The sequence below is a fragment of the Mytilus edulis genome, chromosome 5, assembly GCF_963676685.1.
Source record: "Mytilus edulis chromosome 5, xbMytEdul2.2, whole genome shotgun sequence".
Classification (NCBI taxonomy): domain Eukaryota; kingdom Metazoa; phylum Mollusca; class Bivalvia; order Mytilida; family Mytilidae; genus Mytilus; species Mytilus edulis.
Window position 1 is genome coordinate 11,085,982 of NC_092348.1, and position 123,259 is coordinate 11,209,240.

At 32.1% G+C, this 123,259-nt stretch overlaps 7 protein-coding genes across 16 annotated transcripts; 3 read left to right on the top strand and 4 right to left on the bottom strand.

Moving 5' to 3' along the window:
• Window positions 1–12,870: 12,870 nt before the first annotated feature.
• On the bottom strand, window positions 12,871–16,168 carry LOC139522943 (alpha-protein kinase 1-like). 4 transcript variants are annotated; one of them, XM_071316614.1, is made up of 2 exons: window positions 16,057–16,168; window positions 12,871–13,866 (listed from the first exon to the last, which is right to left on the bottom strand). In XM_071316614.1, exon 2 carries the CDS (start codon window positions 13,736–13,738, stop codon window positions 12,890–12,892), a length of 849 nt encoding a protein of 282 aa, XP_071172715.1. In that variant the 5' UTR covers window positions 13,739–13,866; window positions 16,057–16,168; the 3' UTR covers window positions 12,871–12,889. The 4 variants fall into 4 exon arrangements, with proteins under 4 accessions (XP_071172715.1, XP_071172714.1, XP_071172716.1 ...); XM_071316613.1 differs by lacking the exon at window positions 16,057–16,168 and adding an exon at window positions 15,548–15,646; XM_071316615.1 differs by lacking the exon at window positions 16,057–16,168 and adding an exon at window positions 15,341–15,488.
• Window positions 16,169–27,852: 11,684 nt separating this feature from the next.
• On the top strand, window positions 27,853–37,905 carry LOC139522944 (uncharacterized). The gene is made up of 3 exons (XM_071316617.1): window positions 27,853–28,537; window positions 31,562–32,752; window positions 34,797–37,905. Exons 1-3 carry the CDS (start codon window positions 28,510–28,512, stop codon window positions 35,261–35,263), a joined length of 1,686 nt encoding a protein of 561 aa, XP_071172718.1. The 5' UTR covers window positions 27,853–28,509; the 3' UTR covers window positions 35,264–37,905.
• LOC139524919 (uncharacterized) lies at window positions 35,693–39,046 on the bottom strand. The gene is made up of 3 exons (XM_071320093.1): window positions 38,788–39,046; window positions 37,956–38,195; window positions 35,693–36,888 (listed from the first exon to the last, which is right to left on the bottom strand). Exons 1-3 carry the CDS (start codon window positions 39,044–39,046, stop codon window positions 35,693–35,695), a joined length of 1,695 nt encoding a protein of 564 aa, XP_071176194.1.
• A 19,193-nt stretch (window positions 39,047–58,239) lies between these two features.
• On the bottom strand, window positions 58,240–69,374 carry LOC139522972 (alpha-protein kinase vwkA-like). Of its 2 annotated transcripts, XM_071316663.1 has the most exons (5): window positions 69,234–69,374; window positions 67,611–67,709; window positions 66,968–67,017; window positions 64,247–64,281; window positions 58,240–59,993 (listed from the first exon to the last, which is right to left on the bottom strand). In XM_071316663.1, the coding sequence occupies exon 5, from the start codon at window positions 59,986–59,988 to the stop codon at window positions 59,074–59,076; it is 915 nt and encodes a 304-aa protein (XP_071172764.1). In that variant the 5' UTR covers window positions 59,989–59,993; window positions 64,247–64,281; window positions 66,968–67,017; window positions 67,611–67,709; window positions 69,234–69,374; the 3' UTR covers window positions 58,240–59,073. The 2 variants fall into 2 exon arrangements, with proteins under 2 accessions (XP_071172764.1, XP_071172765.1); XM_071316664.1 differs by lacking the exon at window positions 64,247–64,281.
• Window positions 69,375–71,606: 2,232 nt separating this feature from the next.
• On the top strand, window positions 71,607–80,432 carry LOC139522969 (uncharacterized protein MCAP_0864-like). Of its 3 annotated transcripts, none has more exons than XM_071316656.1 (7): window positions 71,607–71,673; window positions 72,957–73,037; window positions 73,405–73,542; window positions 75,375–75,485; window positions 77,806–77,883; window positions 78,373–79,660; window positions 80,259–80,432. In XM_071316656.1, exons 1-7 carry the CDS (start codon window positions 71,634–71,636, stop codon window positions 80,290–80,292), a joined length of 1,770 nt encoding a protein of 589 aa, XP_071172757.1. In that variant the 5' UTR covers window positions 71,607–71,633; the 3' UTR covers window positions 80,293–80,432. The 3 variants fall into 3 exon arrangements, with proteins under 3 accessions (XP_071172757.1, XP_071172759.1, XP_071172760.1); XM_071316658.1 differs by having other exon boundaries at window positions 77,806–77,856; XM_071316659.1 differs by lacking the exons at window positions 71,607–71,673; window positions 72,957–73,037; window positions 73,405–73,542 and adding an exon at window positions 74,176–74,226.
• Window positions 80,433–82,931: 2,499 nt separating this feature from the next.
• LOC139522945 (transmembrane protein 170B-like) lies at window positions 82,932–91,798 on the bottom strand. Of its 4 annotated transcripts, none has more exons than XM_071316620.1 (5): window positions 91,705–91,798; window positions 87,293–87,357; window positions 85,517–85,552; window positions 85,039–85,209; window positions 82,932–84,343 (listed from the first exon to the last, which is right to left on the bottom strand). In XM_071316620.1, exons 2-5 carry the CDS (start codon window positions 87,348–87,350, stop codon window positions 84,213–84,215), a joined length of 396 nt encoding a protein of 131 aa, XP_071172721.1. In that variant the 5' UTR covers window positions 87,351–87,357; window positions 91,705–91,798; the 3' UTR covers window positions 82,932–84,212. The 4 variants fall into 4 exon arrangements, with proteins under 4 accessions (XP_071172721.1, XP_071172722.1, XP_071172723.1 ...); XM_071316621.1 differs by lacking the exon at window positions 85,517–85,552 and adding an exon at window positions 86,387–86,422; XM_071316622.1 differs by lacking the exon at window positions 85,517–85,552 and adding an exon at window positions 86,878–86,913.
• A 165-nt stretch (window positions 91,799–91,963) lies between these two features.
• Window positions 91,964–119,214, top strand: LOC139522946 (craniofacial development protein 1-like). The gene is made up of 8 exons (XM_071316623.1): window positions 91,964–92,088; window positions 102,463–102,595; window positions 114,083–114,326; window positions 114,659–114,756; window positions 115,943–116,044; window positions 116,391–116,463; window positions 117,130–117,215; window positions 117,888–119,214. Exons 1-8 carry the CDS (start codon window positions 92,034–92,036, stop codon window positions 117,979–117,981), a joined length of 885 nt encoding a protein of 294 aa, XP_071172724.1. The 5' UTR covers window positions 91,964–92,033; the 3' UTR covers window positions 117,982–119,214.
• Window positions 119,215–123,259: the final 4,045 nt, after the last annotated feature.

Consider the following 123,259-nt stretch of genomic DNA (forward strand, 5'->3'; position numbering starts at 1 on the left):
TGATTGGTGTGTAGACTCCAAATAAATCACACAAATAAATGAAATATGTTGATCCGTAATTTTTTCAATCACAATAAAGAATATAACATGTATGATGAATGAATACAATAATTCCTGAGTATACTAAAAAGCAGATTTTTTTTTGTTTAATTAAAATTATAGGGCTATTGCATGAATATTGTTGAATATTTACCAGAGTGGAATTTTATATTACATTAGCTTGCAAAATTCATGCAATAACCCTTTTACTTTTGAGTGACAGATACACGGGATGTCAGGGTAACTGGTTGGGATGTTAGTTTGACTGGTTGGAGTGTCAGTTTGACTTAATTCTACTTGGTAATTTGTTGAGCATAATAGGTATAAGTAATGCACCATATGATTCCTGACTTTGATCTAGTGATTCTAGTCCTCTTATGAGCGTTTCTGACTTGTCATAAAATCTGCGGCATGACTGTACTGTGTTATCGGGTGCGGGTAGGGCTAACAAAGTCTGCATGTACGTGTGCGTGATTTTTTGAGTCTGTCCAAATCGCTGGTGTAATAAATCTATTGCTTTACTGTAGTTTAAATTTGTAAGTGTAAAACCCGAAACTGTAGTCAAAGCCTCGTTTTGAAGTAGCGATTTTAAATAGTTGAATTTCTGGGAGTCTGCTAATGAGGGATTACTATGAATTAGTCGCAAGATTCCCAGAATGCTTGCCAATTAAGAATGTTGCCGTCGAATTAAGAAAGATCTAACTTTGGTTATTTGTGAAATGAGTTGTTGCTGTTTGACATATGAGGAGCGTACATGAGTCGCATGCGAATTGAACGATGCTGTTTGGTTGCTATTGACATAAAAACTCTGAGCTAAAGGGTTAAGTGAACTATCTGTTACTGGGAGTGAATAGCTAGTACGGGCGGTTGGTTCTAGAAATTTACGCATTTTGCGTATTTTTGTCTCTAAAGTTAAAGAATACTCATTTGAATCAGAAATCTCCGCTTCAAGTTCCTCTTCCGATAATTCACTATTAATCTGAGTGTTCAAGTCTGACAAATATCTTTGCTTATCAATGATCAAATCCAAAATAGTTGAAAGCTCATCTCTGTCGAATTCTTCGTTAGATTTCACATCGTCAAATCTCCGCAAAAGCATTGTGAGAGCGCTCCTGTGTCCCGAACGTGTTCCTTTTAACTTTGTTGACATTTTCCAGCAGTCACGGCACCATAATATTGTGAAGGAAACAAGAGTTGTAAGCTGTATATTTGTATTGCATTAGCCACATTCAGGTATAAAGTAACAACAAAAGATGTCGTTACAATGAAAGTTCCTTACCGACGTCCGCAGGACGTCACGCTAAAGTTCGTGGGTTTCCCAACATGCCCTATACACCATGCTAAAACAATCTAAATGATCATATAAACCCACTAAGGCTATATTATCCTTCATTTATCTAAAATTCAATTACATTGTACAAAATATTCCATATTTAAAAAATTCCCCATGGCCATAATGCGAAACTAAACTTCTAACTGTGTATTGCTACCTTAGTTTGATTTAATGAATATTACATTTACTGTTTAGTCTGTTTTTTGTCATATCCATTTGACGTGGCTCTGTACTTATACATTCCGTTATTATGCTATGTCAATGTCATATCCATTTGACCTGGCTCTGTACTTAAACATCCCGTTATTATGCTAAGTCAATTTTTGTATTTTTGTCTTTCATTTCTGCTAATGTGATTTGTCTACGTATACATTGTTGTGTTCTGCGTTACATCTTTGTTTGTTTTATAGTGATTACGATTATAACATGATAATGACTGATGCACCTCATTTTTTTTACTTTTAGCAATTAAGTCTGTTTTTTTCACACATCATTGACAATATGATGAAATACTTTTGCGACTATCAACAAGATAGCTATAAAACCAGGTTTAATCCTAATTTTCTACATACCTATACCAAGTCACGAATATGACTTCTTTTAATTCTTTCGTTTGCTGTTTTTGGACTTTTGGTTTTTCCATTTAATTACGGACTTTCCGTTTTGAATATTCGATCGCCCACAAGTCTAGAAGGACACCGAATTTTATTATAATCTATCATTAATACACGTTCTAATTTTATGCAAATAATATATATACACATATTGAAACAATATATTCAAGCTTTCAATACGAATTGGAAAACAAAACTAATGCTCGGAAGAGCGTCTAGAGAGGTGTATATTGGACAGTATTCGAAATTGGCTTATGTTTACCTAAACAAAATACAACAAAATGTGTACTGGTAAACAATATACATATATGTTTTACAAAACCAAAAAAAATTAAACAATGAAACAATTTAATATCTGATCTTGACCAGTTCGAAGTTGGCGAGAAAATGGTCTAATTGGGAAATTCATCCGCGAAAAAATTACCACTCACGTGATACTACATTATATCACAAATATATGGAAAAAACGTTAGTACCATTATTTTTCTCTATACTTCGAAACGCGAAAAATTATAAGTACACACTATACTAATATATTTCAAAAATATCAAAGTTTTACGGTATTTTTGTCATTTTACTTTTAATTAGCTGAAATCTCTTAAATTAATACACAGTCTTTGGTATTTTTGTTGGATCCAAATGATAAAAGATGTTGAAATGACCAGTAAACTAATCGAATTACAAGGGGATATAAAAATTGTCTAGAAAAATTGTCTAGAAGTAAACATTTTTTTATTTAATTAAAAGTTTATCTTTAAAATTCATTCACGGGAGCACCAAACAGTGCCCTTCACATTCGGTCCTGTTCTAAAAAAAATCATTCATCGCAGCTTTAATTTGTTTAAAGGTTTGCTTTCAATGCTGATATTTGACCTCTTGTAGTAAACTATTAGCATACAGGGCCAAACCGTAAAAGAATTATATCGGAATCCATGTGTGCAATATTTGAGATAGTGTCATATCGTAATTCTTAATTAGATATAAAAAGATGTGGTATGACTGCCAATGAGACAACTCTTCATCCACGTCACAATTTGTAAATGTGAACCATTAAAGGTCAAAGTGCGTTCTTCCATACAAAGCCTTTGCTCACATCATAAATATATATGTATAAATGTAGTGTTTTGTACTTCCTAAATTTCCTTTGAAACAATCGTTTTTCCACAGAAAAAAAAATTATTTGAGAAAATATTCCGATTTGGACACCGTTATCGACCCGTGTTTGTTGCGTTTTCGCACATACTCAGTCGATGCACTGGCCGCAAAATTTTAAAACTCCTTGTTTCAAAACTTGACCAAATATCTCGCGATTTCGCGGGCATCCTTTAGAATATTTTTTTTTCTAAAGGGGTGGGGGAGATGTAAAACAATTGTGTTGAACTGAATAATGGCGTACGAATAACATTACAACTTTTAAAAATAGTGTTGTCCATAGTACGAGAAGTAAAAATGTATCGTCATACTTGCATCTTAGTTTAAACATATTTATTCATCATCAATACAAATATATCATCATACAAAATACACAATAATAATAGGATTCGGAAACAAGCTATATATAGCTTATATTAATCCGTTTCCTTGAAATACCAACCCCAGTTAACTATTACATAAATATAGCATGCAATGTTACTATGATATGGAACAAGTATAAACTAAGTAACTATATAACAAAAAAAAGAAAGGAGAAAAAAAAACCTCATTTTAAAATAATGAAAATAAATACAACAAAAGAAGAAAAAAAGTAAAAAAAAGAAAAAAGAAAACTACACCAAAATACTACACACATGTTTAGATGAAATGCAACTTAGTGAGAATAGTGAATAACAATTTAACTTGTAAATCTCTTGCACTTTAGTATGAATTTTTGTACTTTTCCAAAAATATCTTTATTTTGGTCTAAATTTAGAGCTTGTGATTCAAATAAAAGTAAATTCGTGTTTAGTGTGACTGGATAATTAATTGAGAAAATAATGTCATTACGCAATTCGTCATATTTTTTACAATGCAATAAGAAATGAGCTGTAGACTCGATCAAACCACACGAGCAGTTTGAAGAATCTACTAGATTTCGTTTGAACAAATGTTCATTTAGAGAACTACTATTCATCCTTAATCTGACATGTAATACTTGACCCATTCTTGTACCAGTGTAGTAAAAATTTGGGAATTTATTATTTGGGTTTTTTATACGACTTTAAAAAATGCTTAAAGACGAGGAATTTCTCGTTTGGTCTGGTAACTTATTCCCCAATTTAATAGACGAAGGAAGGAAATAATCGGAGTATAGATTGGTTCTTGTACGAATTTCCGAAGTGTTTTGAGTCTGACGAGTGAAATGGTTATGTAAATTAACTATTTGATTTGGTACCAAGTTTTGTAAATAATATGGAGTTTCCTTATTCACCATTTTATAAAACATAGTGAGCTTGTGTTTTTCCCTTCTTTCTGAAAGTGTTTCCCAACCCGTTTCCTTATAAAGCATCTGTATCGAAGTTAATTTATTCCCACCTGTTACAATTCTCATAGCTTCAATTTGAACATTTTCCACTTTATTTATCAAGTATTGTGTTTGATTATCCCAAATGACATCCCCGTACTCTAATATTGGTCGAATGTAAGAAAAATACATTTTTTTCTAAAGTGAACCTATTCAGTACAAAACGCATCTTCCTAAGGATATTTATTCTATTGTATGCACGTTTAACTATATATTCAATGTGAATATTCCATAATCCATTATTTGAAAAAATAATACCCAAATGTTTATGAGTAGAAACTTCTTGAAGATCAGTGTCATTCATTTTTAAGATCGGATGACTAGGTTTTATTGATTTTCTTGAAATAATCATGGTTTCTGTTTTTTGTGAGTTAAAGTTTACAAGCCACTTAGAGGACCACATATGAATTTTATTCAGATCTCCATTAAGAATTTCAGCAGTATTTTCAGGGGTGTCTACTGTCAAATAAATACTAGTGTCGTCTGCAAATAATTTGATAGTAGCTTTAATATCAGATACTATATCATTAATAAAGATAAGAAAAAGTAGCGGACCTAAAATTGAGCCCTGTGGAACACCTGCATTTATCTGTCTCCATGTTGAATTGCTTCCATTTAAGACCACCCGTTGACTCCTCTCAGATAGATAATCACAAAACCAATTAAGTAAATTTCCAGAAATTCCATATTGTTTAAGTTTTGATAATAACCCTTTATGCCAAACCCGATCAAAGCTTTGCTGATGTCATAAAAAACCACCCTAATCTCTTTTCCGTTATCTAAAGCTCTACCAAAGTAGTTAGAAATATCTATAAGTTGATTTATGGCAGAATCGCCTTTTGTAAAACCCGATTGATTAGGGGTAATTATCCTATTTTCAATTAGAAAGTTGTGTACATGTTTATAGACACATCGCTCCATGCACTTTGATAATATACTTAACAACGAGATTGGTCTGTAATTTTTTACTTCATTACAATTATTACTCTTAAAAACAGGAGTTACATTTGCTTTTTTCCAATCTGCCGGAAATATAGCTTTAGAAAGATAAATTAAATAGTTTACAAAGTGGAAATTTTAGCTGTGATACAGCCTCTTTTAATAAAATTGGACTTATCAAGTCTGGACCTGAGGCCTTATTTGGATTTAAAATCTTTAAAACATCTTCGACCTCACTATCTTTAAGTATAATGTCACTTAGTGTATAGTCTGGAACGGTTAAGTCAGGAATAACAGCTTCGGTATCATCTATGTTTGTCTGCATGGCAAAAAAGTTATTAAATTCATTCGCTTTATCAATATCATTAAAAATCAAGTTATCATCCTTAAGCAGGGGAGGAATACCCGAGTGAGTAGGTTTGATACCAGAAATTTGGTTACAAGTTTTCCACCAAGTTCTTGCTGATAGAATACTATTTGACAATTTTTGTATAAGATTATTTTGATATTGTTCACGAGCTTGTCTTATTGAAGTGGTCACTTTATTTCTATTTTGTCTAAATTTATTCCAATCGGCGGGTCGGTTAAACCGCTTAGCTTTCGAGTGTAAACGGTTTTTCTTTCTTATGAGTTTTCTTAAATCGTTATTTAACCAAGCAGGGTCAGTTTTACGAATAGTTACGATTCTATTGGGTATGGAAATTTCAGCTGCATCAAGGATACGATTTGAAATTTCTGAATTAATTTTATCAACATCATTTAGAGCAAATATTCTATCCAAGTTGGTTTGGGTCAATATGCGTCTATATTCATCAAAATCACCTTGCTTATATAACCATATTTTTCTTTTAAAAGACAAACAATAAAATTGAGAAAGGAAATGGTGAATATGTCAAAGCGACAACCACCCGACCATAGAGCAAACAACAGCCGAAGGCAACCAATGGGTCTTCAATGTAGCGAGAATTCCCGCACCCGTAGGTGTCCTTCAGCTGGCCCCTAAAATATGCATAATAGTACAGTGATAATGGACGTCATACTAAACTCCGAATTATACACAAGAAACTAAAATTTAAAATCATACAAGACTAACAAAGGCCAGAGGCTCCTGACTTGGGACAGGCGCAAAATTGCGGCGGGGTTAAACATGTTTATGAGATCTCAACCCTCCCCCTATACCTCTAGCCAATGTAGAAAAGTAAAAGAATAACAATACGCACATTAAAATTCAGTTCAAGAGAAGTCCGAGTCTGATGTCAAAAGATGTAACAAAAGAAAATAAATAAAATGACAATAATACATAAATAACAACAGACTACTAGCAGTTAACTGACATGCCAGCTCCAGACCTCAATTAAACTGATTGAAAGATTATGTCTTCATCATATGAATATCAGGTACAATCCCTCCCGTTAGGGGTTTAGTATCATACTATCATAAAATATATGAGAAGAACATAACCCGTGTCATGCCAACAACTGTTTTTTTAGAAATAAATGTGTTTAGTTCCGATGCAAAGACCCTATCAGTGAATCAATGTTAAAGCCAAAATATGCAATCTTTAATGACCTGACAACAGTATCGTAACTATATCCCCTTTTAATAAGTCTATTTAAAGGTTTTGTTAGTTTCTGAGGAGAATACTGACATTTTTGTGCTTTATAAAGAATATTTCCATAAAATTTTGGATGTGAAATACCTGAACGTATAAGATGTCTGCATGTTGAGTTATATTTACGAATTATTTCCTTATACCGGTGATAAAATTTAGTAAATGTTTTGACCAGTTTGTGATATCGAAAACCCTGGTGTAATAATTTTTCAGTAATACATAAATTTCTCTCGCTAAAATCTAATACATTGTTACATACACGAGCGAATCGTACAAGTTGAGATATATAAACACCATAAGATGGTGACAAGGGAACGTCACCATCTAAAAATGGATAATTAACAATAGGAAATGAAAAATCATCTCTTTTATCATAAATTTTTGTATTAAGCTTCCCGTTTATGATATAGATATCAAGATCGAGGAAAGGGCAGTGGTCATTGTTATCATTAGCTTTATTTAAAGTAAGTTCTACAGGATAAATTTCTTTAGTATACATACTGAAGTCGTCATTATTTAGAGCCAATATATCATCCAAATATCTAAAAGTATTGTTAAATTTTTGTATCAAATGTTGTTTTGATGGGTCTTTGCTAATTTTAGTCATAAATTGTAACTCATAACAATACAAAAACAGGTCCGCAATAAGTGGTGCACAGTTAGTCCCCATTGGAATTCCAATAACTTGACGATATACGGAATCTCCAAAGCGAACAAAAATGTTATCAAGTAAAAATTCAAGTGCATAAATAGTATCAAAGCATGTCCAATTGACATAGTTCTTTTGTTTATTGCTACTAAAAAATGATCTAAAAGAGTTTGAACATATGTACTCGCATTCCGACTTTTTAAATGCCCAGTTAATTAGGGATGTGAATTTTTTCTTAATAAGAATATGAGGCAAAGTGGTATATAGGGTAGAAAAATCAAAACTTTGAACAGATTCAAAATCACCAATATATGCATGCAATTTATCAAGTACTTCCAACGAGTTTTTGACACTCCAAAAGTAATTAATTCCGCTATTTTCAAAGGCCTTATTTGAACAATTTATTATCAGGTTTTTTATTGTACCAAGTGTACTAGTAAGTAAAACAGACAATTTAGTAGTTGAACAATGGCTGGAAGATGAAATAAATCTATATTTGTAAGGTTTTTTGTGCAGCTTCGGAAGCCAGTACATAGTTGGGACTTTCATTGTGTTTGGTTCTGCTTGTAAAGAAGTAGCTAAAAGTTTATGTTTGTTACAGATGTCGTTTTCTGAAAATGAAGTCAGTTGGAATGTTGGTGAATTCGTGATTTCCTTTTGCAGAACCTCTATATAAAATTTACGTCAAACAATAATGATATTATTAGCAGCTTTATCAGCCGGGACAAAAACAAATTCCTTGGCTAGTTCTGTTAGTTTATTTTTGATACGCGAAATAGGGTTTTTATAGTTTTTGTTGAGGGTAAAATGTTCTTTAAAATGTTGTAGCAGGTTTTACTTGCATCTTAATACATTTACCTATAATAATAGTGATACTCGCAGTTTCTGAAAGCTAGTTAAAAGCCAAAAACAACTATCGATAAAAAAAATCATGCATCATAGAAAACACATCGCAGGGTTTTACTGTTTTAACGCCATGGACAGTCAAAGAAGACATGGCTTGCCCAAAATAAAAGTAATAGTCCATCAGCTAGTTTTCAAAAGCGCTCTAGTTAAGGAGTTTGTGTTACACCCCAGGGTACCGCGATTTTTTTTGATAGAATTCAACTTCATTATCTTATTGATAAAATACAAGGTGTTAGACTAAAAAAAAGTGTCCAAAAGAAGTTTGAAAACGTCCCTTTCAATGGTCCCCTCATTTAGCTATCAAGACTAAGTAATTTTGGTTTAAAATTTTTAATACAAAGCGATTAAAAAAAATTAAAGTATAGGTATAAACAACTAAAACAGATATAAAACTATCCTATTTAATGTAACACTGAAGATTTTTTGTTTTAAAAACATGTTTATTTACATTACAAACAATCCGATTTTTTGGGTTAAAATTAATGCATATTTTCTCATTTCATAAAGAAATTCGTAATACAATTACCCGTATTCGTGAATAAAACTTAAGAATTGACCAGTATGCAATGTTTAAACTATTTGCAGTATTTATATATCGTCTAAGATATGAATTATTCAATAAAACATATGTACGTGCAAATACTCGTAAAATACCGGAAATCATCACATTACCGTCTTCGATTCGGGCGACAATATATTCATACCTGAGTGCACACATCAGCTCTTCAAGCTTATTAATTTGCAACTGAAAACACACATTAAATTGCCGATTATGTTATTTTTGTGAGATAAATTATTTTATAAAGTAAATGTATAACAAAAATTCTTATGAAACAATGACAAATTAAGGTTAAATTTTTGCGTTCTGAAAGGGTGCACTCTATCGAACTCAATAAAGGTGTGCTTGTTTACATTTTGTGTTTTAGCTATGTAGTGATTGAGTTAAGATTGTAAAGTCATTCAATCGACAAACATTGCTTTGAACGAAGGTCTAATAGTCAGTTGGGGAATTTTTACTTTCTTTGGCACAACAATATGTCGATTAGACATACCATCTGGTTACTATTTATTTGCTTTTCGTAATGTATACATTGTTCCTCATTTGATAGTGTTTTTTCTCATTTTCTTTCCTTTTTACTTGGATTTATTGCATCACTATTCAATGAATTTAGTCTTGTTTTATAAATTTTGCACATATTGTCAACTGATTTTGTTACTTTGTTTGCATTCAGTTTTTTGCATATGATCGTCAAAACTATTTCCGATACATGTCAGTCTATTTGCTTCATATGCAAAATCTGCCAAATACCCATCCTGATGCGCATCAATATCTTTCATCTAGTTGTTTTTTGTGTTCAGAGAAGCTCTCATGAATTTTCTAGATCTTCAGTTGACCAAATAATCGAGTAATTGAACAGAGATACAAAAACAAGAGGGGCATTGTTGGTTTCAGTTTAAATAAAAGTTTTGTTAATTTTTGGTTGTTAAATGCACATGAAAGAGCTTCAATATCATCAAAATGTCGAGATTTGGCAGGAATAGTTAACCCTGAAACATCCACACAAAAAGAACTTGGCAAAACTCAAATGAAGCGAGATAAAAGTGACGTTTTGAAATTGATTCAAACACTGCAAAGCTGGACAAATCCATTTGAGTCATCTGAGCAGTTATCAGGCTTGTCCTCGGGTACTGTTGCTTCTTCTGAATTAATGTGCGACCTTCTGAACGCGTATGAAAGGGGAAAGTTGGCATCAGATAATTTCATCAGTGGACGGCTTGTTCAAAAGTCAATCGACATTTTCAAACCAATCAAAAGACAATCATTGCTTACATTTTCAACAAAGGAAATAAAAGGTAAGCAGTTAATGGCTGATAAGGACAATAACACATTGAAAGCAGATAGAAATATTTTTGGTCGCCTGCTTGTAATGGCCCAGACAAGACAGTTGGATACGCGAGAGGTCCTCCAGTTTGAATTAGGTCCTCTTCCATGGTCTCTTGCAAACGTTGATGGTACACCTGCAAAGACAAATACAAGCTATTCCTGAGGAAAGCATGTGGATATTTGATGGCATGGCAGTCATCCAATCCATCACATCACAAGGATACCAAGTACTTTTTCTGATTTGGCAAATGTTGTTTTTGAAACCATCCTTTCAGTTTCAAAAAGAGCTCCCCGCATTGATTTTGTCACTGGTCAGTATCCCACATTGTCCATAAAAAAATTAAAACGGGATCGCAGGTCCTTGGGAGGGCAAATCATAACAACAATTTCGAGACCATCACAATCGTGTCCTCGGCAATGGAAGAACTTTGTGTCAGTTGGTAGAAACAAAGTTGCTCTATTTGAATTCTTTGTGTCAGAATTGAGTAAACAATCGTATAGATTTACACTTGAAGGAATTGATTTATTTGTATCACATGGAAGTATGTGCCACAAAATTTCTGTTGAAAATGAAATAGTGACAAGTGTAAAATGCACTGAGCTTTAAAGCAAACAGGAAAAAGCTGACACAAAATTTGGGGAGAATATTTGTAGAGCACTGCCAGGATTTCACGCTTTTAATGGTTGTGATTCAGTAAGTGTCCGGTAAGACTTTGTCCGGTAAAGGAAAAAGCAAAGCATTCCGCGTTTTGACACGTTCTGTGGAGTTTTCAGAAGGTCTATCCCGTCTTGGTGAAAGTTTTGAAGAGATAGGCGAAAAACTGTCAAAAACTCTCGAGATGGTTACGAGAATAATAACATCAATGAATAAATGTTCATTGTCATTTATTGCTCCCAACAAAAGATGCAATGTTGAAGCACATCAAACGAACCAACTTTCAGGCAAAGATTTGGAAATCTGCTCTTCAACACAACACGGTTCCATCGCCAATGCAAACAACCATGGTTGGATTGTTAAGAACGATTTGATCAGCATCCATTGGCTAGACGAACCGCCAGCGTTAGATGCTATATTGATACTAATAAGCTGTTCATGTGTTCGACAAGGTTTATCCTGGACAGATGGCTGCAAATGTACGAATGCTTGTAGCAACAAGAATAATCAAATCGTTGATATTGCTGACGATGACGACGAAGATGATGAAGATGATGGTGATGATAATTCGGTAGATGGCGTTGACGAAATTGAAGATGATTGATCATTCTATGGATTGGCCTTCTTCATGACCTTAAAATGTTATGATTCTGTTGTTAAAAGAACTTTAATATAGATCTTGAAACTCTGACAGTTCTTTTATTTTTTTTAGTACTATGTGTGTTTTTTAATGACTGTGATGTACATTGCTTATGTTTGTGTTTGTCATTGATTCCATGTTTTTTTCCCTATCTTATCTTTGAATTTTGTTCAACTGCCTTTAGTTACTTGATGCTCTATGTTTCAATGTAAAAAATAAACCTTTTTTATCAAGAAAACTAGTATGTATGCTTTGTTTCATTCAAAATCATGGATTTTAGATGTAACCCTCCCCCTTTTTTCTTGCTCCTATACGATTTAAAAATTAAGTAAAAATTAGCCTCCGTATTAGTAAGATATGATTTGTTCAATTTAATAAGAGAAAAAGTACCAAATACTTGGTTACTTTTTCTTTTTTTCTGTATAAATATGTTAAACAAAATTTTTGATATACTCTTAAATAAGACCCCTTTTAACCCCTTTTGGACACTTTTTCAATAGTCTAACACCTCTTAAAATATTCCTCAGACATTACTCTTTAGATTTATGCAAAAAAATTGCGGTACCCTGGGGTGTAACACAGAACTGAAATTTTACCTTTCCAGCTGATGGACTATAAGAACAGAAAGTTGGATAGTTAGGATTTGACCTTTTAAAAATAAATATAATGTTATATATAGATATATACCTCAAAGTACTTTTCATTGAGACTAGTACCGTCTGATATATCGTTCTAAAAGAAAATAACTGTCGTAGATAAATACCATCAGAATGATTTCTCATATTGAAAAAAATCTCGTGAACGATAACATTTCTCAAATTGGAATTTGTTTGTTGGGTCACAAATCACTTGATTCAAGATATACACTAGATTCGTTGATCTTTCAATTTGTAATTATACAATGTTTTATAAAGTCTCATTTATACATTTTTTTCAAACTTAAATTCCATTTCCCATTCGTCAGAGCTAGCATCAGATGTGTTTTAGTATTCCTTTTGGTCTCTTTACTCTTATTTATATTTTGTTTTGTTGTACTTTTCAAAAGTTTGCGGCGATGTCCAATCTTAATTTGATTTATTACACATACGGATATTCTATGAAAGTTTTGGTTTTCGTACTACGGTTTCAACCAGTCCTTGTGACATAACTCGTTACATTTATGGTTCGATAGAACTTCTTTAATACCTTCTTCGCCTTGGTCTTTTGGTCCAAATGACCTCTCAATTGAATGAACTGTTGGCACGGTAAGATGAAGGAAATTGCTTTTCTCCTCAGCTCCTTGAAAGTCGCACATAACCAATTTTCCTTCACTCTGGTGGTATGTGAAATGGAGAAACGCGTTCAAAATAGCAGGACAGTCATCTTCGCAAGTCCCGTCGACGAATATAAAATGCCTGAATGGTCCTTCTATTCTGTCCTCTATCAAAACAATGTCATCCATGCTAAGTCTACCTTTATATCTACAACAATAGTAACAAATTGGGTTCCATACTGATGACATGTTGTCTATCTCCGCCAAATAAGATTTAGCAAAAGCAATTCCTAGTTTCTTTTCTGTGTCCATATTTAGTTCTTTCCGAAACAAACTGATATTGTCGTTCCCTGTGATAAACATTTTTCTAAACCACTGCGAATCCGTATTGCTTTTGTCGTTCATCATAATGTCGTCTTTACTTGCCGTTTTCACGACGCATTTTCGCTTTGACCAGTATGAATTGTCAATATTGTCGGTGGTTTTCACCCTCTTACTCTTAGTTTTAGTACCTTTGCCATGGAAATTTCCATCTGTTGGTTCTTCGATCTCGTCAATACGTTTTGACTGGAATGAGATACCTTTATACACAATTCTACGTCTTCCGCACTTGAAAGGATAATATTCGAAACTAGACCACCGACGTATTTCCCTTTCATCGGAAGATATTGAATGGTATGTAGAATTCATGCCGTCTGAGTAATTATTGCCCATTGTAAATCCTTTTAATAAATTGATATAGTAAAGTCTTCTAATTGTTCAGTTGCACTGTTCAAATCTACCAAAAGGGAATTATTTTAGTTACCAGCTTCAACGTGTAGATGGTGAGGATTCTGTGATTTCTAAAGGATAAAAAAAAACATACATGGTAAAACTGACGAAGAAGTTAGCTTTAATTAAAACAAGATCCAATTAAAAACAGATGTGTGGACTATATGTTCAAGTATGACACATATTTTATGAATTAAATTACATAAAAGATTAAAAAAGATCTAAATATAGACTAATATATTATATGTAGGCCTTCTTAAATATTTATTTATATATTTATCATATTTTAACATATGATTCTATGTATGTGAGTCTATATTGTATTTCACTTATCTAAGAAATGCGCTGTTGGAGCAGTAGGTTTGTAACAAACGAACCGACGCCTTAGAAAGAATTCTTGACATCCTTAATGCTTTTTTACCTATAGAATTTAAGAGTGATTTGTATGATTTCACTTTCAATGTTATAAATACTTGGTACAATTCCAACAATGGGCGTCTTAACGCAATGCTAATTCAACTGATTTCTGATTTCTGATATCTTAAACTTCTGTTTTCAGCGAAACATAAACATAATGAAAAGCCAATTGAGTGAAAGTATATTTTTTACTCATGTAGGAAATTTCAAAACCAAACGCTTGTCGCCATATCAAATTAAGTTCACGGCGAGTGCCTTGCGACAAGAAAGTTCTGTTCTCCTTCAGATGTAGATCCTGATTTTTCGGGATCAATTTTTCTTATTTATTTGTCTTTTGTTCATTGATTGCCCTTCTGTATTCTGTGAGTGTTGCATTCCTTTTGTAATTTAGAAATTTTGTTATAAACTTGATCATGAGTTAAAAAAAACAGAAGCCACAGACTTAAAGGAGTTCAATAGTACAGAAAATAGATAACCTGTCCTCTTAGTTTACAAAAATTAATAACCGATCCAAAACAAATCCTCCTGTTTTGGAGGTCAAACTGTGTGGTGCAAGAATCTATGAAATATATTGGGATGCTATGAATAACAAAGAAGCTAAATTCATTCAAGTATGGACATCACAATATGGCAACTAATTACATAACAATTAATTGTGTAATAATTATGTCATAATGAAATTATCACAATTTGTATCCTTCTTCTTTCTTTTGGTACCTCATTTATAAAATTTAAAGAATGATGAGTGGAATTACATCAGTTTAAAGATGTCTGATTGGGGATGAAAAATCTTTGTATTGTGCTACCTTAATACTGTATTCTTACCTCTTACTCTTTTTTTATTCCTGTCTATCTTTTTCAATAATGTAATTTATACTGATAGAAATGTGTGTCTTATGTTTGATATGATCATTGGAAAAACACAGTTATATTTAACACACATTTCGTTGAAATCTTGCCGAATTAATAAAAATAGTAAAATAATGATTGGTTATTTTTTTATATTTATATTTATATAGAAAGTTATATATATTTGTATTATTCAAATACACAGAGATAATAGAAAAAAATTGTTTAGCTTAAGATGAAATTGACGAAAGCGGATTTAACATCGTTATTCATACAAACCTGCAATTTTCAGCTTAAGACAACAGATCGGGAGGTAATTGGTCTGAGTAAATGTTTCCTTTAATATACTCTGAATGATCTATGTTTTCGATGAGATTTATTTTTTTTCATTTAAATGTTTTTGATAAAAACGCATCAGACACGCCTTAAGTCTGTATTATTATTAACAGTGAAAATTACTTGTCTAATTTTAACCAGTATTCTTACCTGGCACTTATTATTTTATCCCTGTCTATCCTTCTCAATAATGTAGTTTATACAGATAGAACTATGTGTATAAATTTGATATGGTCAGTCATGTAAAATTTCAAAGTTCTATTTAAAAAATATTTCGTCGAAATATTGCAAAATTAATAAAAATAGTATAATAATTATTCGGTTATTTTTGTTATCTTCATATCTATATAGAAAGTTATTTATAGTTGTATTATTTAAATACACGGATAATAGAAAAAAAATATTTTAGCTTAAAATAAAATGATGAAAGCGGTTTCTTCCTAAACGCAATCATGTGTGCTTTACATTATAAATCAATTTAATTGAACTATAATGAAAGTTGTCTATTATTTGTAAGTAACACGCTTATTGTAAACTACATATCAATTTGTATTATCAATAAGAAAATTTCGACAACTGAAAATAAAAGTTTTAAGTTACAGACATTTATTCACAGCAACAGTGAAAATTGCTCGTCTTATTTAATACTGTATTCTTACTTCTCACTCTTTATTTTATTCCTGTCTATCTTTTTTGACAACGTAATTTATACTAAACGAACTGCGTGCATTTTATTTGATATGGTCAATTTAAAAAACACGTCATTTCGTAGAAATCTTGCCAAATTAATAGTATATAGTTATCAAAGGTAATAATAATAGAATATAATATTATAATGATTGGTTATTTTTTTTATCTTCATATCTATATAGAAAGTTAAATATATTTGTATTATTTAGATACACAGAAAATAGAAAATTTTCTATTTTAGCTTAAACTAAAATCATAAAAGCGGTTTTAACGATGTAATTAATACAAATCTGTTATTTACAGAATAAGACATCAGTTAAATATGTGAATTAGTCAGAGTATGGAATTCCATCAATGTACTGTTAATGGTCTGTGTTTTCGATTTCAATTATTATTTCTTATTATAATGTTTTTCTTAAAAACGAATCGGACGTATCTAATGCATATATATTTACTTTTCAGCACTATCTCTATACCGTTACAAGTAGTGTTGACAAATCGTACGCTTTTGCCTAACCGGTTACTCGGACAATCGTTCGACCGATTAACCGGTTAACCGGTAGTTTGAGTTGGTGTTTGAAAGCCTTATCAATATTACCCTACAAATAGATATAAGATGTGGTATGAGTGTCAATTTGACAACCTTTCATCCAAGTCATAAATTTACGCTTTTAGAATTAAAGTTCGTCCTTTGGCATTATAAGGCTTGTTTGTGAGGATTCCTGGCTAAGATTGACTTTTAATATCCAACTACACCGTATCAACTATAGCGTTTGTACCAACTTCAGATTTATTCAGAAAATAAAATAAAAACTTCTTGATATCGTAGAATTGAATATGTCTGAAACTGATTATTCTTTCCTTTTCACTTGTTGTCTCCGAAAATAATGTGGACTGTTTCAATTTGTATGATTAATTGTAAAAAAGAAGATGTGGTATGATTGCCAATGAGACAATTCTCCACAAGAGATCAAAATGACACAGAAATTAACAACTATAGATCACCGTACGGCCTGTTTCTTTACTCTGTTTACATGTTACTCGTACTATCACGTATACATTGAGTACATTCACATTGGTTTGCATTTCACAATTTTTTAGTAAGCATTTCGTTTAAAGTAAGACTAAGCCTTGCACGACGGAGGTTGCACATTTAGATGTAGGTTTGAACAATATTAGATCAGAAACGAAATAATGAAGTAAATCGTAAAATTTAATCGCATTACTGATTTAGAGTCACTGTTTCATGTTAAAAAAACATGTATATTAATTATGTTTCTTTAAGATCTTGCCCCGAGCTGAGAGACAAGTTCTAATTAATTTTTTGTTGATAGGATTAACAGTAGCAATCAATATACTGGACAATTGATCTGCCAAATTAATTACCACGACGACAATTTTTTAATAAAACTTAACTATTTAATGAATGATTTCAATACAAATTTATTTCGGATCTATCAAAATTGGAAAAAAAGTCCGGTTAACCGGTTAGCGTTTTTGGTATTCGGTATTTGGTCGTTCGACCGGTTAACCGTTGACAACACTAGTTACAAGTGAACTATTATCTGAAAATATTATTTTGATGTATTCTATCAGTAAGGTCAATTTACGGTTGTTTCTTTCGATGTTCAGAATTCAAGTTACTCTAACTTTATACAAAAAAATAAAATGTTAATGTTATAAAGAGAACCCGGCAATGACTATCATGTCAAAAGTCGAGAAAAGTTACAATAAAGCCGAATGTAATATCAGGTGATCTGGAGGGATAGTAATAAAATACGTGTGGTTATCTAAACATAATAATCCTTTCTTGGTTTCGTTCTTACCATTGAATTGTCAATGATAAATCTCCATGTCATTCCTTAACACGTACATGTATGCTTTACAATTTTGTTTTAATCAATTTAAATGAAATATTTTAAAAGTTATCTATCAATAGTTATCAAAGGTACCAGGATTATAATTTAGTACGCCATCCGCGCGTTTCGTCTTGCAATGTGCATTGTGTTAAAATGTAATATCAGTATTTAGTTCTATTATAATCTTAAATCAATCCTAATTCTATCTTATTTTTGAGATATAGTTTTTCAAATGTGACGTCATTTTTGTGCTTTTTCATGAAATTCAAATGTGACTGTAATTTTTGTGCCTTTTCACCACTTCGTATGTGACGTCATTTTTATGACTTTTTGCGTTGAGGCCTGGACTAAGTCGGGTGTGTCTATTTTCTGTGTTGGTCTTTGTATTATGTATTCGGGTTTGTTTTCTGTAATTAGTTAAGACTTCAGTTACTGTATTATCATGTATATCTTTGATATTCATTTGTAAAATTTACTGTTTGCAATAGCATAAATTGTTCTAAATAATAAGGATGTTCTGATCACAAGCAGAAAACCCTATAGCCGTATTTGGCACAACCTTTTTCATCTTTTGATCCTCAGTGCTGTACAACATTGTACTTTTTTTTACTTTCGAACTTTTATATCTGGGCGTCACTGGTAAGTCTTGTGTGGACGAGGCGCGTTTTTTGGCGTATTGCATTTTAAACCTGATGCCTTTTGTTATCTATTATTCATGTGTTTCTTTGCATAATACGTTCTCCTATTTATTTGTATTGTAGTCCTGTAATATTATGTTGTCATTTTAATGTTATATTTAACATTGCCATTAAAGTGCGAGGGTTGGCATGCCACAAAACCAGGTTCAACCCACCACTTTTCCTTTAAAAATGTCCTGTACCAAGTCAGGAATATGGCCATTGTTATATTATAGTTCGTTTTTGTGTGTGTTACATTTTAACGTTGTGTTTCCGTTGTGTCGTTTGTTTTCTCTTATTTTGTATTTTTATATTATCTTAAAGAGTTGACGTTCTTGGTATGTTAAGGCTAACTGAGATATCTCTCCAGAAAAATAGTTAAATTAAGGTAAACACAATTGGAAATGGATAAAGATGTAGAAGCATGTGTAGAAAAATGACAAATGATAGAATTAAGAGGTTGATTGAGGGTCTACATGGTGTAGACACAGAATATAACAGTGAACTAAAAACTCAAAATCAAAACAAAGAAAAAATGGCGTCCTACAGTGAAGCACTGTCCGGAAAAAATAATAACACAGAACAAAACAATGACAACGATGTCACCACAAATGATACAAATGACAATCATCCCAACTCAACTTCAGCTTTAGCTTCAAATTCAAGTAATTTTGTAAAATCCATATTTCTTAAAGATAGCAACGTTCATGGTTCTGTGAAACCGGAGCGGTCTATGTGGATAACAAATGTTGAAATTTATAAAGCTGTCGGAGAAAAGGTCCCCGCGGAATGTATTAAAGGCATCCAACGCATTAGAGAAATGTGGCGTATCTACATGGATAATGAGGAAAACAAACTGTCGCTGTTAGTGCAAGGTATAAACCTACGTGGCAGGCAGGTCACCTTGCATTCACAACACCCTCATAATCCATCTAACTTATTACAAACCTGATACGATACGCATAAAAGTGAAAAACGTTCCTCTTTCAGCGGATGATGGACAGATTCATCGTGCTTTAACTTTACAAGGGTGTAATATTCAGGCTTTTTCTCGAGAAAGACTCAGGATTGATGGAAAAGTAACAAATTGTGAAACAGGGGATAGGCTAGTTATAAGTAAATTACTTGAAAAATCCATTCCAAGAAATCTTCAGATTGGGAAGTACCTAGCAAGAATTTTTCATTCAGGTCACCCGACTTTCAGGGAAGACCAAATTTAGTGAGCTATGAAGATGTCAAAAAGTGTCATAAATGTCTCAAACCAGGTCATGTAATGTACAATTGTCCAAATGATTGGGTCTGTAGGATATGTAACATAAGTGGACACAAAATGATAGACTGTCCAACAGAACTACAGTCTCTTATTTTGGAGTGTTAATTCACATTACTATAACGTGTCACGGTACTTATCTATCCCAAATTCATGTATTTGGTTTTGATGTTATATTTGTTATTCTCATCGGATTTTGTCTAATGCTTAGTCCGTTTCTGTTTGTGTTACATTTTAATGTTGTGTCGTTGTTCTCTTATATTTAATGCGTTTCCCTCAGTTTTAGTTTGTTACCCCGATTTTGATTTTTGTCCATGGATTTATGAGTTTTGAACAGCGGTATACTACTGTTGCCTTTATTAAAATGATTAGGGTTGTTTTTATCTCCATTATCTTTATAGATATTATTTAAATACACAGATAATAGAAAAATATCTAATTTAGATTAAAATGAAATTGATGAAAGCGATTTGACCAATATCAAATCCATTCTTTAATTAAACTCAAACACAAATTACAAATACAATACAATAAACGACTGAATAGACAGGAAACTAAAATACAAAAGTATACTATCTATAAAGATGATTCACTTTTTAATGTATATGATGTGTACAAGTTATCATTTTGTGCAAATTATGCACACCATGTTATTTTCAGCATCATATATCAGTCTTTAGCATGTGATTCGGACATAGTATGGTTAGACTAAAAAGTAAAATCACAAAATTACTGAACTTAGAGGAAAATCAATTCGGAAAGTCCATAATCACATGGCAAAATCAAATAACAAAACGCATCAAAAACGGAATGGACAAGAACTGTCATATTCCTTACTTTGTACAGGCATTTTCAAATGTAGAAAATGGTGGATTAAACCTGGTTTTATAGCGCTAACCCTCTCACTTTGGTGACAGTCTCATCAAGTTCCGTTATATTTACATTGATGCGTTAACTAAAACAGACACAATAATTAAAATAGTCAGAATATGGGTACATAGTTATCAAAGGTACCAGGATTATAAGTTATAACCCCAGACGCGCGTTATCCTTCCAAGGTCAGTGTTTTGGCATTAACTTCTTTTGATTATTTAGAAACATTTTAGTAAACCGGCATCGGATGCATCAGACTTTGTCAATATTGGTATTATCATAGAAATTATTTCCCCACCGATCTGTGCTTATACTTCTCTAAAGGTCTCATTTGGTCAAAATTATCCAGTGTGGGTTTCAGTAATCTATAGAAGCGCTTCACATGTACGATTTTTTTAGTGTTGAAATAATTCCTAGTATAGTTTTTATACGCCCGTCTTTTAGACGGGACGTATTATGGTATACCGTTGTTCGTCCGTCTGTCCGTCCGTTGTCCACACTTCGGACAATAACTCAAACACTTTCACCAATTTCCATGAAACTTAAGTGAATTGTTTATATCTATTGACACAAGCTCCCTTTCGTTTTTTTTTTTAATTTCAGATTTTAAGTTTTGGATTAATGGGGCTTTATTCATAAAAAAAGGGGGTCCGTCGTCCACACTTCGGACAATAACTCAAAAACACTTTCACCAATTTCCATGAAACTTAAGTGAATTGTTTATATCTATTGACGTAAGCTCCCTTTCGTTTTTTTTTAAATTTCAGATTTTAAGTTTTGGATTTATGGGGCTTTAATCATAAAAAAGGAACATATCCGATATCATTTGTGAAACGGTTATTCCATAACGGTCAACCAACTCGTGATGGCGTCCGTAAAATTTACGAAGGGATGATTTCAACTTCACCATTTGGAACTCTTGGTTTAATAGCTTCCTTGTGAGCAGTAACCCTCTATCAAGAAAATCATGATAGGAAATGCAAGCACGGGAATATCGTATCAATTGGGAGATATATACCCCGTATGCAGGTGCTGCTGGAATGTTGCTACTTAGAAATGGAAAGTTCACAATTGGAAAGCTGAAATCATCTCTTTTGTCGTAAAGTTTTGTTTTCAACCGACCCTCATTGTCAATTTCTAGATGTAAGTCAAGATATGAAGCCGACTTAACTGTATCTGTAGTATCCAATTCGATGGGATAGATGCGTTCCACATAGTCACCAAATTTTGAACTGTTTAGTGAAAGAACGTCATCTATATAGCGGAAAGTAGAGTTAAAGGATAGTTAATAGTGCCAATTTTTTGTGCATTTTTATTTATTATTTTTTTTTTTTGGGGGGGGGGGGGTATTTGACAGGGCTCACACTCTTTCTAGTTGATCATATAAATTCATTTAAAGCATAAAAGACAAGTTAAAAGAGCAACGGGCGTATCATGCGCTAAAGCGCAGCCCTTTATTATATATTTTCACGAAAATTTATGCAAAGCTTGAACCTGTTTCAACTAGTCTTATATGTCATTTAAAGCATTTTTGTATCCATTTAAATTTTGATAATTCAAGGCCAAAATGCATGGCAAATAAAAGTGCTAAAACTGAGTCATTTTGAATTTTGTACATCTTTTTTCACCGTTTATTTACTACTTAAAAGGATTAATTCAAAAAATGAATATATGATAACTGCCATATCTAATCAACGTTAATAAGACCGAAAGGTCATGTCCATCAAATTTAATTTTAAAGTATGTGCGACAAAGGTTAAACATTTTTATTTTTTTGTTTTAAATTTAAAAATGATAAAACAAAATTAAAAAAATCACCCCATTGCTCTGTTTGCGCAAACAATTTACAAAGTAGAACAATTCTGTAAAATTTCTGCTAAAGCTGGAGAAAGATTTACCCGAACAAGACATATTTCCCGATTTATTTGTGGCATCGGCATAAAATTTGAAAATTACATCATTTAACCTGATATAGACTTCAATTTGATGAAAGGTCGACCACACTATTGTGTTTGGGTGTTTACGTCATCAGTCACTGGCAATGATTTTAACGTTACACAACTTTTCGAACGGTCAATAGTTTGTTTTTTGTTGAACTTTTTTCTTTTTATTTCTTTTCCTGGGGATGGGAATTCATTATATGCTCTGTATTAAACCGATTTAGCATTTTAATACCAGTATGTAGAATTAAGAAGACTTACCGGGTTAAATATTGCAAAAAAATAGTGAACATAACTGTTTTGTTCTCATTCTATAAAAACTTATAACTGTATAATAGGATTTTTTTTTATTTTCATACATGCATATTTTTTTAATGTATTAAAATTTGTATGACGTGATGAAACTAAGGAAATTAAAATGTTACAATCTAAACGATACCATTAATATCAAAATACCTAACATTACTTTTAGAATATTCAAACTTAATAGTTTTAGGGGTGCCCAAACTAGTGATTGTGGCCAGACACAAGACTAGATAGATATAGGAAGATGTGGTATGAGTGCCAATGAGATAACTATCTATCCAAATAACAATTTATAAAATTAAACCATTATAGGTCAATGTGCGGCCATCAACACGAAGCCTTGGCTCACACCGAACAACAAGCTATAAAGGCCCCCAACATTACTTGTGTAAAACCATTCAAACGGGAAAACCAACGGTCATAGACAATGTATAAGCTACGGTGAGAGGCGTTTTGACAAGGCTGCACCCACACTCTGGAACAATTTGCCATCGTCTTTAAGGAGTGTACATTCTTTAGATGTTTTTAAAAAGCAACTCAATACTCATTTATTTCGTACTGCTTTTAAGGATTTCTTTTGTTTTGTATATTTTAGGGTACATGCATTTTTCATTTCTTTTATTTCCTTTTTCTTTTTTAAGTACATGTATCTTATATGCTTGTTTGATTCTTTTAAATTAGTGCTTTGTTATCTATGTTTTATGTATTTTTGTATTTTTTATTTATTTTTTAAATGTGAAGCGCTTAGAGTAATTTTTGTTATTATATAATGCGCTCTATAAATATTGTATTTATTTATTATAAAGTTGTCATAGATTTCAGTACTGATATGACCACTAATATCCAATGTTTCAGTAGAAAGACAAGAGTTTCGAATAAACAAGACCATCAATGTCGCTAGAATAATCAAGACGGTTAGCATGACAAATCAAATAAAGGATTATTTACATTTTAGGATAGAAAAAGCATCATGCTAAGAATGATTCTGAAATTTAAACTTTCGATATAAAGATAACGGCAGTAGCTTTTGATTATATCGCTTCCCTATTGTTCAAACTTGTATTGCTACACAAGAGGATGTCAGAGTGACAGCAAACCTGATTTTCTTTCATGGAAATAATATTTGCAAACCTAGACCCCCTATAAACAAGATCAGGTAAAAAACATAAATGAATGTTTATAGGGTTCAGAATTGAAAAGCCAAAATATTTTCCCTACATAAAGATGTACAACAAAACAACAATACAATCTAAAGCTAAAATCGGCGAATTTAGTCACAGGAAACAGCATATCTAAATTTGAACAGATTTTGTTAAACGTTTTCATGTTAATGAAAGGACACTATATTTGCACTATTTACATTTTTGTCAATGTGCTTCGTCTTTATGTCTTTTCATGATTCTTTGAGGCATATATGACGTGGCTTTGTACTATAGAATCCTTCATTGTGTTATTATTCTATGGTAAATTTGTGTAATCTTTTCTTTTATGTTTACTAATATGCTTGGTCTTTATGCCATTTTATGCTTCTTTGTTACATGTTTGTTTTACAGTGATTAAGATTATAACACAAAGTTGACTGCTGTACCCTATTATTGACATGTTTACCAAGTATGTCTGTTTGTTTTGTTCATACATCGTTGTCAATATTTGAAATTTGATGCGACTGTTATACAAGTGAGAGGTTTAGCTAGCTATAAAACCAGGTTTAATCCACCATTTTCTACATACAAAAGGCCTGTTCCAAGTCAGGAATATGACAGGTGTTATCCATTCGTTTGATTTGTTTGAGCTTTTGATTTTGCCATTTGATTACAGCCTTTCCTATTTGAATTTTCCTTGTAGTTCAGTATTTTTGTGATTTTACTTTTTACATTCACGATAGAGACATAGCAATATATAATTACAGAATTTTGTTAGCGCAGAGATATGTGTTGGGTATATTTGTTAAAGTGAAGGAAAATTTACTTCTCGTTGATATATTAACATAAAATATATGTTTGTTTACTTTTCCTATAAATTAGCATTGAAAATGTTGTATTTATTAGGTTTTAAAATATATTTTCACAATTTTGTTAGTTTTCATATTCGAGGCTGTTATACAATTATCTTTTTTTTTAAATTTAGGACCATATAATCTAAATCCTTTAAACGACTTTTAAACATTGGTGAACTACAGGTTTTTAACATTCAACAACTGCGTCTTTTAACAAATATTTTGCTTTTGTGGTCAAATATCCGGTTATTTTCTCAGGGTTCATTCCGATGTAGCAATTTGTCTTGTCTTCTGCTGTACACCATTTCAGTCAATTTATCCCAGTCTTTCACCTCTAATGCATGGTAACAGCGAAGGATTAATAGTTATCAAAGGTACCAGGATTATAAAAAAACATTTCATCTTTTGTTACTTTCTTTATTTGTTTTTTTACTTGTTTTTGTGTTTGTTTTAGGTGGAGTTCCTTCAGTTGATGGTCCCGCTTTTAGAATCTTCACTGGTGTAGATGATTTAATAATTTTGGCTCAAAACGGGGCAGATTTGTCAAAGTCCTTATCTGGTTTTACATCCCCACCAAATGACACATCCACCTTCTTTCTTTATTTACAAATGCATCTTCGAATTCAAATTCATACAAATTTCCACATAATAAATTAAAAGTACAAATTGAAACTCATATGAGGGATCGGGTGGGGTCCTTCACTTCTGTATATTTAAATTTTTTAGACCAATTATCTCAATTCTTTATATTTTTAGCCCATTATTCTCTATTTTTGTTATGTTTTAACACCCAATTATTCTCTATTATTATTTTGGACCATTTTTGTCTATTCTTTATATTGTTTGCTCATTATTCTCTATTTTGTAAAACTCCATTCAGAAGACCCTCTCATTATATGTATATACACATCGCATGGTTTTTTTGGTTTTTTTTTAGTTTCAACACGATGCAAACTTAAACTATTTAGATATGTGCACAAAACTGAAATGACATGCATACTATTGTAAAAGTTTGGAATTTTTCAGGTTTAAAACGTTCCTGTTTTATGTGTTTGTGTTTCTTGTGGGTTTTTTTTAGGGGGGTGGGGGGGTAAGTTTTAATTGTAATGTAACACCCAACGCCTTCATTAGATTCAATGTTAATAAAGGAAATAATTGTCATTTCATCAACTTGCTTAGAATATATTGTATTCTGTTAAGAGCTAATAAAAAAACCAGCAAGATTTATCGAAATCGAAATGATAAAATCAAACCAAATAATTACATTAGATGTATGTTTCATTATATTACGTTATTCTGATTGGCTAACTGCAATCTCTCGTCATTCCTTAATCAACTTCATTTTAAAATCAATTGTAACATTCATGTTGACACGTCAGTGCTTCTACAATAAAGTACACAGGTAAATAAAAGAAAATAAACTTCATAGTAAAGATTATAGCGAAAACATTTTGTTATAAATATTGAATGCTTCTTTTAGTAATTCCGTAAGGTTGTAAAAGTGTTGACAGTGCGCACATTTTAAGAATGAAGCGCAGAACAAAATGTACTTCGGTCAACGCTTTTACTACCCAATGAATTTACAAAAAGAAGCATTTAATTCTTAAATGAATGATAACAATTACTTATTTCCTTACTGACAGGCGAAGAACCCAGACCTCTTTCAAGACTTGTGTAATAACTTTTTTTTCCTTTCCAAGTAATAAAGGAGTCCCGGATGCCAAGTCATTAATTAACTTTTTTACTAATTTCTTTGGCAGAGGAAAGTGAATATATGACTATTTTCTTTTTTAACAGCATTGCCATTTTTGCACAACAGCATCTTTAATGTGTTCTGCGATCTTCTTAATAAATATGTTCCATTCTTCATTTGTAAAATATGCATCATAAATTTGATTCTGGAATATTAGACAATGTATAACAACTTACAATGGTAATAACGATATTATTATATTAGATTATTATTTATTTAACAACAATATAAACAAAATAAATATTCATTTCACCAAATAGGTCCAATTTTCGAAATTTTCCATTCAGGTAAAACATTTGACCATTGCAGACGACTCAAATTTTTCAATTGCAGTTACCACTCCTCAATTTAAGAATCGAATAAGTTCTATTGAGTATTTATACTTAATCATTATATCTCCATCCGGGAATTTATATTAAAAAACATGATTTAAAAAAAATAAGGTTTCTCTCCACTTCCGTGAATATATCATTTGATTTATTATATGACATTTGTAACTTTTCTGAATACCCCTTTACCATCGATTCGCCTAGTCTGCATATTATATATTCTGGCCGACTGAAAGTGTTTGAGGTCAGACTGTGTAAAAAGTAAAATCACAAAAATGCTGAACTCAGAGGAAAATCAAATCAGAAAGTCCCTAATCACATGGCAAAATCAAATGACAAAACACATCAAAAACGAATGGACAAAAACATATGCCTGACTTGGTACAGGCATTTTCAAATGTAGAAAATGGTGGATTAAACCTGGTTGTATAGCGCTTAATCTCTCACTTTGTTGACAGTCTCATCAAATTCCGTTATATTTACAATGATGCGTGAACTAAAGAGATATAAAAAATAAAATAGTCAAAATATGGGCACAGCATTCATCATCGAGTGACAATTTTAAAAGAACAATTTAACAGAACACAAAAACATCTATCTACAAACACATACATTGGTTCGCGTGTCTGACGTCAGAAAATTTTTAAATTAAACGTCACATATTTTTGTCGTTTTATATTTATACAAACAATTTTAAAATTTCAAATAGTCTATTTCAAGGTTACCCATAATACACCGCGCGCTGGCGGAGTTCCGGTTAAATGTAAACAAGGCGGCAAGAATGTAGAAATTGAAAAATTATACAGTGTAAAATGTCTTCCGTTAGCAAAAAAAGCGTGTCAACATTAATCCAACCTCTTCCATTAACACCACAAACTTTTAAAGACGTAAAGAATTTAAACTTGAGGGACTTAAAACGCCTCTGTATTGATGCAAACATAAAAACTGATGGTGTTGGTCGGAACTCATTAGAAATCTTGTTATGTTTTGAGCTTAATATTTTGACATGTGGTAACAGCGAAAAAAACGACTTTTGTATTAAGGAGCCAAAGATTGAAAATCATTTGTTAGATAAAAAGCAGCTACTAGAATTTCAGCAATTGTCCCCAAATTATCTTTTAAAATTGCCAGGATGGACAAAGCAGGTGCCAGATATAGACCTTGACCTGTCAATGGTAAAGAAGTACCTATTAAACTGTCAAGTGTCTGATTATGATAAAACCTCATTACGACAGTATAAACTAACTAGAGCATATCAGCACCTTGATGCTAAACACCTCAATAATGTCTCCTTCAACCCAATTGTTGACAGTGACACATTTTGTGCTGTAAAAGCCAGCTGTTTGCCATCACAGAGTGGTGAAGAAGCAAAGACAAAGTATCTTCACATAATTATGGATCAGCACACATCAGAACCATATGGTGCATTTTGCACTTGCACAGTTGGGTAAGCTAAACTCTTCAGGGAAGATCATGAACATGGTCAATTAAATACATTTAGAAGTACATGTAGTATACATGTATAAGTCCAAATAATAATGACATATTGAAAGGCTATTTCATTTTTTACGCCTTCCTATGAGGACAGAAAAAAGCAAAAAAAAACAGCCTTTCAAGATGTCATAAATATTTGTACTAATAAAATATATTTGGCCTAACCTTAACTCCTTATCTACATGTATAGTACCAAAATGCAGTGCTTGGTAAACAGTATTTATGTTTTGCATATGACGAGCTTTCTGTTTCATGTGAATGGATAAAACTCAAATCTGGGGCTAATGCATTACCTAATACATGTATCTCTCAGCAAAATTGAAATGGTTTGTGCTTTCCCTTTATAATCAATATGAATTATTTAAATTTTATAGTTAAATGCAAAAACCTTTAATAAACCAGTTATGTTCTCCAAGGATAATTGCAATGTCTTTATTAATAAAATGCAAATGTAAAGATATCAATAGCAGATAAAGATACATTTGAACAGAATGCATATATTTATAAATTTTGATCAATTAAAAACTGTTGTAATGAGTAAAAATTGACTAATTTAACATAAGAACATGAACTGAAAAAAAAAATTCAAAGATCTTATGATGGTGTTAAATTGGTATCTTATTCAAATTATAATTAAAAATTGATATCCACATCATGAATAAAAAATCTATTTAATATGTTCTTTAATTTTTCAGACTGACTCAAGCATGTTCCCATATTGGGGCACTTTTGTTTTTATTGGCAGAAGTAGTATCAAGGGGGGAGAATTTACCAGAAGATAAGGCTGTTACAGAAAATTTATGCAGTTGGACAAATCCTAAAGGTTTTATTATGAGTTCCAATGACATTGACATTATTCCTTTTAAATTATTGTTTTATATTTTTACTGTGAAAAGATGCATGACGTTATTGTTTCAATGTTGAATTTTTTAAATATTGTTTTTCATGAAGAGTTCCTCATGATTGGTTGGGTTTTTAAGCAGACATGCACTAGTGCAGTTGTTTCACCCAGTTATACCATATACTCTCGCTGGCAATTTTTCATGAAGCTCAGTTATGTAAATTAAAAGTGGAAAAAAAAATTGTATTAGGTTTAACTCATGCATCTCTTTCATACAGTTACAAGTAAATGAGACCTTTCATTGTTCATTTCCCCATAAAATTCATTTTAAACAAAACTTTATCTTCGTATTGATATCCAGATTTATAGTTATTTCTTTTTCCAATAATTATATATAAACAACCAAACATTTTTTTTTTTTTAATGATGTCAATGTCTGTTGCATTCATAATAAGGCTGACATAATTTGCAACTTTCCATTTTGAGCAACATGTTCTCCAGCTCAGAAAAATATAAGTCTACTCTTTGATAACAGCTCAGTCTACAGCCAATGACAGTTATAGCATTGTGTTTGAACTTAGTATACAAATAAGTATATTCCAAAAAAGCTTTGATATTGATTCCCTTCTGTATTGTTACATGTATTAACTATCAGAGTCACCCATGCATTTATTGCACATGTTTAGCTACATGTATGATCACCCAGGCTGATTTTTTTTTTTTTTTATCATATAATGGTATGTACATGTACAACGTAGCTGCTTTTGTCTGTTTAAAGCTCTCTGTTCCTGCATCTATTTTCCTGTTGAAATTTGAAATAGTGTTAACTTGTTTTGTTGTATTTAAATTGTTGGCAATTTCACAGTGTTAAGAATATACAAGTAACATCATATTCTGTCAGCACATAAAGGAAAAAAGGATAAGAAACTTTTCTACATTGGCTAGAGGTATAGGGGGAGGGTTGAGATCTCATAAACATGTTTAACCCCGCCGCAATTTTGCGCCTGTCCCAAGTCAGGAGCCTCTGGCGTTTGTTAGTCTTGTATGATTTTGATTTTTAGTTTCTTGTGTATAATTCGGAGTTTAGTATGACGTCCATTATCACTGTACTATTATGCATATTTTAGGGGCCAGCTGAAGGACATCTACGGGTGCGGGAATTCTCGCTACATTGAAGACCCATTGGTTGCCTTCGGCTGTTGTTTGCTCTATGGTCGGGTGGTTGTCGCTTTGACATATTCACCATTTCCTTTCTCAATTTTATCATACTACTTAGTCACAGTGAAGGGGAGACTACTCCTTATCAAATGGTGCAGGGAGTTTTTAAGTTATTCAGCATCATACTCTTTATATTATACATATATACCAGAAAGGAAAAGTGGTATTCTTTTTTGCCAATAGGACATTTATCCATCCGATTAGGCAGCAACCATTTGATTTTCTGGGGGGGGGGGGGGGGGGGCTATGGTTTTTTTTCCAGTTTTTGGAGAAAAAAATAATTTGTTTTTGATTCTGAGAAAAAAAAATTGTTTGTTTCACCCTCAGCTGCCACTATATGTTATGCTAAAATTGAAAGAAAAAAATTGTTTTCGACTTGTCGTGAAAAAAATAGATTGTTTTTCGCTGCAGGTGAAAAAAATAATGTGTCAAAAAAAACCAACCATAGCCCCCCCCCCCCCCCCCCCCCCCCCCAAAATCAAATGGTTGCTGCCTTACATGAACTGTGGAAAAATATCAGTAATTATAATTCCCTCTCTTTCTCTCAATTTGATCTTTAAAATCAGAACTATTAACAGTAAATTGTATTCTAGCATCAAATTGTCTGACCTATTTAAAAATCTTGACCTATTGTGTTTTGCTGTCCTCCTTTATCAATGAAATCTTCATAAAGATAATTCACATCTAGCACATTTTATAACAAAAAAAATCCTTAGTACATGTATATATACATAGATATAGTCAGATATGGTATGAGTGCCAATGAGACAACTCTCCATCCAAATAACAATTTATAAAAGTAAACCATTATAGCTCAAATGTACGGCCTTCAACACATTGCCTTAGCTCACACTATAGTTTTAATTATTTTTTTTGGTACAAGTGGTTTTTTTTAATGGCTGTTCTATTTTTATTAAGGTGCCAAGGTTGAGCCTAAAAAAGGTGAAGACATTGATATTAGAAACAAACCTTCCAGTTTAAAAACACACATAAGTGACATTGCACCGAAGCTGTCTAAAGAGAGGCAATACCAAAGAACTCTTCAACTGTTGTATGACATAAGGAATGCTAATTCCAGAGATGCTATGCCTCCAATTGTCAACATTGTTGACCTTGCAAGATTCAGACCCGTGAAGCAACCAGAAGTGAAAGGACCATGGTCCATGCCAGACACAGTAACTGAATTTTATCCTGGTATTTGCTATGCAGAAAGTATAGATGTGGAAACAACACCACCATCATTAACGGAAATACCTCATCAACAGTTCCAATCTATTGACGATAATGGTTACCAGGAGGGATTAAATACTTACATCAATTTAATTATGAAAACTTATAATCAAGCTGATATAAGCAAAATTGAAAACCTGACTAGAGGTCAATCTGCCAATGAAGAATGGTTTCGACATAGAATAGGGGCAATAACAGCCAGTAAGGTTGTCCGTGTACTAAGTAATAAGAAGAATCAAGATAATTTTTTGATTGATATTATGAAATACAAACCAGTTGATCTTTCCAGAGTAAAACCAATTCAGTGGGGTTTGAAACATGAAATAACTGCTTTAAAACAAATGACAAAATTGTTTGAGCCAAAACATACAAATCTCCAAATTATTCAACCAGGATTGCTAGTAGATAGAACGTATTCATACCTTAGAGCGTCTCCTGATGCAATAATGACATGTGATTGCCATGGTACAACTGTAATTGAAATAAAATGTCCCTATTCCAGCAGATATCTGACTCCAACTGTAGCTATATGTCAGAAAAAGATTACATATGTTGGCATGGAGAAGGAAAACATGGTTTTGGTTAAGGGTCATCAGTATGGTTACTATGAACAAATTCAAACACAGTTAAATGTTTGTAAAGAAAATAACGCAAAATTAGTTATTTGGACAACAAAAGGATTGCTTACGATAGATGTTCCATTTGATGAAATATATTGGACAACCATTATGTTACCAGCTATAAGAAGTTTCTTTGAGATGCATATAGCACCAGAAATTTTAACCGGCAGACTTAAAAAATCTTTGAACTCTCAGGACAATTTCAAAGACAAAGAGAAGTCTGACAGCAGTGAAGATTCTACAAATGAATCTTTCTCAGGTAATTTCATTTTCTGTGCTTTTTCCTTACTTAATCTGCGTTTGAACTTAATCACTGTAAGTAGACCCTAGTGCAAGTTTTTGTCATCACTGTGTGACATTATGTGTCTTCCCAAAATGGCAATATTCAAATTCCCATTTATATATATTTTTCCTTTGAATTGTTTAACATTTATCATTCAGGTATGTTTCTTTGTACATAAATTAGGCCTTTGGTTCTCTCGTTCGAATTGTTCATATTTGTAACCTTTTATATGCAGTATGGGCTTTGCTCATTGTTAAAGGCCGTATGGTGACCTGTATTTAATAATTATAAATGTGTTATTTGGTCTCTTGTGGAAATTTGTCATATTGGCAATAATACCACATCTTATTGTTAATATTTGATCATTATTTGAGGTTATATCTGTAAACTTCTATGTCATGATACATATGTAGGCTTTAATTGTCTCATTGTCAATCATATTTCATCTTCTAATTTTTTTTTATTTGATAATTTCAAATGCTACTAATTAGATATGGGGTTCTTTGATATGCCAAATCTAACTGTGTATGTAGTATTTTCAATTGCACAGTATTGCGCAATAGCAAGAAATATCTAATTGCACAATATTGTGCAATAGCAAGAATTTCAATTGGAGTTATCTTTCATTGTCAAGAATAGGTAGTTGAATCAACTAAAATCATTGTTTTATACAATATATAATGTATATTCACTTTTACTACCAACTGATAAATTAAGACAATCTTTACCATTCAGTGATAACAAGCACATTTTTACATTTTAATATTTTATGATGTATTTAAATGAGTAATTATTGTTGCAAACTCCATTAGAAATTTTAATTGTGATTAGTTTTGGAATAAATGATAGGGGGATGTGAAAAAAAAATGGGGGGGGGGGGGGGGGGAATTCAATTTTTCTCATTTGAAATTTCATAAATAAAAAGAAATTTCTTCAACCATTTTTTTGAGAGGATTAATATTCAACAGCATAGTGAATTGCTCAAAGTCAAAACAAAAATTTTAAGTTCATTAGACCACATTCATTCTGTGTCAGAAACCTATGCTGTGTCAACTATTTAATCACAATCCAAATTTAGAGCTGTATCCAGCTTTGTGTTGTGTCCATACTTGCCCCAACCGTTCAGGGTTCAACCTCTGCGGTCGTATAAAGCTGCGCCCTGCGGAGCATCTTTTTGAGGTTGTTATACCACATTCATTCTGTGTCAGAAACCTATGCTGTGTCAAATATTTAATTACAATCTAATTCAGAGCTGTATCAAGCTAGATTGTTGTGTTTATACAGGCCTCAATTGTTCACGGTGCGCATGGCACAGCAATTTATTTTAATGATAGATCAAAAACAATGTACACAACAAAAATGTTATTCAATACATAAAAAACAGGAGAACAAAGTATGAACATGTTTATAGAAGATGTTTCATATGCAAAACTATAATTATGACAATTGATTACTTAAAATGGACAATGATGACATCATTCAACATGTTCAACTTAAATATATATAATGAATTAACAACCATTCAACTATGAAGGGGTATTTTCAATGTTTTGAAAGCATCAACTTATGGGTGTTTCTTTTTTTTTTTGCTGTGTGAATCAAATTATTTTTTTCAGCACTCACTTACATGTAACACTTTAATCAAAAATATTTTTTCAATCTGCTGCATCAAAAGATTTCTATCTTCAAAGGCAAAGGTTAGGAATAACAGAATAACAATATATTTTTAGAGAAAAAAAACGGAACCTACTTACAGTCGAATAGTTGTTCTTATAAACAAAGTACAGTTTATGAAATAAAAAAGATTTTAATTGCAAGTTAAATATCGGTAATCATAAAATTAACTCCAGACCCCCCCCCCCCCCCCCCCCCCCAATATTAATAATACCGCAAGTATACATATACATGTATGGGCGTGTCACTGTGCTTAGTATTTTTTTAATCAAAATCAATTTATAAATTTCAGTTGGAAGATGTATAAAATATGTATTTACGAATGATTTATTTGATCAAATTTCAGAAGAACAAGACAAGAATATTCATCTTGAGGGCACCAATGATGATGATGAAGATAATAATGATGCTACTGATGATGTTGATGATGTTAATAATGATGCTGCTGATGATGTTGATGATGTTAATAATGATGCTGCCGATGATGTTAATGACCAAAATTTGGCTGGTAAAGAATGTCAGGGATTAAAAGATTGTCAGAGTAAAAAAAGTGATTCGAGTCAGAACTGGAACTTAGGCTGTGCTTCTTACTGTAGAGACCACAAGGCACCTATATATTCCACAATTAAAGGAGAACTTATTGCATGTGACGCAAATATAGCATGTTCCTCCAATACATGGTACCATTTTTTCTGTGAAGGTTTTCGGAGGTTAAATATTGAACTTCACAGGGGCAAGAAGTATGTTTGTCAAAAATGTAGACCTTTGCATGATCAGAGAGAGAATTTGAAAATGACAAATGGGTTTTTTTAATTGATAATTGTGACAATTTAAATTCACTTTTCATACCATTTTAGAGTATGATAGATATGAATACATGTATTTGGTGCTTTTCAAAATCTGTTTACTTTTTGAATCTTCATGTAACTTAAAACACTATTTCAGGACACAAGCTCTAACAACTGATAGAATCTGAAATTCAAAATCTTTAAAAATTGCCTGATGTTCATTAAAAATTATAACCTGTTTATTGAATTATGGTTTTTAAGAGAGAGCATCATCTTGTTTCTTAATTTTATATAATAAATAAAAAAAAGACAAAAATTTCAAGACAATACAAACAATAACAAAACATGTAGATCTATCTGCAACTTGAAATAAATAAATATTGAATGAATACAAAACATCTACATGTACAAGTATGAAATGGTCTTGAAATACACACACGACCAAGAAATCCAACTACTTCTTCAAAATTGGGGTTTGAAAATTCACCAAGAAAGCACATACGGTAAATATTTGTTCTGCCAAATCTTTCATTGATAGTTTTACCTCGCCATCTAGAATGTGGAAAGTTTTCACTCTCTGAATGGCACGTTCGACATGAATTCTAACCTTTGAGATATCTTCAGACGTTCTGGCTTCTGAGCTTTTCAGTTGTGCTCTTTCTGTTCCCTTGAAAGACGGCATGTGCAGCTTAACACCCATGTCATTTAATATACCACTTATCAAAAATCCCCTATCAGCCATTACAGAACCTTTATTGACTTCTAAATTATGAAGGAGATCAACTGAGTCGCATGTTATAAATTTATCTGATGCTCGACCACCATACATCCTGCTTACATAAGTTATCCCCATCTGTGGGCTAACACCAATCAAAAACTTGAATGTGTTGTGGTGCTTATAATTTGAGAAAACCTGTTTTCTTGCATCAAGTTTGCTTGGATTTTGAACAAATATTTCAGTGCAATCAATAATAACCCTTACATCTTCAAAATCCTTCATAGCGTGTGATTGATTTTCATTCAATACCTCTTTTGAAGGTAGTTCACATAACTCCTTGAGATCAACATACATTAGATTTATCCAAGAGCTGAAAATTTGTGAAACCAAACCAACACTGATTGAAAACCTGATTGCTAAATCTTCAACCAATAAGCCAACTTTGAGACGCACCATAGTTAAAAAGAATTCATCAATTAACGAAAGCTTCCTCTCTGGACCTCTTTTCCTATCAGAAAATGTATCAGGCATGCCTGCATCACCTTTCCAATATCTCATGTTTGTAGCCCTTGGTTCAAAATATTGAAATAAAGCATAGAAATTCTCATAATTTGAAAAGCCTGTCCAAAAAACCATGCGTTTAGGATTGTCCTTCATGTTTTGTAAGCTTAAAATCTGCTTAGCTTGGCTTTCATTAATTTTTTTCAGACGTTCAAGTTCATTCATTTTTTCTTTAATTTCAGGTAGATATTCTTTGATTAACCAATAATTTCCTTTTTCTGTTTCTGTATTTATGTAATCATGATTATTAATCTGAGGTATTATTGGTTCATATGGCTTCTTATCTAATGGACGCCCTACTTGATTATTGGCGACAGTGATATCTTGAAATAATCTTTTTTTTCTCTGTCTGGTCTTGTTTTCTAACTGCCCTGTAGGACGAGATGTATGTGTATTTGTTAAAGGTATATTATAGTATAGAATAGATATATGTAGATTATCAGGTTTTCTGCACCTCTTTATTTGAAATATCATCTATTATCCAAAATGTGAACTTTTGTAACGATAAAGTACCAAAAAAAGAAGCCTGCTTTATCACCATTATTTATGACTGTTTTTAAATTTTGCCTAAGTATTACATTGTATCTGGAAAAAATACTTTATCTTAATTTTCAAAGAACTGGTTTAAAATCAGAGTTTTTGTTATTTAACCTCAAATATTGTATTATTTTCTTTATATCGGAGATCAACTATGGAAATATTTGATTTTTTCAACTATAACTTAATATTATTAAGTGCCAAATATTTGCTCACTTGACCAAAGGGCCAGTTGAATTTTTACTACATGTATCACTTGGTGTCAATGATTGATGTTTATGTTGTTTTAAACTTGATAATTTGATAGGATGTATGTCATATAATTTCATTTCATCAGTGTTTTCTGTTGTAAAGATATAGAATGTCTAATAAGGACTCTGATGCATTCATGTCAGTTTGCACATCTTTTTTATGAAATAATTAATTTAAGCCTCAGGGACACAAAAGTGTGTGAGGGATGTACATGTGTATGAGTAACTAGTGAAATAATTACTGTCTGTCTATTTTTTATTTGTTCTTCCATCACATTATTTTTATTGTAAAATATCAATAAAACTTGTCTATTGACAATTGTTATTTTGACAGTTTTGACTATTTTAACAGCACAGCTGATCATGATCAATAATTTGCCATTAGCGTCATTTAATCTAAAATTTTAAAAGAAGTTTGATTTTTTGCAATGATGAATTGACCCGTTTGACAAAATTTTCTTGGATTTAAGCAAATTGATTGTAAACCAAATAATATAGGTCAAGGTTTCAGCATTTTAAATGCAAGAAATAATTTGCTGATGGTGATATTAATTGTGTATCACTAGATAATATTGTTGTACTTTTTACTGTGTTGTTGTTAATATATTTGGCAGAATATTGTATTTTTACATGTATTAAATTGTACTAACCATCAATTACTTGTATTTCTTGTTTAGTTGAATTACTTGTTTTTCTAGCTGGTGTTTTCTTTTGATATGGGAACAGAGTAGGTATGTAACCTTTTTCTGTTGATGATGTCTGTTTCGTGCCTATAAGATATGCAACAATCAGTACTTTAGAAACAAATAAATAACCTCCTGTCAGACTTGAACTGACATCCCTTGATGAAATGGTATCACCAAGTGTACTTCCTTGTACTAAGAAGGTTTCTTAAAAACAAGTACTTAACTGATGCAATCTCTAGCATGTCTAGTTATGAGCAAAATATATGGTACATTTGTATAAGGCCTCCACAAGTTACAATCTGGTATGGAAATGCACTGATCTATATTACTGTTTAAAGATATCAAGACTTTCTATACTAACGGGACTGATTACTTATAACAATGTCTATACAAATTATCAAACTGATCTCGGCTGTAGCGGATACATGTAGTATAGAAAGTCCCTGTTTAAATCTATGAAAGGTTAAAGTCCCTGTTTAAAGCTATGAAAGGTTAACAAGCTGGCTGTGGTCCTATATTTTTGTTATTATTATATTGATATGTGCACTTAAAAACAAACAATGAACATGATAAACCAAACAATTGACAAATTATCATTGTGAAAATGATTCACCATTTAGTTGTATCACTCAGATCTTATCTGGTTATAACTTCCCATACAATCATAAAATTATCAAGTGGTCAAGACTATTTGTAAGTATTCAATCACTCATCAGCTATTTAACACTGTCTGAAAAAAATTATGTGTCGCTGCAATTAATTCAATACCTATGGTTAGTATACAAACGTAACTTGCCTCCTTCAAAATGATCGGAACATATCCGATCAAAGGGTCTTGGTTCCCAATGATCTCTCCTTATCATTTTGGTCCAGGTACTTTTCTGTTTCTCGTCTTTGGGAAACCTGTAGTACGACCTTTTAACTTCACTGCCCTTGTCTTTCCCCCTTTGATTGCTGCATCCAGGGACACAACAATAATCTCCATAACTAGTCTTTTTCTTTCCACATAATTTGGGTTGCAAATTCTCAGACTCGGATAACTGGGCGTTTTCCATCAGTTATCTGTAAACCGGAACTCCGCCACGACGCTGAGGATTATGGGTAACGGTGAAAGACAGTATGGGCAATATTAGCATACAGTTTTAAAAAATCAAAAGTATGTAAGAATTAATTACAGAAATAGACCGAGATTTATAAATAGAATTTATAAGAATCCACAAATAGTTCATTCCACTTCGTGATTGAATAATTTTGACGTTTGTGGTTCAACGTATTTTCTAATTAAGAGCTAACGCTCAGGATAAAATTCGAATATCACGGCCCAGGCCATGTGTAAATTTCCAACAATATATGGCTTCAATGAATTATTTCGATTCTAATAGGACAAATACGGTCATTAAAAAACTGAAGCGAGGGTGGGTATGCTGTGAGTGTGGCTGTTCATTTTTACTCCCTGTTAGATAAAGCTCAAACATCTTTATAAATATGTAGCTTGCGTAGGTTATTCGATTCCATGAATAACTGCTAGAAAAAAACTTTTTAATTCTTTAAATTCTCAAACCCAACATTTGCCATTTTTAATTTACATGTTTTTCTCGTAAGCTTCCATCAAATCCAAAGTTGACATTTTGTAACTAAGGAGCCGCCATGTTGACTTGCTGAAATGAGTAAATATGCGAATAATGCAACAGAATAGAAAATAAAACAAAATATACCTCAAAAATCAGTTTTAATACAATATCATACGATTTCCGATGGTTCACGTAACAGAAAACTTTCAACTTTAGCGGTTTCATTTGTATGACATCTGTTTTGAAATGACTTAAAAGCGCCAAAAAGATTAATAGACTTTCGCGGAATTTTATTTAATTTTTATTTTGTTGATTTCTCCGAGCTCTTGTGCACTACTTCTTTTTATCGTTGTCAGTTTGTTTTAGATTTATGAGTTTGACTGTCCCTTTGGTATCTTTCGTCCCTCTTTTATTATGCATACGAATAAGAAAAAAAAATATTTTGTCTTTTTTTAATTGCCCTTTTTAAAACAATAAAATCGGCAATGGGTCTGCAAGTAGGTTCCAATACATGTAGATTTACGTGGGAAGTTTATTGTTACAGCCATTATTATGTATATCGCTGAGTCTGCGCTAAGTATATTTTATCGCGAATTTTATCCCAGTGTTGTTTACAATGCTAAAGAAGCACGTCATGTTAGAATTCATAATAGAAATATACCATAATTACATATTATAGAACAATAACATACTGACAGGATCTTTTAAAGTACCGAGTCACGTTAAATGAACCAAAGAAACACAAAAAGTCGCATATACAAAACACACCAGCAAAAATGAAAGATAATACAAACACATTGACGGGATGTTTAAGTACCGAGCCACGTTAAATGGAAATCACATAAAACAATCCAACAGTAAAAGTAATATTAATAGTAGAACAAAGACAAATGATCGAACAATTTAACACATTGTTAAGATGATAAACAACATCAGTACGCAGAATATATACATCAAGACCATCATGTATTATTTGTGAAGTTGATACGGAATATTTATCAACAAGGTCTTTGTACCTTCCGATGAACTTTTTTAGAAAAAGGACGAGACGGTCTTTAATTGACATACCCCTGGTTCATCAACTTTCTGCTCAGACACTGATGACGTTTAACAAAGTCTGAGTAGGAGCTGTAATCTCTTGAATATCGAATAAGTTGGGAAATGTATATCTTATATGCAGGTGCTGTTGGTATATTGCTACTAAGGTGGGAGAAATTTATAATTTCAAAATTAAAATCGTCTCGTTTGTCATAGATTCTGGTACTGAGATGACTGTGTAAGTCAAATTCGAGATACATTTATAAGTTTAAAAAAATGGGTCGGAGGAAGCCGTGTCTGTTCTTTTATTTCTAGTTCTGGGGGATATATTAATGGAACCCAATCAGAGAAGTTCGGATTGTTTATGGAAAGAACATCATCAATATATCTGAAAGTGAAATTAAACAATCTGGCTTCATAAATAAAGCAATACGAAATGCATTTTCTTTTTATATTTTTATCATTTATGTTCATTAGTCTACACAACTGTTACTGTTAGCTGTGATAGTGGTTATCATTAAATTATGGTCATCATACGACTTGTTATTGAGAAAAATATTTTTTTGTCAATTCTTTTAATTGAAAAGTTGTTTATTTATATCTCTGGTTTAATACAGGTAAGATACAGACATTTCCACATATATATTTAGCATACCAGTAAGATTTCAACTCGGGTAACATCCGGGTCCCCTAGTGTCAGCTCCATTTTGGATACCACACTGCTAGCTGATTTGCTCTGACACGGAAAGGACCTTCCAGGATAGACAAATTTATAAATTCATATAACTATGCATACTATTTTGGTTTGTAATATGTAAATATATATTTTTTTTACATATTTGTAAACCTAATATCAGTCACAATTGCATTATGTTTTATAAAAGCTTGAGCTGCTTCAAAATATTTCCTTAAGAAAATTCATATTACTAGGTTTTATTGAATGATGACTGCTATTCGTTTTTCTCAAAAGTCATGTCTATGCCTATGCCTCGGGGTCTTATTTGGAAGAATATTCTTCTTCTATAGTGGAACGGTTGTATCTTGCTGAAATTGAAAAAAACGTTTAAGAAATGTATCTTTAATGTTTTCACATATATAAGCGGAATTGATAAGATGGTCAGGGGTAGACTCTTAACATTTGTTAGTAACAAGGAACTGTGGCAGATTGCCGAATAATTTATTTCAAAGTTGTTTTAAAATCAGAATGAGATGATAGCTAGTTAATTTAAAATCCATACAGTTGAATTGTTATTCGACAATAATTGGTTTCAAAAGGCAACTTTAAGTTTGTAAAATGTACTTGCTTTTGTCAAATTAAACGTCTAAGATCAAACACGTAAGCAAACAGTATTTAATGTAAAAATTTGTCTTTGGTAACTTAAACTTTCTGGGATACTGTATACATTTTATTAAAATATTGAAAGGCCCTGGTGTTCGAACATAATCATATAGATTAAATAAAATCCTAGTGAAACCACGCTCATTTTTTATTATTAGCTATATTTTTATTTTTTTGTCGTTTTTTTTATATATATAATCTCCCTTCATAAAGATGGAAGTATGCTCTGCTCAGCCCTTTAGTTTCGACCTACTAGTATATTGTTTTATTGCATTATAATTATATTATTATTACCCCAAAAAATGTCTTAATTAAGCATTACTAACTTAGTCACATAATCTTTTCCCTAGTTCAGTCAGACGTCGTCAGTCCAGTCTTCAACAAGCATGCGCATTCTCTACAGTCGCGTTACAATGCAGTCGACGTCAGCGTGCAGCAGCAGCGAGCATTTCGGGATTGCGCAAAGCTTGTTACATGAGATGAACGACGTGAACACTGAAGCATAAACACTGGGAGTTACTTGTGGAAAGAAATGTCATTCAGACAGGAAGCAACACAGAAAAGAAATTGCTTTGATAAGGTTTGTTCAGAGACTTAGAAACATATATCATAAGAACAGAGTCGTACCTTTTAGCGAGCCAGAATCACGTGCTGTATCAAGTGTTATAAGTAACTCGACAGTAATATTCCAAAATAATAAAATAAGAGCAGACGTCTCTCCATGGAAGAAAGAAAGTGTCAAACGGCATTGAACAAGCCCTGTATAGATCTAAATTCAACACCACTTCTTGATAATGTCGAGTTCAACAACGATGACCTACCTTCCGCCAGAGATCAATTGAATAGTTTACGCGACATTCGGAGAAAAGGAGAAGAAAAAAAGAGGCTAACGAAATGCAGTCAATCGCGGTATAAATACATGTTATGCAAAATTTGAAAAACACGTTGATGAACTGTTGTCTGGTACAAATGATACACTGAACAGAAGTCGCAGACCTAAAGCAGCGAAGGGTATGAGAACAAGTATGACTATAATGTTGGCAGCCAACTCAAACATGGATGTTAGGTTACCGGGAGAAGTTATTCCATCCTCAAACACATCAAATGTCTCAAGACCACAGCTTACAGCCCCTGAGATACCCTATTTCTGGATAAATGAAAGTTTATGTTTTATTTCTAAAACAATTCATGAAGCAGAGGTATTTTCCATTAAAATATACTGTGATAGCTAGGCGGATACAAATATTGTTAATGGTGTACTTCTGACTGACCATGCCACTACATTTGTTTGTTTTATTCATCGGTAATATATGGCTTACAAAAGCAATGCCTGCATTCTACTTGGGACGAGTCTTTTCTATATTATTTTTTTTCATTACCAAAGTACATTTCCTTTTAACGTATACTCTTTGAGGTTGTCTATTTTTTTTCCTACAGTTTCTTGTGAAGTTGTGTCTTTGTTTTATCGTTCATTTCAAATGTGCTCGAGACATACTTTAATCTTTTATGATTCAACGCGAGATGTCAGTATTTTATTTGTTGGCAGTCTTAATCATTCTATTTTCATCTATAAACTCCATTTATTTTTGTTTATTTTGGGGGAATCCCTGTTTCCATTTCCTCCTTAGTTCCAGTTATTGCGTCGGTCTTTTTTTAAGACATCATTATCTCGTTTTACATAACTCAGTACCTAGGGGTAACCGAAAACCTTCATCTTATACTACTTATTTCTTTTTTATTAAAGAAATAATTTACAGCCAACATCATCTTAAATAATTTATTTTCATCATCTCAGCAATACAATAAATATCATATAATTACACATTACACCGCTTCAAAGAATATAGAAGTTATCATAATCTATCAATATAACTGTAATGAATAAGAGAAGCCCTATTCACAAGAAGTACAGAAATACAAATATCATAGTAGTTCTCATATTGTATACGTAGTCGCTTTGGCAGGATTGATCAAATATTTAATATCATAAATATACCTATATAATTAACATCACAGAGACCACATTGTGCATCTGGAACTTGTTAAATTGCATCAGTGAATAAGGGAAGCCCTGTTCACTTCCGAAAAAACATGACATTAATACAACAAAATACCCAAATATCGCAGCATATTGGAGAAACTCAAGATGGGAAACAGCAGAATCCAAACAACTCCAAACAAATACAAACTAAGGATAAAAGATGTTGTGAACTTAACATTGAGAAGTCATTAGAAAAAACTCATTGCTGCAAAAAGAGTTAAAAACCTGAAATATGAATATACAGGTGGAGGTATTAATGCAGAAGCTGATGCAGCAACCTATGAACTTCTGAAAATAGCTGCAATTCCATACTATAAAAACTATTCAAAACTAAATGAAATAGCCCATATAACTGATGTTACAGATAATTCTGGTAAATCCATCGTACACAATACCATCCGTGTTTGTGAGCAGTTGGGGAAGAAATCTTATACTATATTTTTTTTCATACTACATCTAGAATGCTTGTAAAAGGCAAAAACATTCAGAAATTTATCAATGAAGACCTAATTTTCATTCATAAAACTATCAATGAATCATAACACAATCACAAGAATAGTGACATTAAAACCTTTAAAAATGAACTGCTGTCAGCACAAATAGAAAATTTACTAGAAAAACTGAGAAGAAAGTCTGATGCAAATAAAACAAAAGTAGAGATAGACAAAGTAGGTATCAATTGCTTAAAATGCAAAAGACCATGCAGAAAAAGAGCATCATTCTGTGATACAGGATCACATTGGATACACTACAAATGTGAAAAACTTAATCCCTCAGAAAATGAAAGGATTGAAAATGACACAAGCTCCGATTACCAGTGCTAAATTTGCTTTAAAGAACAAGACACTATCAGAGATTATATGTCAACTGACAATACTAATTTAGTTATAGCTTTAATAGACGAAGAAAAAGCCACCTCCAATCGTGGAAATACTCTAGATGCCTGCAGTCTGTGTGATATTGTTATTAAGGATATTCGCTGCTCAGTTTCAAAATAAATAACTTTTCATAAAACTAGTATGTATTGATAGGGAATAAATTAAGGAATAAAAAAAGCAAAAAAAATATAGGGGTCAATGTGCTTGTTTTCGAGATATTAGCCATTGGAGTTTTGGCGGGAAAATGTTCTCTCTTGATTTTTCATAGCTTTATCATTGACCAGTTAAAGTTCTCAAATACTATTAAAAAATAAATAAAATTTTATAAAACTTTTACAAATGACTTATAATTATACATGTAACAGATTTATAAAAAGAAAAATTGGGGTTCATGGGCAAATTTCTTAAGGCATTCAAATGAATAAAACCAGAGGATTCCGAAAATCTGACAAAAATTCCAAAACATGACAAGCAGACATCCTTAACCAACAAAATTTAGAATATAAAAATGATGTGCCAACCTGTTTTAGTTGTATAGGGATTGAAGATCAGGAAAAAGAACAAAGTTAACAAAGCAAAGTATCAAGTATTACAAGTACAGTTACGCAACTACCAGATCAACCCGTAATTAGACAAATTTTACCTGATGGATTAGTTAAAGAAAGCATTCCTACTCCAGTAACTGTAGCAGATGAGTATCAGTCAATCAAATACAAACAAGAATGTTATTACAACAACTGTTCCAATACTACAGACTGAAAAGAAGCAACAAACAATCCCCAAAGAGACTATACCAACAGCCAACATCAAAATGTTGTGAACTTCGTCAAAAAGAAATTAAGATGAGAAAATGGGAAGAAGATTTGAAAGTACGAGAAAAAAGCTTACTCGATAGTAATGAGAGATACATACGTCTAGAAACATATATAAAAAGACTAGAAAGTGAGAAGGAAGAATACGAAAACACAATCAGAACACTGAAAAGAAAGATTTTATATATGGAAGACACACACTATTATCCCATAAGCAACAATAATGTACAAGACCAGGGCAGATCAACCAACGTTCCAGAGAACACTGAATTGCTTGAAAATATCCACAAGAAAGTCACAAATTATATCTTGCGCCAAGTTGACATACAGTTTCAAAAAATCGAACATGTTCATCTTGAGCCGAATGACAGCAAAAATAGAATTAACCAACATAAACAGCCCAACCAAATCAACCCAATGACAACTTCGTCTTGTGCAATGGAGGATAATAACACTGTAACTTGAGACAGTAATAAACCCAATTTAAAAACTGAAAGAGCAAAATCTCATTGTGATACTGACAGTTCAGCAAGACCAAACAGTCTTCAAAACATCCGAGATCAAACATCAAGACCCAGCTGTACAACACCTGAGAAACAATATATTGCTGTTCCACAACAGACTCTGCCTTGCCATTTATCAGGTCAAATTATAGTGCATATTCCAATAAACAATAGAAATGCAGGATACTATCGTTCAAATTTGCCACCAACAATATCCCAAAGAACAAACTCCAACTATGAAAGAGCATTCACTCCACTAATTAATTAAAGTCAAAACTGGAATGGTGGTAGTAATATAAAAGGAAATATGTCAAGTAGAACACAACATATAGAACAACAAATTTAATACCCATGAGGCATCCAACTAAATCCAAAATAGATAACGCTACTATTCTAAAAATGGTAGCATTTAACTGCAAGAACATCAAAACCAGCACTACTGCAGTTAATAAATTATTGGAGAATAATAACATAATTCTCATTCAAGAACATTGGTTGTTTCAAATACATTTAATTAATGAAATAGACACTAATCTAAATTTTGAATTTTGAAGGTAACGCAGTTGATACGTACAATAACATACATCCAGCCCAAGTACCCAGGGGATATGGGGGAGTTGCAGTTATTTTGTTAGACTAATCAAAATGTGTGAAATAAGACATATTACAAAATTGTCAATGTCAGTTGTTTGTAAAGTTTGCTTCAAAACTGTTGTATGAAATCTTGAAAATCGTTGTAGAATGGCTTTGGCAAAAAAATGATTGTACATTTCTTTTTTCTATGAAAATAATGTTCTTGGATAATCCAGAAATGTCACAGTTTTTATTTTACTGCTATTTACAAAAATGTAGAAGTTCACATACAACATTTTGGAAGCATGCATTTTGCCAAAATTTTCAAAGCCTGTTTGTGAGATATTGTTTTCTTGAAAAATTTGTAATTTACAACATTTTAGAAGCCCAGCGACGTTATAGATTCTAAACATCAAATTCTAGTTTACATTTTCAAAAAGGATTAATTCCAGATCTACTTAAAACAGGACTTCTCTCTCCAGTATTTAAGAACAAGGGATCAATTTTGGAAATAAAGAATTATCGTGGCATAACAGTTTTCCAAGTATTTTGTAAGATCATCGAATCTATCCTGAAATTAAGAATTCGTCCAATAGCTTTACCAATTCAATTTACTTTACAAAGAGATTTCGCACAGAACTCAGCTCCATTAAATGCGTCATTCATTTTAGAAGAGGTAAATAGAGAATCGTTAGATTTGGGAAAACTCCTGATAATAGTTTTATTAGATGCAAAGTCAGCCTTTGATGTTGTGGTTCATCAAAATCTAATGCTAATTTATATCATCTTGGAATACAAGACAGACATTGGAATCTCATCAACAATCTCCATAAACATGCTTCATTTGTAATAAAACTTAATGGAAAAATGTCAAATGAATTTATCATTTCACAAGGAGTGCGTCAGGGCGGTTTTCTCAGTGCGGATTTTTACAAGATGTATATATAGACCCACTGCTACACCATTTACAACACCCTAAGGTAGGAAACAAGATCGGTCATATACCATGTTGTGCAACAGCCTGTGTGGATGACGTTACTTTAAACACGACAGATCCAAACGAAGCGCAAATACTGCTAAACATGGCTTATGAATACAGTTGTAATGAACACTACAAAAGAGGGACGAAAGATACCAAAGGGACAGTCAAACTCATAAATCTAAATAAACTGACAACGCAATGGCTAAAATAAAAAGACAAACAATCAACAGTACACAACATAGAAAACTAAAAAACACAATTACAACCACAAAAAAAGTGTTATTGAGATAGAGAACAACAAAAAAAGACATAATTGTAAAGATCTGATATTGAAAGACAAGAAGTTACCAGTTGTAAAACAAGCAACACATACAAAGATCAAAGTCTAAAAAGAAAACGTTAAATAATACCATCAATGAGAACATAAAAAAGCAAAAAGAACAGCATATAGTCTCATGGCTGCAGGTTTTCATGGAAACAATGGTTTAGATCCAAGCAACTGTATTCATATTATGAAAACATATGTCTTTTTTTTTTTTTTTAACGATAACAAATATTTTTATTCAATTATTTCCTGCTATATAAATACCTAAGTAGCCCAGGTCGCATACTTAGGGACCCCTGCTTTTTAACAGCCTCACTTGACCAGGGAAAATATCAAATGAGTTTAAACTTCCCATAGTTTACATAAGTATACATTTAAAAATAACCAATACAATTGATTTTACCTGCTACGCATCACTGGCACTGTAATTCATAATAATTAACGTATATCCGGTTTACTGACTTACATTATACATGTGTTGATTTAAACGTGAAAACTATATATTTGATTGAAAAAATAATAATAGTTATAGTTAGAATTAGAAATTAAAAACCAATTGTTCAGAGAACAATTGTAGGTCTTTCCACTAGAAAAGATCTTTTTTGATATTGAAATATTAAAAATCAGTTTAAAATGTTAGTTCCTATGGCTGTATGATGTATTTATATGAATTTAAAGCAAAGGTCAAAATCTAGAACGTCATATTAACCTATGACCTTGACCTCAATTTCAAGTTCACAAACCAAGGACCTTAAATCAAAAGACCCAAGGTCTTTAATATGTTTGGTTTATTAGTAATATCACTTGACGCGTAATTCTAAATGTAAGATGGGCAAAAACTCCTATTTATTGTCTGCGCACCCTTTCAATCAAAATATACAAGTAAGGACATGTCGCAACTAACAATTTATGAAAAATTATTTGTCGATATGTCATAAGGTATTTGAAAATAAATGAAAATAAGCCAAAATCAAAATTTAGAATATGACCTTGACCTTTGACCTTGACCTCATTTTTATTATTTTCGACCAAGGACCCCAAATCTAAAGACCCTATGTCTTTATCACTTATGGTTTACCATTTAGAAATGCATATCACTTAATTTAAGGGAAAAGGGGGAATAACTCTCATATGGAGTCTCCGTAAAGCTTCGGTCCAAATGAATATCCTAATCCTGAAGATGTAACGAGCAATTTGGTAAAATAAATTTGTCGTAATCTTTAACGGTTGCGAAGGAGTAGTGGCCACAAGAAAAACAGTGTTTGGGGAGGTAACTCTTACAACGTAAAGTATTTGGTTACGCAGTTGTCAGTTTTTAAAGCGCATACACTTTACGATATCATATTTCATATATCTAAGCGACATCTTGTGAAACAACAATACTACGCAAGAAAGAAATTAGGCGGAAGAAAAAAAAAAATAATAATAATAATCAGAACAAAATCAATAGGTCTTTCCACGGAAAAGTGGAAAGACCTAATTATTGAATTAATGTGAATGAACAAAAGTTGAAATGATTCTGTGACTGACGTATGGATTATAAAAGTATAAAGCACATGTGGTGAGTACTGATGTATAAGAAACGTGATGTGTGTAATTTACAAATAAACATATTAATATGCACAGACATAGATTCAAATATCAATTACAGTACAAAAAAACCAATACCAAACAAACATAGTGTTCCCTACGTTCTTCCTAAGATATAGTATTATTATTACATATGGAATCAAACACACCTTTAGTTTAGAGCAGTTGAACTAAAAATATTTACCTACATATTTCCGATAAAGAGTTCAATTTTTAATCTACATATATATTTTATATCTGACCGTAGTAAAAGTAATTTTAATTCGTTTTTCATATGCAATTTTAACAAAGCCTGTATAGACTGCATACTCAGTTTATTTTTTTCGAATTTGCATTTATTACGTATTTTCCAAATAGCCCATTTAAAATAAAGTATTATTGCGTTAACAATTATATTATTCGAATTATCTAAACAGATTCCTAATAGAATATCTTTTTCAACGAGTGCATCGTTATTTATTAAGTTACACAGTTGTAAATTTCTGATAACTGTTTCTATCAATGGTTTAACATTGTTACATTGGTAAAATAAATGCTCAAGAGTTTCAATGTTATTGTTTTCATCACATAAGTGACATTTTCCATTTGACATACGCATTATTTGCAGTCTGTTTTCTGTATATATAATCCTGTGTATACATTTCCATTGAAACTCTTTAACTTTTCTATTAATATCCAGTTTACTGAGATTTAGCCAAATTTTTTCCCAATTTATGTACTCGCTATACAAATTTTCCCATTTTGTTTGACATATAGGGGTCTCAGTTATGTTTAAGTTTAACTGAAGATATTTTAATGTCAAATCTTTGATTTTAATGATTTTGTTATCTGGATTTATAAATTCAAAGTTTTCAGAAATTTTGATTTTGTAGTTTTTTAAAGTGCGTTGTACATCGTTATTTCTTAAAACCTGTATAAAAGTTTGCGGTACGGCACTTTTAATTCGTGAATATTCCGAAATACAATTGCGTCTATCTATAAGTTGTTGATATATTTCATTGCACGATTTAAACTCATTGGTATTATCATCCCATATATCACCAATGGTTTTTATTAGACTTTTTGAAAAAGAAGAATAAAATATAGATTTTCTTTGAAATAAAATATTTGAGTTTCCAAATAAAGGCTGTTTTTTTACTTCCATTTTATTAGTTATTATACCCTGTGTGATCCTTGTCAATTTTGACCACGATTGTAAAGCGTTTTTGTAATAATGTGGTAGTTTTTTTATCTCAAGACCTGAAAGGTCTGAACATCTACACAGAAAAAGTTTATCTGCAAATTTTTTATCATATTTTTTTAACCAAAATTTACCTATCGCATTCCAACTTGATAATGGCTTGTGTAATATTGAATATATCGATTTGATATATTTACTTTCTATCCAACTATCCAAATTTACCATCCCCATGCCCCCCTTTTTGCCGTCTAAACAACAAACCTTCCGGTCTACTTGATTCACTTTACCATCCCAAATAAAATCCCATATTATCTTATTTAAGTCTTTTTTATGTTTTTCAGGTATACCTCTTATTTCTAATTCATAACCACACACTGAAATAATTAAATTTTTAACAATAAGGACTTTTCCAGAGTATGTCAATTTTCTACTTTTCCAGATGTGTACACAATTTTGTACTTTTTCCAATATTGATTTCCATATTTTATCGTTATCAATGTTATAACCATGGTGAATACCTAATGTTTTTATGTTATCTGTTGTCCAGCTTATCTTTTTAAAAGTAGGCCGTTTGCGTTTATTTGCGCCAATATTTATTCCCTTAGTCTTTTCGTAATTAATTTTTGAACCCGAGGCCTTTTCGTATTTGTCTAATATTTCGAAAGATTTTCTAACGGAACTTTCATTTTTATTAAATAATTGCGTGTCATCAGCAAACATATTCAATTTGGTTTCTATTAGCTCCCCATTTTCTTCCCCGGGCAGCATAATACCTGCAATGTCTTTGTCTGCCCTTATTGCACAGGCCAGGGGCTCTGCTTGTAATATATATAAAAAAGGGGCTATAGGACACCCCTGCCTGGCTGATCTAGAAATTGAAAAATATTTAGAGACGTAACCATTTGTTTTTATACATGTCTTAGCACTTTTTAATAGCATTTGAACCCAACCACGAAAATTGTCCCCAAAATTAAATTCCTTCATAACGAAGTCTAGCCATCCCCATTCCATCCTATCAAAAGCCTTTTGTTGGACAAGAAAGACAATTATACCCTCTTCATCCTCACTATCAATATATTCTATGATATCCTGTATCATTCTATTTGCTTCCGTTATATGTCTGCCTTTTACAAACCCTTTTTGATCGGGATGTATAAGCTTAGGAAGGACTATTTTTAATCTTTCTGCTAGTATTTTTGCTATAATTTTATAATCACAATTCAGTAATGTAAGAGGGCGCCAGTTACGTATGTTTTCTCGTTCCCCGCCCTTAAATAGTAGTGTTAAAACTCCTTTATATTGTGAGTCCGACATTGTTTTTTTATTAAATATTTCTTGCAATAACGTTAAAAATTCCTCTTGAATTGTATTCCAAAATAATATATAAAATTCTGATATGATCCCGTCCTCCCCTGGGGATTTATTTGTTTTTATAATTTTTAGAACTTTCATTATTTCCTCCGCATTAATTTCACGGTCTAGTAATTGTTTGTCGTCCTCATTTAGTTTGTTTTCGATATGGCTTGTTAAATATTGAGCATTTTCCAAATGCCATCCTTCGGAACTAAATAAATTTGAGTAAAATTTAACTTGTTCATTTAGTATTCCGTCTATATTGTGTTTATAATGCCCATTTTCTGTTTTTATTCGACTCCATAATTTATTTTTACCGTTTTGCTTTTCAAGATTGAAAAAGTAGCTAGACGATTTTTCACCTTCTTCCGCCCATTTTACACGCGCCCTTATTTTTGACGCCTCTGATTTGTTCTCATAGTATTTTTTAATTAGCGCTTCTATTTCTGAAACCTTATTTTCAACCTCACCAGAGTTATTACTGTTTAAATTTAGTTTTTCTAATTTCTGCTCAAGGTTAATAATATAACTTTTTTGAGAATTTTTGTTTAATGTTTTACTTACTTCCATTGTTAATTTTTTTATTTTTAATTTTGTGACATCCCACCAATCTTGTATTTTTTCGAACCTTTTTTTTTTCAGTTTTCCAGGTTTCCCACCAAATTTTGAATGCATTCTTAAATTCTTCACTTTTGATTGTATTTATATTCATTATCCATATACCCGGGCCTCTTTGTATTTCATCAAGTTTTAATTTTACCGACACAAGATCATGATCGCTAAAAGGACAATTCGATATACCAACATTGTAAACTTTATTTGAAAGACTTTTGTCACAAAAGATATAGTCGATTCTAGACTTAGAATTTCCTCTCTGAAACGTATACCGTTTGTCTTTTGGATACCTATCTCTCCATATGTCTGTAAGATCATATTGTGACAATAAAAAAAGTAATTCCTTTGTACCAATATCATCACGAGAGTGAGAAGGATTTCTATCATTTGTTTTGTTAAGAGTACAGTTAAAATCACCTACCAAAATATTGTAATGATCTACACTATCGTCTGTAAAATTACCCAAAAAATTATGAAATGATTCAAACAGCCGTTTCCTGTCGACGCCGCTATTGTTAGCATAAATATTTGAAATATGATAAATCGCACTTTCCGTTTTTATGCTACATTTTATTATTCGACCGTTTTGTGAGTTAGTATTATCAAACACAACTTCGCCGGGACAATTTTTTGTTTGTAAAATAGAGACACCACGAGAATCACTAGTTCCGCAGTTCCAAACACTTGTATTGCCCCCATTTATTTTCCATTCATTTTGCCACTGTATTATATCATTCACTGTGCAATGTGTTTCTTGTAGACAAATCAAATCATATTTTTTGTTCGCTAACCAATTGAAAACTAAGTTACGTTTTTTGTTATCACGTAAGCCGTTTACATTCAATGTTATGATTTGGATCGACATTCTTATTTAAAGTACTTGATTTGGTTTACATTTTAACACCGCTATGCCTCGTTGATTTATTTGAAAGTTTACGATCAACGACACCGATTTATATTTACTTTTAATTTTACGAGTCATTGACCAATTATGGCAATACACTAGTAGTGAACACATTTCAAATTGTCTATATAAAAATATAACAATACAGATACAAAGATTCAGTTTGAAGTACAATAGATTGAAAAAAAATCTATAATAATAATTCAAAATCTGCAATTCAGTAAAATAAAACATATTTACAAATAACATTTTGGATTAATTTTTTGTTTCATAGTTTTACATAAAAGTCACAAAACATATGTCTTACTAACATTACTTTATGGTCTAGTGATACTGATACCAACTAAATTAAACATTAATAAATGGGTTTTTTTTCAAAAACTGCTTAAACAGATTTGGTCTCTACCGCAAAATGCTCCTGATGTTGTACCTTACATTACATCTGGAATGAAACCAAGTGAGGGACAAATACATATACTTTTACAGTATATGTTTACTATCAGAGGAATCAACTGAAAAAAAAATTGCCAAATGACAGTTAGCAGTCAAAGATCAAAATAGACACAGTTGGTTTATTGAAGTAAAGAAAATTATTTGGAAATATGATCTTCCAGAAATTTATCTTTTTTTAGACACTCCACATACCAAAATTCAGTGGAAAAATTTAATGTATAATAATATAAATAAGTATTGGAAAAAGTACTATACAGATATCTCCAAGCTAAATAGCTCTATTTAGAAATATAAATTATTTAAATGTTGATGCATACCACCCTGGAAAACAACACCCGTTAATTTATATCAAAACATCATCTTCAAGAAACATAAACCGTCTACCTATTAAGTTAAAACTAGTTTCTGGTACATACATTCTCCAAGAAAACAGATCGAAATTTAATCAGAACAATATTGAAGCCACCTGCCTTCTGTGCGGACAAGAAATTGAAGATTTACCTCACTTTTTATTGTAATGTACATTTTCAGAATAAATTGATTGATTAATTGTTGGTTGCTTAACGTCCAGTGGCAAATATTTCATGCATATTCAGGACGAGAACAAGTTCATAATAAATACAATAGGTAGGTCTTATCATAATAGAGGCCATTTGGGATGATGGTCGGGAAAATGTAGACTGCCACTGGAAAATAAGGAGGTATTGGATAGGGACAGAAATTTTGCCTTGCAACAGGCCACCTACGGGCCCTCAAAAGAGTTGTTGCAAGGGTTCTTAACGTGCAAAGAGCGTGGCACTCTCTTTACACGAGACATCGGATTTAACGTCCCCATTCTGACCGGACGTAACTGCGAACTTGATACATCCCGCACAGCCAAACGGACGCCCCACTTCGGCAAGCGTTTTACTGCCGATCGGGAGAAGACCAAGCGACCATATTTCTATTCCCCAGTCACCCTTGGGTTCAACCAGAAAAGCGTCTTTAGAATATCTTCAGAAGGAATATCATAATCTGACAAGTAGAGAAATGGAATACCTTACTGAAAATGATAAAATCAAAATTATACTGGACTGCTCTTATCTCCTTACGGAAAACGTTGGACATAGCAACAGAAAAGTAAACATCAAGATGTTACCTGCATTGCAATTTCAGTGTCGCAGATATCTATTTAACATTCATAGAGCCAGATATAGGATGCTGTTTGATATGAAAAACAGGAAACGATAGGGTCCTTTGAGAAAAGAAAGAATTAAAACCTCTCAAGTTAGCATTACCCCCTTAAATATACTATTTAAAACATATGTATTTAACAATGAAATAACTTTTATGGAGAGACACTTTTATTGACTGTATATAGAAAATGTGTTTTTAGCCAAATGTACATGATGTTATATAACTGGTGATGGATTCTTTTTAACATCGATACATGTATTCATACTTTAGTGAGAAATCACTGATCTATAAAGAAGGTGAAGATAATATACAGATACAGATACTACTTCCACTGTTATTAACATCTCTAAAACAGCCGTAATCTGTTTACATAAACTTTTTAACTTATTTGGATTCGAGCGTCACTGTTGAATAAAGGCAACAGTAGTATACCGCTGTTCAAAACTCATAAATCTATGGACAAAAAACTAAATCGGGGTAACAAACTAAAACTGAGGAAAACGCATTAAATATTAGAGGAGAACAACGTCACAACATTAAAATGTAACACACACAGCAACGGACTAAGCATTAGACAAAATCCGATGAGAATAACCCATATAAAATCAAAACCAAATACATGAATTTGGGATAGAAAAGTACCGTGACACGCCTTATAGTAATTTGAATTCACACTCAAAAATAGGAGAAAACAAACGACACAACGTAAAAATGTAACACACAGAAACGAACTATGATATAACAATGGCCATTTTCCTGACTTGGTACAGGACATTTTTAAAGAACAAAATGGTGGGTTGAACCTGGTTTTGTGGCTTGTCAAACCTCGCACTTTGATGGCATTGTTTAATATAACATTAAAATGACAACATAATAATACAGGACTACAATACAAATAAATAGCAGAACGTATTTGGCAAAGAAACACATGAATAATAGATAACAAAAGGCATCAGGTTTAAAATTCATTACGTCAAAAATGAGTCTTTTGTAGACGAAACGAGCGTCTTTCGTAAAAACAAAACTTAATCCTGGTATATATGATGAGTTTATTTACAACCACTGGGCCGGTCACCGCTGGTGGAGTTTTATTTCCTCGAGGGTATCAACAGCCCAGTAGTCTGTGCTGACATGGTCATATTTATAAATTAACTGTTTAAAAAAAATAGATGATTCTTTTGTAGACGAAACACGCGTCTGACGTAATTACAAAATTTAATCATGGTATCTATGATGAGTTTGTTTAGTTGAATGGTCATTAAGGTACCTCAAATAATATGTGTGTCCCCCGCGTAACGTGTTGAGGGGGAGAAATACCGCACATCACTTCGTCTGGTCTTGTGAACGCTCTCACAGGTACAATTATTGCCAGACATTTTTTAAACTTATACTATAGATTAACATGGTGACCGAGAGAGTTTTTATGTCCCATTTATGGGCATTATGTTTTTCGGTCTATGCGTCCGTTCGTTCGTCTGTCCAGCTTCAGGTTAAAGTTTTTGGTTAAAACTATAGATCAAGGTAGTGTTTGATGAATTTGAAGTCTAATCAACTTGAAACTTAGTACACATGTTTCCTATGGTATGATTTTTCTAATTTTAATTCCAAATTAGACTTTTGGCCCCAATGTCATGGTCCACTGAACATAGAAAATAATAGTGCGAGTGAGGCTTCCATGTACCATAGACACATTTTTGTTTTAAAAGAGTTATGCCCATTTGGAAATTTATGAGAAATAGCATCGTTAGCGCCAGACGTGTACATTTTTTTATATAAAACTTGTAGTATACTATAAGTAATGTCATCGAAGGTATGTTTCAAAAATTTAGTAAACAATAAAAAAAAAAAAAGTTTGTTTCCCGCACACACTTTTAATTCATAAATTGTTTTTCTCATTTATTGCCCCTGAACAGATAAAAAAAAAAGTGCAACGCGGGGGACATTGCAAATCTGTCCTTTTATGTGTTTTGTTTTTGTTTCAGTCAACTTATATTATATTGCAGGTGATAAAACGAGAACAATTGTCTAATATCAGGAAGACCATGCCTACATAATACATAAACACATCTTCCAAGTAAATGAGGCAAAAGAAATGCACAGAATCTAATCTATGTGTTGTCTTTCTCTACGAACAAAAAATGTACACAGCAAAAATGATCCGCAAAAAAATATAAGGAAGTCGTGATTCCATTAAAAAAATGACTCTAGCGGTTTAACTCTGAAATGACTACTGTAAATTAAGATATTATTGCGTGCATTTTTGAAGAATGGACAACAATGCGTGGTTAAATTATTGCGATATCAAGGAAAACTGCATTCAGATATATTTATAAGATATCACTGTAACCATATCTGATGGCAATTTTTGTTCGCGTATGATACTGAGAAAAGTGAACGCTCGTCAGCAATGTCGTACAAAATCTCAGCTGGTTTAAAGCATAAACCACAGGCGCACCTTGGTGATCTCCAAAAATGATGACGTTAATTAACTCACATTATTACTTTCCCATGTAAACTAAAAACGAAAACCACTAACAAATAATTCACACTTGGGTATCGTCGTTCAAAACTTAAATCCCATTCAACTTCGAAGTTTGGAAACTTAGATTTACTATATGTATCTAATTATAAGCAGATACCATGCCAAGAAATGCCTCCGTTGAAATTCTGCATACATCCCATAAAGCAAATTACATGGATGATTGATATTGACCATTTGTTATATGGCCGTGTTCTAAGCGATACGTACATGGAGGTCATAAATTAATTTGTTGAATGAAATCAAAAAAGTTAAACTACTAATGGGTGCCGTGTGAAAGTCCACTGGAATTTTTAGTGAGTATTTCTTGGCATGAACTGCACTAGTAACTATAACCACAAATATTCGAAGGCCCTTGACAAAGCATATTTAGAACTAAAGATGACATGTTTTATTTTTATCATATTTTTTTTTCATCACTACACATTGAAATACAATAATGATATCACTCATACAATATAAATAATCTTTACGAATAAATTATGATAAATAATAAACTTTATGAATAAATTATGATAAATAATAAGCTTTATGAATAAATTATGATAAATAATAAACTTTATGAAACTGAACTAAAACAAGACTAGATGTATTGACAACGCCACAATGTATAAATAAACACTATGATAAATAATGTAATAATGATTAACACAAATAATTAATTAATTGTATAAATTCTATTGCACATGCGTATTTCACATCAATATGTATATTGAATATATCACAGAATTTTAATGATAGATGATGCAAAAGAGTATAAAAGTATGATTTGTCATTTTTAAAATACTGATCTCTTATTTCTGAAGCTGCCATTTACATCACATTATAAATACAAACACAAAACCAGACGACTAACATTGAAAACAAATTATATAAACAGAGATTTCATCATTTGTCAGAGAAAAAATATAAAGATGACTTAACATTAAGCCGCCATTTAAAATTTGCGAGATTCTACAGTGAAAATGAGATTCGATAGATCTTTAAATACACACAAAAAACGTAGAAATAATTAACATACATGTACAAAGCCCCATTTACGTAAAATAAAGTGGTAGGGTGAGAAATAAATGAGACTGATAAGCATTTACTTTGCACATTTCGCCATCTAAAACATAATTAGTATGTAAAATTAACTATGCAAGATATAAAATAAAATACATCAAAATTTCATTATTTAGTAAAAATGTCAAAAATGTAAAGTGTTTGGTCATACTTTTTGGATACACTGTCCATGAACCATTGGTCTGCCTTCGATCTTACGGATATCGGCATTCGTCAAATTTTCGTACGGCGGAGGACTAACCAAATCGGTTTTGCTTGAAAACAACACTGCCGCTTCACTTTTGAGAATGTCCATGATGTCAATTTTAGTTTCGGATCCTACGGGTGCACTTGGAACAAGACCAAATGCTGGTGTTGGCCAGTTCTTACAAATGTCATTACATCTGTGGTTCTTAAAAACGTTTAGAATACCTTGTTCGCCATGGTCACAAGGTCCAAATGACCTATTTCGAGAATGGATAGTGACTCCGGATAGTTTGATGTCCTTATCTCTTTCTACACCTTCCAGTTTGCATATAACAAAGTCGCCGTTGCTTTCTACATAAGAATAATGTAGAAATGTGTCGAGAAGTTCGGATTCTTGACGTCGTATGCCATCACTGTCGATAAATAATTGGTAATCGCCGTCTATGAATTCTTCAATAAGAACATGTTCATGTTCGGCGAGTTGTTTTTCGTATCCTTTTATATATCGAAAAGGTGTATTAAATACGGAAACAGAATCCATTTCTGAAAGACATGGCTGGGCAAACTTCAAATGTTTGGTGTTTGGAAATTCATCCTTAAAAGTATCAGCTAAGGAACGGGTATTTTCTGAGCAAGTTATCGCAGACTGGAGGTTGTTTTCGGATCCGATTTCATCGTTCAAAGATTTTACAACAGCTTTTGATTGGCTCCAATATCCATGTTGGTTGTACATACGTCCTTCAAAGACGGTATGACGCTCGCCGACAGCAAATGGATAAAACTCGAAGCTGACCCACCAATTGTGGCCATCCTCACATTTGGTTTTGGAAAAGAATGTTGAGTTGTTTGTTTTTATTTTTGAAAATACTCCCATTATTTCTGAAAGAGAACAAATGATGTTACCAACCATTGCACTTCAGTTATAATACGGATAACTACCTTGGACGCTTATATACTAGGATAGTATTTGTTATTTTGACCATAAATGAATATAATTCTACCTTTTATATCACCTGCCAACATGCAAGTTAAAACTTGGCTATGCAGTCGGAGTACTTTGAATTGTAAAAAATCGCAATACGCGGAAATGTGTTATTTTGACATGCATAGTCTCAAGGATTTTCAATGATTGAGGTATATAATCTATCACTTTCAAGTCTGGATAATAAACATGAGTGTCCCATTTGGTCCACAAAAAATAATTCGAAATCAAAATAAAACATAATTTATAGCCGGTATAAATAGATAAAGTATGCGTCCTAGTTTATAGAAAATAATATAGGTTGATTAGTGTATGATAACAAACTCGGAAAACATTTTGTCGATTAAAAAGTGAAACATTTTGATAAATTCTAAATTTCTGAGTAATATAAGTTACTGGAATAGATTAGGTTCTATATATACGAGTATGATTTCTTCGACGTCCCTTGTAGGACACGAAACCAATATCTTCGTGTACCAGATTGTATAAACCCTTCGATAATATGCCCTAAATTTATATTTACAAAAATAAAACTCGAAGTCAAGCATGCATCAAATAATTTATAATGGCCATTCGTATGTTTTCTGCAAACATAAATGTTATTGCTCATTGAAGACTTATATAAAATTGAGGTTCGCATGATGCATCTTTTAGCGTATTGAAGTTGTGAAGTAAATATTTATCAAAGGTACCAGGATTATAATTTAGTACGCCAGACGCGCGTTTCGTCTACATAAGACTCATCAGTGACGCTCATATAAAAAAAAGTTATTAACTAAACAATTACAAAGTATGGAGAAAATAACCTTAAAACGGCATCTTTAAAATGGAAAAAAAAACAACAGAAAATTTTGAAAATCAAAAACTACTTCACTTAAACCAAAAACGTTAGATATAAATCCTTGCTATATCTAAATCCAACAATTGTGTAAAGTTTTATGTAAATTTCTCCAAACACACTCAAGTCAAATTGCCTAAAATATGCAGTTAAGTCCCATAACTCTGGAACAAAAAATAAAAAAAATCAAAGTAAGAAACGAGCTTTCCATTATCAAATCCAACAACAGCAGTGAAGGTACAGGTTTAATAAGTAAATTGATCTAAGCAAAGTTGCATACTTGATTCTGTGAAAGACATACTTATGACAAAAAGGAGAAGGAAAGAACGACCAAATAAATAGACGGATGGACAACAGTATATTGTAAAAATCCGTCATTTATACGTCAAATGACATTACTTAATTTGTCCCAAACTCTGAATTGGACAAGAAAATAGAATGCTTCCATTACTGTTCATCCGTGATAGAGGTAATATGTAAATGATATACGATTGACTATTGAATTGAATAAATCATATAGGCAATAACTGTTTAGTGTCTTTAAATATCAGCTGTATTTGTACGAGGCTAGGAAACAAGGTGTGTGTGAGCTTTAAGCGAGCTATTACACCTGTTTCGAGCCGAGTACAAATACAGCTGATATTTAAAGACACTAAAAAGTTATTGTCTTTATCCTGCAATTAATCCTGTATATTATTTGTGTTTTTAAAGACACAAAAGCACATGTTTTGCATTTATTTTCGATTTGAAATCCCTTGAGGCCGTGTAGTAAGTAATACGATACAGTAATCACACATTCAGATGAAGAAGGGTTCGCAAAAAAAAGAATCTCGAATGGTCAACAATAATACATCGCTAAAGGTAAATAATTATCTATTTTAACATAACAACTAATTTCAACAATAAAAACAAATAACAAAACATTGTCCAATTTGAAACAGGAGTGTACAAGTTGTCCTACGCTTCAGACTCGACATTCACTAAACATACATGCTAAAATTGACATGAGTTGTTTTTGTTACACAATCATACACATTCAAGTTTTGAAATCGATAGTTGTCACCGTAGAAAAGACTGCTGTTCATCAAAAAATTGGTGTGATTCTTATTGCTCTACAGAAATGTTTGAAAACAAACAAAACGTATAAAAGTAACCGTTAATTCGCAATTAATACGTCATTGGAATGCGACTGCAATACACATTCTGAGGTCACGCAGGTTCATACAATACTCAGTCTGGTAATGGATGGAGCTTTAAAGCGATATCTGTATAGTATACAGATACAGCATAGCGATATCTGTAGGGCTGTATCTGTATAGTAGAACACCCAATTGCAGGATAAATAGAGGTAATATGTGAATGATATACGATTGACTATTGAATTGAATGAATTATACAGCAACCCAATGACGAAAATAACCAAACCAATCTACAGAACATATGATATTCGACGTTGTTTACCATATCGCTCGGTGTTATTTACTTTCACCATTATAAGTCGACTATTAGTCCGAATAAATGGTCTTCCAACGTATGAAAAACCAGCATGTGCTAAACTCTTTGAAACAGGAATCATGAAGAATAAACTGATCGCTAAATGATTGGTATTTGAATCCTTTTTCGTCTTTTTTTTATAACCCCAATATTACAATTATAGAGGTCAAATTATCCGTTGTATATAAATTACACGGTACACGAACCGTACTATATATATATATCAATACAGTAATAACTTGTATATAATAATTAGTGTGATCGGTCCGTGACAAGTTAGTAAAAGTTATTATTTTTACCGTAGAATATTTAAACCTTACATAAGACTCTATATTTAAATGTTTTATATATACATGTAAGATGCACGCGTCATATGTAATATATATATATATATATATATATATATAAAGATAGAACTGATGTAAATTACGTATACTATCAATATCATTTACTACCAGGTAAGTTTGTATTTTATCAGCGGACAAAACGTACTTTTATATAGAAACTTATACGAAAAACGAATATTCAGGTTATCAGGCTATCAAGTATGTTCTGGTTCTTGGAAATTTTAGTTTTTTGAAAAACAAAACATGGATCAAACTATACTAGGATGATTTATGATTATAGATTATCACAACCTTGAACTGGTTTAAAAAGCGCAATCTCATTCTGTATCGTTCATTTGCGGTGGCGGGCTGGAGCTTATTGTCTAACGACTCAAAGACCCACCACTTCCCCTTCTATTTAAATATATACAATAACAGTTAAATCGAACCAAAATAAACGCTGAAATGTTCACAGTAACTGCAGTATAACTATAATGAATTCTAATATCGGCCGCTGCACTCAATCATATACAGACTATGGTATATTATGCCTTTTTTGTGGCTAGGTTTCTGACTTAGTTTCTGATACTCTACTTTGTTCCTAACTGAGGCTGTCACCAAATAACTTAAGAAAAGAATTTTATACTAAAAACGTAATTTTACACCGCGAAATGGGTGCTTAATACAGCTTCACACCAGAACCTTTACTTTGAAAATTACTACAATCCTTCTGTACCTATATCTGTCGATTACATGTATTATCTGACCGATGCAAATATATATATATAAATAAATAAATTCTTTTTTTTTGGGGGGGGGGGGGCAATCTTTTTCGCCAAAAAATATAATGTGTTTGAATGACATTATAAATACTTATGATATCCTTTAATGTGGATTGACCTTTTCTACTTTTTAATATGCTTCACATGCTTGCTTATTTATAAAGTTTACATCCGTATATCAAAGCGTATAACACCTATATTACTGTTAAGTGAACTTATACTTTAATAAATAGAATTGTTGTAACTCCTTCCATATACTTACTCGTTTATTCTATAAATTTCACTATGCAGTGAGATAAAATAAATAGTGAAATTATCGAGGCATTTCTCCGATTGTGAAAAAAATACGAATGATTCTTTTTTTAATTTCTTGACACTTAAGAATAGCAAATATTGGTGAAAACAAAATCGAACACCCATGTTTTAGTACACAACGATTATTTAATAAACAAATAAGAAACAATCGTCTAGTACACACCAAAGATTATGGTAGTAATCACCATTGTTGATTTATCTTTACCATTAGGCATTTCAAATGTGATGGTGGTGTAGTATATAGGGAAAAGCCCAAAAGGCATCTTTCCTGCTTTTTACGAAAGGCAAGAGAGGAAGGATAACAGATTTGTTGACGAAAAGAGGTGTTTAATGTATAACATAGGCCAAGAAAAAAGATTCACAGTTGTGACAAACAAAATCATCTACTTTGTTACCTGATGTTTTTGTTCTTTTCTGCTCAATTCTTGTACTGCAATTAAATATTAAAAAAGAATTACAAATCAATCATGTTGAATGAATCATGTTGAAGTATATTTGCCTTTATTTTGTTTATAAAAAAGATTGGCAAGATATCAGATATATTTTAAGAAAACGGTGTTTACCAATCTTTAAATTGTACATGATGTAACATTTATTACTTATATCACCTGAGCATATATATTTTTACCTAAAGGTAAGTGAATTCATTAATCTATTTATGTATATATTGATGATTGACTTTTATTTAAATTTTCTGCTTTATTCGTGCTTTGATTGGTCTCACTCCGAAAAAGAAAAGATAATATTGCGTACTATTTACTGCATATAAATAACTCTTTTGTAATGTATACGTTAACTATCATGACTTGGTGAAAGATGTTCATATTCCCATTACAGGAATCTCACAATATACTAGTATGGACTTATTACCATACCAACTGCTTCTTTATTTCACGTTCTACTGTGTGAACATGGCTATATGGCTATAGGGCACGGGTATGAAACATTTTTACTTCTACCCTTTTCGTACACAAACCAAAACGTTGTGAGGTAGCAAAAGGTTTCGTTTTTCTTTACACTTTATTGTAAATCGAAAATGACTACTCATTGCGTCTAATAGACGACATATTAAAAATATAGTATACAATTTTACATTTTGTATGAGGTCGATACAAGGATATAGTGACCTGAAAGAAGAATATTGACTAAGGACGAAGTCCGAGGTCAATATACTTATTTGGGTCGATATATCATGTGTTGACCTCATAAATAGGCTATAATTGTTATATTATTAATTTCCGACCATATTTGTATCAATTGACTGTTCGAATTTTATAGATATCTTATTGTCTCCTAGACTTTAACAACATATAAGTTGTTATTTCATTTACTATCTCGTGTATTTTAAGATTTTTTTTCTTAAAATAATCGATCATAGATATTTTTTATAAAACTTTAAACAATATCATGAAATTCATTACATGACGGTAACAAAGTATGTCGGTTTTTATATATTCTAAAAATAACCGAGCAATATGCATATTGCTGTGCAAGGTTGTTGTAACATTTTTAGAAAACCAAAATTTTTGCTTGTACCCGCCGCATTTTTGTGCATATCCCTAACTAGGAACCTCTAGCCTTTGATAGTATTGTGTGTGTTCGTATTTTATTTTGGTTCATTTGTATGTTTTGGAGTTTAATGTTGCGTCCATCTCACTTAACTACGATACATTATTGTTTAATAGGGGCCAACTGAAGGCCGCCTTCAGGTCGCAGAATTTTCACGCTGCGTTGAAGATCCATGACAGTGGGCTGTTTTCCTCGGAGATCAGTATTTTTGTGATTTTTACTTTTTTTACTCTTCGGTCGAGTTGTTGTCGCTATAACATATTCCCCGTTTTCGTTCCCTATTTTATCTATTCGCCTATACGTAATATCTGGCAACTACATGTTCTAGTAAATCAAACAGAGTGAAATTCATAAATCGAAACATAACGATTATACTACCATACCTTATAATACATGTAATATAAGCATATTTTAAAACATTTGAGGCTCTCGTGGTCTATAAATGCTTAAGACAAAAAGAATTCGAAACGTGCTTCGCTAGGCGTAGAATTTTTCACGTTTAAACCATGCGTTATCAAAAGTATGCATCACATAAAAAAGATAAACTATAATAGCGAGTGTTCTAATGATTTAAAACGTTTGGAATCTTGATATGTATCGCACGTGCCGCTGATACGTGAATGTTATCGGCATGTGCAGTTAATAGTTATTGTATAACTTGAACAGATGTTGGTAGAAGATATATATAAATCAATAGTACATTGTAAGGCAATACACAAAAAGGTAAGTATAAATCAATACGTATACAGACCTCAGCAGTATCGACAGGATTTAGACAGTGTGATGGTGATGATCAGTTTAGCCTTAGTTAATTTATAATCAGTTTAGATTCATCTTATTTATATTTCCGTTTTCTTTATTTTAAGTGTTAAAAAAAGATTATAAAACGTAACAAAAAATGTATTTAATTCCCTGTCTTAGAATGAGGCCATAAAACAATCAATAACACATCCTTCCTTGTATTCATATCTAATACACATTTATTATTTCAGTAAATTACAATTTCCTGAACTTTTGCCTTTTTTCGCAGAACCTATTATACCCGCAGATCCGGTGTTAATCTTTTAATTTTTTTTAAAGTAAAGTTACAACATTCGAATTTCAATTACTAGTTTAAATAAGAGCTAATATCAATCATGTAAATATACTTTTTACTAAGTTTGAAACCTGTGTATCTTTTGTTACTGGCTATTCTACAACAAAAATATTTTTTAAAAAGGTATATTTCTATGGCCATTATCAGGTTATCGTCACTTGGGTCTTTCCCATTGCGACTAGGGGTATAAATCGACATACAGAGGTTGGTTTGTCAGCCTGCTAAACTGAGGGGTAAACGGATACACTCCTTTTTTTAACTGATATATAACAAGAGGTTTTTTATGTAATTATTTGAATTATCGGTTTGCTGCTTCTCTGACATATATTCCATTTCATCGTAAATTCACAATGTTCTTAGAAATTAATTTTGGAACTTAACTTCAACACATAACTAAGTGTATGAGTGTTTAGGTTATCTCATAATTAAGGTAACTAATAGTTCGTCTTACCTGCAGTTTTTCTAAGCTTTGGTGTGTCGACTGTTACAACATCTTATAATCTATATAATGAGTAAAACATAAACAGATGTAGTCACGAATCTACTTGGTAAGTAGTGATGATTGCTGTGTACTATGAAGTTAAACAGCACACTTTTGTTTAAATATACTGTAAATATAATGCAGCTCTATTTTGTTTAAAGTAATGTAATTTATCATATTGTTTGTTATCTCATTCACGGAATTTTTCAAGTGTACTTTCCATCTATAAGAACTTTCGTTTTCATGAAAAGCAAAAATTTAAAGCAATAAACATTACAACAATAAAAACATTTTGTAACGTATGTATCTACAAAATCAAAAGTAAAAAATATCTGTAACTTTAGCAGTGTAATGACTTTTTCATGAAATAATTTAACAAAAACGTGTTAGAATATAATTTCATGTTTGATCTTTCGAGTAATGGGAAATTCGAGTAATTTCAATATCTTGTAGAATGTTGGAAAACAAACCCCTCTCGTAATTATTGACATTATAATGCAATACTTTAATATACATATGATGAATACACATGAAGTTTATGAGGAAATACTTTATTCAATAAATTCAAAAAATGTATGTGTTTAGAAACATTCAAATCTGAAGTAAGTCTTACCAAGATTGATCCCAACTGTATTTATTCTCTCTTTCTGTTCTTCTGTGATGATCTCTGATCTTTTTATCTTCCTGTATGTATTTTCTCTCCTCCTTTGATCTATGGAAACAAATCATTAACATTTATCAGTACGAGGCTGAAGTATCAATCAATACACATAACGGTGAAACAGACTTCGATTTGTGTATTGGAAATGAGGAGATTGACATAACAGATCTCACGCTGAATTATATTATTGCTATTGATTGGATAAATATGAAATATAAATGAATAATCATTAGTTATCAGGTTTCTTGAGTATATCAATGAATGACCTGTTAATTAGCACCTTGCCTTCTGGTTTGGGAGTGTATTGAAATTTGATGCAGGATCAATTGAAGATATTATTACGAATTATATCGATGATTGATCGTTGCTGTGGTCCAGAGTAATCCTAATAGATTTAAACAAGTGCCGAATTAGTTAAGATATCAGACGGTTTAATTCGTGTTAATGAATTTTAGCATATGGTAATTTGATCATACTTCATCATGGAAAAGGGAGAACACTATAATATCAAGTTTGTATTAGATACAGTAGAAAAAAATCAAGGAAATGTATATTAAACCAACCATTTTATTAAACAATTATTTATTTAGTTTATAGTGCAAAGTCTTAGTATATGAATCCTCCATTTCATGATGTTTTAATAGGGTGATTTCATATCAGCGGATTAAATTAATGTAATAATTACTTTTAGTGTGGCAGTAATACTCCGAGCGTTTAACTTTTTTTTGTTTTTTTTTTACATTTAAAAAATATCACCCTGTCACATACTCATGTGGCTGCCTCGAGATGGGAACCTCGTTGTCTTATTTCATATTTCTCATAATTTCAGCTATTTGATGGATTTTTATAGTTTCAACGGTTTTTAGTGGATACCTTTGACAGTTTCGCTTAATTTATTCATGACTATTTAGACTCGGCGATTAACAAACATACTTAAAATTTCCATAAATATCAAAATAAAAACGGGTAGGGTTGACTTCTTCCAATATAGATTGCCATGTCAAATACGAATATAATTATACAACTCTCTATATTTCTCATTGAATTTCTGTACCTGTCTGTACATTTGAAAATATAACATTATACTAAATAGATTTTCCTTTTGAAATACCAGTAAATGGAAAACGATCTATAGATATATTTGATTTATATAACTTGACAAATTATTCCAAAAACGTTGGACCTCAATATGTACTTTTCTTTTGTAATTGTTGTTGGGTTGCGGTCCTGTTGAAGTACACGATACAGTTCAATTTATCCGAATACATATACTAAATGTTAACATTGTATTATCGAATTGTATAGCTTGACATAGGCATATATAGAAACTAAAATGTTGTCAGTAAGACTGTATGCAAACCTCTTTTCCTGGGTTATATATAGTTGTAGTTTGTGCATGAGCTGTTTCGTTGAAGCATACCACACATATAAATCTTGCATATATGTGACACCTCATATCAAATTGATAAGTTGTAATATTGGGGCACATATTTATATTCATTCGGATAATCGTGACATTTATTTTCTAAAACTTTTAACTAAGTAAACAGATACAAATGAATAAAAGATATTTACCTTTCTGTCTTCTTTTCTGTTCTTCGTTTAAATCCATTTTCTTTCTTTCTATTCGAGTTTTTCTAACATTTTTTCAAATTATTTTGTCTAAAATTGTGTCTATGAAAGGCAAAATGTAAAAGGGGACGGGACAATTTAGAAAAAACGCGAGTGTTCCTGACTTAAATTTCAATTGATAAATTAAAAGAAATGCTAAAATTCAATGAATAAAAAAGTGCCGAAACTTAAAGAAAAAAAATTACACACAATTAATAAAAAGGGAAGGGGAGGGGAAGGGACGACTTGCTCTTTGAGAACCAAAGTTTCAGATGGTATAACGGAAGTTGTCGTTGTCCGGCAGAACCTTGGCAACGTCATAGACGACAATAAGTAATAGCGTTTACTTAATAATTGATAAAGCATTCCAAATGTATATCAAAGACGACATAATTCACCTTTTTCGTTGAGAAACCAACAATGAAAAAAGAGGATAAAACAGGAAAACGAATGCCTACAAAGTATACTTTATATCTTTTAATAAAAATATCGTTAATCTAATATATAAACAGCAACAAATATTCTTTTGTTAAATGTTTGTAATTCAGTTTTACCTTGGATATACTATATTGACAATAGTCCCGGGTTTAACACGTGATACTCTATATGCTAAGTTTTAGTGACAAGAGACAACCATTCTTTTACCATGATTGCTTATTTTCTCAGATTACTTATTGCACGTTTGTGTTGCTTTTGATCGTATATACTTATATATGTGAAAAAGGAAGAGGTACGATTGCCAATGAGACAACTGTCCACAAGAGACCAAAATGACACAGAAATTAACAACTATAGGTCACCGTACGGCATTCAACAATGAGCAAAGCCCCATACCGCATATTCAGCTATAAAAAGCCCCGAAATGACAATGTAAAACAATTCAAACGAGAAAACTGACGGCCATATTTATGTACAAAAAATGAACGAAAAACAAATATGTTACACATATACTTGTTCTATATGCCCATGTCAATAATGAGGTTTTTCGATTTCAATCAATCTTTTGTCAGGAAAGCTGCGGGTAAATCAGTTGTGGATTTCGTTACCACACATGCATAAGTTAAAACCTTTACTACTATTTTCTTAGATTCAATGATTTGTTATATAGTTTGAAATATTAACTGTAGAAATCTTATAACAAGAGACATATCATAGTATTATATGTCTCTGTTATAACTAACGAGATATCACATCCTATAATTTATGTCATGTAGGCATTTCAGTATACTGTAATTTATAATTTTATGTTTGTTCATGCTTTTAAGGGGGTAGAAATTTAACTATGCCATAGTTTTTTTTAGTTTTTTAATTGTTGATTGATTGATTGTTAGTTGCTAAACGTCCAGTGGCAAATATTTCATGCATGTTCAGGACGCATTTTTTTAAATTGTCTCCCCGGCGTCGGTAAGAAAAGAGACGTTTCCAATTCCATTATGATATCAAGCCATATCGCAACTATATTGACATTTGATTTTCGGCCACACATGGAAAATATGACGGGTTTCACTAGTGGTCTGAGTTTGGACTTTTAACCCTTCCGAAGCAACTATGATCGCATACCGGCTGAGCTAAATATTTAAAGGCTTTTTATTCAATAGTCCATTATGTTTTTTATTACAATCTTGAGTATCATCTATCTCCTCCAGTCGGTCAGTCACACAATACAACTTAGAAATATACCGTTTATAGAAACTGAGACTAGTCTCAGATAGAAATAAGAAGATGCAGTATGAGCGCCAATGAGGCAACTCTCCATCGAAGTCACAATCAGCTTGTAAAAGTAAACCGCCAATATAGAAGTGTAATGCATATCCATAATCTTAGATTTGTTTCGAACACCTTTATGTATCATAGAGGTTTTTGATTTGGGTTTTGATTTATTTTAAAGGAAAAGGGACCCGGCTGACTTCATGCAAGCGTTCCAAAAACAAAATAAATCCATAACTTGAATTTGGGTTTTTCTTTCTGCTCTTTTTCCCCCGACATATCCTTTATTTATTAATAATGATTCCGCTAAACCTGAAGACCTAAAATCTTCCACTGTTAAGTTTTTAAATTGTTTACAGCCTTTACAAAGTTTTATTTTTTAAAGAAATCAGTGTAGGACTATTTCTCAGTTGGGGTTATAGTCTATATGTTATAGTGGTCTCAGGTTAGGTATTTTATAAATAAAATGAATTCTAATTGACATTTGTTTTGAGCTGCATAACCAATAAAGCTTATATCATTAAACATATTTGACAAACAAATTTAAATGTTAGTGCATTTCTTAGATATCAAAAATGAATTTGGATAATACGTTCTAAGGGAAATAACTGTATTTTCCCGCTGTTTTTTTTTTCTCTCAACAGCATCAACCGATAGATGGCGTTAACATTCATTTGTATCAAAATGGCTGCCAATGGTCAGTGTTTGTTTTCTTCTTATTTTCTTGATTTTCTTATGCTAACGTTATTATTTTAATGCATGTCACAAAAGAAAGATATATAACAATATCCCTTTGATCAAACAAAATAGGTGACATCATGGATACATCCACAGAAATTGCTCCACACACTGGCAAAGTAGCCGAAAAGGCTACATGTGTTGTACTGTCAGTGCCAAAATGAAATGTAAATTATAATAGACTAAGATATACAAATTTCAATGAAGTTAAACTCAAACGAACGAAGTTAAGAACTAGATTTTTACTTTCATCTCTCTTACTTTTAATTGTTTTTATCAACATGAGATGTATAATTAAATACACTTGTGTATTTGTATTATAACTTTGGTGGTGTTAGGTTGAGTCATTTATATACAGAGTATCTGTCTCATTAGAATTCTGTATAGGCATCAAACTCTATAGGAATATGTGGGTAACGGATCAGTTTAAATGCACAACACCTGGTCTTTTATATATAATGACATCTTTATTATAAATTTATAAAGGACAATGAATTTACAGTAAAATGTATTTGGTTTTATATGTTTTACACATTTGTGTAATTGAGTATTCAAGGTAAACTAATGGGAGAAAGAATAAAACACATTTATTTGCTTTATTTTGAAATGAGTACTTTTGTGTAATATGAATCGATTCCAACATGTTCAAAGTTTTCTCATTGCCATTGATACTTGTTTATGTGCAATGCTGATTAGATATTATGTTATTCATTATTATTTTATTAGTATTATGTGATTGATCATCTTGTTAAAATAAATAGTTATAGATTTGCTCATTAAATTTATATATATATTGTAAAAATTTTGTAAGGTTAATTATAAAAATAAGAACATGTACATGTACATGTAGTGTGATTGCTGATGAAACAACTTTCCACTAGAGACCTAGTGACATGTTTAGAACTTGTAGAAGTTAACTAGTAATTACTTTCAAGTATGTCATGTATGATGTACATGTAGAAAGGTTAACAAAATAAAATGTATACCGACATGACATGCATGACAGAATGTTAATAAAAATATGTCCCGAAATTTATGCTTACAAATATATGCTCCAAAGACTATGTTCAAATTTTCAATTTTAACTGTTAAGTTAATATATTCTTATTATTTATATAATTGCCCTTTTATGTAACTAAAGAAACAAAAGAAGTAATAATGTGTGCAAACAGCCCAGGAGTGAACATGGCAAAAGAGAACATTTTCAGACCTATTTTATGTGTTCCATTTTATATTTTTCAGGTAACTCTGTAGTTTGTGATTCATATGATAGAACAGTGGAGAAAACCAGATTGGTTAGAAATGTGATAACAGAATTCACAGGTATATTGGCTTCCAAGTTCCTATTGTATTTTACTTTCATTTATTTTTTTGCAGTTATGAAAACAAATGTTTTTGGGGCTCATATACATGTAATATATACATGTACAATGTAGTTAAAATGAAAATAAAGTTTTCAAAAATTCATCAACATTTGTTTTATCCACAAATATTGTATTAGTTTGACTTTATTGATCTAGTTAGACATGTTAGAAGTCAAAAATTGCTATTCACTAAGAATAATTGATATTCATCAACTTTTAACTACGTTTGTTGCGAAACCACATTATGTGGTGTTATTTCAGTAAGGAGGTTTGCTTTACATCATATTACCTTATAACAATTACCACTCTGAATCTCCCTGTTACAGGAAATCCTCCTAAAGATTATCAGCACATCTATGGTGTAAAGACGGTAATAGAGAATTATCCACATCCAAATATTCACAGCGTACCTACAAGTCACACAATACCAGTAGGACCTGGAGATGTTTGGGAGAAAATGACTGGTAAGTTAATCCAATCAAATGTTTGTGTTAACTGATATAGACAAGGATTATCCCCCTTACCAACAAGTCACACAATACCAATAGGACCTAGAGATGTTTGGGAGAAAATGACAGGTAAGTTAATCCAATCAAATGTTTGTGTTAACTGATATAGACAAGGATTATTTCCCTTACCAACAAGTCACACAATACCAGTAGCACCTGGAGATGTTTGGGAGAAAATGACAGGTAAGTTAATCCAATCAAATGTTTGTGTTAACTGATATAGACAAGGATTATCTCCCTTACCAACAAGTCACACAATACCAATAGGACCTGGAGATGTTTGGGAGAAAATGACAGGTAAGTTAATCCAATCAAATGTTTGTGTTAACTGATATAGACAAGGATTATCTCCCTTACCAACAAGTCACACAATACCAATAGGACCTGGAGATGTTTGGGAGAAAATGACAGGTAAGTTAATCCAATCAAATGTTTGTGTTAACTGATATAGACAAGGATTACCCCCCTTACCAACAAGTCACACAATACCAATAGGACCTAGAGATGTTTTGGAGAAAATGACTGGTAAGTTAATCCAATCAAATGTTTGTGTTAACTGACATAGACAAGGATTATCTCCCTTACCAACAAGTCACACAATACCAACAGGACCTGGAGATGTTTGGGAGAAAATGACTGGTAGGTTAATCCACAAACGTTTTGTGTAAACTAACATAGAAATGGATTGTCTCCCTTTCCCTTACAAGCATTGCTTATAAAAAGTAGGATTCAAAAGAAAATGTCTAAACATATTTTTGTCTTTAGAATTGGAAGAAAATCTCAAATAAATGTAAAACATAGTACACTCGAAATCTCCTGAAAAATTGATTATAAATCAGTATCAGTTTGAGTATATACCATGTATATACTGACATAGAAAAGGATTTTTCTGCCCCACCTACGATAGTAGCGGGGCATTATGTTTTCTGGTCTGTGCGTCCGTTCGTCCGTCTGTCCCGCTTCAGGTTAAAGTTTTTGGTCAAGGTAGTTTTTGATGAAGCTGAAGTCCAATCAACTTGAAACTTAGTACATATGTTCCTTATGATATGATCTTTCTAATTCTAAAGACAAATTAAACTTTTGATCCCTATTTCACGGTCCACTGAACATAGAAAATGAAAGTGCGAGTTTCAGGTTAAAGTTTTTGGTCAAGGTAGTTTTTGATGAAATTGAAGTCCAATCAACTTGAAACTTAGTACAAATGTTCCCTATGATATGATCTTTTTAATTTTAATGCCTAATTATATTTTTTACCCATTTTCACGGTCCATTGAACATGGAAAATGATAGTGCTAGTGGGGCATCCATGTACTTTGGACACATTCTTGTTTTCCCTTGACCTCGCAAGTATTGCTTTTAAAGTAGATTTTTAACTTAAAATGGAAGAAAAATCTAATAAATTTGTAAATTATACTAAACTTGAACACTCCTGAATAAATTATCTTAAATCAGTATCAGAAAGAAGTAAATAATCTAAGAAACAATCTTTAAAGTTTAAATGCAACCTTGTACAATTGCACATGTCTGTGAATAATTATCACAAAAAGAGCAGATTCTTCTCAAAGATTGATACTGATTTCATATTGTTAAGTATCATATATATTATTATTTTTATATATATATATATATATATGAGTTTGAATTGGAAAATTTTGAATCTTTTCAAAAATTCAAATTATCTCCCCCTTGATAAGAATGTGTGACCTACATTATTGCCTATTATGTATGCAAAACTTGTTTATCGTTATTAATAAAACTTTCAACCTAACTTGTATTGTTTATTATAGATTGGGATCAGATAACTCCAGCAGAACAAAATTCAGTTAAAAACTTCCTTCTGGAAAGATTTGCAGTTGATGATTTGGAATTAGCATATGATGAGTTCTATCCAAAATTTGGTATGATTTAAAATAGTTGTTGAACATAGTTTAAAAGTATGCAGTGTTCTCCCCAGATATTTCTTATAGCATCTTGGTAAAATATGAAATTTGAAATACCATCTTGTTTCAAAATATTATAGCATCACATCCATAAGGCATAACACAATCTATAAGATAACCAATTCAGATAGCATCACATTACCATGATGCTAAAAGACCCTAGGGAGAACACCTGATTATGATATTATTTTACATAAAACTGAATATGATTTATTGATTTGTATAATTGAATATAGTCTTACTATTTGCATGTCACCAGCAAAATTGAATTTTAAAACAAATCTGACATTAATAATTGCGAAAAAGAGAACAAAACTTATTTATTCACATCAATTGTCATGATTATTCACTCTTCAAAAAGGAAATGCTGCCTTTTATAAAATTTGCTCTTCACAAATTCTAAATGAAATTTGCTGGTAATGACATGAAAACCCTATTTTTATACGACCGCAAAAATTAAAAAAATTTTGGTCGTATATTGGTATCACGTTGTCGGCATCCACGTTGTCGGCATCCGCGTTGTCGTCGTCCAAAGACAGATGGTTTCCGGATGATACTTTAGTTAAGGTGAATAGAAATCAATAAAATTATAACACAATTATGTTTATAACCACAAAAGGAAGGTTGGGATTGATTTTGGGGATTATGGTCCAAAAGGTTCAGGAATTAGGGGCCAAAAGGGGCCCAAAACAAGCATTTATTTAGTTTCAGGACAATAAGTTGTGTATTAGTATTTAAATTGCTCTGTAATTGTACCATAATGTTTAATACCATAAGTAGAAGGTTGGAATCTATTTTCAGGGTTATTGGGCAAACAATCTAGGATTTAAGGGCCAAAAACAAGCATTTTTCTAGTTTTACACAATTACTTGTGTGTAACTGTATGGAACTATCTGTCAATGTACCACAAGGTTCCATATAACAAAGGGAGGGCTTGGAATGATTATGGGGATTATGGTTTAAAAGGTTTAGGAATTAGGGGCCAAAAAAGGGACCCAAATAACTTGAAATAAGCATTTTTGTAGTTTTCAGTTAATAAGTTGTGTATTAGTATTTCAATTGCTCTGTAATTGTGCCATACTGTTTATTACCATAAGTAGAAGGTGGGGATTTATTTGAAGGGTTATAGGGCAAACATTCTGGGATTTAAGGGCCAAAAAGGGGCCAAAAACAAGCATTTTTCTAGTTTTAGGACAATAACTTGTGTAATTGTATGGATCTCTCTGTCAATGTGCCACAAGGTTCCATATAACAAAGGGAAGGCTTGGAATTATTATGAGTGTTATGGTCCAAAAGGTTTTGGAATAAGGGGCCAAAAAAGGGACCCAAATAAGCATTTTTGTAGTTTCCAGTCAATAACTTGCAAGTGTATAAATATCTATGAAATTAGACCACAAGTTTCCATACTGCAAAGGGATGGTTATGGGGGTTTATGGCTCAAATCATTAAGAAATTAGGGATAAAAAAGGGGAAAAAACAAGTGTTTCTCTTGTTAAAGGACAATCTAGGCAATTAAAAGCAGTGTAAGGGAGGTAATCCAATATAAATTCCATTTAAAGAATACTGTTATATAAATATGTTTACACTGCTTGAAAATAATATATATTAAGAAGTGATGATTGTCTTGAGATGATTAGCTGTAAATTTATTTTAGAAGTTACATGTACTTTTAATCAATATTAATTTTAACCATGACTGTATGTCATTTTATATTTCAATAGTTTATGATGTATTTAAATCAGTAGTTATTGTTGCAAACAAACTCCATTAGAAATTTGAATTGTGAGATTTTTTTTTTGAATAATGGTAAGGGGTAGATGAAAAAAATTGGGGGTAAATAAGAGTTTGCATGGGGTACAATTTTTCTCATTTTTTCAGATTTCAAAAATTAAAAAGAAAATTTCTTCAAATGTTTTTTTTTTTAGTGGATTTATATTCAAAAGGCATAGTGAATTACTTAAAAGCAAAAAAATAATTTTAAGTTCATTAGACCACATTCATTTTGTGTCAGAAACCCATGCTGTATCAACTATCTAATCACAATCCAAAGTCAGACCTGTATCAAGCTTGAATGTTGTGTCCATACTTGCCCAAACTGTTCAGTGTTCGACCTCTGCAGTCGTATAAAGCTGTGCCCTGCAGAGCATCTGGTTATTTCTTTCATTTATAAACAGAGATTTTTAAAATGACTAGATATATTATTAAACTTAAGCATAGTGAAAGTTATGAAAATAAGTGTAGGCCAATTCTTAATTTTGATTTTCTTCTTCCTTTACAGGAAAGCTTCCAACAGTCCATGATTACAGAGTATTTATCCTGAACTGGGAAGGTAGGCGACACAAGAAAAGGTCTTTAGGTACAGTCTCATCAAGGCTTACTTTTGTATAATTTCACTGAAAACAGTGAAAAATATTTAGGAACCGTAATTTTCTTAATTTTTTCAAATCTGTAAATATACAAGGAAAGATGCGCCTAGATTTTGATTTTGATTTAATTTGAATAATGGCAAAATATTTATATCACAGGAATCACAAGGAAGATAATTGTATAACAGTTTCTTCATGGAAATTAGTGTCAGATTTTATTTTGATGTCAAAATGTTGATGAATTCCTTGATAAGGACTGTAAAAGCATTTTATTAACACAGTTATCATAAAATTTACACTGTTTCGTGTAAGCTTCATTACATCACAGACATGTTTCACATTTGAAAATATAAAAAGCTAAAACAAATTTATCATCTGTCGTAACATTTAAATGTTTTAAAAGTATTTTGTTTTGTTCAGATTTATGTACAAAAACATTTAAAAAATTCACAATTTAGATTTTGTTATAATTCTTTCAGTTCAAATGAAACAAGACCTTGCAACAAAGGACGACAGTATTCAGCAGTTATCTAACCGTGAAAGTAATCTACGCTTGGCTTTAGATCATACTGTCATGCACAGTGTAAATCAGCAGGGTCAAATAAACAATTTACTTAGTGATAATGAGTCACTCCATGATGATAATAGTGTGCTAACGACCCAAAGGAATCAGCTGAGTAATGATAATAGGGAGTTACGAGATGATAATAGGCAGCTTTGTAGTGAAAACAGTAATATGAACAAAACATTAGCTCAACAAGTTAGAGTAAATTCATATCTGAGAAGAAATGTTGCAGATAGTCAGACAACAATTCAGCAGCATAAGGCACAGTGTTCTGAACTAAAAACCAAAACTAAACAGTTGTGTAAAACTGTTGATGGGCTGAAAACAGAAGTTACTGATCTGAAAACAGAAGTTACTGATCTGAAAACAGAAGTTACTGATCTGAAAACAGAAGTTACTGATCTGAAAACAGAAGTTACAGATTTGAAGACAGACAACACACAATTACAGTCAGATAACACACAATTACAGACAGTCAACACACAAAAAGATGGCACTATTTCACAATTACAGACAGACAACACACAAAAAGATGGCACTATTTCACAATTACAGACAGACAACACACAATTACAGACAGACAACACACAAAAAGATGGCACTATTTCACAATTACAGACAGACAACACACAAAAAGATGGCACTATTTCACAATTACAGACAGACAACACACAATTACAGACAGTCAACACACAAAAAGATGGCACTATTTCACAATTACAGACAGACAACACACAAAAAGATGGCACTATTTCACAATTACAGACAGACAACACACAATTACAGACAGACAACACACAAAAAGATGGCACTATTTCACAATTACAGACAGAAAACACACAACAGGTCAGTAAAATCAAGAACTTGAATTCTGAAACAAAAAATTTAAAGAAAGACAATATTTTAATGTATCAGAAGTTACAAGAAACAACAGAAATCTGTGAACAAAAGGACAGGCAGTTAAGAATTCAAAAAATTAAAGTGGATGAATTGCAATACCAAATGTCTGAAACTGGTGACAGAATTGCTAGGTTAGAAAAAGTGAATGAGGACAAATGTGATGAAATAAATAGACTAATTGATAATAATGATGAACATATCAGGGAACAGAATAACACCATTGATGATCTCAGACATCGGTTACAGGAACAGGAGAGTATCAATAGAGATCTGTATTCACAGATTGCTGAACTCAGGCAGCTGTAAGTACTTTTATTTTATAGATGTAGTCTTTATATTGTTCATTGCTAAGCAAATTATTGAATCTATATCTTAATACATGTATGTGTTTATCAAAAGGTACAGTTGACTACTTGACTGTTCTCTTGTGACAGTTGATGGTTGGTTGTATTGATATATATGTATGGACAGTGTCACAGTGATATACATTATAGAAGCATCCAATGATTCATCCTTTGTAACTTTTTTATTTGACAATTTAAACTAAAAAACAAGAATGCATTATGCTGCAAAACAGTACTTATCAAACAAATAAAACTCATGTAAAAGATGATTTAATATACACAAAAAATCAGTCACAGGGTTCTCAAGATGTTGCTTATAATGATAAAGATTGATATGTACAAGGATACTTCAAGATGACAGAAGTAACCCTTATACTTAGTTAGTAGCACCTTGGCATTGTCAAATGATGCTTGAAGGAGATGTGGTATTATCATTGAAATGATAAACCTAAATCCCAGGATAGTCTTTGAAGTCCACAATTTTACTATTAACCTATAGTTTGTTCAAAATTATATGGTTCAGACAATTTTATTAACTATATACTTTTTATTTCAGAGTTTTAGCACAAATAGGGGCAGCAGAAGAATAAAGACATTAATACCACAAGATCATACAGTTGTATAGTGCTATACATTTTTAAATCACATTTGTTAAAGTCATGGTATATGTTTTGATATCATTTTTGTTAGTGCATACCATTGTTTAATGTTACATTATATTATCATTGTTATGGTCAGTTTTGCATTTATCATTTAGATTAATTTATACTCATTACTTACATGTATCATGCTTATGTTTGATATGCATATATATGTAAATTAGGGCATTTTTTAACACATAAGATACATTTCACTTTAATCATCATACATGGTGTAACAAATAACATTTAGTTCTCAATTCATAATAATGTATTTAAATAAACCTGGTGACTGAAATTGATACAGATCTTTTTAGATTGTACTAAAAAGATACAATACTGCTGGTTAAGTACACTTTCAATGATTTTGATAGAAGCTTGTTTTACTTGTCATGTGAAATGATTTTTTTGATCTATTAAATAGTAAAAGTTTTATAAGATAATTAGTTTTATATGAGATATTTATGAATTTTCATAATATTGCATTTTAATTTTAAAATTAAGAATATTTTCTTTTACTTGATTTTCTTTTATATTTTTTTTAATCTTTAATTAAATGATACTTTGAAAGTATTGCAAATTTTATATAAATATAAAGTTTTATTGATATACAAATTTGAATTGAAATTTAAACACAATTTTTACCTTTATGAAACGTAATAAAATTTCCTGTAATGTGTACTGATTTTACTTCTTTATGAGGTTATCTTTAATGTTAACATAACTTACAAAGGTTCTTCAATTCAGCATGCTTACAATTTACATGTTAAAATATATTCTTCTTGTATAAAAGCTAGGATGGTACATTTTTTGTATGTTTATGGCTGTTCCACTTTGAACATGCATGTTGAGAGGGGGGTTTATGTATCAGGAGGCACCATAAGTGAAATTTGATGCATGGTTGTAATGTTTGCTTAAAGAATCACATACAATTTGAATATGTTTGGATTTTTTATGATGAAATATATCACTAGAAACACATTTCATATCTTGTTGTATTATTTTTTTCTCTTTTTTGAACATCTATCAATGATAAAATACCAGAAGTTGATGCTTGATATTTATTTATATATATATTTTCATGTCCATATTTTATTGTAAATGATTGTACATAATTTGTATATAACTTTCATGTAAATATTCCATATTTATAGAAATTTTAATGCACCAAAACCATTGATTTGTATATATGTATCGAATGAGAAATTGTACAGAATTTTTAATGTTATATAATAGGAAAAGAATGATGTTTTAAATATATCATTTTATTTTTCATATCTATTTACTAGTCATAATTGTAAATATATATCATCATGGTTGTAATTTCATTGAAAGAATATCTTTTACTTTATTGTTCTTTTTCTTTCTAATCAATAGTGCTATATGTGTAAAACCAAAACTACATGAAAACCAAGTCTGTTGAGTTGATTGACACTTATTCATTATTTTTATCTTGCAAGGCAAAATAAGTTTACTTTTTCAAGAAGGAGATTTTTAAGTGTAAGATAATAAAGATGATAGTTTATATGTTTTAACAACATTAATTAAAAGAAACACTTAAGACACTGGTACACTTTTTGTTGAATCTGTTGAACTATGTAAACTTATACAAAGAAGAAATTTTTTTTTTGATACAATTTCTTTTTTTCAAAATAAAGATAACTTTAATTTTAAGGTACAAATTTAATGTATTTTTGTAAACAATCTGAGTTCTATCTTATTTGTTTGATAACATATCAGTGGATCCTGATATTGCTGGTGTTACTATTTTTAAAATCATGTTTCATTGAAAAATCTTCATAATCATACCTTTAGTTCTTCAATATTCTGACAATGTTTTCATATTCATTTATTAAAACATTCATTTGTACATGACAGATATTTATATTGTTTCTATTGTTTCTATGCAATATTGTAGTAAAGAGAGATGATGTAAATAAAATTATAATAAAATGATACCAAATCTTATGGTTGTGTTTTGAAGATTTTGTTAGTACATGGCACTGAAGTATTTCAATGAACAAAATTGTGATGGGGGGCTGTAGTAAATATATGCATTGTATTATGATTAAGTTTGGTCTGTTTTTCTTATACTAATACTATATGCAATAGGTCAACTATATTTGGTGTATGGAACATTTATAATATAAGTCTGTTTATTGGAAACTGCAAGCAATAGGTCAACTATATTTAGTGTATTGAATGATTGTAAGTTGAACTTGCATCTGCCATGACATGTATTTCTTATTTGGTTTTATCTGACCATTGTCTCATTTTCTTGGATCATGTTAAGTTTATGTGATACTTGTAGTAAATCTGGCTGTTAGTATTCTGGTTTGAATTATCTTAGATTTGCTATTTTGTAGCCTTCTATATAGCATTCTAAGTGGTTGGATTTGGCTTATTGTTGAAGGCAATACAGTGACTTACAGTTGTAAAGTTCTTTGTCATTTGGTCTTTGGTGGAAGATTGTCTCGTTGGCATCCTACCACATGTTCATTTTCTTGTGTTGTATAATCCTATGTTCCATGTGTTCTGAAAATCATCCTTTTAATTTTAAATAGGCCAAGAAAAAAAATATAAATACATTATAAAATGTGATGGTTTATTAATCAAACATTTGTCAAAAAAAAAATAGTATATAACAATGGTTGTTTGTATTTTAACCTCCTTGCATATAGATACCATTTATAAAATTTTACAATAAAACTTAAATACTAGCTAGACCTCACAGAAAGAAAAAGAAAAAAAAATTAAATGATATCCACAAAGTAAAAGCTGTTACCCATTAATCAGGATTATAACAAATGAGTATTTCAAATGCTAAAAATGTAGTCATAAGATATTGCACATTGCCCTGTAATTATATATTATCAATTTTCTCTCTCTATATCTCTCTCTCACTAGATCGTCTTGAGCACAGACTCAACGCAGAGTGAGATACATTAAACATATAACTTGGTTATTTTTTACACAGGACTATAAAGATTGAATGGTTAATATACCTGAGGAATAACAAATTAATGCCTTTATATGCATTTCTCAGAAAACTTATTCCTGATTATTGTTAATTGTAAACATATCTTTATATATAAACACTAGTAGTGAATTTAAATAATATTGGCATTCTATATAAGAAAAAATATCTAATAATGTATTGGCAGTGCTATACACATGCTTTCAGTATATCTCAATGAAGATTAGATGTTAACATGGTGAAGTGACTTCAGCCTAAAATCTCTCAAGCCATGCTGATAATGAAATAAGACATAAAAAAATATTTAAGCAAAGCACTGAATGGTGTTTGATGCTGACTGGATGTGAAACTTGAAATCTTTGGTGCCTAAAAAACATATTTCAGATGGGACAGATAACTCTGTTATCCTTATTCAACTTTTGTGTTATGAGATAAATCTCTGTTAATCTGAGGCTTTGAGCTAGGTGAACCAACATTCTAATTAAGTAAAATTATCCTGACTAGAATTGAAATGCACAAACTAGTGTATGTTCTAAACAACAAAACAAACACAACTAACAATGACATTGAACTCAAAATTCATCATATAAATGTCTATAATAGTCTTGTTTTAATACTTTACATTTAAGAATTATAACTTCTTTTTGATACATTAAGACTTGCATACTATAATGAGTAGGAGGACAACAGTATATTGAAAGTTCACAGCTTGAAATGTTATGTATATTCTGCAGTTGTGTCCTCATTCAGATAGACACTCTCTTATTCTTTGACAGACATGATAACGTGGCCTTTATCATAATGTTGCTTCAATCAGATAGCCTCAAACAGGCTCACAATTTTGAATTAATTAATGTTCCTTATGCTTGTGACAGACAGGGTATCTTAGCCTTCATCACAATGTAGCTAAAATTCTACTGAATGATACAACTATCACTACTACAGTTTGTCCTAATCCCCATAACAAAGCAATGAATGGCTTCATCTCAAAGTCAGACCCACGATAAAATCCAGCTATTGTAGCACCTAAAAAAAAAGAAACAAAAGTTGTTAATTGGTTATACTCAGTGAATGTAAAATATAAACATATTTCCCTAATATCACATTCTCATGTCTAGTTATCTTTAATTATTGGTTTTGAAAAAGTAGTTGGACAATTCATGTGGAACAGGATGCAAGCTTATCATTAGTTTTTAGTAAATTTTTCAATTTAAAAGTGCCATTTATAAATGCTGTTTTTCTTAACACATATTCATGTCTTTACCAGATAACCAAATTCCAAAATATTGAGCTTTAATCTGTATTTTTAGTTGATAAATATCAAATAAAAGTATTTTTTACTTTCACAAAAAACATAATAACATTTCTTTTATTCATAAAAATGTTAAAAATGATGAGAGCTAAAAAATTACAGTCTTTTGGTTACAACAAGTTGTTATTAACCTGGATCAAATGGGAGATAACTCATGTAAATTTGGAGAAACGGAAAGTTGTTTGATCAATGTCCAGTGAGAAAAATATGTTAAATGATCATGGACTGTCTGGCAACTTTCTAAAATGAAATATTGTTTCCACATGAAGAAATACTGCACTTTTTGTGCTTAACTTATAAATAACAGTAACAGATAATATAACATTGTTCATAACAAAGTTTCCAGAGAAAATTCTCAATTTCTGTAAGAAGCAAGAAGTATGTCAACAAGACACTGGAGAATACCTACTTGTAATAACACCACCTGTTAATGGACATAAAACTCCCATCACTATAATGACCAGTGACATCCATCGTCCAATCTTATGTTTTCTCAAGCGTACAAATGCTAAAATGGCTGCTATGGCATGAACAAAGATGGAGGTAAATAAGGCCCATAAGAATACCTGGTACCAGATTTCTAAAATAAAATACAAAAAAAAATCAGCATAAATGAAAGAGCTAGCCATCAACTATTTACTTTGTTTCATGTAATAAGAAATTTAAAACTATCAAGAAAACGAACACATTCATTGCCTGTTGTTTAAAAGCACTTAGAGTTTTTTAGTATACTTTTTGACCTAAATATTATTTGAAATATTTTATTACAAGAACTTGCTCAGTGGATAAGAAAGACATGGAAATCAGTGGGACATACATGAGACAAAATTCAAATAAAATTCTAAGAAATAACCAAAACATATTCTCATTCATGCAAATAAACTTACCTGCAAAACTTTTAGCTGATTCTCCAGGAGTAAGACCTAACAATAAAACTTACCTGCAAAACTTGAAGCTGATTCTCAGGAGTAATACCTAACAACACAATAAAACTTACCTGCAAAACTTTTAGCTAATTCTCCATGAGTAAGACCTAACAATAAAACTTACCTGCAAAACTTATGGCGAATTCTCCAGGTGTAAGACCTACTAACACAATAAAACTTACCTGAAAAACTTTTAGTAAATTCTCCAGGAGTAAGACCTAACAATAAAACTTACCTGCAAAACTTTTAGATGATTCTGCAGGAGTAAGACCTGACAATAAAACCTACCTGCAAAACTTTTAGCTGATTCTCCAGGATTAAGACCTAACAATAAAACTTACCTGCAAAACTTTTAGCGAATTCTCCAGGATTAAGACCTAACAACACAATAAAACTTACCTGTAAAACTTTTAGCTGATTCTCCAGGAGTAAGACCTGACAATAAAACCTACCTGCAAAACTTTTAGCTGATTCTCCAGGAGTAAGACCTGACAATAAAACCTACCTGCAAAACTTTTAGCTGATTCTCCAGGAGTAAGACCTGACAATAAAACCTACCTGCAAAACTTTTAGCTGATTCTCCAGGAGTAAGACCTGACAATAAAACCTACCTGCAAAACTTTTAGCTGATTCTCCAGGATTAAGACCTAACAATAAAACTTACCTGCAAAACTTTTAGCGAATTCTCCAGGATTAAGACCTAACAACACAATAAAACTTACCTGTAAAACTTTTTGTGAATTCTCCAGGAGTAAGACCTAACAACAATAAAACTTACCTGCAAAACTTTAAGCGAATTCTCCAGGAGTAAGACCTAACAATAAAATTTACCTGCAAAACTTTTAGCTGATTCTCCAGGAGTAAGACCTAACAATAAAACTTACCTGCAAAACTTGAAGCTGATTCTCAGGAGTAATACCTAACAACACAATAAAACTTACCTGCAAAACTTTTAGCTAATTCTCCATGAGTAAGACCTAACAATAAAACTTACCTGCAAAACTTATGGCGAATTCTCCAGGTGTAAGACCTACTAACACAATAAAACTTACCTGAAAAACTTTTAGTAAATTCTCCAGGAGTAAGACCTAACAATAAAACTTACCTGCAAAACTTTTAGATGATTCTGCAGGAGTAAGACCTGACAATAAAACCTACCTGCAAAACTTTTAGCTGATTCTCCAGGATTAAGACCTAACAATAAAACTTACCTGCAAAACTTTTAGCGAATTCTCCAGGATTAAGACCTAACAACACAATAAAACTTACCTGTAAAACTTTTAGCTGATTCTCCAGGAGTAAGACCTGACAATAAAACCTACCTGCAAAACTTTTAGCTGATTCTCCAGGAGTAAGACCTGACAATAAAACCTACCTGCAAAACTTTTAGCTGATTCTCCAGGAGTAAGACCTGACAATAAAACCTACCTGCAAAACTTTTAGCTGATTCTCCAGGAGTAAGACCTGACAATAAAACCTACCTGCAAAACTTTTAGCTGATTCTCCAGGATTAAGACCTAACAATAAAACTTACCTGCAAAACTTTTAGCGAATTCTCCAGGATTAAGACCTAACAACACAATAAAACTTACCTGTAAAACTTTTTGTGAATTCTCCAGGAGTAAGACCTAACAACAATAAAACTTACCTGCAAAACTTTAAGCGAATTCTCCAGGAGTAAGACCTAACAATAAAATTTACCTGCAAAACTTTTGGCTGATTCTCCAGGAGTAAGACCTAACATATCAAATATATTAAATGGTGGAGTGAACTCATCCTGCGATCCAGACGACATGGTTTACCTAGAAAATATTATTTATAATCCAATAATTCTGATGTTTTAGAAAAAAAAACAATAAGGTTTGCTTCATATTACCAGATGATGTACATGTTCAATAAAAGAGGGACGAAAGATACCAAAGGGACAGTCAAACTCATAAATCTAAAACAAACTGACAACGCCATGGCTAAAAATGAAAAAGACAAACAGAAAAACAACAGCACACATGACACAACATAGAAAACTAAAGAATAAACAACACGAACCCCAACAAAAACTAGGGGTGATCTCAGGTGCTCCGGAAGGGTAAGCAGATCCTGCTCCACATGCGGCACCCGTCGCGTTGCTTATGTGATTACAAATCCGGTAAATAGTCTAATTCGGTAGGTCAAATTCATGAAAGGGAAGGGGATTGTAGTTACGACGTGAGGAACATATCCGATATCATTTGTGAAATGGTTATTCCATAACGGTCAACCAACTCGTGATGGCGTCCGTAAAATTTACGAAGGGATGATTTCAACTTCACCATTTGGAACTCTTGATTTAATAGCTTCCTTGTGAGCAGTAACCCTCTATCAAGAAAATCATGATAGGAAATGCAAGCACGGGAATATCGTATCAATTGAGAGATATATACCCCGTATGCAGGTGCTGCTGGAATGTTGCTACTTAGAAATGGAAAGTTCACAATTGGAAAGCTGAAATCATCTCTTTTGTCGTAAAGTTTTGTCTTCAACCGACCCTCATTGTCAATTTCTAGATGTAAGTCAAGATATGAAGCTGACTTAACTGTATCTGTAGTATCCTTTATCTCCAATTCGATGGGATAGATGCGTTCCACATAGTCCACATAAAACTTTTACACTGTAGGTGGGGAAAATCATATAAACAATGCTGATACATAAACTTTCAAAAAATAGACTTACAATGTGTCTAGTAATTGTCTAGTAATTATATGAATTTTGGACTAAGATATCATAAATATTGAAATTTGTATTAATGGCTACTACATGTATTATTTATATATAAATCCTTATTTCAGAACGAACTGAGCTATAAATATATTGGAGGCTCTGAACTACATGTATACAGTCATAGATACAATGTAGTACTTACACAAGAACATGTAATTATGCATTTATTGGAATTAAAGGTAAATAGTTTTGGAGGTTGAGTTATCTCCCTGTCCTTATAATAGAAGGTTTATTTGTTTAGTTTTGGGATTTTTTTGTACTCAAACTAAAAAAAAAATAAAAAAATTTGATGCCAGTTTGACCTTATCATGCATGTCATGCTCATAAGTTTAAAATAAAGTGACAGTGACAACAGAAGACCATGGCTAAAAAAAATGACCAACAGACAACCAACAGCACACAAATTACAACATAGAAAACTTAGATATAACATAAGTATAAGTAAATATTCAATGTTATTTGTATTTTTTTTTAAATCCAGGAAAGTTACATATTTTCTGAAGCATAAATTTAGGCCCTTAGGAAGGGGTTAAGAACCCGGTCCCCCATTGGAAATAAAGAAGCACTATTAAAGTTGACATAGTGTTTAAACTATGAAAATCAAAGTTGATATTTTGATTTTGTTTGAACTGTGAGCATGATGAGTTGTTGTTACCCCCACCCCCTCTTTTGGAAATTCCTAGCTACGGGTCTTAAAATGCAGTTCATAACCTAAACATGCTAAATATAATAAATTAAGTGTGTTGACAAAAAATATTATTTAACAAAGAGTAATTGTGTCCCCTTATTGACCCCAATTTCAAATTTTTCTCTTGAAACAAGTGTTTTGATTTACACTTGTCAGGTTTGTGTGGATTATTGCAAGTTATATATAATTTATCCAATGTCTGCTTCAACGTGCTTAACTCTGTGTGTGTTCTCGCATTTTGAAACAGTTACTTGAATAAAGCATTATTCATAACTACATGTTAGATTTATTATAAACAGTAATGCGAACATAAGTGGGATTAGTATGATAATCATAAGGCCTTAACCATGTTTACAATCAGCTTTTTTTCTTTCTTTTTTTTTTTAAATATTATACATGTAGCGCATCATATCATGTTTGGTACTTTTAAGAACATTGGACATACTTTCATCAGAGACTTATCATGCTTATAAAATATTATTATATTGATTGATTGATTGGTGTTACCGCCACTTTAGAGGTGGAGGACCACCTACATTTTGTACCCTCAGTAGGACAACTGACAATCATTGGCGACAAGCGCACCTGCCCTGTGAGGGATTCAAACTCATTACCTCAGTGTCACAATTTACACGTATTCCCAGTGTCAAATGAAGTAGATATTTGATAAACCAAACCCGAGGCTAATATATACATGCACACTGATGAATCCATGACAAATCGCCCTCTGGCAAATCGCCCCACACCTAATCGCCCCACTTTTTCACAAACTCCCTCCACCCTTGTAAAGGCTAAAATCCCATTGCAAATAGGTTGAATAACATGCCCCACTTATGAAAAGGGTTAAAATGCTGCTGAAAGAAGGTCTGCTAACTCGCCCCACTCATGACAAACAGACAAACCACAATGAATTTATTAGTGCCAACCCACTTATGAAAAAAGATGCAATCCTGTTGCATATCTATATACATGTATGTACCTGCCCCACTTCAATACCTATGAAAACCTTAGTGAAGTGCTATAAAATCAAATTGCTGTTAATTAAAATCCTTCAATTATATGACTACGATACTATTAACAGGTTTCTTTTCAATTTTTATACACATAACAAACCTTACAAGTAAAAAGTTATTCTCCAATAATGATACGAAAATGTATTTGCAATTATATTTTAAGAATGTTAAACATCATTTAATTTAAAAAATAATGGTTTCATAAATTCAAGATTTTTTTGTATTCTGTGTAGATTAGTTTTCATTTAAATGGGGCTTGTTGGTAGACCTGAAAATTATATATTGCAGTAGATTTTTATCTTTTTTCAATAAGTGTGGTGAGTTGACAGGGGAAAAAATAACCGGATTTAACCCTTTTCACGGGTCTCACTAATTAGCGACAACAAGCGTCAAGAAGCGACAACAAGCGACAACAAGAATTATTTTAGCGTCAACAAGCGACAAGAAGACTATTTAGCGACAAGAAAACATTTTTTCTTTTTATTAGATATAAAGAAATTTGTATTTAATGGTTTTTTTTTTTAAATATACGAGCAGATATGTCTAATTAAAATGTTTTATTATATAGATAGACGAAGAAAGGAAACATTTGTGAGGAAGAAAGAGATGTGAAGTTTATATTAGTATATTGGTAGATGAAGATATTAATTCATTGTTCTTGATGATAACAACATTAGATGTTGCTTCACCCTAAGGTAACATCAAATGAGATTAACGAGGCGTGTGTCTCCTGTTTTATTGCTACAATAACATCCAATTAACAACTTCAACTTTGTACACGCGTCAGACTATACAATTACACGCGCCAGAATATACAATCATTGTAAATAGTGAACACCTGTTGGAAGCTCAAGATTGTCATTAATTTCCTTTCATCTTCAATCAATATGCATAAACATGATAAATATCGTTTAATGAGGCAATAATTAAGCAAATAAAAAGATGAAAACATTCACATTTCAATTTTCTTTTCCTCTTGTTTGATTTCAGTTCTATGTATTTCACAATTTGTGTCAATATTTTCAGGACTATGATGCACAAATAATTCATTTTACGATCTTAATATATATTGCACGAAAAGAGTTTTAAAAAAAACAAATTATAAATAATACGTTCTAAAACACAAGGAAAAGTAATCTCATAACACAATAATTAAACGTAATACTGGCTGTTATACATGATAGATGATAAAATATTAATAAATAATGTTTCATTTTTTTCTATCAATTTTAACTTTCTTGTCGCTAAAATTATTTTCTTTTGCACATTCGTTTAATATTTATTGCAATAATTAATTTTAATTAAAAAAAATATGTTTTCTTGTCGCTAAATAGTTTCTTGTCGCTTGTCGTCGCTAAAATAATTCTTGTTGTCGCTTCTTGTCGCTTGTTATCGCTTGTTGTCGCTAAAATTCTTGTTGTCGCTAATTAGTGAGACCGCTTTTCACAAGTGAGGCGTTTCTTTAAAAAGTGGGGCAAGTTGTTGAAAAAGTGTGGTGATTTTGCATCGGGCGTTCTGCAAGTGGGGCGATTTCAATGTCCAGCTTCCCACACTGATCAGATTGAGAGTACAGTATTTGTAACTAAAAATGCAAGTAATTTGTCTGGTAACTGTGGTTGTGTTTGATCACTGATAACACCTATTTCATATTTATGGTGTGAGGAAATTTTTTGGTAATATAAAATCTCAACCTTTCCCATTAAACCTCTTGATATATGGTACACTCTGTAAAACCTGTTCCAAGTTGTTGTCAAATTAGACAGGTTGACTATAAAGTGGTAATTTCTCGGTACAATTATTTTTATTTTCTTATTTGCTCTCGTGTATATTTGGAACTTATATCGCCTTATATGAATCAAATTAATGACGTACTATATATCTAAAATAGTTTTAAAAACAACATATTTTTTTAAATGTACTAGAAAAAAAATTGTTTAGAAAAAAATTAACACTTTACAGTAGGAGATATCACTTCCGGGCACAATTCTGAATTATTTGTGCGAGATTCTAAAATATAAAAATGTCAGACGAAGAAGATTACAGCTCAGGAAGCGATGAAGATTATGTTCCTTCAGGTGCTTTAACTCATTTTATACATTGTCCTCCAACAATACATTTTCCCGGAAAAAAAGACGTGACAAAATGACAGCAAAAAACAATGTAATAAACAAAATTAGGCACACACCATGGCTCAGGTCAGAAAATCGCTTTCGAGACGCGACGGCCATATTTCCTTGACGCCCATAGGAAGTGTCTGCCATACTGCCACATCGTTCATGGTATGTATCGGCCATACCTTTTGAGACGTTTCGTCCACACTTAATTATTGGCAGTGTCTGCACGTTCCCACATGCAGGTACAAAGACGTCGGCATATTGTCTTAATCAAAAAACATGTTCTGTACGACATATTGAGGAGAGGAGATTATCGACAACAAATAGTGTTTTACTACATCCTGAAATACATATATCGACAACATAACTTGTGAACTATCATCTTATATCCACGAGTGACCCATCTATATATTTTCTGTTGTTAATATTCCATAAAATGTCGTGCTAAACACACTTTAGCTGGTCACCTCTCCCTGGTCATCTTCCAAAATGGCGGCAAATTCAATTCTCCTTACCGTAACCATACTTACTACCTTCATCATGAACACCTGTGTAACGCATAGTAACAGACACTCAACAGTAAACAACATAACTTTAACTAAATTGAGTGCGAATCTCGCGAGACCCAGCATATTAGGGTGCTCAAGTACCTTTCAACTTAGAAGGAACAATGCAGAAAAATCAAAACATATAATGTCAACAAAGCATAAAACTCTACTCATACTGCTCATCCTGTTAGCAAACGACATCCAGCAAAACCCAGGACCTGGAAATAGATCAGTTTTTCCTTGCGGAGTATGTGAAGTACCTGTATCATGGAGTCAGGTAGGAGTCTGTTGTAACAATTGTAGCGTATGGTACCACAAAACATGTGGTGACATCAGTTCTAGAAATATGTCATATCTTGAGAAAAGTCACGTCGTCTGGCATTGCTGTAAATGCAACAGTATTAACGTAGACAGCTTTACATACAATAGTTTTATACTACATACAACAAACATGTATGCACCTCTATCAGGCACCGACTCAGTCTTTGACTCATTCACGTCATGCGATCACTTTAGTCCACTGCATACCAGTAGCCCCAAAACGAGAAAACACTTGTCAACAAAATCAACACACAGCCAAAAGTCAAGTATAGGAAACAGTGATAAGGCAAACACAAATAGTACTAGAACTAGCTCCAAGTCCACAGTATTCCCTAAAAGTACAAACTTTAGGCTATTAACAGTGAACTGTTGCAGCATAAACACTAACAAATCTGAATTTAGGGCAGCTGTTGAATATGTAAAACCAGATCTAATATGTGGCACTGAATCATGGCTGAAAGGCATTAAACCGGGTAGGGACCCAGAGAAAAACTGTATAAAGTCTTGTGAAGTTTTCCCAGAGAATTACATATTTCACCGTAATGATCGAGACTCCCTTGGAGGAGGCGTATTTACAGGTATTAAATCAAACTTGGTATCTGATGAAAAAGTCGAGCTTGTCACTGAATGTGAAATTATTTGGACAAAAGTAAAACTACAGAGTATGAAGGACTTATACTTGGCATCATTTTATATGCCACACCGTAATATGAAAGACATCATCAAACTTAAAGAGTCAATAAACAAACTTGCTGACGGTAATAAATATAAACAAATGATCATAGCAGGGGACTTTAACTGCCCTGACATTGATTGGGACACCCTCTTAGTTAAACCAGGTGCTCAAGACCGTGAAGTACAACAAGCACTTTTAGACACCTCCATAGATCTGGGGCTTACTCAAGTACAGAGAGAACCAACTAGATATAATAACTTACTAGACCTTGTTTTCACAAATAATCCATCACTATGTAAATCTTCAACCAGCATTCCTGGCATCAGTGATCACGCTATGGTAGTCACAGACTTTGACATAATCCCACACTATATCAAACAGTCAAAGCGTAAGAAATACATGTTCAACAAAGCCGACTGGGACTCAATCTACAAAGAAATGGAACAACTGTCAACAACTATGGAATCCCAAACCGCCACTCCAGTAGAGGATCTATGGTCAACCTTCACCACCACTGTACTCACAATTATTGACAAATACACCCCGTCAAAGGTATGCGCATCTAGAAAATCGCTGCCGTGGCTCAACAGAAATCTAAGCCGGATGTTAAAATGCAAAATAAGGCTCTATAAGCATGCTAAGAGATCTAAGCAGTGGAATGACTACAAGAGCTTCCAAAAAAAGTGCAAAAAAGAATTTAAGAAAGCAGAGATCAACTATATCAACAACACCATTTACCAAGGTCTACAAGATAACAACACTAAACCATTCTGGCGCTATGTTAAATCCAGACGACAGGAAAACATTGGCATACCTGCAATGAAACAGAATGGAGCACTTGTAAACAACAACAAGGAGAAAGCCAATATACTTTTAAACCAATTTGAATCGGTTTTTACAAAAGACACTTTAAATGCAACACCAAAGTTAGATAAGAAAGTCGGAAAATCAATATCACCACTGAAAATAACAACAGATGGAGTCGAAAAACTTTTGAAAAACATAAAGCCATTTAAAGCCATTGGGCCAGACAATTTACCAAACATTGTCCTTAAAAACTGCTCTAAACAACTAGCACCTGGGCTGCGACACATCTTCCAGCAATCCATAAACTCTGGCACTCTACCTACTAACTGGTTAAACGCAAATATCACTCCTGTATTTAAAAAAGGAAATATAAACACACCAGAGAACTACAGACCTGTTTCTCTTACCTGCGTTACCTGCAAGCTGCTTGAGCACATTATATGTAAACACATCTTGACACACCTTGAAAGAAACAACATACTCACATCTCTCCAGCATGGCTTCCGTTCAGGTTTCTCCTGTGAAACGCAGCTTCTAACAACGATGAACGACTTATTCCAACTTCAAGACAAAGGCCTGCAGACAGATATAGTTATACTAGATTTCTCTAAAGCCTTCGATACGGTCCCGCATCAAAGGCTATTAGCCAAACTCGAAAGTTATGGTATTGATGGTCCAATACTAGATTGGCTCAACATGTTCCTGACAAAACGATCCATGAGAGTCTTAGTGGATGGCGAAAATTCTGACTCTGTAGGGGTAGCATCAGGAGTTCCTCAAGGCACGGTGTTAGGACCGCTGCTGTTCCTATGTCATATTAATGACTTACCCGAAACTGTTAAATCTCAAGTCAGATTATTCGCAGATGATTGCCTACTGTATAGGAAAGTCCAAACACAACAGGACCACCAACTACTACAAAACGACCTTGTATCGTTGGAAGAATGGGCCACAAAATGGGGTATGAGATTCAATGCCAAAAAATGTTACGTGATGAGTGTCAACAACAAATCATCTCATTTTTATAAACTGGACAATCAGATACTGCAACAGGTACAACAAAATCCGTATCTCGGTGTAATTATCTCAGATGATCTGAGGTGGGGCGCCCACATCGCCAAAACCGTGAAGAAAGCCAACTCAACTCTAGGCTTCTTGCGACGAAACCTCCGCCACTGTCCAAAGGATTGCAGGAAACAGGCATATATAGGACTTATCCGTTCACTATTAGAATATGCGTCCATAGTCTGGGACCCTTACTTAATGAAGGATATTAATGCACTTGAAAAAGTACAGAGACAAGCAGTGCGTTTCATCAGTGGGGATTACACAAGCAGAGAGGAAGGTAGCATAAGGAGACTTATGATTGAACTAAAACTTCCAACACTGGAAAACAGACGTCGTCACAGTAGACTTACTTTTCTCTACAAGGTGACCGGGGAGTTGGTACCAGCTATACCGCAAGACTCAGTATTAGTCAAAGAGAGACCAAAACGACAAGTTAAACCAAAACAATTTAGTGACTATAAAACAACAAACATTGTAGACAAATTTGCTCAAAACAACAGCCGTTGCTTTAAAATTCCACCTAGCAAATCAGAACAATACAAACAGTCATTCTTTGTAAGAACAATACCTGATTGGAATAGACTACCAGACAATCTCGTGTGTGCTAAGACAATTGAGAGCTTTAAAACTTCGGTTGCTCTCACAACGTTGGACTAATTTTCCAGCGCCTCTCTCCCGTTGCCATTGATGCCATATCCTGGCCCTGCAACGTATTTATTCAGATTCAGATTCAGATTCAGGTACAAATAGTAAAATTGCCGTTCGTAGGCTACAGGTACCCACATCTGGTGCCATTGGATTGGGAATAAAACGTGAAATATATACAGAATTTGTCGCAATTAGGGAATAAATTAATTAAAACTACTCAGAAATTTTATAATTATTTATATATCATAGGTAAGTGAACAGTTTACTAAATTTATACTTCGGCTTCATCATTGACATGTAAATTTATATATGATATTTATTAAAGTATCTGAACATCTGTATTTGGTCTCATTTGCCAGAGTTCAGTCACAGCGGAACGAACCATTAATCGACAACAGACTCGATTCGACAAGAGGGAACAGTGACATATAGCCACCCGACACACTGTTATAGTATCATGAATTAGAACAGTCAATTAATTTTATACAATTAAAGTTTGTGAGGGAAGCAAAACATTTATTTGATCATCTTCTGTTTTACAATTTACAAAAAGATTACTTTTTAAATCTCATATGGGTATTATTCAAATTCAGTCAAATTTAATTCTTTAAAGTGGGTCTCATTGGGGTCTAAGCGTGATGCGGGATTGCCGATTTTTGGTAAGCGTGACACAGGAAAGTCAAATTATTGTGTCGTGAAAACGGGAAATGAGGTCTAGCGGGACCCGGGAAATGACAAAAAAATGAGAATTGCTTACGTACATAGTGTAAGCGGGATACGGGAATCTGTCAAAACAGTAAGCGGGATCCGGGATCGGAACCCCCCAATGAGACCCCCTTTAAATTTGCATTTACATTTTATAATAGTATTAATTTTTATCTTATTGTTTTTTTACTTTTACAGGGACTTTCTATACAATACTAGAAATTCCCTGAGGGACTGTGCAGTTTCTTTTTTCATCAGTGTGCATTTGATTTGCAATTTTTATTATGTATTATTATTAAATAAATACAATTTAAAAATATCATTTTTCATACTCTTCACTCTTTCTACACAAAATCCCCATATTATCAATAATCTGTTTATATTTCACGTTACATTCCCGATCCGATGGCATTTATTTATAAAACCAGATGTGGGTACACGTACCCTACGAATGTCAATTTGACTATTCGTACCCGCATGTGGGTATGCGCAGACACTGCCTTAGTTATTTTTTTATTGAGGTTATAACATAGAATATAATAATAAAATAAGTATTTATTCATAATAATAACATAAATATGATTGTGTAGTATTTTTTTCTGCACAAGAGATCTACTGCTCACCTTTATTTATTCTTATAAGAGTTATCTTTGCTTTATCATCCTCATCACTCGTGTTAACATCTTGTTCATCTTGTTGGGGCCATATTATGTTATTAGTGTATTGATTATTTCTTCATAATCAGTTATAAACAATTTCTGAAGAATTAATTTTATTGTAATGTGATATAAAAGCATCTTATTTTATATGAAGTTGAAACTATAGGAATGTTGACTGTTGCTGCCGATATATAAATACAAATTACAAGCACATACGATTATACTCTTAAAAACCATCTAATTGGCTACGAAAAACAAGCTTAAAATCTTATCTAAACCTTTTCTTAATAACCCAAAATTTCTTTTAAAAATGTTAACAGGAGAGACAAAAAATTGTACCACCTCAAAAAATGTTTCAAGATATTCCAAATTATCTGTTTAAGATATTGTATGAAATAATTTGTGTAATAATGACTATGTGGTATGTGCTTTGCTCATTTTTGAAGGCAAAAGCAAAAGATATAATTAAATGTCCAAATACGTCCATTTGCATGTAGCTTGCACTAGATAAGTTTTTTGGGATACGATTGCTGTCAAGCAATCTGTAGACTTTTACCATTGACCCTATGACACACTCCCTCACGTCATTCGTTTTATTCTAAACATTCGGCAACATCTCAGATTCTTATGATTGTCTTGCTTTAAAAGGTAAAAACAAGCAAAACAATTGAACATAAACAACTTTCCTGTAATGTTTTACTCATAATCTTCATGTGTGATATTTTCCTTGACTTATATGCGTGTTTTTAACAATACGGAAAATCAGAATTAAACAGTATTTATATTTAGTGTTTTTATAAATTTAGAAACACGTCAGAGGGAATTCCCAAATTTTGATAACTTGCGAGAGTTCTCTGAAAGCCGATCGATAATTCTATTTCTGTCACAAGAACTGAAGTGGAGTATTTCTATATTTTACCGTTATGAAACTGATATTTGATACTGTACTCTCATAAAGAAATGGAGAACCATTCATCATATCATTTAATAAACGTTCTTGTTCCAAATCGCAAGTCGCGGTTTGTTTATGTATTAATGTCCATGCGTGGTCTCGCTAATTAGAGACAAAAAGAATTGTAGAGACAAAAAGCGTCAAGAAGCGACAAGAAGAATAATATTAGCAACAAGAAACTATTTAGCGACAAGAAAACATTTTTTATTTATATTACTTATTCGAAATAAATATTAAAAAAATATGCAAAAGAAAACAATTTCAACGACAGGAAAGTTAATTTTGATAGGGGGGAAAATGAAACTTGTAAATCTAATTCAGTTGCTACATTTATTTACATGATATTTTATAAGGTATCACAGGAAGTATATTTTGTCTTTTTATTTGTTTTTAAAACCATTTTTGGGAAATATATAATTAACTTGCAAAATGCATTATTTGTGCATAATTGTCCAGAAAATACACAAATTGTGAAATACAAATTATAAGAACTAAAATCAAACAAGAGGAAAACATAATTAAAATGTGAATATTTTTCATCATTTTATTTAGTGTATTGTCTCATTTAAAGATATTTATCATGTTTATGCATATAGATTGAAGATTAAAGGAAACTGATGACAATCTTGAGTTTTCAACAGGTGTTCACTATTCGGTACAATAATTTTATATTCTGGTGCGTGTAATTGATGAAGGTGTTAATGGATGTTATTGTTGCAATAAAACAAAGGACACGCACCTAGTTAATCTCATTTGTTGCTCTTAATTGTGTATTACCTTAGAGTGAAGCCACAGCTAATGTTGGTCCTATCAGGAAAAATTAATTGTACAGTTAGGAAGGAAATAATATTTCATGTTTTTGTTTTATTAAATCCTTCAAAAGGAAGGTGACAAATCTTTGTTTTTATTTTCATTTTATAGCGTTTACATTTCCTTTGCTCTTACACATGTTTAATTTCTACATCTGTCAATATGATAATAAAAAGTAAACAATCTCTTCATCGAATTTTTTTTATTTCTTCATCTTTCAATATAATCCTAAAAAATATTTTAATGTATGTGATAACAAAATGTATTCTTGTCGCTAAATAGCTTCTTGTTGCTTTTTGTCACATTATTTTTCTTCTTGTCGCTTCTTGACGCTTTTTGTCGCTAATTAGTGAGACCCCACATGCGTGTAGTTTTTCTGATTTCAAGGGGTATCAGACTGAGTGATTCCCCGCTTCATTGATTAATTTGAAACTCATGGGATTCTTTCTATGTCTGTCTGCATATGGAGGGCTATTGTTGTTGCATAATTTTAAATCACATGCATAATTTAAATTAAAATAAATGTTTCATCGAAAAAATTACCTATAACACCCCTTCAGCAGAAATGGAATCTTCCATGTTATCGTTTCGAGTTGTCTCCCTTTTCGAAGTATTCGTCAAGAAGAATTAACTCGTTAATGCCGGTAAACGTCGTATTATATTAAGAACGATCTCAATGTAAACAGAGGAGTGTGTACGGAAAGGAGTCATGCCCTCTGACCCAAAGGAACTTCAATAATAAGAGTAAGAAATGGGGTTCCTCCTAAACTGGTCCGCCGTTCTATATATAATAGCTTCGCACCGAAGGTCAGTGTAGCGATAAGTGAACACAATAGGGGTCCAGTTTAGGGTTCCTCCTAGAATTACGGTGATAAGATACGGAAGCAAGTTAACTCGTACCACGGCATTGGAACCAAAAAAGTTAACTTGTACTACTGCCGGGGAAGTCGTAACATTCAGAAAAATATATAAAAAATATGATGTATTATTGGTTTCTGTTTGTAAACTTAATAGAAATAAAGTTGAATTACTTGAATTTTACACAGGAGTTAAATGAAAACTTAGACAATAATAAAGAATGTTTTAAAGCATTAATGTTTTAACTGATCTTTCAAATTAGAACATAGGCGGATCCAGCCCCCTTTTTTTGTGGAAAAATTTGGTTGATAATAAAGGGAATCATTGAAGCATGACTGGAGCGGGCCCCCTCTTAGGTCAGTCAGAGGGCTCCCCCTTAGGAAAAGTTCTGGATCCGCCACTGTAGAACTTAATCCAGAGGAAAGTTAAAACATTGCTTTAACTGTACCTTATTAAAATTGAACATGTTGAATATGTATATATCCAATTTAAGTTAATTAAAGCTGTAATCCATGATCACAAATTGAATGCTATGTTTACAATTGTTGAAAGCCATATGCTTTTTTTGCGGGGAAAATGCGGACCCCCTTAACAGGAATCAGTTAAATTTCATTGTTACATTTATTTAAAGACAGTAAAAATAATTTTGGCAATCATTTTGACTAACTGCTAAGATTTAATTATTCATGAAAAATTTTCTTCGGGTGAAACTGTATATACCTTAATTATCTACATCTGCCACAGTATTTTCTATCCAATATACAAGGAACATAAGCTTCAAATTGGTCATTGTACTTTCAAATTATATACATTTTACAGACTTAAGAGGTATTGGGTGCAAGTAACGTATATCATGTATATTCATCATTTAACACCATTTAAATGCATTTAAATAAGTTGGTACGAGTTAGCAATGGTACGAGTTTGCATTGGTACAAGTTTTTTTTTTAATGGTACGAGTTTACAATGGTACAGGATAACTATAATTAGATAAAACACAATAAGTACATGGCTCATACACTTGTAACGGGGATTGGCTATTCTTTAAGTTGAGTGACTATTCAGATTGTTACATTTTACATGTGCAGTTGAATTAGTTTAGAGAATAATACTATCCAGCTGTACCAGGGTTACCGGCCAAAAATGCTTGAGACTCGCGCATGTTCATGCTTTTTTTGCAACAGTATTCTTGGATCTATTTCTTTCCTCTTTGATCTTTTGAATTTTGGCCAAATCTCATGCATTTGTTTAATGAAAATTTGGCAGAACTGCTATACATGTGTCAATGAAAACTATGGCAATCGTATCCCTCAGAGCATTCTGCTCTTTGATTATCATATGGAATTCGTTTTTGTCATCAAATTAAATGTTTCCTTCATATGATAAAAAAAATTAAAAATGAACCATAGAGTGCCACCGACATTTCTGGTTACTTTTATAAAGCAAGGTCGGTACATCAAAAAGACTGCTCAAACAGCTTGTATTTTTACAAGAATTTCACTACCTAATCAAGGTATGTTTGCACTCCTCTTGAACTCAGCTTGTATTTTTATAGTGATCTCGAATTGTATTTCCTTTACAATTTCTTGACAAAAGCATAATTAATACTTGTGTTCATCAAAGAAGTAAAAATAATTAGCAATTAACAACCTTCTTTTGGAGGATATAACAAAACTAAACATGATAAATAATGTATAACATCTATAAAAAAAAATAATTAAAAAACCATGGTCGTACATTTTTTACCCTACACTATGAATTCTTTCGCAGCCCACAACTTCGCCACTGTGACTCGGTGGCCATTCACACTTTATTTTAATTAAAAAATGGTTGAATTATTAGAAATGTTTTTAGATGTATCCTTGTGGGTTTTTGTGCATTGTGATGTCGTAATATCCAGGGAAAGGCATAGTGTAGACTCATAGTACATACATATGATCTGACCATGCTGACTATTATATATATCATAATATTAATATTTTCAGGAATTCATGAATTTTTAAATGAAATACCTTTTTTGGGCTTAGACATAATGATTAATTATTTAGAATGTCATTTTATCATGTATATTTTAAACAATACAAAAATACTTATTTTCTCTATTTTTATATCAATACACTATTAAACCATTATTATTGTTGACTCTTTTAAAATTTCAATCGTGTTATTTTTACTCTAAATATAAATGGATTTTGATATCACCATGATCAATGTGTTAGAAAATAGTTTGAAGTTTAAAGTGTTTCATTATGTTTTTTCTAATCATGTTTTTTTTTATTACAGATGGTGAAGCTGTAAGTGAAGAAGAATGCTCAGGCGATGAAGAGGATTTAGATTTACTGAAGGCAGAAGGTGGAGAGGATGTCAAAACAAGTGGGAAGAGAAAACGAAAGAAAAAGCCTGATATCTTACAGAGGTACAATCTGAAGCTGTTATACACTAGCCTTTCTTGTCAAGTTAAATAGAAATAATAAGAAATATTAAAGGATTAGATTTGTTTCAACCCTTAACTTAAAATTCAAATTAGAATTTAAGGGTCAAATAAAGGGTAAAAAAGGCGGGTCACAGTCATACACATAATAAAGCATTTTCATCATTTTCATATAAAGTATTGAGTGTTATAGATTTTTTTTTTGATAAACATAATAATAGGGTAATAGGGTTCTTGGACAAAATAAATGGATTCGTCAAGTTTAAGATGTTTTATTCATACGACATAAATAAATTAACCCTGAAAGTACACAAATAACAAAACGTAAATACATAGACAGTAGGCCACAGACCACAATTAATTCCTCTATTAGTTCTTTATAACTTTTTGTCTCATTAAAAAAAATGGACCTAATCTTTTTGTCAAATTTTTTGTGTGTGTAATGTATATTACTAGTCCAAAAACATATCCAAAATTCAGAAAGATTGCTCTGATGTAACTTACAATTTTAGCCAATACACATCCATACCCCTATGGACAAGTCAAGAGATGTTCCGAAAACTGAAAATATTACCTTTTTGCACTTGACCTAATCACTCTTTCCATATTAAAATCAGTTAAAATACCTTCAACAAAAAGTTATTTCACCTCTCTTCTTTCATTTCCACCCCATAAAAACTAACAAATGAATGAAAAAGACAAAGAAAAAAAATAAAGAAAAAATACACTATAATTAAGGGGAACTATATTCGTGAACAACGAAAAGCGGGGTCATTAATTGTGGTCTTGGGCCTATTAGGGGCCAAAAACTTGACCAATTCCAATAAAACTTGGCATGATTTAAGCTTAGTGTATTATAAGTCAGTTTACAAAGTTTAAAAGCCATATGATATATATTATAGAAAATGTGGCATTTTTTATATCTCAACTTTAGTTGCTGAATTGAGACGTTGAAATAGAAAAATTTCAACTTTCAAATTTTGGCTTCAAAAATTTCCCCAAAACACCAAATTGCACTTTTTTATGTCTCAATGTGTAAGATATTATATATTCAAAGTAAATGATAGCATACTTAATGTATGAGACTTATAAAAATTTGACAAAAAGTAATTTTATATGTGCCTATGCCAAAAAATAGAGGTTTTCAAATGAAGCGAGGCCTTATATGAAATGCAATATTTTCCACTAACAACAATTTTTTGAAGTTGTTAAGTTAAAACAAAACATTAAACATATCATAAATGTTCTTTTCATGTAAATATAAGTTTCAAAAAGCATAACACATGAGTTTTACATGGTATTAAGCAATGTCAAGCTTAAAATAACAAGTTGTCAATTTAGGCCGTTCCCTATATTTCCATATTTAATTGCATATAAATGATATTGGAGATGGAAATATGCTTCTTTTTGCCAAAATCCTTGCTGAGATATGATCAAATTTGAAGCCTGGATGTAACAAGACTGTTGCTTTTAATTGTATATGTAGAAAGTATGGTCTGATGCAAAGTTTTTTCAATTTACTGTTTAAAACCTGCATGGAATTTCAGTCTTAAAATGCCAATATTTTAACCACCAGCCATCCAGCAGAAGAAAATAAAGGTATTCTGTGAAACAGACAAGTTTAAACAACCTGCAATAAGTGCTTTTCATATAGATTCAGTGCAATCTGTTTAAAGAAATACAATTTTAAAGTGCATAGAACTTCATATTTCACTTGCTTCGTACGGACCGCTAGACCTAGACTATCAAAACAGCACATTTTATACTCTTTTTATGCTTTTATCCACTTTTCCTTGTGTTCAGAGTTCACAAATGAGTAAAACACATGAAATAAATACCACAAACACAAATAGGTATCAGAAAAAAATTGTCAGAGAAAAAATAAGGATGCTGATTTTGCAAAAATGTGGAAAAAAGTGAAAAAGCTACTTTTTGGGCATATTAGCTGAAAAGTGACTTTTTTTACAAATTTCTATCAAAAAAAAGTGGAAATCATTTCTTCTCATATAGTTTGACAAATCAATACCAATAGATCATTCAGAGAAGTTGTCAAAGTATAAATTCAAAATTTGCTGAAATGCACCTCTTAGGCCACAGACCACAATTAATTCCTCTATTAGTTCTTTATAACTTTTTGTCTCATTAAAAAAAATGGACCTAATCTTTTTGTCAAATTTTTTGTGTGTGTAATGTATATTACTAGTCCAAAAACATATCCAAAATTCAGAAAGATTGCTCTGATGTAACTTACAATTTTAGCCAATACACATCCATACCCCTATGGACAAGTCAAGAGATGTTCCGAAAACTGAAAATATTACCTTTTTGCACTTGACCTAATCACTCTTTCCATATTAAAATCAGTTAAAATACCTTCAACAAAAAGTTATTTCACCTCTCTTCTTTCATTTCCACCCCATAAAAACTAACAAATGAATGAAAAAGGCAAAGAAAAAAAATAAAGAAAAAATACACTATAATTAAGGGGAACTATATTCGTGAACAACGAAAAGCGGGGTCATTAATTGTGGTCTTGGGCCAGTACAGTGTACAAAGGGATATAACTCTAAATCATAAAACGGAAAGTACATGTCTAAAATACGATAAACTAGCTCTTTTCTGTAAGAATACAACCTGTATATATTATGAATATATGAATTCAATCAAACTCAATTATCAACCAAGTCAGGATTAATTACTACATATGTCCAATTATATTACGCTACTCATTCATAGATTTATGAATGAACTATTTCTTACTATAATGTTTACATGTAATAATTGACATACAGGTAACTACTATTCAGAAGACACAAACAATACATATATACTGAACTAAAATTAAATAGACAAACACAGACAATACAGTAAACTAAAAATAAATGTAACACTGATCTTACCATGTATATGGTACAAAGGTCTATCTCCGTATTTGGAAACATCACCAGATCAATAGAATATGAAGATATTCTGGTCCTGTTAAAAATACAAATATAACCTATATAAGTCTAATGAACTAACTATATCAGCATAGCATTTATAAACCATAAGTAAAATGTTCAGTAGACATTGCTTTGGACCTTTTATAATAATAAAATAATTGTACCAATACATGTATCATTAATATATCTATGATATATTATTTCTCTGAGTTCATGAAAATACTTCTTTAAAATAAAATATCTATCATTCATGCACAATCATTCTGACTTATCCAAAATACATTTTCTCTCAGATTCAAACTAAAGGAATACTGTGCAAATATTAAAGACTAAGAAATATTAGTAACTGACCTGATTAATATGGAATAAGTGTCCAGAATATTAAACTATATAACTATTTAAATATGGCTGCTACATGTAAAGCTTTCTCTCAAGGTATATCAAAAAGAGTGGCAAAAAACTATGAACTTAATGACTGTGACCAATCGTAGACAAGATAATATGACACATGACTGACTGACTAATGAACCAGAAAAATAGAGTAGAACTGTACTCAGAAGATATAAGAGAATAGAAGAATTGATGAACTCTTAATAAACATATAATAAAACTACTAATTAATATTAATTATTCTAAACATTGCTAAAAGAAAATAAATATTAATGCTAAACACTCTACCACATACTCCCCTGGCATCTAGAATGACGTCCACGTCATTTCAGAGTATACAACATAATATCTATGAAAAATAAAAATGAAATAGTATTATATCTGAAGCTGCAATTTACTGATACTGCAATCACTAATAAATACAGTAGAAATCAATCAGAATAATCCACTGAAATATCATCAAATATAAGATTAATAGTATCAATAGTAAAGCTAAAATATAAAACATCAATGATCGGTCAAAATAGCTAATAAAGCCTTCCCTGCTTCTAGCACTATCCCTGAAAATAAACCTCTAGCAATACAGCTAGAAAGATAATCTGCCTTCTGTCTCCACTCAGCTGATGTCTCTACAGGTGTATCAGTATGTGGAACTGCAGACTTTGTCACAAAATCACCAGACTGTAACCACTTAGTTTGTGTCCTCTCTCGACCTGATCGACGAGGCAAAACTGGAGGTATATCATCTTCATCATGAGCTGGATCAAGCGTCTCTGGTTCTAAAGGCACCTCCTGCTCTTCATCTTCGTGTAAGGAATCTAGTTCCTGTACATCTTTATCTATATCATGGGCGTCCCCATCTGACTCCGTAGTGTGTAGTAATTCTTCTTCATGACCAGCAAGACTCTCTGTTTCATCATCATCAACACTGGATGAAGTGTTGTCAACCATTGGTCGTTGATGTACAAATATCTCGTAATCATTATCACTATAGATATCGGTTTCCTCCATGGTACAGTCTGTGTTAGAGTTGTTCTTGCTGATCTTCTTTTGCAATCTCGTTCTCGGTCTAGGAACTGGTCTAGGTAATGGTTCTCACTTCTGTCGTTGGTGGCTGACTTGAAATATATCCCACAGGCAATAAGAGATTCCTATGTAATGTCTGCTTACGCCCCTCGCCACTATCTTTCTGTACAACGAAGACGGGTATATCTTTGTTAGGTTGTTCCAGTACTAGGTAAATATCGTTCTCCCATTTATCGCTCAGCTTATGTTTACCATCAAACGCAACTTTCTTCACCAATACTTTGTCGCCTTTTTCTACGACTGCTCCTCTAACTTTCAAATCGTAATGTTCTTTCTGTTTCTCATGTGCCTTCTTTGCTGATTCTGAAGCAAGCTTGTATGCATCCACTAGTCTGTTCTTCAATTCTTGGATGTACTTAGTTTGTGGTTTTCTATCTTTGTCCTTTACAAGTCCAAATGCTAAATCAATGGGAAGCTTTGGTTGTCGGCCAAACATCAGAAAGTAAGGTGATTGTCCTGTTGCTTCGTGACGAGTACAGTTGTACGCATGCACTAACGGAGCTACGTACGCTTTCCAGTTGGTCTTATCTTTTGGCTGTAAAGTTCCAAGCATAGACAGTAATGTTCTATTAAATCTCTCAGTCATGCCGTTGCCCATCGGATGATATGGTGTGGTTCTAGACTTCTTTATTCCTGTAAGATGGCAAAGTTCCTGAATGATGTTACTTTCAAAGGATGGACCCTGATCTGAGTGAATTCTGTAAGGTAAACCATAATGCACGATGAAGTTGTTGAGCAATGCTTCTGCAGTTGTCTTTGCAGTCTGGTTGCGTGTTGGTATGGCCTGTGCATAACGTGTAAAGTGGTCGGTGATTACCAAGATGTCTTAAATTCCTCCCTTTGACGGCTCTAAAGTAAGGTAGTCAATGCATATGAGGTCCATAGGCTGAGTTGTTATGATATTGACTAGTGGTGCTCTTCCTGGGTCTTTCTTTCTTTAAATACATCTTTCGCATCGTTGAATCCATTCTTCAATATCTTTATTCATCCCAGGCCAATAAAAACGTTCTCTTATTAGACTGTTGGTTCTGTCTTTGCCTGGATGTCCCATTTCGTCATGAAGTGCTTCTAATGCTAATTTGATGTGTGAAGATGGTATTATGAGTTGATGATGTATCTTCTTGTCGATGGTAATCTCTCTGTAAAGTACATCATCTATAATTCTGAGATGGTTAAACTGTTTACTTAGTGGACTTGATGATATCTTTCCTTTAACTGGTTTCTGTCCAGATTTCAGCTGTTTTTTCCATGCGTGGAGTAGTGGATCCATAGCTTGGACTTCTGACCAGTTGGTGTCAGTTGAAACCTCTATGTGCATATCCAAATTACTAATGTCAATGGTATCTGGTGATATGGCATAGGAGTCAATCAACGGTGTATATATGCATCCACATATCGCTTTAATAGAATCTTTGCTGATGGTTGTCAATCTGGATAGTCCATCTGCATCTGCATTGATTGGTTTTGCCTGAACGATATATGATGTCGAAATCGTAAGCGGCTAGTGCAGCGAGCCAACGGTGTCCAGTAGCATCTAGTTTTGCAGACGTGAGTACATATGTGAGTGGGTTGTTGTCTGTGAGTACTCTAAACTTGTGGCCATAGAGGTAATCATGGAACTTGTCGGTTATGGACCACTTTAGCGCAAGAAATTCCATCTTATGTGCTGGATAGTTCTGTTCCGCTTTTGTTAAACCTCTGCTAGCATATGCGATTACACGTTGATGTCCCTCTTGCTCTTGATATAGCACAGCACCAAGTCCTTGACCACTGGCATCGGTGTGTAGTTCAAATGGTTTGGAGTAATCGACATATCCAAGTATCGGTGCTGATGATAAGTGTTGCTTTAATGTTGTGAAAACTGTTTCTTGTTTATCAGTCCACTGAAATGCTTCTTGTTGTTGTTTCTTAGTCTTCTTCTTTCCTTTCTTTACATTTGAAGTTGGCATGATGGATGTAAGTGGCTTTGCTATCTGACTGAAGTTACGGATGAACTTGCGGTAGTATCCTACGAATCCGATGAATCTACGTACTTCTTCAGGTGACTTTGGAGTAGGCCAATTCATTACTTACTCAACTTTCTGTGGGTCTGTCTCTACTCCCTCCTCAGATACAATATGTCCTACATATTTGACTTTTGGCTGGAAGACAGAACATTTTGATGGCGAAAGCTTCAAGTTGGCTTGTCGAAATCTGTCAAAGACCATCTCAAGTCGCTCTAGGTGTTCCTCATACGTTTTAGCAAATATGATAACATCGTCTATGAATACGCAACATATACGCATGTGAAGATCTCTGAGGCAATCTTGCATAAGACGGTGATAAGTGGCGGGGGCGCAAGCAAGTCCGAAAGGCATACGGTTGTACTCGAAGAGTCCAAGAGGTCCTACGGTGAATGCTGTCCTCTCCTTATGTTCCTCAAGTATCTCTACCTGATGGTAACCAGACTTCATGTCTACGGTCGAGAAGTACTTGTTTCCAGCCATGCAATCTAACATATCCTCCATTCTTGGCAAAGCATAGGCGTCCTTTTTTGTCTTTAAATTCAATTCTCTGTAATCTACGCATATTCTTAGTGTGCCATTCTTCTTCTTAACTAGAACAACGTTGGAGGCATACGGACTATGAGACTTTCTAATTATTCCTGCTCGGAGCATCTGGTATAAGTGGCTCTTAACATCTTCATACATTGAAGGCGGTATGTGTCAGTATCGTTGTTTGAATGGTCTATCATCTTCTAACAGTATCTTATGTTGTACTATGTTGGTATGTCCAATGTCGTAATCATCTTTGGAAAATATATCCTGGTATGATGTAATGAAATCTTTTCCAAGTTGAAGTTGATCTGATGTTATGTTGTTGTTGGTTATGTCTACCTGCTGTAATAATGGTGGTTCAAATTCTTTCTCTTTATTTAAAGGCTTATCTTGTATTAGTACAGGTTGTAGTTCAGCAATTATGGCGTTTGGTTGAATGGTGACTGTTCTTGTAGTGATGTTACAAATTCTGAGGTTGAACATGTCATTATGCTGGTATTTATAATCTATCAGTGATGGTTCAATATCTAAATCTGATGGTAATATAGATGACTTTGTTTGCTGCGTGATAGCAGATGTGGAGTGGTAAGGTAGTTCTTTGGTTGTCATGGCTTTGATGGATATCTGACTGTTTGGTGGTATAATGACTCTTTTATATTCAGCTGATTTAATTAATGCTAATCTGTTGTTCATCTTTCTAAGTTCTTTCTCTCTCAATAGTATACATCTAAATGAAGAATACCAGGGTGTTGTTAAATCTGAAGTTTGAAGAAATCGGTTGCCAAATCTATCTTTGTAATTATCCATGATGGTTGTCAGTAACTGGAACTTTGGAGTGATACGGACTATCTGGTACGACAAGTAGTATGGTTGGATAATGCTGATCAGTTTCTTTCAATTGAATGTTGGCCTCAATATATCCATGGTACGGTAATGAATTTCCATCTGCACATTCAATGCTGATAATCTGTTCTAAAGGTTTGAGTGGTGTGTCAGTAAAGTGCTGAGTGTAAAATTCATGAGCTATTGTTGAAACAGTGGACCCTGTATCTAGAAGAGATGAAGTTTCAATGCCATTGATGATAATTTTTAATTCAGTTGGTTGTCCACAAAGTCCTGGTGGTATTGTTGGTTTGCATAAATTCTGTTGAATAGGGCTTTGTATGTTCATGTCGATCGGCTGCCCCTTGTCGATGACATCATCTAGTTTAAAGGTTTGCCGTTGACATCAGTGTTGGCTCGGCATCCTCTGGTAATGTGCGAGTCTCTACCACAACGGTAACATGTAATCGGTTGAGTTGACTGATGTTGATTTTGACCAAAACCTCTGCCATTACCTCTACCATAACCTCTGCCATAATCTCTTCCATAACCTCTATCATAACCTCTATTTCCTCTACCACTTCTATTATATCCTCTACCTCTAAACTGATTAAATGTCTCTTGGTACGGTTGTGGTTGTGTGTCTTGTTGTTGTTGATTTGGTTGATCTTTAAATTCCTCCGTGGGCGCCAAATGTAATAGGGTTCTTGGACAAAATAAATGGATTCGTCAAGTTTAAGATGTTTTATTCATACGACATAAATAAATTAACCCTGAAAGTACACAAATAACAAAACGTAAATACATAGACAGTACAGTGTACAAAGGGATATAACTCTAAATCATAAAACGGAAAGTACATGTCTAAAATACGATAAACTAGCTCTTTTCTGTAAGAATACAACCAATACTATTTAAGTGAATATATTATAAATATATGAATTCAATCAAACTCAATTATCAACCAAGTCAGGATTAATTACTACATATGTCCAATTATATTACGCTACTCATTCATAGATTTATGAATGAACTATTTCTTACTATAATGTTTACATGTAATAATTGACATACAGGTAACTACTATTCAGAAGACACAAACAATACATATACTGAACTAAAATTAAATAGACAAACACAGACAATACAGTAAACTAAAAATACATGTAACACTGATCTTACCATGTATATGGTACAAAGGTCTATCTCCGTATTTGGAAACATTACCAGATCAATAGAATATGAAGATATTCTGGTCCTGTTAAAAATACAAATATAACCTACATAAGTCTAATGAACTAACTATACACCTGGAAAAAATTATTGCAACACCAAATTGAAATTGAATTAAAAAAAACACTCATTATTTTTTTGTGATATAATTTGGTAAAATAGAACTAGTTAAACATTATTTAAGTATCACCTGAGTTTAATCAATAAATATCGACTCGATAAGTTTTTATCTGCACATGCAGCTACTGTACCCATAAACAGCAAAAAAGATGTTTTGATCCTCATTGTTTTCAGCACTTTAAATAACCAAGTTTTTAAAATTATGTGATTGACACCCTATAATGGGTCCTTGACAACTCTTAACTGCAGCAAGATGGCAGATTATCAGCATAAGAGAAGCAGGGATGTAGCTGTAACAACTGCACGCATTGTTGGTCATCACCATTCCACTAAAGTCGTTTTGAGAATAAAAATCAGGCAATAAACGCTGTAAAAGACCTTCCGAGATAATGAAGACTCCCTATACCATTTGCTAGAGAAAATCAAGCATAATGAAGGTTGGTCAGAAGGAAACCCATTGCATACAAGACAATCCTAAAATGAGAGTGGTGGCCATACAAGAGCCTTTTAACAAGAACTGTTCGAGATCAACTCATCACTACTGGTTACCGTGCGATAATACCATTTCGGAGACCTTTGCTAACGAGCAGACTTACAGTTTTCCGTATCCAATGTAGTGCAGAGCTCGCCAAAGTTGGAAATTAGCATCGTGGAGGAAGATCCAATGTTCAAATGGAATTTGGTTCATCTTCCTAGGCCCGATCGTAGCCCGGCTTTGAACCATATTGAGCTTATTTGGGACACTATTGGGCGGAAAGTGAGCGAAAGGACACCCCTGTTCAAACACAACATGAAATAAACAATTCCCTTCATCAGAAATGGTTGCTGCTACCTTAGCAACAAATTAGTCGATTTATGACAGGAATCAGAAGACGTTAAGATGCGGTTATCCGTTTGAATGGAGGCTGCGCACAAAGTACTAATTCTTTGGCGTATAACGATCAACCATGATGTGAACAGTCATCTTAAGATTAATTTTGAAATGTCTGACATTGTAAAGTTCGACTACAGTGAAAGTTGTAAAATGCGTTTTTTTGTACAAAAAACACTTAATTTTGTTATTAAAATTGTGGTTATATAAATCATTTTTTTTTAAACATTTTTTGTTCGTTTCAATGCCAATGTTATCGTGAACTATGTTTCAATAATATTATACACATATTTTATTATATTCCATCCAAAAAAAGAGGCTGATTTTTCAAATTTTAAAAAATCAAGGTGTTGCAATACTTTTTTCCATGTGTATATATCAGCATAGCATTTATAAACCATAAGTAAAATGTTCAGTAGACATTGCTTTGGACCTTTTATAATAATAAAATAATTGTACCAATACATGTATCATTAATATATCTATGATATATTATTTCTCTGAGTTCATGAAAATACTTCTTTAAAATAAAATATCTATCATTCATACACAATCATTCTGACTTATCCAAAATACATTTTCTCTCAGATTCAAACTAAAGGAATACTGTGCAAATATTAAAGACTAAGAAATATTAGTAACTGACCTGATTAATATGGAATAAGTGTCCAGAATATTAAACTATATAACTATTTAAATATGGCTGCTACATGTAAAGCTTTCTCTCAAGGTATATCAAAAAGAGTGGCAAAAAACTATGAACTTAATGACTGTGACCAATCGTAGACAAGATAATATGACACATGACTGACTGACTAATGAACCAGAAAAATAGAGTAGAACTGTACTCAGAAGATATAAGAGAATAGAAGAATTGATGAACTCTTAATAAACATATAATAAAACTACTAATTAATATTAATTATTCTAAACATTGCTAAAAGAAAATAAATATTAATGCTAAACACTCTACCACACAATCTGAAGCTGTTATACACTAGCCTTTCTTGCCAAGTTGAGTAGAAATAATAAGAAATATTAAAGGATTAGATTTGTTACGACCCTTAACTTAAAATTCAAATTAGAATTTAGGGTCAAATAAAGGGTAAAAAAGGCGGGTCACTGTCATAGACATAATAAAGCATTTTTATCATTTTCATATAAAGTATTGAGTGTTATAGATTTGTTTTTGATAAACATAAATAGGAATGCAAAGTTTTAATATTAATTTATAATCAGATAACATGCCATGGTAGAGTCAAAAGCTTATGTTCTGAACTATATGTAAATGGACAGTTTGATTGTCAAATTTGTCATACTGTTCTCTCTCTAATATTTTTTCTATATATGGAGAAGTTTGAAAGCTATAAAAAACAAAGTGTATGAAGTTAATCTATGTTGATGAGTAAGATACAATTCCAGATCCTTAGGCAGGAAGGCATTTTAACATTAAACTCGTATTATTCTGCAGAAAAAGAAAAGGAGGGATTAAACTCGAAGGTGAATTAGTCAATAAAGCAGAAACAGAGGAAGAAATAAAAGCAAGAAAAGAATTAGAAGAAAACATCAAGGAAGAACAGAAACAAAGAAAGGAGGAACAAGAAAAGAAGAAAGCAGATGATTTGTGGTCTAGTTTTATGTCAGATGTTGGGACCAGACCAAAAAAAGCATCACCCAGTCCTAGTGTAACATCACCAGCTCCTTCTGGGTCTAAGGTATATGAATGTAGATAAATATAGTGAATATTGTGGGTTTTTTACCTCAGTATTCAAGTGGTCTAAGTAGCTTATCTACTGTGTCACTAATTTGTCAACATTGACTTTGTTTTTATAAATTATTTGTGCACAAATGTCTGTAATACATTTACACATAAATTTATCATTTGAATATATTGATATTTTGAATTTTAACTATATACATGTATTTAGCTTTTCTTTAATAATCATCAAAGTTGCAAAGACTGAAAGAGTTAGTTCAATATGTTCCATGACAATTAAAAATACTGCTTACTGGTAAATAATCGTATGTTAATAATTTCTATTTTCAGTCAGCCACAAAAACTGAAGTAAAGGCCTCAGATAGTACAACTACAAATAAAAAGATAACTATCACCAAAGAATATGATTTTGCAGGAGAAATAGTAAAGTAAGTTTGTAATTTACACGAAACAATTTCTTTGTCATTATTGTGAGATAGTTTAGTCTTATATATTTATTATATAACAGTATTTAAAATAATGTTTAACTGTTGATTTTCCTTGTGTTTGTGATATCTTAACAATTTTTTTTATCACATCTGCATCATTCTGTTTCCATGGTAACATGTTTGGAAATTTTGCAATTTTTTAAATGTAGACACCTTTCTAGATATATTGTATTCATCGTGAAATTGTTATATTTATTATATTTTGATAACCTTAAAAGGCTAATTGAAAAGGAAATCGTTAAAATTGGTATTGCAGTAAACTGTCGCTTATTTGATAAAAGCGATGGAGTTGTCTCCCATATTTCAATTTATATGTAACAAATAAGTATTAAGACAATGCGTCACCCTTGTTGAGTTTTTTCTTTCATGAAACAATTTTCAATAAATTTTCTTTAAATATTGTGTATTGTTCTTGCAAGAAATATTCCAGTAGGTAAAATTTTGGGTTCTTAAATTGAGATGAATGCTAATTTTCTGTAAATTCTATAGATAAGATGGAGTTGTCTTTACATCTCTTATTAATTGAGAAAATTATTTTGCTTTGTACAGACCCAAAGTTTGATATGTGATATTTTATTTAAATTCAAATGGCAGATTACATTTCTGTGTGTTTGTTCTTTGACTACTATTTGTGCTCACAAACAGTCATCAATTTGAATGGTATGACTATGGATTCATTATTATTGATGAATCTGTTTTCATGGATTTTGTGGGTATAAATGTTCAATGAAGTATGTATTGTTTATCAGGTTGTATACAGATTTTAAAAAACCTTAGAGTTCATTATCTACAAAAAAAATTAAATGTTCATCATTTCAAGAAAAATTGGTATCGACCAAAAAATGAATCCACAGGACTCTCAAATATAGATCTAGACCCTTGATGTCATATCTTTGATGAATTTATGAAAACGGCTGATGATTTGAATACTATAAATTACTGACTGCCAAAAAAATTCTCAGGTTTTAAATTTTGACAGAAGTAGAAGATCTAGCAATAGTTTGTCAAACCAATGAATAAAATAGGTTTTTTCTATCAAATTATTAAAACTAACAGTGAAGAATCAATATATATATATCTATGGTATACATGTATTTACTGTATTAACCTATCTGTAATTTTCTAGAGTAACAAAGGAAGTTGACCAGAATTCCAAAGAAGCTCAATCAGAATTGAAGAAGCAAGAATCTGTAGGGGTATCGTCAGCTTCCCCTGGATTATCTGCAATGTAAGTTTACACTTTCAAACTCATATCCAATTGGATAAAAAAGAAGAAAAGTTGTCAATACCATTTTATAGTTTGTTGCATCGATATATACATCTATTATAATCATGGTGGGTGAATGGATTGGTACCATTTGTCCCAGTTAAGCCCATTTAAGTCGAATCTTTTCAAAACTAAATAAAATGTTCAAATTAATCTACAGGTATCTATAGTATGTCCTGATACAGGAGTTCTGTGTAACAAAGGTTTCCAGTTCACGCAGGGTTTGACTTAAACAAAATTCTTTGCCTCTAGCATGTATTGTCATTTTTTTTTCCGCAGTAAATATAAAAACTATCATATTTTTTAGTGGAATTAAAAGACCAGGAGGATTAGGAAGTGTTTTAGATAAAATCAATAAGAAACAGAAAATCAGTACATTGGTAAGTATTTTATATATTTATCAGTTTTGAAATTTTTACTGGTCTCATTATCATTTTTTTACTGCTGTTGGTATGCTTTTTATGCAATTTTATGAATTTTATTACAAATATCAAAAGTTTTCCCTTGCTGTAACATTGTATTAGGATGAAGGATTGCCATATAAATGGTGTAAAATTACCATCCGAGATATGCCAAGTTTATCTTGCAACTAGCATTAGCATTGTGTGTGAATGAATGAGAAGATACAAGTCAAATCTACCCAACTTCCTTTTAATGCACAGAATAAAACTGATGTTCAATCATATTCAGATTCATTCAACTGCCTTCTATTTACATGATTTAAGGTCAAGTTTATGGATTTGAAGAGCTGCAATCTCCTAAAACAAATGGTGATATAAATACCATTTTGGTGATGTTGCTCATAAAAATTTGAGGTGCATTTCATTTCCCATGCCCATATCATAAATATGTGTCTGGGTTTAAATATTTAGATATTTAGTAGATGAAATATTGTAATTTTGCTATGTGAAAATAAAACTGAGACATCTTTAAAAGTAAAACAAAGAAGGTTTTTTTTCCTCAGTATATCGACATTGACTTTGTGTAAATATTTCAAGGATACATCAATGTAAGAGATCACTTTATAATCTTATGTTTTATTTCAGAATAAGTCTAAGTTAGATTGGGATCAGTTTAAGAAAGATAACAAACTTGAAGAAGATTTAACGCTACATAATAAAGGAAAACTAGGGTAGGTGTGAAGTTGTATAACAACGCAATTCCAGCTTGAAAAGTGAAAGAGACAATAAGTGTTACTCTTGACTATCTGTCTGCTTTAGTCCATTCTGCCATAATTTGACACTCAAATCACTATGGTCACATTTAGTGTTAAGATATGTGTCTCAGACTTGCTATATATTTTAACATCTGATCTCCTTAGACAAATTGAAGACTTGATTAAAAACTTTGATAACTTAAAAGCATTATACATATAGAAATAAGTAACATTTGGTATGATTGCGATTCAAACAAATCTCAAGAGACCAAATAACATAAATGTTAACAACTATAGGTCACCGTTTGGCCTTCAACAATGAGCAAAATTCATACTGCGTAATAAGCTTTAAAAGGCCTCTTAATGACAAAAGAAAAACAATTTTTAAACAAGGAAACTGGCAGCCTGAATTAAATACAAAAGAATAAACGAATAAAAATATGATGTACATCAACAAAGGACAACTTCTGAATTACAGGCTACTTACTTGGGACATGAACCTACATATATACCATAAACATGATAAAACAGGTTAGAAAATATTTGTTTGTTGTTGTACACAATTTTTAATCAATTACACATTTTAAGTTCTATATTGTAGAAATTAAAATAAAAATAATGAGATATTTTTATACTTTCATTTTACAGCTACCTAGAGAGACAGGCCTTTTTAAACAGAACAGAACAGAGGGAGTTTGTGAAAGAGAGAGACTTAAGATTAAGCCAGAGTAGTAAAAGATAATGTCATTGATATCACTACATTGTACTTCAAAATCATTTCATTGGAAAATATGGCTACAGTCTTTCAACGTGTTTATTGATATCAGATTAAGGTGATCCAGGGAAAATGAATCTGGATGTATGAAAGAAGATAGCAAATATGTGTCTCAGTTGAAAGCTTAGAGCTTGGTACTTATTGTTAGAATATATGATTGCTAATTATGTGTATGACTAAATGTGTATTTCTCTGTCACAAAACATCCCATTCGGTAAATATAAAAGAAACATTTCAATCAGTACTATGTAAATTGTCAGGGTATCAATCATGTCGCAGAGTGTTTTTTTTAAAAAAAGGCTAGGATTAAGTTTGAGATTATATGACGATATTTGTGAACTATCATTTATACTTAACTTTATCAAGGCTTATGTGACTGACTGTACACATCTAAATAAAGAACTTTTTATTTCACAAACTATCTATATATAGTAGCTGTATCATGTAATCTGAATACATATTACTTTATCAAGAGTTTTTCTGTAATCTCAAATGATTCAACAATTTTAAATATGTATGGGACACATCTTTTAAAATGCAAGAAGTGGTAGTGCTTCTTTTAAAAACTTATTGTGAAAATTTGTAGTAAAATGTCTGTAAGTTGTACACACACAACATATCTTCAAACTTACTTGTTTTTTAAAACATAACTTGGCCAAAATGAATTGGCTTTCATAGATGATTATTTTACTGTATATGTATTTTGATAACAATGAACTTCTGTTCTAAGAATGTTCAAAAGTTATCTCTCCTTGATGTGTATTTTTTCACTCATGTTCATTGGAAATGTCTGGATTTTACTTCAAAGCTGTTACTAGACACATATTTATCTCTAAATAAATAGATACAGTGTGCTGGTATGAAGAGCAATTGTGAGTAAATCTATTTGTTTGTCTAATATATGAGTGTTTTCAGCTTGATATGTCAGTATGCTTGGATAACAGTGGTCTATATATGTGTTTGAAATAAAGATTAAAAATGTATGTAAATGAATAAAGCTTTCATAAGAATTACCAAATCAACTGGAACATGAAGATTGAGAGGCTAAAATGGTTGGGGTTTTTTTTCATAAAAATCCCAGTGATCATTTGTAACAATATGTAAATAATCATTAATTAATTTGTTTTCCTACTGTTTTATTATTACCGAATACCGACTGTTTTATTATTACTGGTAGAGTTAATAAATGATGAATCTCCACAGACTTGTTATCATTGTATCAGAAGGTTTGATATTTAATGAATCTCCACAGACTTGTTATCATTGTATCAGAAGGTTTGATATTTAATGAATCTCCACAGACTTGTTATCATTGTATCAGAAGGTTTGATATTTAATGAATCGCCATAGACTTGTTATCATTGTATCAGAAGGTTTGATATTTAATGAATCTCCACAGACTTGTTATCATTGTATCAGAAGGTTTGATATTTAATGAATCTCCACAGACTTGTTATCATTGTATCAGAAGGTTTGATATTTAATGAATCTCCATAGACTTGTTATCATTGTATCAGAAGGTTTGATATTTAATGAATCTCCACAGACTTGTTATCATTGTATCAGAAGGTTTGATATTTAATGAATCTCCACAGACTTGTTATCATTGTATCAGAAGGTTTGATATTTAATGAATCTCCACAGACTTGTTATCATTGTATCAGAAGGTTTGGTATTTAATATGCTTGAGAATACAGTTTGCTGACAGCCTGACTTCTCAAAACAGATTGTTAATTGATGATTTTATATTGTTGTTTCGGTATTGTGTGTCCAAAATGCCTCAATTGGATTTCTTATGAAAATTAAACAATTAGTAAGCATGGTCACCTGCATTTGAGTATAAGAACATTGATTTATAACTCGAGATAAGTACAAACCTTTCAATTGTTAAGAAAAAACCTGTGCCTGTGTGATGTTGTTACAAAACTAGAGGATCCAAGGACCCTGTGTCTTCACCAGTTATTTTTGTTATAATCTTTTAAACAATGCAACAATAATATTTTATTCAAATGGAAATTGTGCAGACCAAAATCTTATCTTTCTTATGATTTGAACTACTTTTAACCCATTTATCATTTCAAGTTTTCAAGATTAAAACCCACATTTCAAATATGACATGCTGCTGTCTCAAGGCAAGGCCGTAGCTACCATTGAGGCAAGTGAGGCAATTGCCTCACTAAAATTTCGACACTGATTATTTTTTTTTATACATAAATATAAATATAATAGTCATCTGTTGTTCTGTCTCAACCTTGATTTCTATAACTTGTCATCATTCCTTTTAAACTACTCTTCCTGGATATAACTCAGCATCTCAACGGGTGATGTTTCTCAATTACATTAACCTAGTAACGATAATCATCATGGATCTCTAATTAAAAACAGGCCCTTGCAGAAAAAGGAAAAGCGACACTGAAGGTAAAGAAGGAATAATTCTAGTAAACTATTTTTGTGAACAGAGTATGAGTATTGCATATAACTTCATTAGTACGATCCAAAAACGATAAGTAGACTGACAAATCAAGTACTGGTCTTCGGAAGAGGGAAGTCTTGTCTGCGTATTCATTTCTCCGTTTCACCAACTTTTGACAAATCAAGTACTGGGCATCGCAAAGGGGCAGTCCTGTCTGCGTATTCATTTCACGAACTTTTATCTTTCTCTTTACAGATATATAAAATATAAATAATATGAAACATGCATGGATTAGTTTTTTTCCATGTTTCCTTAACCTTAAAAATTGAAAGAATATCCCATATTCCAATTTGATATTATTGAGGAATGGTAGAACCTTTAACACAGGATTTTGTCTTTACTTATTTGGGACTACGGAATTTCGTTTCTTTATATTCAGGGTTTCGGAATCGGACACCCCCAATCCCTAACCCCTAAATTTATAGATTCTGGAACTAAAATACCACCAAGCTATTTCCAGGAATAATTGGAAATTACGGACCTACATGTAAACGTCAAAAAACTCAATTCCAATTTCCCCTGTACCAATATCAGATATACTTACTCTATAGATAGAATCATATACCTGTATCTTATCTCATTCTATCCCTAGTTTGTCTACTCTTTGTCAGCATAAAAGCGAGTTTAATATTTTGTAACTGCGACTGTATGATGGTGCTTACAGGAAAGCTTAATTCTTTTTTGCAAACAAAACTGTGACTACCGATGCTGCTAACGAATTGTTGATGGAGAAGGAATTGGAAGAAGACATTGATCATTGTGTTGATGATAATGTGCTACCTTTAGAAACACAGACTGCCCTGAAACGACTGAAAACTTAGAAGAGAGCATGCATGAGTGGCGAGAGATTGTGCGGTCTTGCCATGCTCCATGTTCATCGCGATAAGGATATCAGCAGACCAAATTATGATTCTGAAACGATTTGACTGAACCGGCAATAGAAAAATTTGGCAAACTCTACTGAATCGATATTTGTTCTATGTTCTGGCAACAGACTCAAATCAGTGATATTTAGATGATTATCTTACATATAAATTGAAATAAAGTTGTTAAAAATTTGGTGTTAGTAAAAGTCTAAAAATATGAAAAATTTATATAAAAAGTGTCCAAATTCAAAACATTATCAAACTCTCTAAAAATGCCTAGAATGCAGGATTTTGCACCATTCATTTCACACCCTCCAAAAAAAAATTTTCGCCTCCCTAGTTTGTCTACTCTTTCGCTTCGCTCGGCTCAATTATTTTGCCTCACTAAAATAAGATGCCTAGCTACGGCCTTGCAAGGACCTGAGCTTTAAAGAAAGATTCAAAATGCATCAGTATTTCTTTAATCGAACCATATATATAGAAGTGGTAGGAGTGCCAATGAGACAACTCGCCATCAAACTCACAATGTATTTAAAGTCAGCAATTTAGGTACAAATAGGCCTTTTACACAAAGCCTTGGCTTATGTTCCATTCAGCTTTTATTTAGAAGACACTATAATAATTGTTATAATAAACTGGCGGCCTTATAGGATAACTAATTTTCAGTAAGTAGCAATACTAATTGGTTTGCACCTCATAAGTAACATTCATGCAATAATTGATTTCATTCCATTCAGTGGTTCATATAAGAAGACACTTTTATGTAATTCCTGTAACTAGATCTCTTGCCGGTGGCCATCTTACTTAACAAATCAGTAACACAGTTACAAAACTTGGAAAGTACCAGGTAAGTGACTCATAAGGAACATTGATACCATGTTTGGTTTAAATCCATTCAGGTTCTTTAGAAGACATTGGTTACATATTTCCTCTTCTGTTCTATGTTATAAAAGTTTGTCTGGTGACCATCTTGAACAGTAATTTGGCAACAAAGTAGCAACAATTAATCATCACCTCATGAGGAACATTTATGTCATGTTTGGTTTCATTACATTCATTGCTCCTCTAGAAGAAGCCTTTGTATGTATTTCCCATACTGGTATTATGTTAAACTAAGTCCCCTCCTGGTGGACAGCTTGGATGATGATTCGGCTACAAAGTAAGAACACGTGGTCAGCACCTCATAAGAAACATTCATTCCATGTTTGGTATCATTTTATTCAGTTGCTCTCTAGAAGAAAATATATGTATGTATTCCCCATAGAGACCCATGTTAAACTTGCTAGCCATCTTGGATGACAAATCAGCTACAAAGTAACTTGGGCAGTAACTCAAAAGAAACATTCAATCCATGTTTGGTTACAATCCATTATTCGGTAGAAGTAGACATTTGTATATATTTTCCTTAGGGTCCTTTGTTAAACTAAGTTCCCTGTTGTCAGCCCTCTTGATTGATGGATTTGCCAGGTAGTAATAACAACACTTGGTAAGCACCTCATAAGGAACTTTCATGCCATGTTTTTGTTTCATCCATTCAGTGGTTCTTCAAAAGAAGACTTTTGTATGTACTTCACTTATGGTCGGGGTTTTTTTGACCGGCTACAAAGTTACAGCACCTCAATAGGAACATTCATATCATGTTACATTTTTATCCTTTTAGAGCTTCTCGTAAAGAAGACATTTGTATGTATTTCCCGTAGGATTCTATGTTAAATTAAGTCTCTCTCTGGTGGTCATCCTGGTTGATGGATCGGCTTCAAAGTATCAACACTCTGTCAGCACCTCATAAGGAACATTTATGCAATGTTTGGTTTCATTCCATTCATTGGTTCTCTAAAGAAAGACATTTGTATGTATTGTATTAAGGATTTTATGTTAAATGAAGTATCCCGCTGGTGGTCATATT

Coding starts and splice junctions, on each gene's coding strand:
- LOC139524919 (XM_071320093.1), bottom strand. CDS start 39,046: ATGGAAAACGCCCAGTTATCCGAGTCTGAGAATTTGCAACCCAAATTA. Junction 38,196..38,787: donor TTCCGATCATTTTGAAGGAG/GCAAGTTACGTT, acceptor CTTGTTTTTAAG/AAACCTTCTTAGTACAAGGA. Junction 36,889..37,955: donor AGAAATACAAGTAATTGATG/GTTAGTACAATT, acceptor CTCGTCCTACAG/GGCAGTTAGAAAACAAGACC.
- LOC139522946 (XM_071316623.1), top strand. CDS start 92,034: ATGTCAGACGAAGAAGATTACAGCTCAGGAAGCGATGAAGATTATGTT. Junction 92,089..102,462: donor TGAAGATTATGTTCCTTCAG/GTGCTTTAACTC, acceptor TTTTTATTACAG/ATGGTGAAGCTGTAAGTGAA. Junction 114,757..115,942: donor TTTGCAGGAGAAATAGTAAA/GTAAGTTTGTAA, acceptor GTAATTTTCTAG/AGTAACAAAGGAAGTTGACC.
- LOC139522969 (XM_071316656.1), top strand. CDS start 71,634: ATGGCGTTAACATTCATTTGTATCAAAATGGCTGCCAATG. Junction 75,486..77,805: donor TGAGTTCTATCCAAAATTTG/GTATGATTTAAA, acceptor CTTCCTTTACAG/GAAAGCTTCCAACAGTCCAT. Junction 79,661..80,258: donor ATTGCTGAACTCAGGCAGCT/GTAAGTACTTTT, acceptor TTTTTATTTCAG/AGTTTTAGCACAAATAGGGG.
- LOC139522943 (XM_071316614.1), bottom strand. CDS start 13,738: ATGGGCAATAATTACTCAGACGGCATGAATTCTACATACCATTCAATA.
- LOC139522972 (XM_071316664.1), bottom strand. CDS start 59,988: ATGGGAGTATTTTCAAAAATAAAAACAAACAACTCAACATTCTTTTCC.
- LOC139522944 (XM_071316617.1), top strand. CDS start 28,510: ATGGTGCATTTTGCACTTGCACAGTTGG. Junction 28,538..31,561: donor TTTTGCACTTGCACAGTTGG/GTAAGCTAAACT, acceptor ATTTTTATTAAG/GTGCCAAGGTTGAGCCTAAA. Junction 32,753..34,796: donor TACAAATGAATCTTTCTCAG/GTAATTTCATTT, acceptor ATCAAATTTCAG/AAGAACAAGACAAGAATATT.
- LOC139522945 (XM_071316620.1), bottom strand. CDS start 87,350: ATGTCGTCTGGATCGCAGGATGAGTTCACTCCACCATTTAATATATTT. Junction 85,210..85,516: donor ATCAGCTAAAAGTTTTGCAG/GTAAGTTTATTT, acceptor ATTTTATTTTAG/AAATCTGGTACCAGGTATTC. Junction 84,344..85,038: donor AACAGGTGGTGTTATTACAA/GTAGGTATTCTC, acceptor CTTTTTTTTTAG/GTGCTACAATAGCTGGATTT.